Here is a 107,652-nt window from a genome sequence, read left to right as displayed (position 1 = left end):
TTGCAGTATTTGTAATCAGGAATTTCATTTATTTCCTGAATTTGGAAAAACATGAAATTCCTACTCCGCTCAGGAAATACGAGTATAGATTCACTTTCCATTTAAAATAACTGATAAAAAGAAGAGGATTTTTACGCAGAAACTCTGTACATGGTATCAAAATGATATGTCTGAAAAGCTCTTAAATTTTTACAAAAAGAAATTTTAGAAAGAATACACTGACTCTTGAACAGAATCAAAATTTTTAACTTTGTGAATAATAAAATTTTCTTTATTTCTCAACTCAAAATGATAATTGAAAACTGGGATAACATCAATAAGCAATAGTTTTTTTTAATTGAATTAAGCAAAATCCTATAAAAATAAGAGATGGATTTCTTATACAAAGAGAAATTCATTCAATCATTGTTCCATATAACGTCTGTATATCTCTTAATAAAAACAGTAAAGATAACGAAGAGTGACCATTTCATAAATCCTTTAAACAATACAAATCATGAACAGTGTAAAAATAAGGACCCCTGGAACACCAGAGGTGGGATCAGGTGCCAAGAGGGAGTAAGCATCCCCTTTCGACCAGACAAACCCTCTGATCCCTTTGTATTGATCAGGTAAAGGGAGTTATCCGTTGTCAAAATTAGTTTAAAAAAATGACCTAATTGAACCATTTATCAGTTAAAATACGACTAAACTAAAGATGGTATTTGATTATAACGGCCATGGACATTACCAAATGTTGACTTTAAACGAAATTATTGGTGACCATGTAAACTCAACTTGTCAACTGTCTGTCTGGGTTTAAAAATTGAAATCTTCTTTGGTAGAAGTGTTTATAAAAAAATCATTTTTAAAAAAAAATAAATAAAAAAGATCGGCTAATAAAATGGCACAATTTTTGCCCACCTTAGCATTTTATGAACGCTATGAATTGGAAGACCTATTCTCCAAAGATTGTATAGGTATTGTCAATAAGGAACCCCAGCATTCTCTTACTATCAATTTCAAAGTAATTGTGTATGGAACGCCATAGCTGTCTTAAGGGTACAAAATATGCATCATAGCGTCAATTTTACATAACATTAAGTCTATTCATTATATCATTAAGTCCACATTATATAATATGTAGTACAGAATTAATATCATTAAGTCCACATTATATAATATGTAATACAGAATTAATATCATTAAGTCCACTTTATATAACATGTAGTACAGAATTTATATCATTAAGTCCACTTTATATAACATATAGTACACAATTTATAGCATTAAGTCCACTTTATATAACATGTAGTACAGAATTTATATCATTAAGTCCACATTATATAATATGTAGTACAGAATTAATATCATTAAGTCCACTTTATATAACATGTAGTACAGAATTTATATCATTAAGTCCACTTTATATATTATGTAGTCCACTTTATATAATATGTAGTAAAAAATATGCATCATAGTGTCAATTTTACATAACATTAAGTCTATCCTTTATATCATTAAGTCCCCTTTATATAATATGTAGTACAGAAGCTATAATATGTTGTCAAATTAAAATACTATATAGTCTGATGCCTAAAACATTAAGTCTATCCTTTATATTAAGTCCACTTTATATAATATGTAGTCTATTCTTTATATCATTAAGTCCACTTTATATAATATGTAGTCTATTCTTTATATCATTAAGTCCACTTTATATTATATGTAGTACAGAAGCTTTATTATGCAGTCAAATTAAAATAATACATACATTTATACATATAACATGCAGCCAAAAGCTCATGTAACATTGTCAAAACTATATATCATAAAGCCGTTTCCGTACAATACAGTAAGTTATTTGTATATATCATGCACTGTTACAATAATAGGATGGTCAAATAAGTTTTGTTTAGTCACTTTCAGGTAACATATAGATAAATTGTGCTAAAATTGCAAATATGTCCATTTGGATATCAGTAAAAGGCTAGTTTTGACGAAATGGACGAAATTCTGAGAAGATTGGGTATGGAAGACCATTTAGTGAGTTTCCAAGAGAAAAATATTTCTCCTGATATTGTGGGGTTATTGTCGTCCCAAGAAATGCTATGTCTAGGAATTTGCAACAAAGCGGATATGGTTAAACTCCCAAATGAATGCATCACCTACGGTTTTCAGACACCTGAGCGGGAGCATACTGGTTGTGGTCCAGCAGAATTTGTAATACCAGGAAGTATAATGCAAAACCTGATTAATGATGGGTTTACTATAACAGAAATTTCCAGACTACTTTCTATATCTGAGAGTACTGTATATCGCAGAATGCGAAAATTTGGAATATCAAAACAAAGTTTTTCAGAGATGGGCGATGATGAACTAGACGAACATGTAACGAATGCATCTGAAAGTTTTCCGCATTGTGGAGAGAACATTTTAAGTCAAATACCGAAACAAAAATGTGTTAATGTACAGCGATGGAGACTTAGAGAAAGCCTACATCGTGTCAACGCAATGGGTGTAAAGGACAGAAGAAAAGGTCGTTTAAAGCGTAGGGTGTATGATGTGAAAGGGCCTAACCATCTTTGGCATGTAGATACCAACCATAAACTAATTCGTTGGCATTTAGTCATCGCAGGGGGCATTGATGGTTTTAGTCGTATGGTTATTTACTTGAGATGTCTGGACAATAATAAAGCAGATACACTTTTAGAATGCTTTCGTGTTGGCGTTTCTCGTTTTGGATTACCAGTTAGAGTGCGTTCGGACAAAGGTTTGGAAAATTCAGCTATTGCGGATTACATGATCTCTAACAGAGGGTCAGGTAAAGGAAGCATGCTAACAGATAAAAGTGTTCACAATCAGAGAATTGAACGTCTGTGGAGAGACGTTTATACCGGTGTTCTTTCCTTTTTTTACAAATTATTCTATCACATGGAGGACAACGGGATATTAGATCCACTGGACAATCTGCATATTGCAGCTCTCCATTATATATTTGTTCCACAAATAAACGAAAAGCTGAAAATCTGGGAAAAGGCCTGGGCTACACACAGAATGAGAACAACAAAATCATCCCCACTTGGTTTATGGGATGCAGGACAACTTCAAAATCCTACAGGTATAGATTTTGTTGATGTCAATTATGGAACAGAAGGCTTTGTTCTGGAAGCTGACAATAATGAAGAAGACGAGAGACCAATTATTTCTTCTGTGTCTAGGGGTATCATCACTGCTGGATGTAAAGAGCAGCTTGATAATGAAGTGCCAAGAGCAGGGAACTTAACAAATTTTGGGATAGATATGTACATGAAGTCTCTTCAAATCATAAAGAATCATCAATAAAATTAACCATATTCAATGAACCTTCAATGCAAATATCCACAGTACAAAACACAACAATAAATTTTCTGACATTTTATTCATTCTCAAAGACAACTCAGTGGTTTGAAATTAATTTGTGCATGCATTGCTGTGTTAAAAAAATGGTCATGAGCATAATCATAATAAAGAACTTATTAAATACATTAATTTTCACCTGAATACATTATCTGATGTATTTTAACATAAAATAAAACTTTTGAACAGAACAATCTAATATGTACCATGTTTGCGGCATACATTGCGTCCAGAACAAGAAGCCTATTGTCCTTAAAAGTCACCCGAGTATAAGAATCCATAGAAATGCAATTCAATAATTACACTACTGTCCTACGTAGTATTTCATTGGTTATGATGCATGGATAGAGAGATAAATGATCTAAACACTACTGAGTATTCAAGATATTGTAAAATTTGTGAAACATTGGGTAGGGTCATGGGGGAGGAGGATTAACTTATGATAATCCTAAGAGGCACTGTCCTGTGCATTATCAAATTGTCATCATGCATGAATAAAAATTATTAGGTTAATGAAGGTATCTAAAGAGTATTCAAGTTATTAAATAATTAATGGCAAGAGACCCTTGGGACACATCGCTCACCTGAGCACTTTGGCTGGGAAAAAGCAGGAAATTAATCAGTTCAGTACTGAAAAGTATAAATATGACCAATCACAGCTTTGCTGTTCTCGAGAAGGAGATTTTTAAAGATTTTTCCTATGTATTCCTATGTAAAACTTTGATCTCCCATTGTGGCCCCACCCTATCCCCAGGGGTCATGATTTGAACAAACTTGAATCTACACTACCTGAGGATGTTTCCACATAAGTTTCATCTTTCCTGGCCCAGTGGTTCTTGAGAAGAAGATTTTTAAATGATGCCATTATTTTTTCACTAATTCCTAATTATCTCCCCTTGAAAGAGGGCTTGGCCCTTCATTTGAACAAACTTGAATCCCCTTTACCCAAGGATGCTTTGTGGCAAGTTTGGTTGAATTTGGCCCAGTGGTTCTTGAGAAGAAGATGAAAATGTGAAAAGTTTACAACAACAACAACAACGCCAACGACAACAACGACGACAGACAACGGACAAATTTTGATCAGAAAAGCTCACTTGAGCCTTTGGCTCAGGTGAGCTAAAAATGTTTTAGAAACATGTATGCCCCAATGTGGTAATATTGTAATGGGTCAACTTTTTTCACACAGTACTGTAGTGTACTGTGAGGTAAAGTTGAGGGTGTACAAAAAAAAAAAAAAAAAAAAAAAAAAAAAAAAAAAATCAGGACTTTTGGTGTATAAAAAATCAGGACTTTTGGTGAATAAAAAATCAGGACTTTTTTAATCAAATATTTGAATATATTCAAATACACTTATTAAAATATTCAGATATTGAATCATGGGCAATATTTTACATTCTTCTGAAACAACAAAGAATGCATTATATTGTTTATACATGTACATTCTTATATCATTATTTATATATAAAGTTAGCAAAAGTTATAATGTTTATTATTGGTATGTTATATAACTGTTATATAAATGAAAGTGTCCTTCACTGTGCAGTTGGCATATTAATTTTATCTAGTTTTAACTGGATATATACAGTATACCATATTTTTTTTTGATTGATTGGCTGTATGAAAATGCAAAGATTATCTGAAAGAGTTATAGGAGTTAATACTTAGTGGATATACACACACATGCATGTGGTGCCACTTCAGCACCAATGGCTACATCGGCATTGGTTATCAATTATTATGCCCCTGGAATGTAGCATTTTGGCCTAACTATTTATTGCAAAAACTTTCAACTGTTTGAGAGAAAGTTTTGATATTTTGCTGGTGGATTAATTTTCTTGCAATATTATTCTTTTCCTTAATTAGTATATGTATATACATGTAGTGCCACATTCTCTGCATTTATCTAATACCAAAACATTGATGGTTTCTATGTTATACTGCCTGTAAAATAAGTTTGTTCTTTTCTATCAATTGTCTAGTCTTAGAATATTAATTGAAACTAAATAATTACATTGTATGAATACTACATGTATAACCGTAAAACATTCAAAACCAGAAATCATTACTTACAGGAACTAATTTTATATTAATTAGACTATAAGTCATGGAATAAAAGTTTGCTACTACTAAATATATTTTTTTCAAAAACCAAACTTATTAAAAAACTAGAAATATGTCCATAGGACATGAATGTGTCAAGGATATATTAGTAATGCAACATGAAAATTTGCTTTAGTGTATGAAATTTGATGAGAATATCTTGAATAGTTTCTTTAAAATTGAAATTGAAATCTAAAAAGTTGGATATAGATGATAAATTCTTGCCAAATTATAAGTGCATAAACTTACATAAATATATCTTAAATGGTTACTTTTAAATTAAGCAAAATGCAAATCTAAGAAAAGTGAGGTCAAGGTCACAGGAAAGTTCAAGGTCAAATGTTTTGATGCAGTTGAATACTTCTCACAAATATGTATCAGCATATTTGAGTTTGATAAAAATATTTTGAATGGTTTATTTAAAACTGAGCTAAACACTAATTTAAAATAAATGAAGTTAAGGTCAAAAGAAAGGTCAAGGTTGAAAAATGTTGATGCAGTTGAAAAGGTTACATCAGTATGTATTAGCATATGAAGTTTGATAAAAATATTATGAATGTTTTCTTTAAAACTGAGTTCAACACAAACTGAGAAAAGTGAGGTCAAGGTCAAAGGAAAGGTCAAGGTCAAAAAATGTTGATGCAGTTAAATAGCTGTCATCAGTATGTATTAACATATGAAGTTTGATAAAAATATCTTGGATAGTTTCTTTGAAACTGAGCTTTGAACAGAGCTAAATGCAAAGTGTGACGGAAGGACAGACGGACGGAAGACAGACATGACAAACACTATATGCCCCGGCCATATTCATGGCGGGACATAAAAAATTACTGTATATAATCCCAAAGTCTCAAGTCCTTGTCTCAAACTTGTGATGCACGGATGATCTGTGGAATCAGAAAATATCTTCTGGATTACCTCTGGCTCCAGGAAAGTTGGAATTTTGCCATTTTGTAGAATACTTAAAGCTGAAATACAGCAACACAATTATCACACACTTGCATTTTAAGAGCCATTCTCTGTAACGACTTGAACTTTTATATAGGAGCTGTGGCACGCATAGTCTCAGAATTTCTCCAAACTCTCTATGATAAAAGTCTTTGATACCATAAACTCAAATCAGGCAGAAATTGGTTGCTACGTGTCATGGTTACCATGGCAACCTGTCCTAAAGTTTGAAAAATGGCATTTTTCAACATGTTCAGCGTCCCACAGTTAACGTTTGCAGCAAAGCAAACAAGTGGCAATGATTGTTTCTGAAAGTTGTAGGCCTGATGTCTTAAATGCATGATAAACATGTTTGGTAAATCAACTATTACATACGTTACTATGGAAACAAAGTATTCAAAAGTAATAATTTTGCTCATTTAATTTTATAAAATCAAACACTTAAGAATAAAAAAAAATTATAGGTTGAAATGCAAGCAAATAATAGACAAAGGATCCTTGTAACATATACCAAGGAAGAAATATGATATTTCTTATAGGTTGGCAATGGTTGCCATGGTTTTAATACCAAGAAGGGATTTTAAATTTACTCTATTAGTGTTTAAATCTAATCCTATCTTTTTTAAATAGCATATTTTTATATAACTAATGATCAATTTTTAAAGACGTTCATGTGACCCTAATTTTCACATTTCAAAAAACTCAAATTCAATTCTTTAAATAGAGCGTTGCTATGGAAATAAGCCGAAAAAATATGCATGAAAATCTGAAAAATATTCTGTTTCCTTGGATACGTACCCTTGTATGTAGATTCCCAAAACTTTTATGATTGATAATTATGAACAACTAACCTGACTTTCAATTTTGACTGCCACCTAATCTCTAACTGGATGCAAAAAGCTGGCACATAGGGTTTAATATTGATATAAAATTAACAAAATCGAACATTTCCCCTTCTTGGTTACCATAGCAACAGTGTTGTATTTTTCAACAAACGTTATCAATATATGATATTCAACTTTAGTTCTACCAGATAAGTACTATTCAAGGTGAGTCAAATAATACGTTTCTTGAATAAAAGGTAAGTAAATTCCTAATGCAGCAAAAAAATATCACTTTAAACAACAGGTACATTGTTTCCATGGTTACACTGCAAAGTAACAATTAATCCCATTTTTTCTTATGTTGTCGGTGTTGCAAGGTCCTAAGGATGTATATGTGCCAGTCATGAAATTTATTGTTTTTCCTGAAGATAGTAGCATTTACCCAATCTAAGCAACACATTTTGCATGGTAACCCTGTGTTACCATGGCAACCATGAAAGTTATTTTTAGAATAATATTGCCAATACCTAATTACTTAAGGTCAAATATTTTTATTGTTTTTTCTTAGATTGTTGATTGAGTTTGATCATTTAACACCTATCATTAGTGAATATTGAGCGTTTTTCTGCATTTTTCAGCATCTAAAATGTATTCCAAATGTACCCATGGTTACCACTTACTTAGAGATAAATTCTAAATAGTTTCTTTATAGCATTAGTGGCAACAAGGTGTCAGGTTTTTGTGAGAATTGTTTGTTTGTTATTCTTAGTCTTTATTAAGGCTTAATAAAGATTCAAAGTAGCTGAAAATCTCAATTTTTCCAACTTTTCTGGCTGTTACCATGGCAACCAAGACACATTGCAACGAAATTTTATTTGATATATGTTTCTGGTGTCAAGTTGTAATAATGTGCAAAGTTTCATCAAAATCGGTGACCATGCGTGGCAAAGAAGTTTAAGTGGTTACAGAGAATCGCTATTAACTTCAAAGGTCTTCCACTACATCCTATTATAATATCATAATCATATTATATAAAACATAATTATGAAATGTGTACAACTATTATGAAGATTTCCCTCTGGTTTGCCACCACTCTTCCTTTTGGGAATCAGTTTGAATTTCATCAAGATAAATTGTTCTGAGTTAATTTCTAAGAAATAAGTATTGTCCCATGCAAATGAACTCCCCTGTGCAAAGCTGTTTTGTAAACTACATTTGTCGTAACACCACGAATGCCCCCGTAGGCAGACAAAATTTCAAATGCCATATTTAGTTTCAAATTTGTTTGCACAAAAGTTTTTTTCCGAAGTTCAAGAAGGATAACTCTGTCAAAAATCATCGGACCTTGACCAAATTTGAACTTTACCTGCATTTTCCTATGACATATCCATATATCAAATTTTATGTCGGGGGCATAAAAAAATTTAAATTTAGGTTCAAATTCAAAATCCGATATATATGGTACATGTAATTGTGAAGAATATATGTGCAAGTATGAACTTTTAATTGGCTGATAGTAAATTGCCTGACACAGCTCTTGGCTAAAGCAACTATCATAACTAAAATCCTTCATAAAAAAAAGTATCACAGATGATGATTACAAAGTACACTGAGAATCAAATTTTATAATACAAACCAAAAGTCTTTCCAACAACTTCATAATCTTCATAAAGTAATTCCCTAAGTCCACTGTCAAAATACTTCTCCTTGATTGCCTGTAATATTAACCGGAAAAACTCCTTCCTGGGACCGCCATAATCTACAGCTGTCTGCAACAAAAAGTAACATATTGCATTTCATAACATCAATCAAATGTACTTATATAAATTTGTACCAATACATTTATACAGTATGCACTATCTACATGTAATTTAATCATTTTATGTACATGTACAGATGGTTAGGTAAACACTTGTATTAATCTCATAGTGCATAGAAAAATTAGGCTAACCAAAAAAAATTATCTAGCAATATACAGAAAAAAAAGTAGGTAGATTTGGTTAACTTGGTTTTTATATACAGTAAAAAATGCTTATAACGAAGTGCCAGGAATGGACGATTTTGCTTCATTATAAGCATAATTCGTTTATATATATCTGTTAAGTTTACAATATATTTTAAGCCAAGGGGAATGAAAACCACTTCCCTATAAGCATCATTTCATTGCAAGCATGTTCGCTATAAGCATGTTGTTTTACTGTATCCCGTTTACTAACTGCATGAGAGCATAAATCCATCTGTCTGTATCAAGACTTATGATATATATGTACACTGTTTCTGAACATGGCAAATTCAAACTTCATATATATATTATATATATATAATCAATAGTGTTGGTCTCTAAAACAGTTACCTTACCAGAGTTCTTGAAATCTTTTTTCCGCTGTCAGTCATTTGGACTGACTGCAATGTGAAGTTTGTCAGTCCAGACAGATTTCTATCAGTCCAAAAAAAAAAAAAAATCAATAAAAAGATGAAAACTGTATTTGAATTTTATAATCAATACATTTTGCACCCTGCGTCAATACACACTGTACATTTCATGCCGATTTGATTATATCGTATAACAATTTTTATTGAATTCTCGTGGGGGTCAATTTTCTTCTTAACAGTTTATCAATCATAGTTTGGCACTTGCGTTCATTGAAGAAGTCATTACAAGATACAGAAAAGCGTTTAACAGATTACAATTGGTCAGTTATAGGGAATTCGTAAGAAATTTAGTCGGTTTTTCGCAAGTTGCTCTGTCAACATCTACCGGTCATTTGGACTGACACAGAACCTAAAGTAATCGGTCCTTGGTTGTTTTTATTGGTCTTGTCAACAGCACCGAAAGATTTCAAGAACTCTGTCTTACTCTGTGATCTTGTAATTAGTTTTGTTAATGTGCACTCATTTACTCCAGGAACTGCAGTGGGTGTAAAATTTACACATATGCAAATTTTACATCTGGTTTGTAATTTTTTTTTTTGCATATTAGCTAGCTGTTTGTTAACAATTTTGATGCATTTTGGAGATACATGCACAGAAATATCAAGATGAACAATTACTTATCTTTTTGCAGAAAGTCCCATTCATATACAGGTACATGTAATAAATATGTAATATAATATATGTATATATATAATAAATGTAATAAATAAATATATATATACAGGTACATGTATGCACACATTCTCACAGATGTTGCAGATTTTACTCCTGGTGTGTCAATGTAATTTTCGAAATGAGCAAACTTCAGTTTTGTGTAAATTGGTATCAAGTGGGCAGTTTTCAGACAATATGGAGGTGTTTTGGGGATATTAAAAGAGGAAGATACTTCTAATATTATGTTGCCCAAGGTGACCAGAAGTCATCTGTTCACAAAAAATAAAGCAGGAGTAAATTTACTTATATGTGTAAGTTTAGTTAGTAGTAATTTGTACCTTAAGGCTGACTAGATGCAAATTTTGCACTAAGAATAAAGGAATTCATATGCAAATCACCCCCCCCCCCCCGTTAACATACATCATTCAAAATACATCCGTACATGGTAAATGAGTGCATTCAACAACACAATACACAACCAACCTCATCATAAAATTGTACTTCTAAAGTTTTTCGGACATCACTGATGGCTTTGACTTCATCAAAACCAGTCTCCAACAGATGGGTCCTGTCAATTAAAATAAAGTTTGTATCACCCTCAGAATTATGTGTTACATCATTCACTTCTAAAGGCCTTCCTGTGACCATTTCTTTCTGAACTTTGCGCAAAATTTCAACCGGATCTGCAATATTTTGTACTTTACAAAACTCAATAATTCTACTGGACACATCTGAAACAGTTTCAACATTTTGCACAGATGGTGGTGAAACTTCGGGCACAGTGAGGCTGCTGATGTGGTTACCTTCTATGGTACTTTCTAACAACAATTCCTGGTCTTGAAAAATAACCACTTCTTCAACATGCATTTCCTGAGAGCTTGCTGTGTTAGTCTGCATGGTCTGTGGAAGAACATTAATATTCAAAATGTCTGTTGTTGGCACATCATTCACTGTGTCAGCTTCCTGACATGTTTCTGTGTGTTTCCCCAGTTCCCGTAGTAAAAAATTCCTCCCACATGTTACACACTTTTCTTCTAAACTTAATTCACCAGACTTCTCATGAGGATTAACTATAGAGGCAGTGGACAGATTTTTTTGGATTGGCCTTATATATATTGTTGCTTGGGGATTAACATTTTTCTGCAGTTCTTTTGCTGACCATGAGCAGTTTATCAAAGTTAATTCTCTGTAGTTCTGGGTGCTTCTCAGTAATTCAAAGCCACCCCCCTCAGCTAATTTTGGAAATCCTACAATTTCCCCATCTTCATTTAATTCTTGCGAAATAAGTTTAGCCGCCAATTCATTTTCATCATCTGATTTTTTTAAAACAATTTTTTTCTTACCAAGTCCAGCTTTATTCAAGACTTCTTTTTCCAGTGCCTTTGGGACACATTTTTGTCCTCTTTGGGCCAGACATAAAAAATGCATCGTGATAAACTTGTCTTTTTTGCGCATCTTTTTCCCAGGTTTATCTCGATAATAAGGACTAAATAGGCGCGATCGTTCGCTGCTAGAAGGTTCCGTCATTTTTCCATGCACACGTTTTTTAAATTTATGTCGTAATCCGATTGTTTCAATCCCAAGTCTTTTCAATTCGTCGTCCGATAGCATCTCTATCATGTCAATTGATATGTTTTCCCTTTCGAAATTGGGATACACGCTAGGTATCCCCAGCTCTACCAGACATTCCCGCAGGCCATCCATCTTGACTTTTAAACGTTTTGGCGCGATAATTTCCGAAGGAACACATTCGGAACACAACGACATAATATATAAAGTGGACTTAATGATATAAATTGTGTACTATATATTATATGAAGTGAACTTAATGATATAAATTGTGTACTATATATTATATGAAGTGAACTTAATGATATAAATTCTTTACTACATATTATAAAAAGTGGACGTAATGATATAAATTCTTTACTACATATTATATAAAGTGGACATAATGCTATAAATTGTGTACTACATATTATATGAAGTGAACTTAATGATATGAATTCTTTACTACATAATATATAAAGTGGACTTAATGATATAAATTGTGTACTACATATTATATGAAGTAAACTTAATGATATAAATTCTTTACTACATATTATAAAAAGTGGATGTAATGATATAAAATCTTTACTACATATTATATAAAGTAGACTTAATATAAAGAATAGACTAAAATGTTATAGGCATCAGACTATATAGTATTTTAATTTGACAACATATTATAACTTCTTTACTACATATTATATAAAGTGGACTTAATGATATAAAGGATAAACTTAATGTTATATAAAATTGACACTATGATGCATATTTTTTACTACATATTATGTAAAGCTGACTTAATGATATAAAGGATAGACTTAATGTTATATAAAATTGACACTACGCTGCATATTTTGTACCCTTAAGACAGCTGTGGCGTTCCATAATTGTGTATAGAATATTTTTAACAAAGACTTGTTTCTCAACATTTTATCGGTGGAATGCTAAAAAAAAGACTTGGTTCTTATTCCTCAGAATGACGTTTTACAGCCCGGCCTTTTCTCTACTTTCTTTGCCTCATGGGATTTTGAGCTTGCTCTGCAACAAATAGTGGGTGAATGTAAACTCAACAGAACCTGACACTTTTGGATCCTATTTATTGACTTCAAAGATCTTTTATCAGGTAATAATGACCACTCCTCTCTCATACGGGACTTGGTTGTAAACATGCATGTGTTGCCTTTACAGACTTCAGTTTTTGCACTAGAGATATGACACTCTCAATAGTTTGTTTGTTAAGGGGGATTCCATATCCATTCTTTATTTATTGTTGTAGTACATTTATACGAAAACTATTTTGCATGAATTTCATAATGCACTTTATAGGCTCTTCATTGATGCAGTTGGTCAGAGGACATTCTATTTGTAGGTCTCTGATATGTGTGTTGCCATATGAAAAAGTACAGTAGGATGGTATATTCACATTTGTGTCATATGTTGAGGGTAAAGGATATTTTTCAATATTTATGAAACAGAGGTAACACATACTATGTTGATATATATATCATTGATATATCAAACTTCTACCAAAGAAGATTTCAATTTTTAAACCCACACAGACAGTTGACAATATATATTGAATATATGTTTTGAGTTTGAAAGAGCTTTGATATTAGTCTTGACAATATATTTGGAGCAGTAACAGGAAACATTTGTTTAATGAAAAACTTTCTAGCCTCTTCATGGATGTCAATTAGCAATAACTGCCCAGATAAACACCCTTTGTAGTTCAGAGAAAGCCTAGAATTGAAAAAAAATCTGAAAGTCTAGAAGTAGGTACATGCAGTAACAACAGGAATGGCCAGTACGCAGTTGGGTATCGGAGCAACGATATTGCACCACTGGGATAATGGATCGTAGATATTCAGAAGGAAAGTTACACGAACTAATGATGAATGATGACAAAGAGCAAGGGCCACTTAAGGCCTTTTTTTGGCCCTGTAAATTTCTGAAAAATTAAAACTGCATACTTTTAGTCGATAAGGCAATAAATATCACTTGAAAACTTGGTGACTGAATTTCTACTAAAAATGACGTGATTTTCTTGCTAGTCAATGCATTATGACGTCATGAATTGCGTCATTATTCACATTTCCCGTATATTTCTTCAAAAATGGCCAAAATATGATGCTATTTAAGAAATAAGGTATTATTTTTAAACATCTATCGGGATATAAATACGGGTTGGTCACGAGATCAAATTCTATAAAAACCGGAGGGCTTTATGGTAAATTTGATCTCGTACCAACCCGTATTTATAGCCAGATAGATGTTTAAAAATGATACCTTATTGCTTATATTTACATTTGTGACTTATTCATATTTTATATTTGCCTGATTATAATTTTTAACGCGTGAAACGTTTTATTTTTCAAACCCAACGGCACGTGTTTGATCCACTGATTGCACGTCGGCCCTTTATGACGTCACTGAGAAATTACGTCGAACGTTTATGACGCGAGGAACCCGTGTTTATACGGATATAGATACGCGTTGCTTTTAATAGTGTTATATAAAAGAAAACATTTGCAAATGTAAATATTTTTCAATATTTCGTATACAGCACAACCTCCGATCCAAAATGTGTAAATATATTATGAAAGAACTGTTCATTAAGATTATAAAACATACTTTAATTATTGGATCGAGGGGTGTGCTCATACTTTTATTCTTTGTCGAAGGTTCTCAAACTCACCTGTTTTCTGCAAAATTCAAGAACATTGCAATTTTACACAACCCGTTTTCCAGTACCTGGACTCTTTCGAGAAAACTTTATTACACAAACTGAAAGCGCCAAGTCTCTACTTTATATTGCTGTTGAGAAAGGGACATAGTGTGTTAGTAGATAAATTGGTTTATCTACAGGGCCATTTTATGTATAAAGTGAACCTAGCTCTTTGCAAAGGCAAGAGGAAGAATAATGAAAACAGATTTACTTTTCAAAGATGAAATTGGAATGCTTTCCCGAAAAGTATTTGAGATGGTTGAGTCAGATTGCAGATTTGTTTGTGTCAGTATTTGGGTGGGGATACAGGTAAATTTATAAACTGTCTACACGTGTTGGGTACATGTTGCATCCATAGTTCAAAATTGTTATCAAGGAAATGATCATTTTTTTTATTTAAAGATTATTGCATGTGGTGATTTAAAACAGCTCCCACCAGTGCCAAACCATTGATATCATGATGATGGATCCTACTGCTTAACAAAGCCGGTTTTAAAATGACATTTCCACACCACATCAATTTGAAGATGGTAAGTAAGAGAGAGGTTTCTGCACTATGTCTATCAATCTTGTTGAGTTTTTTTTTATTTTCTACATCACAGGAGTGAATGTGTACTGGAATGGGAGGTACACTGTAGATAAAAAAATTTTGTCTTCACGGTTCAAATATACCAGTCTTTTTAAGAATTCATTTTAGCAAGGCACAAATTGAGGAATTTTCTCTTTAAATCGATTAATTACTATTGAGATAATTTCATTTTTATCGAATTACTGATGCAGAATTTGAAAACTCTTCTTTATTTCTTGAAACAGGGTTTAATTTCTGAATGTTTAGTTTTCATATTCTAAGCAGTACAGTACAATCTCTCTAGAAATTCCCAAATACATGTAATCTTCTTTTATGTGATAAAAAGGTTGTATTTCTATTGGTTAATGAGTTCGGTGTAAAACAACTGTGCAAACTGTTTAATATGCAGGTAACAAATAATGTTACGAAACTATGTGTTGTTGTTCTTCACATATGTACTACACATATGTACTACATGTACATATTGTTTATTATAACAGTAAAAATTAACTTGAATAGGAAGTTTTATATTAATCACAGTAATGAAAAATAAATAAGACAGTACTCACAGAAAATAACATAGTAAATAATATTATTCATTTATTGGAAAACTAGTATGTTCTACATGGAAACATATCTATAAATTAATAAATAGGACAAGTACTTGCTGGTAACAGATAAGTGAAATCATTCTGTATAAATAATGAATATACTTCTAATATAATGTTTTTGTAATTATCACCAGCAGAAAGATGTTTTACAGAAATTATGGAAAACGTTATATGATATGCTGTCATTTTACCTGACAAAAATGACTTATAGTTATTATGTAGCCCTTGCAAGCACGATACAGGTACTTTCACTCAATATATTATTATCATATTGATATATTCAGTAAGATATTCTCACTATATAACTCTATATAGACGAACAGTCGATTATTGAAATATTAGTCCACCCGAAAAATATTGGCCGTGAATATTTTTTAGCGATTGACCGGTTAGGAATAATGCATAGAGAATTTTCCCATCTTTCTTTTAAATTCATTTGATTGGAAGATTTATAAAAAGTGACGTAATTAAACCTTCGCTACTCCAAAAACAATGTGAAATCACAATAGGCTCATGGTTTAAGTCAAATACACAACAGGTAAAAATGGCAAGATTTGCAGGCGACTCTGAGGCGGAGATTGACCAACTTTTGGATAACAGGAATAGCAAGAACACATCAGGAGCATTAAACGCCGTCCTCAAAACTTCACTAATACGTTCTATTTCCATTAGTGAACTCTTCAAATTTAGAGGCGCGTTTGGTCGTCTGACTGTGACAGCATGGCGTGGCGGATAATACAAAACATGCCAATCTCAATCCAATTTTAAATGTTAAATGTATTTGTCATTCCAATTAAAGAATAGAAGAACTAAAAAAACATATGTAAGAGAGCGAGAACCCTAAATTTATCATCCATTAATAAAAAATACGACATTTCCGAGGCATGTGTATTGTATTTAGATGTACCATACGATAGATACATACGATCAATAATAGATATAAATTGATATCGTTGTCATTCCTACTCTTGATGTATATAAAGTCCACAAGAATAAAATATTTCATTTGCATTTTCTAAGGAACTGTTCATCGACATTCAACATATTGTTTACATGTTTATGTTACGTTTGTCCCAGAAATCCCGCGAGATTTGTGCATTTTCCGACTTTTCCACAAAAGAGCGCACTAAGAAGTATAACTCTTCCATAGTGGAAATAGAACGTATTGCAATGTTACGATGAACTACTATTACAGTGAGGATTAAGTAGACTTTTTTTTTTTTATAAAAGTAAACCGACCATTTTGTTTACGTCTTGTTTTGCCATGCTTCTTCACAATAAAAAATACCCTTGATTCTGTACTGTATTTCATATAACAAAACAGTTATTGACTGTGTTTTCGGACAACATTGATTATGTTAGCCTCCTCGGGACGAAAATATTGCGCTCCGCTCCGCGTCGGGCAATATTTCGTCCCTTGGAGGCTAACATAATCAATGTTGCCCTCAACCCCAGTCAGTATTCGTATATTATTATTGAAGGCTGTTAGACAAACAGAACAAATTTTATTTGCTGCATTAATGTGATGGTTGTCCTTCTCCAACAACAATTGCCTTCTTGGGTAGTCTAGACCAACCTTTTATTCGGCTTTTATGCAGATTTCTTCAATCAAGAAATGGTTAAGGAAATGTCTGAAGCAGCAATCACTTTTAAGTCTATAGGTAAAGGTTGGGGAACATTAACAGATTCAAATCTTTAGCAGCGTCATAATGTGTATGTACATGGACTCTAGCTGGGCAATGGTCTAAATCTTGTTACTAATTTATGGGAAAAAGGCTTTCTATTTGTTCTAATGTTAAATATAATATCAAAATGTTTTTAGGGGATAAACAACTACTCAGAAGATAGAAGGAGCACCTGTGAGGCTAAAAAGATATATTGGCAATGATGTTTTAATGGAACAAGAGGGATTGTTTATAACATACACGAGAATAAGGATCTTTTGATTAACATAAATGGCAAACTTGTTTTGTTTTGAACATATTTTATTGACAATGTGTCAAAGGGATTGGACACAAGTTCTAAAAACTTAGATAGTCCTCTCCCATACATAAAATCTTAATAGCCATACAACATTTACAAAGATTTACAATTTTACAATATTATACATGAACGTAGAAGAACAAAGACAATAGTTATTATTGCTAAGGAATATCAGTTGATATAATGATGATTATAATGACGTCAATAACCATATTAAAATAGTTTCAAAAGGTAGTAAATACAAGTACATGTAAGTGTTAATTGAAACGACCAGTATCCTGAATAAATTTTTGAACAATACCAAATATTTTTTCATTTTCCTGCAAAGATAATGATTCATCTCCCCATAGCAGTTTATGCACATTTAACATTTTTACATTATTAATTACAAGTAATGCATTCAACATTAAACGTCTAGCTTCAAGATATTTTCTACACACAAAGAAATAATGATGACTATCCTCCTTATATCCACAAGAACAATTTGGATTCGTTATAATGTTACATCTATATAAGTCATGATTTAAAATACAATTGTGCCTTAATCTTGTATGTAAAATGTTCAAATACCTTTTGCCGTATGATAGATACTTGGGAGGCTTGTCATTATTATTATTCAATTTTCTTTTAAAAATTCCTATTGAAGTTATTTCCCTTGTTTCGTTACTCAATGAATTCCATTTGCGAATAGTATCAGGGACAAATGACTTATTTAGTAATTCAAGCCTGCACTTCGGTAAAAAATAATTACTTAAATTACGAGTATTATAATGGCAAACTTATATCTGTGCAATTTGTTTTTTTAACCCACTCCAACAGAAAACTCTCGCAAGGAGTTCCCAGTATATCCACTCTAACAAGCTTTTTCTCTTACTGTGCACAGAGTTACTGTGCACAGAGCGCAGGGTCTAACCTTAGAGTGTGTTGATGTAGATTGCTATTCGTTTCTTGCACCAGGACATATGGTGGTAGCAGTTGGAAGAAGTGTAATCAAAGATGGTCTAAGAATCGTGAATTTCAATTACCAGGCAGCTATTTTTAAACATCAGGAGGAGGTTTACGCTTTTTTATGCAGAGGATTTCAATGGGCCACTTCAAACCCTGGAGTGCTGCAGGCAGAGAGAATATCAATCCCTGTTCAACAGAGGTGACACCAACAATTGATTTCACAGAGGAAGCATCACATAATGAAGATAAGGAAGTGAAAAAGAAACAACAGAATAACTAGATACTCGTTGCGAGCAACGAGAGGTCTTCCGTCCGAATAACCATCCTTAACTGTGATATTCTTTGCACGTAAAATTACATTTATATCTGCTCGTTGTAAAGACACCTACAAATTTAACATGGGTCTTTAAAAAGATTTTTTATTAAAAAAAAAATAAAAAGAGCACAGAATTCACAAAGAGCAAAAAACACTCAACATCATTTATAAAAATGAAAACGTAAATTTAAGCAAACAAATTCGGGATTAAACCCAGATTACCTTCGTGAAAATTCAATATGGAAACCACTACACCAGTGCAATTTTACCAGCCATCATCGATGTTTACTTTGTATCATTGCCTGAAGTAGCGAGCGTCAGTGAGGTTAAAAGTTCTTTTATATAGTGCGGAATTATAGAATGAGAGCTAGCTAACCAAATTTTGTGCAAGCAGATTCACATCGGAATTCGTTACTTGAGTTTAAACAATAACAAAAAAATCTATTACTGATGATACTGTTTATTTCTTTTATTCTTTTTGTATTCACATTTTTTATTCCATGCAATTCCATATACCTGTATTTCATACAAATGTGTCCGTGTAATCTTTTTCTGCACTTTTGCATCAGACCATTTTTCTACTATGAAAGAAGAGTCAAGATACATTATTTTGCGCCAATCGTGACGAGTAAATCTTTGCGCCTTTTCTTTGAAATGTATTTTCTATTGAATGGTCTCCATTCTCATATTATTGTATGTACCGTGCAAATTACTCATTTTATTGCATTTGGAGGTCAAAGTATTTATGTTTTTAAAAACAGATTATCCATTTCATAATCTGCCAGATCCAACAATAATTCCTTCATACTTCGTTGATCCTTGTGGTAGTTTCGATCAACTAGACGCTCGGCTTTCTCCGTAAACTCCGACCTGCCAATCGGTAATCTTCGACTGACTCAGCTATGCTCCATACAAACCTCGTAAGTGATTGGTGGAGAAAATATGCATCAAATCGATTACATTTCTCCGCTAGAAACTGCCTAGTAACTCATTTCATATTTTACTCTGCATAAAGTTCTTCAAACATTTTTTCTATTGTCTAATTCTTCCTTGTATATTGGTTTTGATCACATCATCATGTAAGTAGTCTTTGGAAGCAAAACATAGTGTTAGGCGTGCTTGAAAGTAACTCAGACTTCAAATGTATAACATTTGGAGGAATTTCAAATAAGATCACATGACTTTATCAGCAACATGGTAGAACACGTTTGACGTCTGGGGTTAGTGTGCGAGGAACGAGCCACCCGAGGAACTCCGAGTGCCGACCTGCTCGTCGGAGACAGCCGCCATTTTGGACCCGCTTCAAATTTTAAAACGCGAATATCTAGAGTTTGGATTGATCAATTTTAAAACAAATTGCACATTAAGTATTTACAAAAGAGTCTCTCTTAAATTTACTTAAATTATAAAAAGAAAATTGATAAACAAAAAAAAGTTTAAAAAATGTTGTTTTTTTTAATTCGCTTCCGGTAGCAACCGGAAGTGGTGACGACGCACAAAGAGATGATTCTGCAAATCTAATTAAAGGTCATGATCTATTTTCTCCAATAAGTCTCCAGTTCATATCTTTAGCCGTTCTTTAGAACATTCATCGACAAAAGTCCATTTAAAAATCAGGAAATAGTCAATAACTTGGAACCAAAAGAGAATTTACCAAATTTTTCTTGTGAGGAACAAAGTTCATTTAATGACTCATTTTTCCTAAAAGTTTCACTGAAAACCACTGAACAGTTTTCGAGAAAACGCCTGCACAAAATTTGGTCAAAAAAATAAGAAGAAGAAGAAGAAACATCACTATAAGGTCTTCCGTGAAGACGGAAGACCTTAATAAGAAGGTCTTCCGTTGAGAAGGAAGACATTAATAGTGAAAGCAATTTTTTTTTCCAAAAATCATGAAAATAACAACTTCATCAATGTTGATATAAGTAAGTAAAATATATAAGTTTAGCTGCATAAATTTTATGTCTTTGAAAATTTTCAATTCATGAGCATTTGACGGTGATATTTAAAAATTTATGAGAAGTTTGAACAATGTTTTAATAGTTTTCAATTTATGGGAACTTTGAACACATTTATGTATATAAAAATGTTGAACACAATTATATTGTAATCTGCCTTTGAATTTTATTTTTGATAACTTTAAACAATGAAATATATGGAGATAACGAAAAGTATTTAAGCTAAAAGTCAATTCAAATAATACAAGGAGCAGAGCAAACACGGACCTTTAAAACATTAGAGGTAGGATCAGGTGCCATGGAGGAGTGAGCATTCCCTGCCGACCGGTCACGCCCGCCGTGTGCTCTTTGTCATGATTTGGAAAGAACGGAAAAATCCGTCAACAATATAATGGGTAAATTATGGCCTAACATTTAGTATGAAAAACGTCAGTCAGCATTTCACTTAATGATAGATTGTATTTGCTGACAGGGTCAGTGAATGGACCGTAGAACTTAACAAAATGATGACTTCAAACGAGACTGTAGATCAAACTTGTTTCATCAACTTGTTTGTCAATAACTTACCTCGTTTTAGAAGATGCTCATACCTAGAGCATGCTCTTGCGTATCGATTCAACTGAGAAATATAAACCCCATATGCAGGTGATGAGGGTATATTGCTGCATAATTAAGGGAAGTTGACGATTGAAAGTTGAAGTCATCACGTAATAATAGAGCTTTGTTGTTAGATTACCATTAACGTCTTTTTCTAGAAGAATATCCAAATATAAACAGATGTTTCAGACTCTGTGGTATCTTTTATTTCAAGCTCACTGGGATATATCGTGTCGAGTAAAATGAATGGAAATAACTATTGTTAATGATAGTACGTCGTCGATATCTAAATGGCGAGTTGAAGACCACAGCAAGAGTTTTTTTTCATGCATTAGATTTTGAATAAATTCTGCTTCATATGAATAAAAAATAGGTCTGCTATTCAAGGGGTGCAATTGGTACCCATGGCCCGCAGGTAGGTTAAGGCGTCCCATAGAATATCACAGTGCACTCTGTGCCTTCACTTCTCTAAACTACCAAAATATGACGTCATAATGCAAAATGACGTCAAGTCACTGCCAGCTTGTGGTGTTATGACGGGGAGAGTGTCATGAACTTTACACTTTATTTCAAAGTGCATGTAACATGCTAGATAGGTATTGCAAAATTCAAGGGTCGTTAAAGGTTTTTTAAGTCTTATATGTCCGAATATTTTAAAAGTACATCGCTTAATTACCCTTGATTGAAATTTAGCATGTTCAAAATGCTTACTAAAAATATACTTTTGAAATGCACTCTGTGTTATATACCCGTGGTTTGAGGTAGAATTTATCTTGTGTGTATAAAAGAGTCTTGCGCAGGGAATTAATGAGGATTAATCTGAGATTTTTTTGTGGAAATCTGTAAGAAGAGGTTGTTCTGTAACTGAATCTTGCTTGGGAAAAATATCTGATGGCTTTGTTTTAATACAGATTACGATATTGTGTGGAAAATATCCTCATATTTGTAGGTAAGTTGAATTTCTCACGAAATGTTTTGTACCCAAGTAATACTATGACTTTTCCCAAGCACATTTCGGGTACACAAGGATACGATGAGTTTATTTATGTAACAAACTGTTAATAATTATTGTGTTAATCAGCTGCGCCAGAGCGATTTATGTGAAACACTTCATAAAAAAATTATAAATGGCCGTCACGTGATCAACAAAGCCATGTGATTTCAAACAAATATGTTAATACATTGCCGAGGGAACCCTCTATATAAATTGGAAGTATTAAAGTACACCACTAATAAATTAAACCCAAAAACGACCTCACAAAGAAATATTATTTTTTGAGGGCAATTTAAAGCTTCGGGAAGCCTTAACATAGCTGCCGGGAATTCCAACAGATTGTTGGAAGACCTAGTCTCCAAAAACCACATAGATATCTTACCAACAATACATTGTAGCTTTGAAATTTGACAATTTATGACTTTAAACTATGCATTTGAAATTTAATAATTATGAGAACTTGGAAAAATGCCTTCAAAATTTAACAATTTATGAACATTTAGAGCAATACATTGAAAATTTAACAATTTTTAACTGTTATGCCCCCCCCCCACCCCACCCCCCACCCCCGATTTGTCTGCATTTGAATTAGGAAGAACAGATTCATTCAAACTAAGATAAGAACAACAGGCGTACAAGAATGCACATTTTTTCCTAATCAGCAAATGAAATGTACCTGAGAAACTGCAATCATGCTTCCGCCTATCAGTATATTCTCAGACTTTGATTTAATTTTCTTAGTACAAATTATCTCTGAAATTTATATGAAGAAGATATTATTTCTACCCAAAAAAATGCACTCACAGCAAAGTTACTTTTACGAATTGAGATGAATACATGAAATATCAAGATAACGAACAGTAATCAAGCTCAAAAGTTCATTGAAACAATGCAAATTGGGAGCAGAGCAAACACAGACCTCTAAGAACATTGGAGGTGGGATTAAGTGCCATGGGGGAAAAAGATCACCTGTCGACCGGCCACATGATTCAATATAATTCAAAGTGAGAACAAATAACATAATCTGTTTATTTTTCCAATGACTTCCTGTTTGCATATGAAAGCATTTTAGCTATACAGATTATTGTTTCAATTTGGATTATTAAACATATTTATTATAACTTACTAATAAAAACAAGTTTATTTCTTGACAGAGTGCAACATATAAGTACACGTCCATATCATTGACAAATCACAATGAAAAAAAAAAGAGCAATGTGCACTGATAAAAACTTGTAAGTAGTTAAGTCACTTACTTATTCCATTTGCAAACCAATTTCAGTTTTTTATGGTTTGCTAATATGACCATTCATTGACCAAAAACATTCTAAAGAAGTTCATGGGTAATATTTATATCTTTTCAATATTAATTCCATTCAAAAGTGTATTATTATTATTATGAAATCGTTTATCAATATTTTAAAGCCGCTGAGGCAAGCCATCTGTATAGGTTTCCTGAGCTATGGTTCTTCCATTGATGAAATATACAATGACGTACATAATCATCAATAATAAAATAACTGATTTACTTAAAATCTACTTTATATGATTATTTATACAAACATAAATATAAATAATAAAATGTCTGTCTTTGTTTGTTAGGATGGGAAGTAACGTTGCAGCTATCGCAGAAAAAAATCAGTAACAGCTGCAACATTAATTCCCATACAAACAACTAAAGAAAGGACTTTATTGTGTAATTCTGTCGTTATATCAGGCCACTTGATTTTATTAAATACAGATCATCCCAAAAGTAAAATGAAATGTTTATCCGCCACATCAGCTGTTTGAAATGCCGACCATTTAAAAAAAATATGAAAAATCCATTGATCAAAATGCATGAACGTTTCAAAATGTGTTTTAGACAAAGTCACGTTTGGCTAAGTTCTTTTTTGTTGATTGATTATATTTTCATAAGAATATTTTGTACATCTTAGCAGGAATATCCTATGAATATTTCAATCACTGTCTTCAACTATTTTAGAAATCATCACGAATTCTGTAGTGTACATTTAAATGTTGATGACGTAAATAGCTGTCAACAGGAGAAATCTACATTATATTGCACTTTGTGTATGGTCCTTGCTCTGTAAGTTCACCATAGGCCTGGTTAACTTTTTAACACTGGTCTGGTTAACTTTTGATTGATCAATTCGATTTCAAAACTAAATGGTAGTAGCATGACATTGAAAATATAGTTATCGTGATGGACTTCTGAGTCGAATACCATATTTTTTTTATGTTGTAGCTCACGTGATCAGCTTAAAGTGCATCGTGCTGATGGAAATACAAAGCTTGTCCAATTAACTTATGACATATGATCTTTCTTATAAATAGATGATAAAAATTTAATAGAAAACATCCTTCGATTTAAAAAGAAAATATCCTTTTGAGATTAATTTACTTTTGCAAATTCATTTTGAATGTGTATGAAACATTTAAAAGTTTAGACAGAAAACATTCTATACACATTCTGCTTCCTTGTAAATAAGGAATGATCCACAGTAAATTCCAACAATCGATGACTCAATCTGTGCTGACCGACACTTTATGCTACGTGTTAATTGGAAGTAGAAAGACATCTGATAGCTTCTAATTAAGGAAGTCCATCAAATAGTGTTTAGATTATTGATATGATGGATTTGTCTGGGATGGGATTGTCATGAAATCCATTTGTATTATTGTCAATAAGAATAAATGAATTTTAAATAGGTCATTTTGCCTGGCAGTGCTTAATATCTGACCAACTACTAGTATCAAGAAACCATACTGGCCAAGCTGTCAACATTATACCTTATAACTGGTGATGTACTGAAATAGTATCTTTATAAAAATGTTACAGAATACGAATGCAACTTAGACAAAAAAAAATTACATGTAAAGTTTTAAAATAAATTTGTCATGCTCTGTGTAATCTAATGAATGAATTTGTATTCATTCAGTACAGTTGAACGTTTAACGTGTATAAACTTGAACAAAGCAATGTATTTTTAAGAAAGTGGGGTCCTGTTCTCAGTCGTATTGAGAAATTTTTATCTAGTATTCTTTTAAAATCTAAACGCATAGCTTAATAAAAAAATCTAAACAAAAAATGGGAGTCAATGAGCTTCTTTTGGCGCTACGGAGCAATAAATATAACCTTTTTGCACTGTAATTACCTCCAACACATAAATAATTTTTTCTTAGTTTTTCCTCTAATATTTTTTATACAAATGGGTTATGGGAACATACACAGTCTTTTTTCATCTTGAATAGTCACATTAAAATTTGCGTCGCGTAGTCAATTATTTCGTCTTTATGCACTCAAAAAATGTCTTTTTTATGGCATTTAAAATTTAAACTAATCAAAGCAATAAAATGATTTGAAAGTAATGCCATTTTCTGAATTTAAAATTAATATTAAAATTATCTTATATATTTAGAAAAGAAAATTATAAGAGGGGGTCTGTGATGTTAATCTTTAAATATCACTAAAATAATGTAATTTTAAGATTAAATTGGGCTATCTTTTTCCAGGACTTTCACAATATGTTTAATATGTTTATCAAATATGATTATAGAATTCATGACAGTTAATTTATTATATAATTTAGGACCAGCATAAAACATGTCACCGTACAAAATATCTCTGTGTGCAGAATGCATGTAAAATAGGAATGCAAATTTAACAAAACTGTAAATATCTCAAAAGAAAAAAAACAATCATGTCATTTTCTCCTAAAAAACATTCCGCCAAAAATATAATTCCTCCCTTAATGCTTTTTGTATGGAATTTAATCAAGGGCTTTTAATTGAATATGGTTTAATTAGCATTGTAGAATCCAAATTTATTGTAAGAACTAAAACATTATGCAGATTTTTTAAAATAGAGTTTAAGACAAAAATCTGCTCAAAAGCTCAGGAACGAACCTCTTTAGAAGGACATGGTCTGTAATTTTGCATATTATTCACTACTAGTAGTTATGTGATTTAGTTAAATACTAAATAAACTAAATGTTATATCTATAAGACAAGCTTTTTCAACAAATTGTCATTCATTTCGTATTACGGAAGCCCACTGAGCTCATTTTCGTAGGTAAAAGAAAAATGATTTTTCGCGTTATTACGCGTACCTTTCCCAAATAAACACAAAGCTTGCGCGTTATTACGAGTAACTTTCGCGCTATAACGCAAAACTTTCGCGAATAAACGTGTTAATTTCGCATTACATCGCGAAATTTTCACCTTAGAAACTTTCACTGTAAAACAGAAACATTTGCATAAGTCTGCATTTTTAAAAAAAAAATGATTTCATGATATAGTTTCTTCTTATTTATTACATAAAAAACAAGAGACTACTTTGAACTTGGACTATCACAAGCTGAAAGGTTATGTTTTCCCGCCCTTGAATGTGCCTTTCCTCTTTCTAAATCTTAATTTTTTGCCGTCATGCACATTTTGTCTTTCTCAACGTTGTTTAAACTTTTTTTCAAAGTCTATGAGAGTTTTTCCAGAGTGAAATTCTATAATTATGAATTTCGGGAAAATGATCTCCCCTACCGGCGTTATTTTTAACACTCTCTATAGAATTTGAAATTTGAAATAAAATTAAAGTTTCAGAAAATTGAGGTAAATTGTATGTTTTACAGAACAAATGTGTCACATTTCACTTAACATACCAAAATTAACTCCGGGAAAAGAAATTATCACTTTTTCAGGGTCCTGACCACATACATATAAAGAAAAACAACAAAAACAAAGATAACATAATTAGGATTTTTAAAATCATGGTGACTAGACAAGAAAGACAAATTGAATGCAAAACTGAAATCAAAGGAGACATAATAGGAGACAGAAGAAATGGATAACTCCCAAAGTCCTTACAGGAAATCAATTAAGACATCAAAGAAATTAAATTACGATGGACGTCATAGAATTAGTCTGGCTGAACTACAAAGGGGAGTACTGAAGTAAAACCATAAATTCACTTAGACCAATGTTCTACCCGGGGGGCAAATTAAAACCCACATTCAACTAAAAATACGTTGAAAGAATCCTGATTTAAAAAAAAAATATTTCCATAACTTTTTTCCCGGAAAAGGTTTCATCTGCTGAAAGAGATATGTTAAGAGAAAAATGATACATATGAAATGGGAGCAAAAATTTCAGGACTCCAATTTCGGGAAATATTTGATGGTCTGTTTAATATTAGGATGTTTTGGATGTCATATACTGAGTATGCTCTGTATTTTTCTTTCTCAAATAAATTTATAGTATACGTGTGAGTTATTTATAAACTTTATAAATCAAGTTTATCGTAATTATATACATGCCTATTTGTAGATAGAGTGTAATTTGCACAATCGACATTGTTTTCCTTCGTCGCCTATAATTTTCTTGGTGTCGTCTTGGGAACGAGAGTTCCAAGAGACAGTGGACTGTTTTAAGGGGTATCTCACACTAAAAGTTTACTTAAGAGATGTTCATCAGTTTGCAATCTAACCAAAATGATATGTTCCAAATCCTCTATGTGGTGGCGGATTAGGAACATCTACATGTAATTTTGATTAGATTGATCAGTTTATTTTCAATCTGGTTATATTAAAATTCGAAGACTTTTTGAAATTTTTTAAGTTTTTACTATCATTCAAAAAATGAAGAAAAACAAATCAGCAAAGATTTTCATTGATATATGTATTTAGTATATATTGATTCTAAATCTTCTTAATTTATACTTAATTTTTCTTTATAGATATTATGAATCTTTGTTTTCTCTTGTTCTCATTATATACCACTTGGCTCTAAAGCAAAGTTTTTAAAAATCATTTTTCGAAAGCAACTAATCCAAGCCTTATCTAAAACTTGCTAAATCTACCTTATCTGTTTTTTTCTGTCCTTCCGTACCTTAGCATTCGCGTATTTTATCTCAATTGTTGCGTTTTGAAAAAAAAAAATCTTATCATTTCCAGCAACAAAGTATCTTTAATGATAATTACCAGCACTTAAGTACAAAGCTTTCTTTGAAAACTATTCCATTATTTATCCAAGACAAGGATTTTTCATTTTAACTTTTCTTGTTGCATCCAAACACATAACAGTTACATCCTTTACAGGGGAATGGTATATTAACTTATATGCAAAAGAAATTTTTTTATTAACAATCCCAGTTAAAAACCAACTAGATAATGAAAGGAACCTGAGCTATTCTCATCTTTTATTGAATGTCATCCGCACTTAAGTCTGTAGGGAAAAAAATGCTGGTTTGATCTCGACGTAAATCTTTGTGAACATTAGTTATGTTGACTTTTGTTTAGGAAATGCATACATTTTGCTGTAATTATCCATTTGTAAAAATTTTTCATGTTCTGGTTTCCCCCTTTCACTTATTTGATCTAAATTTGTATCTTATATTAAGAAAAGGTCAATGAAAAATTCAATCCTTTGCAGATTTTCTCCTCTACTGAATACAGATTTTGTGACTACTATTTAATCTACACCAAAGAAATTGTAGGGATAAGATTTAAGTACCTACATATTATTGATGATATGCTTTCACTGCAGATATCTGAGATAATTCAACAAATCTTTATCTTCAATTAAGAACGAAATTAACACTATCTATTCATATTATATGCTCAGTATACATTCTTCTTTTTAATTGTTAAAGTTATATTAATTTTGTAAGACCGCTTTCTAATTCTTGCTGGTTAACTGCATTTTAAAATTTAGAAATTATGCAGTGGAAGATTTAAAGGTGTCTTGCTTTGGAAAATATTTTCAACGCCAACCTCCTCCCCCATTCTGAAGCCCAAGATGGACATGATTTATGTCTATTAGAAATATAATTATATCATTTGTATAGGAAGTTTTCTAATATGAAGAGTGATCCCTCCTTGGCTGCAAAAAAGTTTTCATTACTTGCCATAATAAAGTAAAATTGTAAACACGTGTGGCTAAGTTCATTATCAAAAGAAAACTACAGGGTGTTTGACAATGATATTTTAGATTTCACATTCATTCAGGAACTGGTAGAAAAAAAAACACGCAACAATAGGGCACACAGAGGAATCTTAAAGGGGTTTAGTAGGTCTCTATATCTATAAGTTTATTTACATCGCCGACCACATGATATTAAAGTACAACGATCCTTTGCGATTATAATGGTTCTTTAAGATAAAAAATATTTAATCATTGGCAATGACATATGATATAAAATTATAATCATCGGGGGATAAAGGACAAATGTTTAGATAACTCTGTTTAACTACGTGCGTCATATTCTCCGTTAATATACGTGCAAAAAGTGTAAACCATCAGTTTTTGCATAAATTTTTGACAATTTGTTTTACTTTATTACTATCTTATATAAAGAAAAATAACATTCTTGTAAACATTAACAAATTATGAAATAGATTGATCCACTCCTCTGTTTCCCTAAACTGCACGTTCAACAAGGTGATGTCATACAGGGTCTGTTAGTACAGCAAGATCATACTCGGTGAAAACAAGGGCGGTATTATTATGTAAAAAACAGGTCATATTCAGTATATGATGAAATATTTTGAGAAACGGGGAACACAAAAATTATTTTTGCATGGCTGATGACGGAAATCTTATGTAGGTATATCTTATTTTGCTTATTTATCTTAGTGTGACGTCATAGTTTTTTCCCGTACTCGAGAAATGTAAACATGACGCGTTTTTGTCATGCTTATTTCCTCTTTAAAGATGTCCTGTGCAATATTGAGGTCAGCTTCACCATTCGAAATTTTTATAGATAATCAATAATATGAAGGACCTACATTTCAATTTTTTTTTTTTTTTGCAAATTACGTTTTTTGTTGTTTAAATTGTCTTGAAAAGTACGCAATTTTCCATATCTAGATGAAGTGTGATAAAATACACTTGTTTTTTCGAATTTTAAACCCTATTCATATTCTGAAATATTTTAAAAGACACAGGTCCACTTACATATTTTTTTTTTATCTCTGGTTAAAAAATTCCATTGTGGTTAGAGTAATGGGCCCGGAAACGTGGAGAATTAAAACTCCACTTAGATACTGTAGGGCATAGTATTTGTCAATCAATATCTCTAAAATAAGGTAAGAAACCTAATGATATAACTGCTTTAAGATATGTAGGACATACTTAATAAGGAATATACAAAATATGAAAAAAATTGAATGACAACTATTTTTTCAGCTCAAGGTCCTTCTTCCCCTTAAATCTAGATCTAATGAAGAAATGTATAATTATATAGTCGACAGGCTCTGTATACAAGCATTTCTTCTATATTGTATTTTAAAACTTTTAATAACTTTTAATTTTTTTATGTTTGCTTTGTAGACATTATAAAGATAAAAAAAATAATCATTTTTTTTTATCCCAGATCTAATAATTGTTGCTGTGCAGTAATATTAGATTATTTTGATACATATATATATATATATTTTTTTTTAGATATTTGGCCATTATGAAGAAAACCACTCAGAGACGTATAGTTAGGTAGATCCAGCAGATACACTGGGTCTGATGATTATCCTGAACTGAGAAAATCTACAATGTTCTGCTAGTTACAAACAAATTTATTGTATTCTTCTCCTTCCCTGACCAAAAATACTTAAATATAGATAACTATTAATAGTGAAATCTTTGACACTATGAAAACTATTTTAACTACTGTGATAACTTTGAAAAATTTGATTCACTTTAGATATCACTATGATACTAATAGTGATCACTATGAAATCTTTGATTTACTTAAGTTATCACACAAATCTACTTTATATCGTTGTATATAAGATGAAAACTCTATATATTTTTTTTGATGTACTTAATAACATTTATATAATGTGATTTATTAATAGTTATCCTTGTAGTCTTATGACCAGGTCTTCCAACAAACTGTTGGAATTTCCCTTGGAACTAATTGTGCTCCTTTACTATCCGACCTGTTTTTATATTCCTATGAAGCAGAACTTATTCACAAACTTCTACATAAGAAGATGGAAGTACTTGCTGTGGCCCTCAACTCGACATTAAATATATCGGCGATTTATTATCAATTAACAATAGATACTTCTATTCAAATCTCTATTCCATATATCCCAGTGAATTTGAAAAAAAAACAGCACAGAGTCGGAAACAGTTGTTTCATATTTGGATGCTTTACTATCTAAAGACGATAAGGGCTTACTAACATATAAATGCAATAACAAACGAGATGAATTTAGCTTTTACATCGTCAGCTTTCCTTATTTATGTAGTAAGATACCGTTATCACCAGCGTATGTTATTAACATCTCCCAACTTATTCGATACTCCAAAGCATGCTCCTAGTACGATCAATTTTTAAACCGAGGCGGGTTACTGCAAATAAGTTTACAAGGATTTCAGCAACCTCGTTTAAAGTCAGCATTTTGTAAATCCTATGTCGTTATAATAATCTTGTAAGTAATTACGTTTATATAACATTTGGTCTTAATATGGCTGACGTGTTTCATACCATTTGTTAGGACTGTTTATACTGAATTTGACTACGGAATGTTCCGTCTACCTGATCAATACATAGGACTCACGGCGGGTGTGACCGTTCAACAGGGGATTCTTACTCCTACTAGGCACCTGATCCCACCTCTGGAATTTCCAAGGCTCCGTGTTTGATGCCCTTTTGTTTTTAGATTTTTTTGAGATGACCACTCTTCGTTATCTTCTCCTTTTTCATTAAAAGACCACTTTAAACTGAAAGACAACAAAAGTCATGTTAAAAATTCTAGTCAGTAGCAGTCATTTAAAAAGATAAAGTTTCAAAAAGTATAAACAAAAATTAAAATGAAAATTAAAAAAATATTGTGCATGCAAATTAAAGCGCATGGAATTATTTGAAATACAATAGATCAACAAATATATTCGGTAAAATGAGACAATGTGCAAAACTGTATAATACCGATGTTGTGAAAATAAATAACCTGATTAAATAGAAAACTGTACTCTGCAGTAATAAATTTTAAACCTTGAATAACAAAGGATATCACCGCTAAAACTTTGAATAACCACAGTGATAACTTTGACACTTTGATTTACTATAGTGATAACTATGACAATATAGTGATCACTATGACACTATAGTGATCACTTTGAAACTTTGATTTACTTTAATTAACTGTAAAAAACTATAGTTAACTTTAGTTTAGTACAGTTTTTTGTTAGGGGTTTTCTGTTTCTTGCATTTGTACATTATGGTATTGGAGTGATGTGATTTTTTTTCAATGATTTCGAAAAAGTGAATGAAGATAACGAACAGTAATAGAACTCGAAGGCCATTGAAACAATACAGATTTGGAGCAGAGCAAACACAGACCTCTACAAACGTCAGTCAACATTCGACTTAACGAAAGACTGTATTTGCTAGCAAGGTCATTGTATCGACCATAGAATTTGCAAAATGTTGACTTTAAACGAAACTTGGTATCCTTGTTATCAACGTATTTGTAAATATCTTGTCTCGTTTTAGTTCGTCAGTAGAACATGCTATTGCGTATCGAATCAGCTGGGGGACATTATTTCCATATGCAGGTGATAACGGTATATTGCTACAAAAATAAGGGAAGTTGATGTTAGAAAAGGAAAAGTATCACGATTAGCATAAAGTTTCAGTGTTAGTTTCCCATTAATGTCTCTCTCTATAAAATATCCAGATATGAAACAGATGATTCGGACTTTTATTTCGAGTTCAAAGGAATATCAGCGTAGGCATGAAAATAAATATTATTAATTGATAAAACGTCGTCGATATATTTAAATGTTGAATTGAAGGCCACATCAAGATACTTCTTTTCATGCAGAAGGTTTTGACAAAATTCTTCTTAAAATGAATTTAAAAACAGATCTGCTAATATCGGGGAGAATAGGATCCATTTGAATGCCAACAGATTGTTGGAAGATCTGATTTCCAAAACCTACATAGATATTGTCTATCAGAAACTTATACATGTACTTAATATCAACTTTGAAGTACTTGTTTGTAGAATCAGAATGTTTTTAACAAAATAATTTTGCAGATGACAAAAAACAAGGTATGAAAATACGAGTTCCGAGAAAAAAGTAATTGTCTATGATGTAAGAAAGCCTGGTCTTTAATTTTTCGAGGGGAATGGTGCAAAATTATTGCGTTAAAGAATATCAACAGTCTTGTTTTGAATCAACATTTCGCAAATTCTATGGTCTATCCAATGACTTTGGAAGCAAATACAATCTATCATCAAATCAAATGTTGACTGAAGTTTTTCATACAAATTGTTAGGCCATTATTTTCAGACAATAAATTGTCTACTGATTTTTCCGTTTCCCCGATTATGACAAAACCACACAGAGGGTATGAGCCGTCGACTGGGGATGCTTTCTTCTTAGGCATTTGATTTCACCTCTGATGTTTTCAGAGGTCTTTGTTTGCTCTGCTTCCAATTTGTATTGTTTCAATGAACTTTCGAGTTTGATTACTGTTCGTTATCGTCATATTTTACTCATAAAATATTTTTGCAAAAAGTAGCATTGAATATAATGGAAAGAAGAAAACCATTAAAAGAATTTTCTTTGTGACTTATAAAACACATTCTCTGACCAAATTCTATTAAACCTACTCTTTGGCATTCACAACCGTGAAAAAAAAAATTAACGAGGTTGCACCTTAAATTTAAAATTTTATTTGAATTAATTTAGTATGTGTGCCTTTTTTCATTTATTTCGTATTAAATTTAAAAAAATCAAAATAAAAACTATACACAGGATGATAGTCTTCCATTCAATCAGTTGAATCTTCACTGAAAGATCTGTAAAGGTGACTGAATAGTAGAACTCTCTTCAGTCATCATTCAGGAAATTTCAGTCATCTATCAGTTAACTAAATGGTATAGGTTCATCATGTGAGATTGTTGTGGTTTTTATAGTTCCTTCTGAGCAATATCTAAACTAATTTTCCTGTTTTTAGTCGATTTCTATTTGTCAATAACTAAGGGTTAACACCTCCTTTTTTTTAAACGCTAACACCTGAGATTTCTATAATTAGCACGACAAAATGCAGGAAGTTATTGACTTCGTCGCTTCTTTTGACCGATAGTATACTTTGTTTTGGGTGTCATATATTGAATAAACCTAAATGATTTCCACATGACGAAATTATCATGATCACGGACTCAGCCTTTATTTTACTATTTAATTGCAAGTCAAAAGCGTTTCATAAAACTTATTATCTCCAGTCTTCATTACTTAACATTTTTATATTCAAACAATCATTTAAAATCTCTATGGAATATAGATACACCAAATCTTTTCAGGTGCCCGCAAATGAGTCTTTACATATAAGTGCTGTTATCATTAGTCAATTTGTTTTCCTTTGAACGCTCTATTTTTATTTATGGCCTTAGACTCAGATTCGATGACGGGGCCTCGACAAAATCTTAAGTAGTTGATTCTGAAAGCAATTTGCTGGATTCAGTTCAAAATATGATATATGGAATCGAAAGGTCAATGGAGTTATTTGCTATTAAGGAAAGTTATTAAATGGATTCTTTTGTTTTCATTGTGATTGATTTGTCTGGGGCATTTAACGTGACTGTCAACAAGTCAATTCATATTCTTACGCTCGGCTATAATTGAATTTGAAATATTTTCCTGCTTAGACAGATATCAATCACCATAATACTTCAGGAAGTCAAATCATCAAGTGTTTTCGTTATAACATGTATGTTTTATTATAACATATCTCCCTCGTGGTGCAGTGGCTAGAGCGTTCAGTTTTACAGCGTAGAAGAATAAGGTGTTAACCCTTAGTTATTCGAATCCCACAGCGGAAATTGGATGAGACCGTATAATCTGAGGTCCCTTGTCGCAGTGGTTGTAGGCACGAAAAAGATCCCTCACTTTTTGATGGTCAAGTACTACCATGTAGGTCTAATTTTGCAGAACACCACCAGTAACTGGTGGTGTCCTAGCATGAGTGATAAATTGTCAAAGGGACGTTAAGAACAAACATCAATTATAACCAACAACTTGTCAGTTTGCGGCCATTCTTTCGCAACATTAGAATACAAAATATCAAATACCAATACGCGAGCTTACAACAATGTTGTGTCTGAAGCGGTACTCCTTGGCAATTTATATGATTTGGATTAATCTCTTCAGCTCCTTAATTTTATAATGTAGTTCTTAAACCTGACTGTTGAAGTTAATTATTTTAATTTGGTATAGGTAAACAGATTAATTGCTGTTTCGCATCATTAGAAATGAAAATTGTTTTGAGTTTCATCAGCGTGATTTTTATTGGAAAAAATTCATTTATTGCTCAAAATACAATAATTATAATTGTTGTGAATGCTGTTATGATTATTTCATTTTTCTTGCAATTTTTTTTACATTTGACATGTTTGATATATACATACCTGAATAATATATTTTCAATACACCTGATAACTCAGTTATATTATGTATAATGCTAAGAAGTCAATATGGTAAATCTTGTTTTTATTCACGTCTCTGCTACGTGAAATATTTCATGTGACCATGTGGTGTTAGCAACTATTTTGGCATTTTTAAAAGAGTCCAAGCAAAATATATGTCTTACAGAATCAGAATGAAGAACGTATAATAAAAAACAGTGGCTAATAAAGAAAGCTATGCTATGTTGGGTTTAAAATGTTATCAGTTTTAGAGAGCGCTGAGACAGATTTAGAACAATGAACATTGTGATTTGAAGTCAAATCAGAACATGTGAATTGAACACAAACAAGGCAAAGGGAAAGATCACATACATCGAGTTGGATAAAAATCAAATCCAACCACAAACCAATGGGGGATTCTTTCTATCACATGTTTACACTGTTTTTCATATGTGACTGACTGTTTCAATTTTACGCAAAAACTATTGTGACGTTACAACTGTTGATATAAAAACGATATCATAGAATTTTATGAGCTTTATTTACTGCATAAATTGCGTACACTTGTACTAATTAATAATTATGCATTGTAAATACACTTTATTGTATATATCTCGGTGCACTCTACTTTTTGTTCTATTGATATTAGGACAAAAAAATATGAAGGAGTAGTTTTTAGAAAGAATTTCACAAAAATCCAATTTGGAGACATTGTAACATAATTTACTGGGATGAATAACCGATATACAGATTTATATAATTATTTTGTTGTAATATTACTTGATGCCATATTCTACTGAAAAAATGCCAAAACTGTATCAAGAAGGAGCGTGTACTATATTTGGAGGGATTAATCAATGCTTTTAAAATTTGCTTCTAATAAAACATACATGTATTTACATTTAAATCCTGAAAAATCGATTGCAAAGGTACTTTCTTCTACGGGGCCATTATTCCGCGGAATTACAATTTCAGTTCAATCTGCAGGTATAAAATTACGCACATTTCTTGAAATGTTTTTGTAGATCTTAAACGCACATGCTGTGACAAATCTGTAACGGCGTACAAATTAAGCGTAAATTAATCCACAGCGGGAAAAAGTACGCATACAATATCTCTTAACTTTTTTGATTTCTTGATTATTTATATACTACATGTAGTACAATACATACATAACCAACATTCTATCAAATAGATCACATACCATAGTCACTGTTGTAAATTATCAAAATTAAATGTATTTTTATTATATAATATATGAGTTCCTCCCAAGATGTTTGTTTTTTCATATAAACATTATTTTGCTTTAATAAAGTATATTACTCAGATTTATGGGTCAAGTTATTTTGTGTACATGCATCTATCCGTCTCATCAAGGCTGAGCATTAGAAAATTTAAAAAATTCAAATATATTTACAAAAGCCGATATGATGAAACACATTCAAACATACTATAACTCTCATAATTTGCTCTATTCGAAATACCTAGTATAGAATTTGTCGACTAATTAAAAAAAAAGAAAATAACAATATGAAATTAACATCTTTTATTTCTAAACAGATCAATGGAAATAGAATTTTTATTACACTAACAACATGGAACATTATATTCGGACAAAATTTGCAGCGATTGTTACAGCTTAAGCAAATACAGCACAAACATGAAAATAGACACTTTTTTTACTCAGATCAGACATGCTTGAAACGCTTAATGATTCAAAATGTTTAATTAAATTTCAAACTGTCTTGTCTTCATAGTTTCTTTTCGCGGTAAATTTGATATGTAGAACTCTATCAAGCAATTTATTAGTAGGGACCTTTTATAAATTGCTTGTAAAGTTCTGTCTTCCTTCTTACTTAACAATTTGAGAGAGAGAGAGAGAGAGGGGGAGAGAGAGAGAGAGAGAGAGTGGCGAGCTTTTTTCTCCTTCAAGCATTTCTAAATATAAACTATCATGGTATGATCTGTCCTCATTTTTGAAAACAGTATATATTCAACTACAAACTACATGTACCTTATTCATCTAAAAATGGTTTTAAAATTAAAATCTAAATTTAAAGCAAAAATAGCTCTTCAGCTCTTCTTACAAATAATTTATGGCGAGAATCTATGAAGTATGATTTTCAACAGATTGAAAAGTTTTATTCATAAAAATCATATTTCATTGTTTGTATTGATAATTAAAACTTCGAAATGACGTCATTTCTTATCAGGTATTTTTTGTTATATACTTAATAACTAAAATGACCAGAAGATTCCACATACTCTCATTCTTGAAACAAACAGCATTGGTTGAGATGGAGCTTTTTTGCCACACATCGAGAAAAAAAAAAGATATACCATCAAACGATGACAAAAATATATATAGTAAAATAGGGATACTTAATTAGTCATTAAATATAATAAACAAGTTTCTCATAACTGTTAAACAACTTCAATTTGTTTAATATTTTTTCAGAGTTTAGAAAGCCAAGAACAAATGGATGCTTGTATAACACTTTACCGCAACTATGTTTATTCCATTATTGAAGATAAAATGCTTGTCAGAATTGTTGTAAATTGTGCAATTGTTTTAGGATAAAGATAATCGCTTTTGTGGCGATTTCTTAAAAAGCAACACGTAATTTGGTTACATGTAAAATCACACAATTATCAATAGTCTTTAATGTCATTATCAGTTTTTAGTACAAGAAGCACTTAAATCAAGAGAACTATGCGTGGTAGCCATAATTTCCCCTCCTCCTTCTCCTACATGCGTCCTCATATCAGCCTTGTCTGTTTCTGCACTTCTCTATGTCTATCGGTTTGTTGTAAAACATAAATCACACTGAACAATGCGTGGTGGCCATACTTTCTCCGCCTCCTCGCGTCGTCATAACAGCCTTGTCTATCATTGTACTAGTTTCCGGATTGTTTTCCTTTGGTGTTTTTTTACACTGACAATATTTACTGGCATATGGAAACTTCTTCTGGAAAGCTTTTCGAACACCCTCGTTCATGAACGCATATACAAAAGGGTTAACACAGGAATTGGCATATGACAGCGTATGAGCAAATATTTTGAATTTTAATAAAGCGGGGATTTGGGGAAAGTTTGGATCAAATTTATACCATAATGTAAAGAACTGTATCGGTAGCCAGCACCAGGCAAAAAGAAGAATAACAATGGCCACCATTCTGGTGACACGTTTCTTCCGTCTAAGTTGTCCTGCACTTCGTAAGGGGACAGTTCCATTTGCATTCTGCTGTTAATAAAAAAAGAAAATTAACATGGATGAATTCATTTAATTTTAATCAATTTTAAACAAAGATTTTTGAAGAAAAAAATTCGAATTTTATTCTTTTTTGCATGTGTATTGTTTTATTTTTGTTGTTTGGTTTGTTGGAAATATGCATAATTTAAACGTAATACGAGGGTTATTCAAAAAATACGTAGACAATGTCCACTTTCATCATTTTATGTTGACAAGATTTAAGATCAACACATTTTAAATGTAAAAATATTCATTTTGTCCTTATGTAAAGTTTCATTCCATTTGATTAAACGGAACTCATATTATTCAGTTTTAAAATCAAAAGGTTTGTACCAGGGAGCATAGTCGTGAAAGTTTTTTTCAAAGTCACTCTGCCTTTTCATTTCATACAGAGCGCTCGTTCCACGATCGGAAGGTCGTGTGTTCGAATCTCGGCAGCGACTGACCTAAGTCGATAAAAAATAGGTAGCAATTGTTCCTTCGCCAAGCACACTGAACTTTTAAGTGAAAGTTGCGGGTTCTTCAGATGAGTCCTTAAAAACTGAGGCAGGCGTTGGCACGATAAAAATCCCTTACTGCTCAAAAGCCCTGAGTACCGGGTAAAAGTCTAAATTTGAAACCCTTCACCGGTACATGTTGACGATTCTATATGACTGAAAAATTCTTGAATGGGACGTAAAACAACAAACAATCAATCAACCTTTCCATGACCTTACTGGCTCTTTTGACTAGATTTGAACTATATAATCTGTTTATTCGAAGACCGTCCATCGTCCGATTCAAAGTCTCTACCACTCAAAAGCTGTCTTTTCCATTTACATACAACCGAACGGCTTATTTTTTGATACACTTCCTTGGTTCCTTCAGCATTTCAGTGTTTGTTTTAGAGGTATTCCGAGTGCATCCTAGATGCATTTTAGAAGGAAAAAGGATGTACAACGACTGCATATTGTGAAAGTTTTCAATTTTAGCAAATATTTATAGATTAGTTTTTCATATTTATGAACACAGAATTCTATAGGAGAGTTGGGCTTGTCCATGCTTTAATATACATTCCTAAAATCTTTTATAAATGCATTTTAAAACATTAATGTGATCCTGATTTGTTCACGAAGTTTCTGCTTTGATGTCATTGTTTCTTTTATGCTAAAGCTTTTAGCTAATATTTAGTTGCAAATAAACTGTGCTTAATTTGGTCATTTATTTGGCAAAGTTATTGATCATTCATTGTCAAATAACCAAAAAAAGCATCAAAATAGCTGGTATTGTTTTGCCGAATGCACATGGATATCAGTTTGGTTTACGGATACAGTGTTACAGATAAAATATCTTTGAAATCAAGAAATTATGTACATATAAGCATTTCATAAAACACAACTTTCTTTGCAGAATATTATTTAAAACCTCTATATCCATAAAATTACATTACTTTCTACTTTCTTCATTTCTTAAGTTTCTATCCATATATGTACACGTTGGTTAGTGATTAAATAATTATAGCGAATGATTTGCCAAATTTTGTGATCAGATTTTTCTAATGCAAAGATTATTGAAAACATTAAATTATTTCTTCAAGTAATAATCCTTCACTAGTCCTATACACACACATTTTTTCATACACCTTTTCATTTACCGTATAGCAGGTTATTTTAGCGGGGTGTTAATTTTTGCTTATTTTGTCGTTTTGATAGTAGACCGCTAAAATATTAATCGCTAAAATAATCAGTACTCTTCTTAGTGTTCATCTGCAAAGAGTTGAAACCCTGTGTCCGCTAAAATAAATTAAGCCAAAATTATTGGCATACCTTTGAGCAGGCAAAACGCCAAATTTTACACCCGCCCCCCCCCTCCCCCCCCCCAAAAAAAAACCGCTATGCGGTACTACAAAAAGTGTAAGAAGTACATTTTTTCAACCTAGCAAAGCGTCGGCTTTTAATTCTGCAATCAAGTCCTTACTCTTTAGATAAAATGAAAAAAAGGAACGACCAGAAGGCAGTAAAGGGAAGACTTGTTATATTTTTACAATTTTTGATAAATTGAAATTGATTAAAATTTATGTGATAGAGAAACACAGTCATAGTTTAATTCTGATGATATATGCTAGACAGAATTACAAAGAAACATGTTTGAAATTGCTGCAATGCATGAAAAGAAACGTCTAAATAATTATTTTTCCAAGTTTTTGATGTTGGAAATAAAGTACAGCTTGGTCATTTACAAAGTTCCGCAAAGAGATCCTCGTATGGAATCAAGAGCGGAAGGTGTCCATTTCTTAATCAATAATTTCCGAATAGTTAATACCAGACCGCGTTCTATTCCGATTTTACTTCCAATACTTCGTGTCGTGCAATCTCCATTTATCAATTTTAACAAAGCAACGGAAGCCGCACATAGCGCAAAGAACGTCAACAGGAGATGGGGGTTATTGGTGTATAATGTCATTAACGATCTTCTTAACGGGAGAAAAAAGATTTCTGCAGATTGAATTATTTGTTTTTCTTACGTTAATCAGGAAGCTGACATCTGCTTCTTGTTTAAGAGAACATGACGTAATTCTGACGTAAAACGTAGATGTCAACTAAAATCTAACTTCAAAAATATATTGCGCTGAAGAAAACATAATGTGCGTTTTTCACTTGTATGACATTCTATATCATGATCAGAAGCACATAATGGGTATTGCACTTTATTAATTCCATTTATATATATATATATATATATATATATATATATATATATATATATATATATATATATATATATATATATATATATATATATTTCTCATTCTCTCATTCATACATGTAGAGTATGACTGATACCGATGATGTCGGTCATATTTTTATAAAACATTATTTTACGATCAAAATTAGGCGAGGAACATATTTTATTGATCCCTTGGAAAACATTTTCTCCATTATTAGATAGATGTTGCCAAATAGTTTTTTAGCATTCCTTTATCTTTGCTTATTGAGATATGTTAAGAGATGTGACGCAATGTGTTTTAACCTGAAGAAAGATTTGAAAGTGCAATTGTTAAAGGCTGTTTTTTTCTCATTCTATCTTCTTGTGAATATCAGTTTCAAGCATACTTGAAAAAAAAAAGAACCCTACCAATAAATCCCACTTAAAATTTTACTGTTTCAAACATATTTACCAAGTCAATTGTGTATATGATTTTGGTTATGTATAGGTCAAAGTCAAACTATCTAACATTAAATATTATTTATGTATATAAGAGTTTATACAGTTTGGAAACATTTTATAATGCGGGTTTGAATTTTATGAATACTCACTGCCTGCCTATAACTCCCGTTTGATCCGCCTTTCCAAAGATGAAGCAGTATTCTTGAATAACAAGCAATAATTGCAGCAAGTGGAATGACGTATGACGTCATGACGACGGCAAGCGTGGCACCTTTGTCAATGCTCTGGTCTGGCCAATCAGCTCCGCATATAGTGACATTTTCTCTATCTGGCATCTCCTTGTGAAAAATGGCAAATGGCAACGATAGGATAATGGAGACTATAGAATAAAGAAAGATTCATTTCATTTTTATTTTGAAAATTAAACATCTAAGGTTGAAAACTCATTGATGATATAAAGAAAATTACGATTTCAATTTTTACAAATTTAAGTTCTGGTGTTTGTTTCATGTTTTCATGAAGCTTTTAAAAAAGCTCATTTAGTTTATAGGACCTTTCTTTAAGCTTTGTTAAGTTTAGGGTGCGTAATCGCGACGTCTTTTTTTCTCTCAAACCTAGGTCGAGTTGTGACAGATATCAAAGGTAATTAATAGTCAATTAATGAATTTATTAAACATCTTACCACTCCACACGCCTAGACATACAAATGTGGAAGCCCGAGTGTTCCGCCAGTTCATTGATTGTATAGGATAGACGATAGCTTGGTATCTGTCTATTGTCATCGCCATTAACGTCAAACATGTAGCATGAACTGTTACCTAAAATTATACAAGGATTATTAGTGTTACAACTGTACCTAGATGACGAACTACCTCATACATGTACCAATGTCACCTGTGATTAATCTTCAGTGCAAAGATATGATGCAGTGCAAAAAAAAACTTAAAATTATAAAGGACAGAATTGTGAGTCCATTTCAGCCTAAAATATTTGCAGCAAAACATATGTACTTTGAAATTGCTGAGTTTATTATATGTCAATCAAATCTTAAAGATTCTTCTTCTTCTTTTTTTTATTTCGTATTTTTTTTCTTTTTTTTTCTTTCTTTTTTTTTTTTTTTGGTATTCCAAATTTTTTTTTTAAATGGACTTTTGAGCTTGATTACTGTTCGTTATCATCATATCCTTTCGAATACCAGAGACTGTTACATGTATAAGAATGTTCATCCGGAAGGGTGTGGTCGGAGGAAAATCATGAAAAAGATATAAATCACTGTATAGATAAAATAAATTATCCAATCAAAACAATGTATATTTTAATGTGCTACAGAATGAAGGTCGGGATCGATCCTAGAGTGCCTAAAGGTCACGGCGCACGGGTCAGGCTAAGTAAAAGAATGCGCAAAATACTTCTTTTCTTCTTTTTTTTTTTTTTTTTTTGCTTTTTGGGTGCTGTTTTTCTCTCCTTCCTTTACCGGTCAAAGTTTAAAAGGATTGGAATCTGGAAAATGATTCCATGAAACCCCTACCCCTGTTGCCTATTTCAAGATCTATAAAATCAGACAGAATGAAGACAGGGATTTGTAATTTTAATAACTGATAGAATATAACTTTGTACGATCTATTCCAAGTATATGATGAAATCCTGAACTGGGTCCAGCTCATGGGGTCAAAATCTCTATTTATGACCATTACTCGTTTTTACGGTATTGCTATGGAAAGGAATTTTTTCATTTTAAAGGCCCTTAATTGTCTTAATTTGTACATCTGTATGATTGTATGGCTGTGGAAAAGAATTTTCATTTTAAGGGCCCTTAATTGTCTTAATTTCTTCGTCTGTATGATTGTTTAACTCTTTCTTTTAAAAGAAAAATGATACGTTTTCCAATGAATATCAGGACAAAACACAATGTTAGAAGAAACGAAAACACTGAAATGAAACGTGAAGGAAAACAGGGATAAATTTTATGCTAAGAATCTATCTACTCCCTCCTCACCAAACTGGCTGTAATTTATTTACTGTATTGTTTAGATTGTTTTACCGTGGTGGTATTTAACGGTATATCTTTTTTAGTAAGACAACAGTGACAAACTGTGCATGAAATAAATAATATACGTACATAACAATATTTGAAAAAAAAGCTGTTACAGTTCACTTTTGCAGATTAGATTTTACACCAAATTTGCTATTTTTTAGTTTCATCAATTTGGATAGTTATTAAAAACATGATAACATCAACTTCGGAAATTGCAGTTGGATAATTTGTATATGTAGGCGGTCAATTACAAAGTGTAAAAATCAATAATTTATCAATTATAGACTTCTAAAAACCTCCAATCAGCGGCGCTGCTGAAAGGAATTTCGTTGCTATATTACTAAATGAAGCAGATTTTTGTCTAATACCAGTACACAGATATTCAATAATGCAGGAAAGAAATTGGATCACCCGCTCATACGTTACAAGATTTAAGATCTAAATCAATTCAGTATGCCTGCCAAATATCCCCATAACGCATATTTGCACATGGTTTAATAACTACATGTATTGAACAAATGATTCAAAATAAAAGTAAACAAGTATGCTTATTTGTCAGATGTCACTTTTAAAAAAAAAAAACAACTTGAAACTACCCATTCAGTCAACTGTAGGTTCACTGAAAGGTACGGGAAAATGGTTGAAGGGAGAGCTTTTGCATTCAGTAAACTATCAGTGAATTTTCAGTTATTAATCAGTTAACTGGATGAAATAGTTTCATCCTGAGAGTTTCAAATTCCCAGTCTCTTTTTTGCACCTTTTAAAAACCGCAGTGCTATCTCACGTTATGCCATTGGTTAGAACTAGTGATTCTATTGGTTAGAACTAGTGATTCTATTGGTTAGAACTAGTGATTCTATTGGTTAGAACAAGTGATTCCATTAGGTAGAACAAGTGATTCCATTAGGTAGAACAAGTGATTCCATTGGTTAGAACTAGTGATTCTATTGGTTAGAACAAGTGATTCCATTGGTTAGAACTAGTGATTCTATTGGTTAGAACAAGTGATTCCATTGGTTAGAACTAGTGATTCTATTGGTTAGAACAAGTGATTCCATTGGTTAGAACTAGTGATTCCATTGGTTAGAACTAGTGATTCCATTGGTTAGAACTAATGAATAGAATTATGGGTAAATTTCAAAATCATCAAAACACAATTCTACTAAAACATATTGATGATTTTACTGTAGTGAATACTAGTGCGATTCCAGTTGTTCATACCTTTATTCAGAAACTAGATTTTCATGTAATCAACGAATATGATATTAATTATGTAAAACGTAAATATTTGGCTCATCAACCTACCTACATGTAAATGTGAAAATGCATGACATGTTGCCATTTTTTTAAACGTTTGCCTGGACTGCTTGTTTTAACAAGCAATTAATGTTTTTGCTCACCCCTTTGGGAAAAAAGCTTAAATATACATGTATTTTTAATCACCATAATTAATGAATTCAAATGATTATAAAATACATATGATAAACTGAATCCAAGCCTTAGTCAGCAAAGGCATTTTCTTAAGGGCCATGCACCACAAACAAAAAGAAAACAGAATGCACGGATTAATATAAATTTATGGACTTATTTTGTTGGTAAATGATGCATAAATCAATTCTCTGGAATTATTAAAAAAATGGTAGACTTTCTATGATGTTCAAATTTCCTCCTTTTTCCCTACGTCCTAATAAATCCACACGATTTTATTTTTCACTATATAGAGCGTAATTGAGATACTTGAATGAAAAATGAAACTTTATGAGGTTAAATTACTTCATTATACTTTCAAAATAATTTTAAACCTGTTATTATCATGAGAAAAGTTTGCTCCAATCATCTGTTCTTAAGTCTCTTGCCTGATTGCGTGTCCGCTAGTCTGATCTACATACACACAGCAAATTTTAACAACTTTAAGTAATATGCAACGAACTTGATACTCTGTCTAATGAAAATAGTTCCCAAGAGCACAATTATCATCTGAAAAAGGATAATACAAATAATAAGAAATAGGACATTTCATGATGAATAACCTCGCCTTTTTGAGTACAATAAATAAATCAGATTATAGGGGTTTTCCTATTTTAAACGTTACAGAGAATACAAAGCGAATCACCGGCTTGTATTATTAGGCAACACAAGAACAATATCTTTAAATTGGGCGAAATCCTTGTAGGAAAAATACCCCTTTTCAGTATATGGCATTGTGTTTTTAGATTAATTTTCTATATGTTAATGATATTTCAATAAGGAGAAAGGCGGAAAATTAATAAGTCATTATTAATCACTGGGAAAAAAGTTGTCTAAATGAGATCATATGTTGTATTTTCATTATTTACAACAAAGAGAATAAAGAGTTAGACGAAGTTTTCTCTTTCAGGACTTCGTAATAGATTTGAATTGGTATTCCGAGATCTCTTTACTTTTAGTAAGAAATTCTTCAAAATACAGAAAATAAAAAGATATAGTGCTTAACCTGTATTCTTTGATTAGCTTACATCTACAGTTCATTAATGAGAAGCTAATATGGGCAACATTTCATTACTCTCTGAATTTACTGAGAAAAAAAAAAATAAAGTTTAAGTTATGCTCTCCCTGCTTTTTAGAGTAATGATAATTTGAAAAAGACTGACTTTAAAACTGACCCTTTTCTCATGTATTACACGCACGTATATACATGTGTTCACCTAATCTCAACCCAAACATTCAACCACGTTGATACACCTCGATTTCACATGAAATCTCTCGGTCAATTATGATTTTATAGACGTACATTTAAGAAATTAGAAAACTATCATCCAGATATGATACTGAAATGATATTCTAAGTTACTTTGACTTCGCTAGATGCATATATCAATTACCACTTAATACATTTCAAAGGAAAATAATGATTATTAGATGGGTCTTTGAACAAGAATAGTTTCAAATGGCAATCTTGTTTCTACATACTGTAAATGTATTGGAATGCAGTGTAATTTACTAAGTACTGGGATTATTATCAAAATTGCTTTTTGTTAAAAAAACCCTCAATGAATGAGGGCACTCCCATGGGATTTTAGAAATAGAAACCAGCTACAGAGTGCGGACCCAGTCACTTTATAAATTAATGTTTAGAGTAACAATTAACATGAATTGACTGATACAATCGTTCTTTGAGTGATATAAACCATGTTCTCTAGACCTTTCGACTTGATCTGTCAACCTTATTCACTTCAATAATGAATAAAAGTAATTTGTTGAACTGAATTACAAACAATTGAGTTCCTATCTCTCGGTTTTGCACTGTTAATTTTACTGAAACCTACTTGATGATCTTGATGATAAAAATAGCTCCGTGTCCTTTATCGTATCTTTGTAGAAACATATCTTTGAAATAAGACAGCACTTTATTAAATTGATTACATAGTACGTATAGGAGAACTAGTATAGGACTTTATATAACCTCTCTTTCACTGTGGTTCGTGTTAGTATAAATCTTCGAAGTCGATTTGTACCTATTTTGCTTTCTTAAACAATTATTGAAAAGACAAAAAAAATTAGAAGTTTGTTACGAGGCTGAAGCACTTGATAAAGAAAGAAAAAAGAACCAATATTAACTTATTATCTTTGGCAACGCCTATAAAAAGAAAATAAGTCTTTGCTTTAGTTTACTTGTGTACCAAGTTTCATTAAATTCGGACCAAAAGCAGTAGAAGGAGTATTGTTTTGAAGAATTCTAAACATATTTATATTTTCAGTTAACTTGCAACACTGTTCATCTATGTAAAAATCCAATATATAGAATTATGCTTACTGTAATCTAATAGTGTTCTAAGATTTATTGAAAGTATACTTAAACTCTAGGAAAAACAGCATTTTCACAAAAAACTCCTACTTTTTTTGGTTACTTGGCAACATCTGCCGTCAAAGTTAATGAATGATTAACAGAATTATGTATCTTTGTGAAGTTTAGTTGTGTATTTAGTTTTTTTTTAATCAAACTAAAACTGTAGGAGGAGTAGCATTTTCAAAGAATTTCACAGAAATGTCTATTTTAGTATCAATGGCAACACCGTTAGTCAAAACCCAAACCTGAGAAAAGATTCAGGTGTCTAAGGTTCAATTATTTGTGTACCAAGTTTCCTTGAAATTGGATCGAAACTGTAGTAGGACTAGCACTTTCAAAAAAAAAATCACAGAAATTTCAATTTCTAGTACCTAACGTAACAACTTCAAACTTCGAAAAAATCAAAAACCAAAACACACAGACTTGTATATCTTGTCTACTTATGAACAATGTGTAATTGAAATAAGATCAACACTATAGGAGAAGAAGCGTTTCGAAAAAAATGATTATGGACAAAAAAAAAACAAAAACAAAAACAAAAAAAACAGACATCTTACCATCGCATAAACTCTTTTAGTATTTGGTCATTAGAGTAAAAACCTGAATTCAAATTTGCTGTAACGGAAATTGATTTCCATTTTAAGGATATTAAAGATAAACCATGCATATGATATAGCCCGTTTACAGCAGGCAGAAACGAATATGATTTATTAAACAATGTGCTGATAATTGAGATTATAAAGCAATTAACCACTTTCTTGATATGGTTTTGTGGTTCTTAAATAAGGCATGGCTTTTGAGATATTTGAAATCGAGATCTGAATCTTGTCAGAAAGAAAATCTTTTGGTTCCTGTACCAAATTCTTAGACTGCCGAACTGCTGAATACATCTATAGCTAACCCTAAGTTAACCATATCAGTATTTTTAATCCTTAAATAGTGATATCGAATTGTATTTAGAAATTTCTTATCAGCACATTGTTCACTTTACTGAAGATATTAACTAGTTTACAGTACTTTTCATTGGTACGCTTACTATTTCTTTTCCCATAACCCTCTCTCTCTCTCTCTCTCTCTCTCTCTCTCTCTCTCTCTCTCTTTTCAATGAAAGCATAATCATATTTAGAAGTAACATTGTGACACAATTACGAAACCTGATTTGAAAATGATCAAATTTTTGCTTGAAACATTCCATTAAGTACTGACAACTTTCTTTCCCCAAAACATTTTTTCTATAAATGAGGGCATTGAAAACGTTCTGTATAGAATCATACAATTTTACGTCTACAGCTTTAGAGGATCCAAATGTGAAACAAAAATGAATTAGCATGAGCTGTTTCACTTTATTTTGAGCGCTGGGTACAGTATTTTTTCTGATTACCCGTCTTCTCATAATTTGAATGAATGTAAATTTTGCTATATGTTCACTTTGTATTACAATGTCTATTGGTAATATGGGACGGTTAAGGTAAGTTTATGTGTAAATTAGAGAACATTCAAGCCCTCTCTCAGTGATCGGAAGGTTTTGGGTTCAAACCCCGACCACGACTAACCTAAGTCGATAAAAAAATTGGTAGCAATTGTTCCTTCGCCAAGCGTTCGACACTTTGAAGTGAAAGATGCGAGTCCTTCGGATCAGACCTTTAAAACCCAGGCCCCGTGTCAAGGTAGGCGTTTACACGATAAAGATCCTTCACTGCTCAATGGCCTTCAGTGCCGAGTAAAGGTCTAAATTTGAAGCCCTTCACCGGTATATGGTGACCTCTCAATATGAGTAAAAAAATTCTCGATCGGGACGTAAAACAACATACAATCAATCAATCAATCAATAATAGCACTTAAATTCAAAATCACAAGTCAAATTAATTTTTGATTAAAAAAAATCGTTTCTAACAATCGTTAATGACGTTCATTAATATCGTAGTACAATTTAGAGACTTGAATTTAAAAAAAAAAAAGACTGAATTATTTACTTCAATCCACTTTTGTTTTCAGTTTTATTTTAAATTTCTTTACATTTTAGAAACCTTCACCAAAACAGAAGAAAATAAACTCGCAAAATAATATAACTCCCTTCTAATCCCTTCTAATTTGGTTTTTGGAGCTATAAAGGATTTCGGTAGACTGATTCAAATAAAAAAAAATGTGGTAAATTCTTCATAGCTATTGCTTCCTTTTTCAGTTATATCAGATAGAGAATCCCTCATGTCAAAATATAACAACAGTGTATAAAACAAGAACAGTTTTAAAAAGTTTCATCCGTGCAAAAGCTATATATATTCTCCAAGATTTTGTTTCTCTTTTTGGTTAGGACACTTTTTTTCCTTTTTTAAAAATTATACATTTTTTTATTCCGCTATATGTCTTGACTCTATTTTTGAATCATGATTTCATCAAGACAGTGGTTGCTGGTTTTGTTAAAATATATTCATCTTGATGACATCTCTTTGTTTTCATACATTATACATGTATCATTGATTAATGTTGGCACACAATCATTAAAATGTTGTAAAAACCTCAATTTCCTTCTGTAAATGATCAGGGGTTTTATCAACAATAAACAAAGGTCTAATATCCTGTGGAACCAGTGGATATAAATTCAGAGTCGTGATTCTGTCAAGGTACCTAGAATATGTCAAGAGGACAATAAGACTGATATGGAAAAGAAATAATTCTTGAAATGTGTAGAACTGTTAAATTTATCATTTCTTTTGGAAAGGGGGAGGGGGGGGGTGCTCATAGCTCATACTTTAACATATCATTTGTAATCTAGAATTTCCTCAGATACATATCATTTGTATTCGAGAATGTTTTTCCTAGCATTATTCATTACATGCGCCAACTGATGTTTGAATCTCAGAAGAAATGGATATTCACAGTAAACAGTAGGTCCGTTAAGTTTTGTTTGTTTGTATATACATGTATATGTTGTTTAACGACCCTCTCGAGAAATTTTTTCACTCATATGGAAACGCTACCCCTTGCCAGTGGAGAGCTGCAAATTTTGACCTATACTCGGCACGGAACATCGATGTATACAGTCTCATCCGAAGGACCGATCTCCACGTCCCAAAGTGGGATTCGAACCCGCGATGTAAGGATCAACTCCTTACTCCGCGACGCGACTCTAGAGCAAACGCTCTGACCACTGTGGTCCGTTAAGAATTCACGATGAAAAAGCCACATAAAAAGAAAGATTGATTGTATATTTTTTTACGTCCCATTCAAGAGTTTTTCACTCATAGAGATTTCACCGTATACCGGTGAAGGGCTTCAAATTTATACCTATACTCGGCACTCAGGGCCATTGAGCAGTGAGGGTCCTTTACCGTACCAACGCCTACCGTGACACGGAACCTTGATTTTTAAGGACTCATCCGAAAGACCTGTGACTTTCACTTCTAATGCCGGGCGCTTACTGAAGGAACAGTCACTACTACCTATGTTTAAGTCTAAGATCTTGACACGGCGCAGCGAACGAAGATCCCGATCACAAGGCGAACGCCCTATCACTAGCCTACCGTGACCAGTCTAAAAGCAAAGATATATGTATGATAAATAGCCTAAAATGTCCAGATAAAGCTTCATTTATTTATATATTTAGCAATGTAGTTCAAAACCCAAGGAAAATTACTGAAGTATCAACAATGGCGGTATTTTTCAATTTGTAGGATAACCTTTTATATTTCAGGGGGATTGTGCTTGCACTTCTCTCAATTTGTACTGTTTTGCTTGTTTTTGAGCATGATTTATGTTCGAATATCTTCACATTTATTTTTGTTTTAGATTTTCACACCTGGAAAATTAACACACACTTCATAACTCACAAAGATCCCTTATGACAAAGATCACAAAGAATTGAACTTGCATTATCAAACGTAACACTGTGCGTAATTACTTGTATTTAAAATGCACGTTTTACACGATTAAACTACAACATACAGTCAGCAAAATGTTTACTGAAAGACCCGCCAACTCAAAGGTTGCTGAATGACAGAGTTCTACCATTTAGTCACCATTTAGTAAACTTCCAGTCACCTCACAGTTAACCGAATGATTATAATTTCATCCTGTGAAATATTGAAAAATACTGATTTAAACAAGATGTGTTTGTGAAACACTGATGCCCCCGTATGGCAGCTTATGGCGAAGGTGAAAGTTTCTTAAATGCAAGTCAAAGTCCAGGCCAAAAGATAAAAAAAAATGTTGGTACCCAAAGAAAGGTCTTGTCTCGAGTTATATACCTGTGAAATTTGAAAGCCCTAGCTGCAACTGTTCAAAAGTTTTGGCGAAGGCTAAAGTTTTTTTAAAAGTAAGTAAAACGTCATGGTCAAAGTTATTGGTATCCAAAGGAAGGTCTTGTCACAAGGATTACATATGTGAAGTATGAAAGCTCTAGCACCAACCATTCAAAATTTATGGCCAAGGTTAAAGTTTTTCAAAAGTAGGTCCAACTCCAAGGACAAGGTCAAAAGGTCAAAGTGGTTGGTATCCAAAAAAAACTCCTACGTCAAGGTCAAAGAGGTTGATATCCAGAGGGAGGCCTTGTTACAAGGAATACACATATGAAATTTGAAACCCCAAGCATCAACTGTTCAAAAGTTATGGCCAATGTTAAAGTTTTTCAAAAGTACAGACCCTGAAACGTGCTACTACCCCACACGCACGCTGCACGAACGGTACACGCTCGCTACACGGTTTGCACGAAACGCTGCACGGTTTACACGAAACGCTACACGGTTTGCACGAAACGCTACACGGTTTACACGAAACGCTTTGCACGAAAGGCTGCACGGTTTACACGAAAGCCTGCACGAAACGCTTTGTACACGTTTCTCACACGCTTTGTACACGATTCTCGCACGCTTTGGCCTCGATCTGGATTTTCTATTCGGAATCTCTCGGACTTTATTTAAATTATTACGGATTAATCAAAGATTAGTTAAGAATTGCAATCATTCAGTTTAAGATTAAAACTCGCTACACCAGTACTATATTAACAGGTAAAATACTCAATCTTCGGTTGTAATTAATTAATACAGATGTAGTTATCATTGAGTATGTGTCCGCTCGGTGAAATGCTTATCATCGTCTATGTACAAACCTTTTTAAATAGACTCTAAATTACGCACTGAAAAAAATAATTATATTTGTAATTCATAATCTTTTATAGCATCCAATGTTTTTACAATTATCCTATAGTTTGATATTAAAAAGTCGTTTCATTACTGACAAATAAACTCAGTTATTGTTTTGAAAAAAAAAATGATTAAATTGCGTATGGTTTTTGAAAGCGAATCGATTTTCTTTTCTTTTTTTTTAATTATTGATTGATTTATTCATTTTTTGATTTATAAAAAAAAAAATATATTCATTGGATTAGATTAGGTTCTGTTTATAATTTGAAAAAGTGACATGTACACTACATTGTGCAGGAAGGGGGGGGGGGTTAGATTACCGAGATCTTGCTGTTGTATATTCAAATCTGTACACGGCTAAATATAACGGGCACTTGTTTCAGTTAGTATAACATTGGGGGAAATATTATTATAGAAACAGGTGCCCATTCTAAGAAAATAAAAGGATATCCTGAGGGACCAGATACATGTAATTCATTAAATGCACTTTATTCAGAATCATGAATAATCGTTTCATTACAGAGTTAAACTTTATCATAAAATTTTATACAGTAGAGAAGCCGGGGAGAAAGGTATTGTAATTCTTTAGTTCTCGTTTGAGGCATTGTGTTTATCAAATAAAAACAATATATCCACCACCTTGTAAAATCCTTGATTTCAAACCCAGTCTGGACAATTAAAAAAAAAGTAATCAAAAGTCGCGGCTTTTAGTAATACATTCTATATACATGTATGTACATGTCCTATGTCCTATAAACTAAAAATTATGCTCTGTAATTGCGTGATTAATAAAACAACTAATAATTATACTGTACTCAAGATTTATTTCTATATATTTTTTTTATTCGCGAATACACTGGCAAATTAACTCACTGTTTACAGACAATCGGATAAATTTAAGAAATAAAATCCACGGACCGTATTGATTTGTACCCATTAAATACTAATAAAACGATTTAATTTCACTAATCAAAATCAATCGTTATTGTCCCGTGTCATCTTAGCTATGATTGACAAGAGATAATAATAGAACAAGTTTTCAGTTCCCGGCACGAGGTGCCCGTGATCGCTGTTGTGAATGACCTTGATCACTGTCGTAAGAAGAGTGTTGGAAGTGTAAAGAAGATTCTAGTATATTTTTAAGGGGTGCATCGGGCGCACCCCGAAAAAAAGCAATAGATTTCTTTAAAAACAAAATTATATATAAAACACTTAACAACAAAAGCTCAGTTTGTGTTTTCATTTGAACACCCCCCCCCCCCCCCCGGAAATAATTTACCCTGTATTTGCCGAAGCATGTGAATTATAATTCATTTATGTGACAATTATTAATCAACCAATTGTATGTATAAAAAGTCTATAAATGACTCTTTGTTTCAAAATTATTTGTAACACAATCTTGTGATATAAGAAAATTATGTTCGTTTATAAAGAAAATGAATTAACTGTGCTCCCCGGCCTAGAATTCCCATACTTCACATTTATAGCAACGCACTAAATTTCGTATTTTATTTTTCACGCCTGCCTTATCTATCTATTATTTTGTATTAATCACCCATATGTTCCTGTAATATTTATATACCATAATTGTAAAATTGTGAAGAGACTCAAATGAATGAATGAAAAGGACAAGACCGGATTCTTGGTGAATTTTCTTTTTTTTTTTTAAAAAAAATGTTTAGTATTGCCCCCTTTAAAAAATGTATTGGATCAAATACCTCTAAATTAATGTACATATAATTAATTACTTTGAACATATTTTATGTCCATCTTTATTTTTTAAAAAAAGGAAGAAAAACAAACAAATATGTAATACATTACCGAGTAATTTTATTTAATTTGTTGTTTCCCCATTTTTATTTTATACCACCGGTAATATATGCGAATAATATTACTTACAAACAACACAGAATGACATGTTGATCCATCAATATCCATATTTAAAATAAAATGACTTCCGAATGAATCCTACACGTTTTTCACACGATTCTTGCACGAAAGTCGCACGTTTCTCACACGGTTCTTACACGAAAGTCGCACGTTTCTCACACGCTTCTCGCACGCTCGCTACACGGTTTGCACGAAACGCTTTGGAGCTTACACGAAACGCTGCACGGTTTACACGAAACGCTACACGGTTTGCACGAAACGCTGCACGGTTTACACGAAACGCTACACGGTTTGCACGAAACGAAAAGCGCACGAAAGTCACACGCTTTTTTGGGGTAGTAGCACGTTTCAGGGTCTGTAGGTCAAACTCCAAGGTCAAGGTTAAAAGGTCAAAGTTGTTGGTATCCACCGGAAGGCCTTGTCACAAAGAATACACATGTGAAGTTTGCAACCCCAAGCACCAACTGTTCAGAAGTTATGGCCAAGATTAAAGCCTCATAAAATTTTGCAAAAGTGGGTCAAACTCCAAGGTCAAGGTCAAAAGGTAAAATATGATGGTACCCAAAGAAAGGTCTTGTCATAAGGAATACACATGTGAAATATGAAAGACATAGCTCCAACAAATCAAAAGTTATGGGCAAGGTTAAAGTTGACAACAGACAGACAGACAAACAGACAGACAGGACAAAAACAATATCCCCCCGGGATCTTTCGATCCAGGGGCATAAAAAATATGTTTTTTTTTTCATTTTTATCGGTTAAAATGGATTTGTACATGAAATCGGAGGGTTATGAAAATGGTTTGTTGGAGTGAATAAAACTATTGCTAAAACAGGTTTTTTGTTAGGGGAGACGTGACGTTGAACATGTACACTTGTACAACAGTCTTCTGTACTTGTTCGTGAATTCGCTTAGTGCTGGCATACTCAGTGAGTGATTTTGAATTTACATGCATTTTCTAATAAATCTGGAGAATTGGTAAATAAAAAATGTTCAAGTTCATCCTATTCTCCCAGCACAAAATGGCTTCAATATTATCACGACTTTGTCGAAATTAGTATGATATTTAATTTAAGTTTTCATTACAAAAATGCCAATTCTGCAACTTTAAGATTTAGGGGAAAATTGAATGAATACAAGACAACATGCAAAAGAAATAAATATATTCCCATTACATTTACCTTTCAGAGTCTTTTGTTTTTTTTTAAACAAACGTTTGTGCTTAAGAAATTAATTTTATGTTATATTTCAGTCATGAATCATTTGTTTATTTCAAGGCATCAAGGAACTTTTCTTCAATGTAATAAAACAAATTTCAAAAAAAGAGCAAAAAATCCTATACATATATGTATCCTATATGTTTAATCAAATAATTTGTCAAAGGTTTGTGGTAAGTGTCATATAACGATGCCGAGAAAATAAAACCAAATACCCACCGAACAAGACACGAATTAACCATAAAATAGCGTGTTTTGAGAAACAAATTGTTGATTTTGATAATCTGATGTGTTCGAATTCCCTGTGGTAGTTATAAATCATGACTTCCTAATTCTGCTTCTTCTAAATGATGTTTTATCGACCTTGTGCCTATACGTTTTGCGTGATAGAAACAGGGGACCACGAGCTTGAAATAAAACATTACAGGGAAAAAAAAAAGTAGATCATTTCATTGGCCTAGTTTGTTTCGCTGACATTAACAATACATTTCAACTGAGCATTATGCATACGAATTTCTTAAAGGCTCAAATCAAAGTACATGTTCATTGGTAGATATGAAGATTATACTCTATACTAACGAATTTTGGTTTTAAGTCTTACAAAGAGGATAGTTCTGCTAACAACCTAAGTTTTAAGTCTTACAAGAAAAATAGATCTGCTAACGACCCTACAGAAGAAAAAAAAAAAGATCTGTTAAAGAACGTAAGTTTTAAGTCCGACAAGAAGTTTGGGAGAGTGACATGTCTCTTAACGTATCTCGGCCATTAAACATCCTACTGAAAGACTCAAAGATATCCTAGGAGCATTAAACAAATGTATCAAAAAGAACCATCGTGAGGGAATATCAACACATAAGAAATGCATCGCTCTAAACAGTATAAAAAAATTCTTGTAACTTTTTCATATTCCGTTACATTAGATAAATTTCCTCATAAAATTTATAAATCACTCTTAAAGTACATAAGATACCTTGAACTGCAAGCAACTTTCCATCCAGAAAACTATAATAAATGATCTACGGTAAGTAAATGTATTTTGATCAGAATTATGAGAGAAAATGAAAACGTTTAAATATTTCAAATTTAAAAAAAAAACAGAAAATAAAGACTAATAGCCATCCATGACAAGTTAAAAAACGTGGAATTGTAGAGTGTATTCAAAGCACTTTCAAAGAACTACGGGATAATTATCCAAGATGTTTGTTAAAATGTTACATTCGGAATTATCATTACGTGTATATATGTTTAATTCTTTTTGTTAGTGATTATTGTACATGAACATATAATAAAAATAGTTCACAATAGTGCGTTGTTTGTTTGTTTGTTTTTTTTATTCATTTTTATCTTCTGCTCATGTTGAAATAGCAAAAGCACAACAGTTAATGTATAAGTATTTACATATGGTTGGCTATCTATTGTACTAGACTGCCAGTATTACAGAAAAATTGGATGTAATCACGTGTTTCTATGTTGGGGGGTGTCACATGAGTGGGTGGAATAAATCAATTGCACTTTTTCTACAGAACTACGCGTTCTCAAAGACGATTATACATCGTATGCTCTTGAAATAAAAAAATCCCATATTTTTACTTCGTTTTTAAATTACAGCACAGGCAGTAAAGTTGAAAAAGTAACGATTTCTATTTCTTTCTTTCTTTGCTTTTATTCTTCCTCTTGTTCTTCCTTCCTTCCGTCCTTCCTTCCTTCCCTTCATTATTTCTATTTTTACACATGCATTCCACTTCTTTATTTTTTTGGGTAGTGAATTAGCTTTGTTTTACCTCATTTCCTTCCAGAAAAACGCCGTGTCCTCATGAATAATGAAGAAAAATATTATCTCTAAGTATTGATTTTCTCCCCAAACTTGTCTAGCTTGGATGTCTCTCTATGATTAATTACCTAACACCGCGTTTTACTAAAGAAAAAAAGAATAATGGAAGTCAGAGTCTGTGGCTTAAGGGAAAAAAAATATAATTATCCTCAAGACCATTATTTATGCATTTAAAGAATCATTTTCTAAAATACTTACACATGACAAAGGTACATGTATATGCATGTAAATATTGAAAACGTAATATTTTTAAAAAGAAATATAAGCCTATAAAATGAATTTCCATTTACAATGAGTTGATATTTATGAAATAGTTCTAGTCAAGAGCAGTGTCGGTCGCCTGACTGCTTCAACTTTGAATTTTCATTTTTTTCCCTCCACGCATAAGACTTGAGCATTTAAACTTTGCTATTTTTAGACTCACCAAAAAATATAATGGCAAAGAGAAAAAATGCACTTGTTTGCTTTTTTCTTTGTCAAAATACACCCAAAGCTACATATCAAATATATTAAATAGCCTTAGATAAGATCATAAAAAGTTCTTTAATAGAGAAGTGTTATTGACTTGTCTTACAGCTGAAAAAATTATCATTAAATCTAGGGGTTTTTTTAGTAATAAAGTATCATTGCTTTAGAAGTTTTTCAAACATTGAAAATAAATTAAAGACGTATCAGTTTGTCTTTTTTTTTTTTTTTTTTTTGATTTGTTTGTATGTTGTTTAACGTCCCTCTCGAGAATTTTTCACTCATATGGAGACGCCACCACTTGCCGGTGGAGAGCTGCAAATTTTGTCCTATACTCGGCACTTACGGCCATTGAGCAGTGAGGGATCTTTTTCGTGCCAGCACCTACTGCGACACGGGACCTCGGTTTATACGGTCTCATCCGAAGGACCTGTCTCCACGTCCCCCAGTGGGATTCGAACCCGCGACGTAAGGATCAACACCTTACTTCGCGACTCTAGAGCAGACGCTCTAACCCCTGCGCCACGCGGGCGACCGTATCATTTTGTAAACCTGTGGATTGCTTTTTATGTATAAAATGTGAAGATAATGAACAGCAATCAATCTCATTTATCCAGGAAACAAAACGAATCGGGAACAGGTTAAATACACTGACCCCTGGAAACTCCAGAGGTGGGATCAGGTGCCAAGAAAGAATAAACACCCCCTGTTAACGTAAAAGTATAAAAATACCTTGAGAAACAAACCAAATAACATTTGAGATAAGAAATGATCAAAATCATGGCTTGGATATTTGTTTGTTTGTTTGTTTGTTTTTGTTTGTTTTTTTTTTTTTTTTTTTTTTTTTGTTTTGTTTTTTTTTGTTTTTTTTTTTTTTTTGTATTAATCACCTCAAGCAGTTGCAGGAGAATCACAAACCAAACAAATGTTTAAGTGACAGGTTTCACAAGATAATTAACAAGATAATTAACATCTGTTTAGTGAAGGAGAGAGAGCCTGTAACATTACCCACAACTTCAGTACACAGAAAAATGAGAACTTTCATGCTTCCCTTCTGTGTTCTTTCCTTTGCTGAAACTTCGTCAATAGACATGTACCTCGCGGAAATGGCATTTATTCAATGTATGGATTAATATCTTGGATGTCAGAACGGCATTTTGTATGCCTGTTATCAAGGACTAGTATAGACAACATCTGGTAGTGTCCAATGCTTTCTAATACTTAATTAAAACAGGATATAATTTTAAACTTGTCCATACAAAGGAAGAAACACGATAACATATACATGTATTTTTTTTTTTATCTATTTCCCTTTTTGTTTAAATTTCAAAGGCATCTTTACATAAAGGGGAAGACATGAAAAGGAGAGAGTATATGATTTGAAATTAATATTTATGACAGCAATAAATATATTAATAATGATCAAAGAAGACTTCAAATAATTTACATGGCATGGTATATACATGTATGATCCTTATTAATAAAACTTAAATAATGAATCCCTAAAGATGATATATTCAATAAAAAAAAAACTTCAAAAAAAAATTGTCTGATATTTAATGTTTGTGCATATATTCATTCTTTGAGAGCAAATGTTCGTTTGATCCCCTGATCCCTAGAGAAATGTTTTAGAACAACTTTTTCTAGGAAAATTACACATGAGAATAATCAAGATAGTCTCTTGTTAGGTTGATATTACTCAATGACATTTGTTTATCTTTAGAAAATCGATGCAGAGAGTGAAGAAGCACTTTTTTTTTACTGCAAGCCTTCTCGAAATGATTTTTACAAATGTATCGTGATAAAAAAAGAATACAAAGGATCTGTTACCTTTTAGGGATATTTTAATAGATTGTATTATTTAATGCATTCTGTTAAACAACCAAGGAAACGCGTAAGTTGATTATGTATAACTGATAATATATTAAAAGCATCCTCGCTTCGTATTTACGGGTACATTGTACATGTAGTTGCGCATGGAGCTAAGGTACAGATATTTATAAAATATTTTTTTTCGAATTCAATCTCAGAAATGTACGTCCAGAAAAAGAAAGCAAACGACTTTAAGAAAAAAATTGCATACTTACATATTGAGTGAAGATGAAAAGTTTGCACCCGAAATCAGCGAATACCCAATGGTTGAAAATAAAAGCCAGACAGGTAAAGGGAACCACCACAACAAGGTAGGCAATGTCTGAGATTGCCAGATTAAGAATGTAAGAGTTTGTAGCAGATTTCACAGCATGAAAACACGTTATGTAGATGACCACGCTATTTCCCGCCAGCCCAATGAAAGTTAGCAATGACCAAACAAATATAATAGGCAGCGGTTCAATAGGATCATTTGTAACTGAAGTGGTGTTATTCATGATGAAAAAAGTAAATTAAGCTTTCGTCACCTTTAAGGTACAGTTTGTCAGAAAATGTTCATCAATGACTCTGAAGATCATTCAAACATTTGATTCTATTTATAGTCTTTGTGACGTCATTTCCTTAGAAACTTTTTAAAAAAAGAAAATCGCTTTCAGGAACACAATGTTCCAAATATTCTCGGATGATGTCTTCTATACGCACATGTATCCTTTCAAAGCACTGTTGTAAATTACATATTTCATGAATTATAGTTGCAGAAATGTACATAAGCCACAGGAATTCACTCCAAAATGCCTTGTTCTGATAAAGAATACATATCTGTAGTCGTTTTGAATGGCGAACCGAATAGAAGGATTAGAAAAGTTGGGCTCCTTAAAAGAAGCACATGAAAAAGCATATATTATGTAGTCAAAGCAATTCTGTCAATTCCTGTAATGTTGTCTGCAAAATTGATTTTGTCGTAACGAACTACCGACACGCAAAGCAGTATATTCTTCTATAAGTTTAATTCTTCGTTTCGAAAACGTTAATGCACTGGGGAAATTAGAGATTTCTTTTAAAAAATCTCCTTAATATTTAAACAAAGCACATGTTCAAAAATAAAGATACAATGATTGGACGTCAAGAAAAATTCCAAGTTTAGATGCGGCACTTATGAATTTGAATACGTCATAATTGGTCCTGGATAACCTTTGTCAATTTATGATTATCAAAATTAAGAAGGGTACTCAGATTTGTCGTCTCCTGATAGTGTCTTCCCGCGATATTTAAGTCTTAAGAACTCAATAGATAGTGTTAAAAATCCCTTGTATCAAATTTCTGTACATTAGCACTATTTTGTCGAGTAGAAGACAACAGCTTCTCGGTTCGAGTATTCAGTTGATTGAAGATGAGGCTTTATATCACCCAACAAAAACGCATTAATAACATTTAATTCTGCCTGTTTAACGGCGTATAATCACAATTGATTTTGGTCACCCTTGTTAAAGTAAACATTGCCATATCGATACACGATTTCCTCGGGCATCCACGTTTCCCATCTGTAGCAGCTTCGGCTGATAAGAATTTAATTCAAAGTAACATACATGTATAATTATTTCCAGCTAAATCCATTGGCAAATTACACCGGCATTTTGTCAGTAGGGGGTGTCATGACGATGTCAATCAAATTATTAGTTATATCGGATCATCACGTGAAATATTAATGGTGAGTTTCAATATTAGTATTAGGTCAACGGATTTATTTACACTAATACTGTCTTGCAATTGATGACAACTACATTTATATTGCAAGCTTTTAGTCCAACAATCATAATAAGCAATTAATTGTAAGAGATATAATTTCCCTTTCGTTTTCATGACTTTCTATGTATTCTCGTTGTCTAAAAACCAGTAAACTGAAAATCACAATTTCGACTTCATTAGCAATTTAGAAATACTCCGAAGTTTCTGATTATTATATATTATGATAAAAATTTGGTGCAATACGAACCTTTGGAACAAAAATAATAAATAGTTTACAGATATTATATATTATATAATAATTTCGCAGATAAAAAAAAAAAGAAAAAAAATTATATCGTTAATTTTCGCTATGTAAAGACGCGAATTCAAGAAACAGTGGATAATAATAAGTATTTTGTTATGTTTCTAAAAACAGGACTCCGAGGTAAAAAATCTACGATTTATAATGCATCTATCATTTAGAAAATCAGAGGAAAATTAAGGTCCATTGATACTTTGCTAAGAGAGATAACTCTTAATGACATAAATGTCTATTATTCCTTTATAGATTTGTTAAGTTGAAATGCCTTCTTTTTTTTTTTTTTAATTTTCCCCCGCAAGCTATGGTATAATTGTGTGTATATTACTTAAAAAATACATTTCTTTCAGAAAACAATAAAAATTAAAGTAGCGTTTTATATGAGTGAGGGAAACCATAGATTCATACTTTTTTCATAATCTATAATTCATTTGTAACGAGAAAATAATAAGCATCAAGTGCATGGTACATGAACCGTTCAAGTGGAATTTTTAGCGAGTATTCAATTTTTGCAATTTTCGCTAAAATTGAATATCACTAACAATTAATTGCGTATCTGTCATAATAGTTTTTCGTATTTGCATTACAAAATCGCTAAGATTAATTCTCGCTAAAATATATACCGATTTTAAAGAAGAAAAAAAAGCTTAATTTTTGCCTCGCTAAAAATTCCACTTATACGGTATTAGAGTAAAGGAACATTCAGATGTGAATAGTTTTATATCTGTGTGTTATCTTTCTTTGTTTATACATGAACCTAAGATTACGATAAAAAATGGAAGTTGTGAGAAATGGTATTCAAACTCCTTTTCATGATACGAAAAACATAACACACTGGTCAAGGTCACTGAGTAATTATATGGTGGAAAAATGTCCATGTTATTATCAGTCTCAAACCTATTAAATTTGATGTAAACCATGACCCTTAAAGCTGAAAGCCAAGGACAATGACATTTAGCTATGTTTTGTCCAGATGATGTTATCCTTGGAATCCTTGAGTCAAATGACTTTTTATTCGACTATATTCACGCTAATGACGTAAAGATATGTCAAAGTCACATCTTCAATGTCAACGTGGTGTTTTCTGGGACATATAATGAATTTGAAAAGGGGTAAAATACATCTACATTAAATACGCATTTTTTAAATGCCCACTTGTGTATTTATACAGGCTCTTTCCGTACTCTAACGTTGCTTTTCATTTAAGTACAGCAGGTAATTTTTTTTATACAACACTGACTGTGTTCCATATGCTAATAAAAATACCAAGACAATGCATCTTTTTTGTATTAAGTGCAAATGAATTTCAATTGGAAGAAATATTTCCTTTTTATTTAATGATAAAACACGCACAGATTGATTTTATATTCATTTTATATGGACATTTCATTGACAAGAAAGATCATAAAGATATTTTTGGCTGTATGTAAACAAATTGAATGCTTTACAGTGCGCTGAATCTTGAAATAATCTCAAATTATTATTATTATAGTGTTAACTTTTCATTGACAATTGAATGTTTTAAATGCCATAAACTAATAATTTTTATGTGAATGGATTGAGTAATTGTAACACCTACGAACAATTGTCTGCCTACTGATGCGTGGGTGTAGAACAGTTCCAAAATACATAAATGCTTTTAAAATGTATTGGGAAGGATGTTGTTTTCACGCCTCCTTTAAGAAGAGTTCCAAAATTATGTTTTTCAGGAGAAAACTTTGAACACGTAATAAGTTTTAATGATCTCAGGTCTTCCATTATATTCTTTAATTATGCTGTTATTTTATTTTTCCTTTTCCGTTTTCGACACGTTTAGAAAAGAAACAGACATTATAGTATCCTTTTGACTTGACACTCCGATAATGGATCACAGGAACAATGACAACATGACGGAAGTTAACAATATTTTTGTGAAGAAAGGGTCTTGTAAGGTGAGCTTGTTAACTGAATTGCCGATCCTATTTATTTTGAAACAGATATTTCATGTTGAAAAACTCTGAAAAAAAAAACAAACTAGATTCAATCAGTAATTAATGATATATTTTATATGTATATACATGTATTTCTAGAGCTTAAAAACAGCATATGATTTATAGCAAAGATAAAAATATGTATTTTCTCCAAAGTTTGTCCTAAGATATAGTTTTAGATTTTCACTAAAACTAAATATTTCATTTATGCAAGAAAAACTATAGTATAAGAATAATATACACATGTATAAACATTATGCAAAGAAAAACGACAATAAAAGTTGAGCAATCGGGAGATAACTCGTGAATGAAATTGCAAAAAGTTTAAAAAGCAAAACAGGAGATTCCCTTTGATATCAGAAGAATAGCCCTTTTTATGGCCTGCCCTTTTTGAAAAATCAACCAACTCTGTGAAAACCAATATTTTTGCACATTAACGTCTACTTAATTTCTCTACCATTATCAAACTTCAAAACTCTGAGATTCAAAAATATACTGTTCAACGCCATTTAAGCATTCTAACGAGAAATCGACCGATTTAATGATGTATGATGTGAAATAATTCAAATAAAATACGGCAATATCAGTGGGTTGATTATTAAGGCGTAGGACAGACATCGCATGGTTCTTGAATAATGGAGTTTAAATATCGATTTCAAGTTAGAATCCTTAAGTTCAATTTATAAAACAACATGTAACAAAATATATTTATAGCAAATGGAATGGATATTTTTAGCTAATGTGATGTGAAAATCCAGTCAAGACCAAAGATACAGTTAAAGTTAAATTTCTTTACATGCATTCAATTCTTTGTAATTTTTTTACCATTTCACTAACTTAAAGGTATCTGAAATTCGTGTAAGAAAATTGCACTCAGGAATCATTGTCTAGGGTATGTTTAGGGGAAGGGTGCGTCTGCTTTTTATCAAAATCGAGAAGACCTGGTTTTCCACTGACAGGTAAGAAGGGATGTTTTTCAATCATATATAGCTTCCAAACAAGTCAACACAAAAGTAAGACGATTTTTCTACTATGATGCTTAAGGTTTGGTCATGTTGATCAACTTTATTTTTTCATACATTGATGTAATGTTTTATCGTAGTTCTTATTGCTTGCAAAATGCTTTAAAGATACTAGCTAAAGAAAATGTGCTGAATTTTTTTTTAAAGTTCAGTCTTCTATATTTAATTTATATGAATGTAGTTGAATGAGTCCTGATTGAAACAAAATAGCGTTTACGACAAAATTATCCGTGACCTTTGAATCCTTTTGATAAATCATAGATGTCTTCGAATTTAAAGACTTACGTTTCATTCATTTGGTTGCGCTGAAAAGCAATTTTAATTTTTACAATTACACTTATTTTGAACGGTCAACGAATGAAGATAACCTCCAAATTCAATTCCATGGACCCTTAAATCGACCTTTAATTTTCAATAAGACAGAATTGAAATCAGAACATATTTTTGTCTGTAGTTTACAAATTGTTATATTGAATTTGCATTTTTATGTATCATTCAGTTAGTAATGCCTTTCACTTCTTTCCTAACTATAGAAAAATTTCCATTGATGGCGCCTTCTGCTTAATCTTTATTCATATATTCCATGCAATATGGAACATTAGTTGACTTGTTGAAAATCAAGAATTTGCTTTTAATTCTATCATTCCACCTTCTTGTGAAAGCGATCAGACAAATTTTTTTTGGACAAGATAAAAGAGTCTGGGTATTAATCAAACGATCAAAGACATACATTTATTTAATGAATTGTTAGTAACAGACACGCAAACAGTCAACATTCATCCTTTCCGTATGCAAATGGATATTTTCGTTTAACATCTATTTCCATTAAATATACTGAGAAACTGAAGATTTTTTATATAACCATTTTTATTGTGTTAAGCTGCTACGTCTCTGACACTACGATGGCTACATGAGCCGTCCTATAAGAAATTGGAGAACTCTGTTATGTACGGAAAATTAAATGATTGAAAAGGTAATACAAGCATGCATGTACTGTTGTGTCAAAGAAACAGCATGTAGTGTGATATATATTTGTACTATGTACAAGTACAAATCTTACTACAAAATACATTTGAAACTTTTTTTAATCATTCCTAACATTGATTGGGAAGATAACCAGCAAAGGTCGTCTATATATGAGAAAGACTGGAACAAAACACGTGTCATGTTTGTTAAAGAAATGTGTTGTAAAAAAACGGCATCCTAAGTTCAAGACATGTCATAAAATTATTACAACTAAAGCATTACGTTAATTGCTTACATTTTACAAATAATAAAAGTTTTTGGTGGTATTAATAGCCTATGTATAATATTCAATAGGTACATAATAAGAAAGCCCTCCTCATCAGTGGATCACCCTACGCAGATATCAATCAATCTCTGAGTATTATTTTTTATCTAATGACGTGATCATGTATGTTTCTGTCTTATTTTTACTGATTAACTATAGGAGGGGTTTTAACTATGTGTGCATATACTTCATCATGTTCTATGTAATTCCACTATTTATTAAATATTTTCCTGTTTACCTTTATACATGGGTTACACTTTGTGATCATAGCGTCTTTATTCTTTCTTCTTTTTTAAAGGAGATCCGTTCTATTAACAAAAATAGTATCTTGCATTTATCATTGCTTAGACTTTCTTTTTTCAAAAAGATTTTTAAATCATTAAAAATGATATGTAATGCGCGTTTCCTTCCCGCCCTTTTCTCATTTAACAGAAAAGCTTTGCTGGTTATCTCCCGAATGAAGGTTAGGAATGTTACCGTTTCACGTGTTTTTTGTCATAAAATTTGTTGCGTTTTAACTTCGACAAATTATACAAAATGATACTGATATAATTATTTTAGCCATTTAATTTTCCGTACGTTATTGGTTTTACTCTAACTTGTTATTTAATGACGGCTCATATTTGCCATCCCACTGGTACACTAATTGTGTTGCTAATTGAACAATTATTATTACATTCATTGAAATGCATTTGTTACCTTAGCAATGTATTTTTGATTACCTCGTACATGTACATGTACTTATTTATCAGATTTAGCCATGTAGCAATGTAGACCGTTTCCTTTCCCTTTAAGAATCTTCTGAAAAGTACTATAAGCCTGCAATAAATTGCCGCAATTTTGCGGGCATCTTCTTTTTGCAGTAACTAGTTCCTCAGTTGCTCAAAAATAAAATAACTCTATGCTTGCAGAAATAAATCATCGCGAATGATTTCTAAACCGACCTTTCGCTTGTAAATAAATGGCACATATAACACTTGGTTTAAAGTATTTTCTGATCATGAACAATGTGCTAATGATTATTTGGTATGTACATTGCAGCTTATAGTATCTAAAAATCTCTAATCATAGAAGAAGTTGTCATAGTTCATTGACAGCTGTAAGTAAGTGGTCCATATTTCGTAATAACTATACCTGTCAAAGACTACAAAAGGCTACATGCATTATTTGTATTTTTAAAATTTATTTTAAAGTTTCAAATATTTAAACAACACAAAGCCCGTAATTATTTAATTGTAAGGACAAGTTTAATTATTCATCGTATAATAATAATAATGTATACAAAGAATTCGTTTTTCTTTTTCATTTTGTATACCATTGTATCAATTCAGTCAAAGGGAGAAATGAATTTGCTTCTATCATATGAGAAAAAGGAAAATCTTACAGTAAAATGTTTTGTATCTGTCAGTATGGGGGCATTGTAGAATTTAAGCCATGTATATAAGGCACTTAATATAAGTGCATAAGCACTTTGTCAGCATTGTGTCCACCCAGCTTATCACAAGATGAAACCGCACCATTCAGTCAACTGAATGGTCACTGAAAGGTCTGAAAAAGTGACTGAATGGCAGAGCTCTGTTATTCAGTCATCTTTCAGTAGAAGACAGTCACCTTTCAGTTTACTGAATGGCAGAGGTTTATCCTGTGTATGCTATAATCGTTAACCTGCAATGGATTCATATCCCATCCAAGTGAGTCTCGTCCAGTTAGAAAAACTCTACATGAAAACTTTGTGAATCACAGAGGAATTCAAATTAATTTACCAATATTAGGTGTGGATTTTTTTTTCAGGTAAGCCAATTTAATAAAATTATAACAAAAAAAAAATAAATAAATAAGCAAGAGTGTCAGTATTAAAGAAAATCTACTAGGAAAACACTTATAATTGTCATTTTAGGTAGGGACATAACTTGGTTTCACCTCGGTTCTAGTACTTTGAAATTCTCGTCAGTGGAATACAGACCTTGTAAATTTGTTCATTCACATGAAACTTAAACGTAACATACCATTCATAGAAAAATTGGTAAAATCGCGAAACAAAGTCTCAAAATCTGGCTTCAGTGCTATAAAACAAAGATCAGAATGTACCAAGAATTACAATGCGGCTATGCCCCACACTAACCTAAGCTGTTCATCATTGTTTACATGTAACTTTGATAAAACGACTCATATGATAAGCATGGCGTACTTATAGAGATCGAGAACCTTTATATTGTAATGCAATTGTCAGAATGGAATTCAGTACCGATAAGTCCACTTCGAATTCACGATCGCGAGTTTTCAGTATTTTATACAGTTCTGAGGATCCTGAGGTAGAATGTCATCGGCTAGTTGATAATTCTATGATCATCAATTAAATCTTAGGTCATCTAGCACAACTTTAACGATGTGCCAAAATGTGTTTCTTCAAATTTCCTATCAATTCATTTGGTGATACCACAAATTCTGACACATGTGTTTCATATTTAGATATTTTACTAGAAAAATACGTTAATGGTAACAAAGTTTTATGATAAACGTGATGACTTCAACTTTTCAATTGTCAACTTCCCTTACTTATGTAGCAATATACCCTTATCACCTGCATATGGGGTTTATATCTCTCTAATAATTCGATACACAACAGCATGCTCTACGTATGAACAATTTCTAAAACGAGACAAGCTATTGACAAACAAGTTGACGAAACAAGGATATCAACAGTCTCGTTTGAAGTCATCTTTTCGCAAGTTTTACGGTCGATACAATGACCTTGTCAGTACATACAACCTATCATTGAGTCAAATGATGACTGGCGTTTTTCATACAAATTGTTAGGCCATTATTTATACACTGAACTGTCTACGGATTTTTCCGGTTTATGTTTCCCGATCATGACAAGGAGCACATGGCGGGTGTGACCGGTCGGCAGGGGATGCTCATTCCTCCATGGCACCTGATCCCACCTCTAAAATTTTGAGGTCCGTTTTTGCTCTGCTCCAAATTTGTATCATTTCATTGGATTTTCGAGATTGAATACTGTTCGTTATATTCATATTTTATTCAGAAAGGAAAAGAACTACCTATAACTTAAATTTTACTCAAGGTATGACAGAAAAAAGTATCCAGTATTGTTATTATATGAAAAAGGGGGGGGGGTAGGGAGGGGAGTAGAATAACACTTTTCTTTTTTCTAAATTTCTACATTAGAATAAGCACACGATTATATACAGTCTAATTTAAAACCAAAAATTAAAGCAGGTTAAGGCGTTTATTTAGAAAACAATGAAACTTGAAAGCGGCAAGGAATTCGAAAGACAGACATCTATATTTTTAGAAACATACATTGCTAATAAATAATTGTCGACAGAAAAAGGCTAATTTACAACGTATTCTAATGAGGAAAAAGCATTGCATATGCGTTAGGCTTGAAATGAACTTTCTAATCATTTTAAGCAAAACGACATTTCCTACATCTCCTTAAGGCTAAAACAAAAAAAAAAGAGTTACTGCTCTCGTCTCCTTAATGTCTTGCTGGCACTCATGATTATATTGCTCCGACTGGAAGATAATTACAAGCATGATTGTGAATTTCACACAGTGCATGAGGTTTAATTATTCATGATAGCAGCATGTGATGTCTCAGGCTATTGTAGAGTTAAAGCCTGGTTTATCGTCCTTTTTACACTAGTGAAGCTAATTGCGAATTTGAACATTTTCGACCGATTCTGATTGTTCTCCTCAACATTACACAAAGTATACTGTATACATATTTATTTTCGCCCCATGTTATTTTCGCCCTTTCACATCTTTATTTTTTTTTTATTTAACCCCTTTTAAAATTTGCCTACTTGCGATGAGGGCAACCCTGGCAAAAATAAACAGAAGCGAAAATTTTCATGTATACAGTAGTGTTTTGTTGAAAATATTTCTTTTTGTTTTTTAAGTATGAGTTGATATCTTAGAATGATGCATATAAGTGAAAGATATAAACTTAATATTAGTTGTATTTTGAATTTTGATCAATAGGCATCCATTGCCCTTTAATAGGTATTAATCAGATCAATTTTAAATTACTCGGCTTTCTCGTGAGAGGATGCTTCAAAAGATTATTAATATTCCAGTGCATCTTTAAATATGTTTATAAAGGATTTTTTCCGGTATCTCTTTATAGGTTTAACCTTCAAACTTTTCAATTACCGTTAAGAATTTATTATTTAAAAGTATCATAGAACAATTTTATTCAGATTGGAAATGAATACTTATACATTGAGGGCTTCTTTTGTAGGTTTTATTACATAAAATAACTCACTTTAAAAATATATTCGAGAACAAAGATTTTTTATATATTCTATTTATTTTTAAGCAAGATGCATCAAAATTACGAAATTATTAAAGAGGAAAAAAGTATCACTTAAAACAAGCCCCACGTGTCATCGAATTTGTTTCCTCATCTCAATCAAAGTTTATTCTAAAACATGCTTTTTTTCAATTTGAAAAAAAATATAGAGATCTGGAACATAATATTCTTCAGCCATGCTTCATGAACTCTTCATCAAAAAAGCTGTATAAGAAATGTAAATCCCTTTTTTTCCCCAAAAAAGGAAGACACGGCTAACATATAAACATCTATAATTGAATAATTTATTTTTTGGGGAGAAAAAATTAAATTACTCAAAATACTAGCAAGGTGAATTTCCTTAGCTGGAAATGTTTAGACCTACTTCAGAGTAGAAAACGGTTACCTTATATTTTTCTAATTGATCATGATACAAGACATTTTTACCTGACTTGGTCATGTAATATTGACGGACATGTAGTAATGGTGACCTACATGTACAGTAGTATATTGTAGTTGTGACCTACATTTTGTAACCATGACCTACAAAAGTAATTGCCAGACACTCGACAAAAAATAATCTTCTTTCTAACCATTTCAATTTTATGATCAACATTAACGAACAAAAAAATTCCAATGTAAATTATGGTCATTAAAGCAAATGTGCATAAACTGTTCATTTTCGTTAAATTTACCTAGGATTTTTTTTTTTAAAAAATAATGCTATCCATTCGAATAGCGAGGATAGTGCAAGTGACATTATCAAGTGCACGTTGTACAAGATTTTGGCTTTTTTTTTAAATTGCAGAAATTCTCAATACCTACTAAAAGAACATTTTACTCCATACAAGGGATGAATGGTCCTGACTGACTATACTCTTTCCTTTAATATACGTGCAATGAAAGGTACTTTTTCTTTGGAAAAAACATATCAATTAGCTGAGTCTAATCCTCTTTTCTTGCAAATCCTTTGCATGCTAATTATTAAAACATATAAATCTTTCGGGAGAGCATTACAGGTTTGAGAGACAAGGGGGTTTAAAATCATTTTACATTTCACTAATAGACTGGAATTCAAAACCCCTAAACTTCAACCAAATCGACAGCTCTAATACACACACAGGAATATATCACTAATTCTTACATCAAAGCATTATACAGGAATACTGATGAGTATGAAATTGAAGACAGTTCGCTTGGACTTAAAGTGTATTCACGATTTTGCAAAGCAGATGCCTAAAAGCGATTTTAAGCAGGGACTAATTTGGTTTTCTTTGTTATGCTTCCTTGTAATGGAGAAAACTACTGTCGTATTAACAAGTTTCTCCTAAGATGGAATCAATGGAAAATATCATTAGGGGTAAACTTCATTTTAATGTTCGCAGAATCGTCAACACATCCACGACCTCGCAACGCGTTTGGTTCTTCAAGACATGGAAAATCAATTTAGGAATCATGAAGGGATTACGCCTACTCCTGGTTTCTTACGAACTGAAACCATGTTGTAGATCCTAGACAAGAGTAGAATAATATTCATCTGATTATACCTCTGAGCGCCTTTTTAAATGAGATAATGCTTCGAGATATACCGACTATTTATGTAACAGGGATAAACATTTGGGGGGAAAATGGAAAGAAATCTAGTTCTGGGTTACCAAGTCTAAATCTTTGGAAATCTTGACGTACAGTGGGGTATTTGGAACATTGCAATGATGACGTTAAATGCGATCTATAAATCACAATTTATGTTTCGTTTTCCAATAAAATAATAAAAAAAAGTTTGGAATTTCCTCAGAAATAATAATGTGCATTGTTTTTACTATCTTGACGTTTGGCTTATCATGATGTTAAATTACATTTATACACGTAAGCTCTTAAGAAATTTTGCTCAACTGACCTTTGGAAAAATGTTTCACGAAGATTAAATGTTTATGTAATAAGCATAAAAATATAACGATAACTAATTAACTATAAAATATTCTAATAATAGTTATTATGATATTGAATCTCATTTCTTTTTGTTTAGAAGATACTGGTTCGATGTATTTTGGTAATTAAGTATCTTTGTGAATGTGTGTCTTTTTAGGGAGCTCTCGAGGGGGAATTTGAAGAGATACTTTAACCTCACTTCAGGTGTTTGTAATCAATCTGTTATAGAGAAAGCAAAACATTGTCGTATTTTTTGAAGTGAACAAATCTTTTAGTTACATCAAAAAAGGCAAATATGTCTCTGTTTAATTTCACCAGTAGTGTTTTATATTACGCTTGTAAATAAAATTAACGGGTAAAGCGCATAAAAATTCAAATAACTGTACACTGTAAATATAATTAACTAAAACTTCTTTACATAAATTTCTCACGACATTCACATGGTTTTCTTCAGACATTTACATGAGGTTCTTATGACATTTACGATATCCGATATGAAACTGATGTAGAGTACATTCTTCTGTAACAGAACAAAAAAAATTGTTTGGTTTATACAATGTGGTTGGAGGTTGGTTAGTGCAAAAAATGTTTCAAAAAGGGAACAGAATTTTACCTGTCACATCGCATCAGAGAAGAAAATGTAAACACAGCCTCTGTTTATGGGCATATTTTAAGGTTATAAACTCAGCATATTATTCTCTTTGTCTTTGGTGTCTCTATAAATTTAAATAGTGCACTTTGATTTTGTCAGCCATTCCTGGCTATGAGAGTTTATCAATGTCAAAATAAAGGAAGCACTTTAATACATCAAAGGGTAGAAATTAAAGGCCATTTTTTATATTAAAAAATAAAAATCATATTCTGAATCGATCCCTGATTGATTTACCGGGAAAACCGAAAGCTATCAGCGGCATCACAAAAAGGTTTGTTACATCGTAGTTATGTAAATGTTTGATTACTTGATGATATTTAATAATAACTTCAAAACTCCAGATGAAAAAGAATAAACAATGTCCGGCATTGATGCAACAATGATTTTATGTTCCTGACAAGTCATGCTCTACTTACTTTAACACTGAAATTGTTATTTAATGGAATTTAAAATCAATATTTGGTCTTGCATCAATTATTTTCATAAAAAAATGTATCATGAAAAGATATTATATTTTCTGTTACATGTATTGTAAAGATTTGCTTTAAAGTTATACATTTGGGAAGGTAACTTTTGTCAGTTATTGGAATTATAGATTTTCACTAAATATCCTACATAATTCATAATATAGAGACTTTGATTTACATGCTTTATATGTACTAGTTCAACACGCATTTCATAACACTCCCGCTCATGAAACTAAGGTCTATTTAATTTGCCTCAAGTTTTTGAATAACGATTACGTCACACTAGAGCAATAGAAAGAGAGACAACTTTAGAGAACATATACGAAAAGTATCATAATTTATTTTTTTGGATTTGCTTTTACTCCCAGACATTTCCAGCTTAAAGCAATATATAATGCTTTAGCACCCTCTTAGTTATACATGTAGCTGTTGGCTTTAATGTAGAATGAACTACTCTGAATGGTGAAATATTGTGTAGAAGCAGGAAAATTAAAAGGTATTCCAGAATCCATCGTCGAGTTACAATTATTGATTACATGTAGCTTTAATGATAAGCTTTATAATCTTAATTAGTGCACTTTCCCTTGTTCATATAATCTTGCTTTTATGATCAATATTAACGTTTGTTCATCATAATCATTGAATTCCATTCGAACAGACGTCCCAGTATGAATGAAAACAATCTCAAAGGATTATAAAGAAAACACGGAACCAACCAACTACTTAAACGGTAATACATTGCAGTGTCAGTAACAGACAGATCTTTTGTACTGATACCGAAATTTTACAGAGGAGAATGTGAGTACAATACTACAGTACCAAATAGAGATGTACAATGCAAGGATAAAAATTGGTTGATTGAAGATGAACAGAAGGAAAGTTCCATGTGAATTCCTTATGTACTAAGAGTCATAATAAGGAAGTACGATGTGCTAAGAAATTCCATTTCAAATGTGAGAATACTTGCGGAAATACAATTATACATATCAATAATTGACAAGTAACAAAGTAAAAATATCTTGAGACTTTTTTTATTATCTATGAAAGGGAAACAATGTTGCTTCCAGAATAAGAGTACTTTCCTAGTAGGAAGCAACGTAGTGGTATCTCGGGAACTTTAAATGATTCTGACACTATAACACTTTGGAGATGTATTCTTGGTTGTCATCAGAAGTGCAAATCCTAACGCATCCCTCCATAAAAGCTAGTTCTTCCTTCTACAAACTCTATTTATCATTCAATAATAACAAGGTTTTGAAATCATGTCGAAATTACAAATCTTTTGTGAAATATTTTTATCAATCTCTGAAACAGTAAAAAAAAAAACTGATGTATATTTTTCGCTTTATACATGAGAAAGTAGGAAACTGGTAAATATTTTCTATAGAGATTTATATTGATTTATAAGGTATTGTGACAGAGAGGAATAACACAAAAGTTGTATTAGACTTTTCAGGCAGTTCGTTAGATGCGGATAGGTTAATGCTAATTAAAGTCCTGTTCTTCAAGGCAACTATGGAGAAATGACTAGAGGGCAACATAATTGAAAAGTATTTTAGAATAATACAAATGCATTGTCGACATTGTTTTGTATGAAATAACGAGATAACGATCGGTAATCAAGCTCAAAACTCCATTGATACAGTACAAATCGGGAGCAGAGCAAACACGGACCTCTAAAAGTAATAACAGACGTGGGATCAGGTGCCGTGGAGGAGTAAGCATCCCTTGTCGACCGGTCAAACCGCCGTGTACCAATTGTCATGATCGGGCAAAAGGAAAAAATCCGTTGACAATTCAGTGTTTCAATGATGGCCTAACAAATAGTATGAAAATCATCAGTCAGCATTCGACTTAATGAAAGGTTGTATTTTGCTGACAAGGTCATTGTATCGATCATAGAACTTGCGCAATGACGACTGTATAGTGTATACAGGGATATTTTCGCCCCCTGTTTTTTTTTCGCCCTTTCACACTTGCAAATAATTTTCCCCTGTTTTAAATTCGCCCAATCACAGTTCTGTTTAAGACATTATGCTGTGTTTTTTTTTAATTCGCCCCGTTTTTAATTCGCTCACCTGTGAGTAGGACGAAAGGACGAAAATAAATACGGAGGCAAACATTTCCCTGTATACAGTTATCATATGTAAAAGGGCTTTCTTAAAGCTCTTGCTTAGATATTACGTCAGTATGAAACTTCAAAACAGAATGTTCCCCGTTCACATACAGTCTTGCATTTATAGTCAATATTAACGATTGTTCATCATAATTATTGCAACCATCTTAACATGCGTGAAAAATTCTTGAAGGGACATTGAGAAAAAAAAAATCAACCAAACAAACATTCATACAGTTGTGTATAGGATTGCCAACTGTCAATAACCTAAACATGCTTGGTAATGACGATACTGAGTAGAAAAAATGTGTACAATATGATGGTAACAAAGTTGTCAAATAAGGTGGGAGGAAAACTGTATGAAAAATTCTATTGCACTTATAGGCCAAACAAAAACCATTGAAAGAAGATATGTAACAAAATTAATTTCCCTTTTCATGTGACAAATACAATCATATCCACCCATACAAAACAATTTTTGACAAGTTACAAAGTATAAATATCAAACAATTAATTCCCTTAAGGGTGAATGATGTTGCTTCCAAACTTCGAGTACATTTGCTTTGCGGAAGAACGGAAGCGCATCGCGGGGACTTTAAACCCGCAATAACACTTTGACGCAATAACACTTTGGTTATATATTCTGGGTTCAATTATCAGATGTCAATATAAAGAAGTGTGAATCTTAGAGTATACATCCATATAAGCACTGACTACTTCCTTCTGCAGAATTATTTATCATTCAAAGATAAAAAGGTTTAATTAGTTATCATTCTACAATAGTAAATCTATTGTGAGAGATTTGTGTAAATCTCTGAAACAGAAGAAAAATTGAAGGATAATTTTTTGCTTCATATTTGACAAAGAAGTAAATTGGAAAACATTTTCTATGGAGATGTAAATTGGTTTGTAAGGTATTGTGATAGAGAGGAATAACACGAAAGTAATTATAGTGTCGAGAAACTTCGTTATATGTGGATAGATTAATGGCCAATGAAAGTCCTGTCCTTCAAGGCATCGATGGAGATAAACTATTGAAAACCGAGGAAACTGGGGGAAAATGTTGATAAATAACACATGATAATAAAGATCTTAGGGCAACAAAACTGACATGTGTTAATTTGGTATTACTGCTTCCATGGAGCTTATAAACATCATACTAATAGAGTTATGAATCTTAAAAATGCCTTACACCTGGAGAGAAAAAAAATATAGCTATGTTTAAGACAGCTGATACAATATCGACAAAAAAGTGCATGAAACTTGCTTGACCACTTACATAATGCATTAACCTTATATTCATGACCAATAATTCTTGAAACTGCCATTTGGTCAAAGCATAATTTCTTATAAAAATAAAGTTAACTATAATAATAAAATATAGCCATAAAACGTAAAGAATATTATCGTCTTTGTCTGCAGTTTAGTAATACAATATTGATAATTGATTGTATGTTGTTTTACGTTCCATTAGAGAATTTTTCACTCATATCAAGACGTCACCATATACCGGTGAAGGGCCTCAAATTTAGACCTTTACTTGGCACTCAGGGCTATTGAGCACTGAGGGTTCTTTATCGTGCCAACGCTTACGGTGACACGGGGCCTCGGTTTTTAAGGTCTCATCCGAAGGACCCGCAATTTTCACTTTAAAGTGCCGAGCGCTTGGCCAAGGAACAGTTGCTACATTTTTTTTTATCGAATTGGGTCAGTCGCGGCCGTGATTCGAACACACGACCTTCCGATCACAGAGCGAGCGCTTCTACCGACTAAACTACCTTGACGGTTAGTAATACAATAATATTAAGTTTAGTCTTCATAATGTAGCTCTGATATTGAACCCTGGACTATTGTCTAAATAGACAAAATCTACGCATGTTTTGTAACAAACATTAAGTGAACAATTTTCAATCAATTTGTTTTAGATTTCTATATTTTGAGATTTGAAAGAAAAAAAAAATTACCAGACTACGAAAATGAAATTTTATTTTTGTTAATGCAGAATGTTAATGTTATTTCTCTTTTTTATCAGTACATGTATACTTGCAATAAATGTGTAATAAATCGTCACCATAAAAAAATTAAATTACGCGGGATTGTTACTTCAGGCAGGACATCAAAGAGTCTTTAAATAAATTAATGAGTAAAAACTGATTCAGTAATGTTAATGAGTACTTTGATAAGAAACAAATACAATATATTAAAAAGACCTGTAGTGTAACATTGTTACGTGACTCTCATCATAGGATAAAAATTACTTAATGGGAAGCCAAAAATTCTAACAACCCCGACATTTAGACACGTTTCCAGTCAAAGATCTAGAATCTCCGATGCAAAACGATAAAAGATTTATTTGAGCAAAACATTTCTCGCTTTTCTGCACATTACAAATTAAATTTCCCATAAATTATTGGGTAGAAAAAACATTTAACAGCACAACTTTTAACTAAAGATGGATGCTTATGACTTTTGTAAAATAAAAATAGTCAGAGTAAGTTATCATTTTGCACTTCATGTCATAGCTAATGTCGCTGACGGTACATATTGTCGTTCTGTATATATATTGTCATCGGCAACAATATGCACCTACCCTATTTGCACATATTGTAGTCGCCGGCGACGATAAGTACCATGACGAGCCTATTTTTCTTCCTGCATATCCTAACAAAAATTTACTATAGTTAACTATAGTTTAATATAGTTTACTATAGTCCACTATAGTAAACTATAGTAAATACTTAGATACTTTGATTTACGATAGAACTTTACTTTAGAACTTGTTTTGAGATTTCGATGCTTAAAATCCCTTAAATTTAATACCAATGAGGTAAAGTTTGGTAATAAAATGTGAATATACAAGCAATACTTCCATTTAATATATAAAAAAATGTGCATATATGAATTTGAGAACATAAAATATTACAATCTGAAATCCATAGAAAAAATACTTTGATTTCCTATAGTAAAACTTTCATTTACTAACATAAAAACTTTGATACTATAGTAAACCATAGATAACTATAGTAAACTATAGTATTTTTTGTTAGGGTATATAATGGACGACAAAATGTACAGTCATGCATATGTACCTATTTTCGTCGGCGACAATATGTACTGTGTATATTTGCACATTTTGTGGCCGATGTACTTTTGGCGAATATTTACTAAGGTAGTAATGAGAGAGCCAGAGAGAGAGAGAGAGAGAGAGAGAGAGAGAGAGAGAGAGAGAGAGAGATTGACAAATACACTTTTGCACGAAAGGAGACAGAGTCTGATAAATAGACTGCAGACAGATAGACAAAGTCTATAGCAGATAGTTAAGTAATCAAGTTGAAGCATTACTTGCAATACTGTAAGAAGCAAACCCTTTTGTGTCCAGGATGGGTGTACACCACTATGATATACCAAGATACTGGAATTCTTGAACGTTTAAATCAGCTCTTCTTTTTCTAGGTATACATATTTGGAGATAGAATGTTGAATTATTCAAAAAATTGAATTTCTGCATTCAATAGTAGTGATTATCTGGATACAATTTCTGTGTTATTCTTATACATGTTACATCTAACATGTATACATATAACTGTGGTTGGGGGGGGGGGCGACATTTTTTAAAAGTCTTATCAAAACCTGCTTATATCATGTATATAGATGTTACACGGAATTTGTTAAATTTTTGGTGCACTGAATACCAGTGTACTTATTTAGAGTTAAATTAATACGTGTATAAGACGGCAATTGGTATAAATTTTTCAAATTTGAAATATCTGTTCATATACAATCTGTCTGCATCCTATCCTCCTTTCCTGATTATATGATCATAATAATCATCATCATCTTCATCATTACTATCATCATCATCATCATCATCACAATATATGCAGGAAGGGTACACAGATATAGTCACCAGGGACAATATGTACAAGTATAATTTTGCAGTTTGCGACAACACGTGCATGTACCGACGGACGGCAATATGTGCAGTTAGGGCAGGTACACAATGTCGCCGGCGAAAATGTGTATAGGACGACAATATGTACCGTCACAATCGCGCTGCATAAAAAAGCCTATTAGACATGTCTGTGTAATTTACACACCAATTACATTCACCCCCGCCAAAAATATTCCCCAAGCAACCCTAATTGTGGGGTGACAAGTGAGGGTAGGAACATAATGTCGCCGTCTGCAATATGTACATATGTAATTTTTCAGTCGATGACGTTCCGATGGACAACAATATGTGCAGTGAGGGTTGAAACGAATTGTTGCCGACGACAAAATGTACAGAACGACAATTTGCACCGTCTCAAGGTCTGTCTAGAGAGGTGGACAGTGTGTTCTCTTCATTTATATTATACATTCTTGTTATAACGTAATATTTACATTTGCTGTGTTTTTCTACTAAGCCAACTGTGCAATTGATTTGAAAGTCAATTTTGTGTATACTCACGCGTAGAAATATACACGGTGAAACTCGCGCTAAAGTGACGTCACAATGAGGCTACAGAGACGTAAATAAAAACGTAACGATATAGGGCAGCAAAATATTCAAATATTGAGTATATTATTGGTGCTTTTAAACTTGTAAAACGTAAATATAAGGAATGTTTTTAAGTTTAGTGTGAATTATTGGTGTGTAAATCACACAGACTTACACGTAGGCATATTTTTCATGAAGCGCTAGCGCGCTTCATGAAATATGCCTACGTGACAAGTCTGTGTGATTTACACACCAATAACTCACACAAAACTTAAAAACATTCCTTAAATAAACATCCCTACCTTATTCATCTCAAGTCTTACTTATACACAAATATTATGCAACACAACATCAATTTACAGCTGTTGCTCACAGTTTTATAAGCAAATCCTTGTATATATGTGTTTCTATCAGATCTGCACAACAAGACGTCGATCATTAGTTACTACAATAATTACAGACCATTAATCAAAGAAAACTTACAGTGACCCTTTTTTTATATAATTTTTCGAGCAGTTATATCAATTTGTAAACAGTTGTCTGAGTACAAATATTTTGTTGTAAGTGACATGTTGCTTTGTTTGAAGTCATTGATTCGTAAACTCTGGAGATTAGGGTGGTACACACAAATTGCTCAGACACCCGATTCTTTCCTCTAAAATGTTGCCATTGTTCTGTCTTTTAATACAATAGATACAGTTAATTATTCAGCACCGTCATTGAAAGGTAACGAATCAAAAACATTAAAATAAAAGTAAATCAAAAAAAAAAAGTTCAAAAGAAATAAATGTTATAAAACCACTTTTATTCAAGTGCGAAAACAAGTTATTGGAATCATAAATTAAAAATCTTGATTAATGCAACAAATAAGACCATCTAGAAGATTGAACAGCCAAGATTGCAAAGTTCTGAATGAATTGGTCACTACAAGTTTTATTCAATCATGTTTTCAGAAAATGATAAAGTGGTTGATAGTAATAATCTGTTTACATTGCATTGATTAATTAGTAATACATGTATTCTACCGATTATTGAACAATTTCTAGACATCTATCATTAAGACATGCGCTTCGTCAAACTTACAAAAACAACAGATGCTTTCACGTGCTATTGTTTGAAATCTTCAATTCTATTTAATTTGTCATAAAATGGATATCATTATTATAGCAAAGCTTTATCACAAGCACGTTGCATACACGTAGTAAACAATGTTCTTGGTTTCAGAGCATATTATTTTCTAAAGCTAAGTTAATACAACGAACTCGGGGGCATCTGGGATTTTCTTGCTTATAAGCTTACTCCGGAAATAAGTATCCTTAAAGTGTTGTATTTACCCAATCAAATAGAAACTCGGGGATCAATTGGTATTCCATTCAACCACAAATCGAGAGAAAAATCATCAGTCAAAGCTTTACAAAGAATATATCTACCCAATTATATTTAGAGCATCTACAGAGCGTGGGCAAATTTAAATGACGTTTAAAATTCATAAATATGAAAATAATAAAATATATTATTACTTACATAGATCGTATAAGTGAAAAACTTGCACATTCCGTCCCCAAAACCCCAAGTTGGCATCGCAAAGCTGACCGCTGTAATAGGCACAACAATCAGAAGAAATGCTAGATCCGCCAAGGCTAAATTAATAATGTAAATATTTGTAACGGATCTTTCGCCATATCTGAACACTATATAGAGAACTAAACCGTTTCCCACTGCCCCAACTATGATCAAAATCGCCCAAATGGCCGGGACAATGTGTATTGAATCCGAATTGGGGACGTCCATCGCTGAACTTCCATTCCCAGACATATTGGAGGCAAGTTCTATGGCCGACGTTGTAGTCATCTCTCTCTATCAACTATCACCTAAAACGAATACAAAATCCAAGTATTATAAATGTGAGATATTTCCTCCATTTCTGCAATTTATTCAACAAAAAGCTACATGTTAGCCAAGTACAGATGCTTTTTCTTTGATGTGTTCTTAGAATCCAGAATCAAAGTTGGAATATTCATACGCAAATCAAACAATTATAATTTTTGGTTATATAACTAATGTTTAGTCATTCGATTTTCGTTTTGAAGAAGGGAATTTGAAAATAATTTCCTATTAAGAGGAAATTATCAAAGCCTTACATTAAATATCACGTATACATCAATACGATGATGGGACTTAACAAATCACACGGGCATATTGCAAGTCTGGGTTAGACAGATTAAGCTTCTATGGAGGTAAAATAGTAACGAGAATTAACAGCTTTTGGTGTTACATGTACATGTATCATATCATGAAAGTCTAGAAAAGAATATTTTTATTATCTTTATCTACATGATCTATGATAAATTAAAATTCAAAAAACTTACAGTCAGAGAATTTTATGTTTACGTCTAATTATAGAATTGACGTTTTTGCACTTAAATTCATTAGACGATTATTTTCTTTTTTATCATTGGGATCATTCCAAAAGAAGTAATACATTGAAAATTCTAACATTAAATTATAAATAAAGCAAAATTGTAGGTAGCAAATTCTTATCAATCAAAACTATAGTTACTCTTGTAATTAATAAAATAAAAATACTGAACTGTCTGCTCTTAAAACGATAATTTACTACCCTATCATGTATACATACGATAAAAAAATATATTAAGAATAATAAAAAATATTCAAAAAGTGATGCTTAGTCATGAAATATGTTTAGAGGAGAACTTTAATTAAATTTAAAATTTTACACAATATCATTATTAAATATTCATAGACTTTGCATAATAATCACTATTTGGCTCAAAACTTATTTCAGCAACAGGAATTTTAAGCTTGGGGGTTGAAAAATACTCGAAAAATGTGATATATATTTCTACGTAAGCTAGATTTAAAAACATGCAATCTGAAAGAAACTTCCACACATATCAACTCACCACGCATGACCACCTTTATTAGTCCTCAAGTTTGTTAATACTTTTTATTGGATTCAAAGAAGCCAATTAATTTTTGTTCCTTCTAATAACGTACAGAATGATACATTTAACTTTAGCGAGTGAAATATAATGGAAAAATCATGTGCCATTTAGTGCTCTTAATGTTAACGTGGGTTAATATAGCAAGTAAACATACATTATTTGAAGCACATGTAAATTGATTGATTGATTGATTGATTGTATGTACTTTTACGTGCCGTTCTAGAATTTTTCAACTTAAAGACGTCACCATATACCGGTGAAGGGCTTTAAACTTAAACCTTTACTCGGCACTCAGGGCCATTAAGCAGTTAGAGATCTTCATCATGTCAACGCCTGTCGTGACACGGGGTCTCTGCTTTTAAGGTCTTATCCGAAAAGACAGTTCCTTGGCAAAAGAATATTTGCTACCTATTTATATCGACTCAGGTCAGACTCAGGGGTTTGAACACAGGACCTTTCGATCATAAAGCGAGAGCTCTAGAAGCAAATGTAGAATGATACAAGAACTTACGCTTAAGTATCAAAGTATCTTCGAAACGAGGTTATGTTTGCTTTAACCTGCAACAGGCTTAATGATACTGTATTTATCAATCATCAAGCTGTTGTGAAACATGCACGTATTCTAGGTCCCTAGAAAGTCAGTTGAGGTCACCGGAAGAATGACCGGTTGAGATTCACGAATTCCCGTTTTTCTAATTATCGGTTGCTGCAATTGTCTATCGAAGACCACAAATGAACAGATTTTATTGTTCTTTGAAGCATCGTCTCCTCTTGGCGTTGAGTTTCGCAGACGACTAATTTGGAAGATTAACTTTAACTGGGATGTTATTCAGAATTATTGACATCTCTTCTCAATTGTGTAACTTTTGTTAGACGTCAATTAGAAGAAGATGGACCTTTTTCACATCGATTTACTCGTCTGTATAGCGCTCAGAAAATCTTCTGTATAGCTCTGAGAAAAAAATATCAACTTCCCCAGTACGTAACATACTGAATGATGATACTTAAAATAAGCGCCCTGGAAGTTGAAAAATTGTCACAAAAAATTATTACATCAATTATCACATCAAAACGTTGCACGATGAGTGGAACTTCTTTTTTCCATGTATCTACAGAGGTAAAATTGGTATTCTTCATACCCTTTGTTCCCATTTATAGTCTTGATTCATGGTAACATGAATTTTTAAACAAGGTTTTTCAAAGATATTTTTTTCAAAGTTGTCACTATTCAAAATTGAAACCGAAAGAAACACCATGTATAGATGTAATTTTTGTTTTGTGTCTTATTAATAACTACTATTTTGTTTTTGAGATTCACATACAGTAACATATTGGTCGATTGAAAAAAGTACAGTGAAGTGTGTATTTGCGCCATTTATTCATGCACAGCAAATAGTTTCCTATGAAGTCTCTGATAAGATGTGTTTTATACACCAATAGAAAAGCATTAGGATATTGAATTTCCCCAGTATAAAAACGTCATTTTCTACGTGTGTTCATTCTATGGACATGATTAAACATATAATTCTGTAGACAATTTCAATATGCCTTTTAAAGGTCTAATCAACCAAAGCAAAAATATTGTAAATTGTCAGTAACAAAACTAATAAATAAAAGTATTTAAAATTGTTGAAATCTGTCTGAGAAATGAAGTACACATGTATTTTCATTTATTTCTAACTAATATTTAGAGACAATGGAGAAATAAGAACAAACATTCTTCTGCGGATTATCGTTAAGACTTTCTTAATGAGAATGTTTCCATATTTGCTTCTTTCCGTTACAATTTCCTCGGCTCTGATTACAATGCTAAGCTAGGCTTTATAATTAATGCACGTTCGATATTGCATAACGGAAAAATACAGGTTGCCTTGACTGGTTTTGTTAGTCGTTAATTTCCTTGCATTGAAAAAGCATATCACTTATACAATTAAAAAGCATTTCAGGTACCCTTGACCGTCCCATTGTATTGTGTTTCTGTTAACAACAGCCTTAAATGATATTGGATTTTTATCCAGAAGTAAACCAACCAGCATCTCAGGTTTCCATCTAATAGAAGTAAAATGAAGTATCTTATTTCTTAGTTATACTCGTAAATTTAATTATTAACTTTTTGGGTTGTCTAATCATGTTTTAGGTGTTTATTCAGAGATTTCAATTCTTTATTCTCGACACTGAACATTGCCCGGTTTGCACAACGACGCACTATCTTACTGAAATTATTCCCATAGTAAATCCTCGTATTGACTTTAATTACGCTCGCTATGATACTGTAAATCAAAAGAAACTGTAAAAAGACAGGGAGGTCCTCAACACTAGCTGTGTGGGTGTATACGTATACAGGCCAGGAAAGCCGGCCCCCACTTTTTTGAGTATAGTATTTTGCTAAAGTAAATTTTCCTTCAGCAAATTCCAGAACTGTAAATTAGCTTTTTTTTGCTTGTCAGATATTTTTGGGAAGTTGTCCCCCCCCCCCCCCCCCCCACACACTCACACACATACACACACTTTTAAAACCGTTGCCACAGGCCTGTTATATATTTAGTTAAATTTTTAATTGAATTAGTTTGTAATTTAATTTTTGCAGATTATAAACTAGTAACTGTATATTTGATATTTGAATGCATGAGTTAAGAACATCGAATGTATTATTGCCAAAAAGTCTGAAACTGGCCGGATCAACATTATATTACCATGGTAAATTCCTGGTATACCTAGTGTACTAAATTTCTCAACCTTATTAAACATCCTCCTTACAAATGATTTAATAGAAAACATACAGGAACTATTGAATAAATCCGTTGTTAGGATAACCATGATACATCGACTGAACTGTAACGATTGGACTGCTCTCTCTAACCCCCAACTGATTAATCCTAAGATGTTGACATTACGATAAGACTCCAAGAATCGTAGTATTTTGAACCCGATCCAAATTTAATCAATTTTGATAAGCTCTTCAATCGTAAATTGGATTCCTGAATCTAGCCATATGTTCAATTGTTTTTCCTGTAATATCGATTAAGTTTTAAAGCGTTATACATGAAACGGTACAAGAGATGATTAACCCTTTAAGCTGAAAGAATGTGTCAAAAATTAGTGACGTCAAATGCATTCGAATTAATATGAGCAGGCTTTGATGAAATTTTATTAGATTTTATCTGATAAGAAAATTATGTATCTTACAAATGAACACTGGTATTTCTTGACCATGTTAAACTAATATATTGAAGAGAGATTGTTAATTGAAAATGAAATTTTGGATTAATAAAAACAAAGTTCTTACTTAAGGTTAGGGATCAAGGTGAGATTGCCCCTTGTTTACTCTGCATACTCTATACTTTCAATACATTCTTTTCATATTAATTGAACAAAAGATGGTACAGCTGCCTTTTTTTATTTTAAAAAAGTCAGTTCATCATTTTTTTCCCGTTAGATCTGATATTTTCTTTTTAAAAAAGAATAAACGCTTTCGCAGAAAATTTTATGAACATGTATACTTTCTTTCTCTATTTACATAAAGATAGTAACAAATAAATTCAAATAAAAAGAAGATGAAACAAGAAGTTGAAAACGTAAGCAATGTTCCTGACAGAATTTGCATCTCAAAGGAATGTATCCCCACAAACACTGACACTCGGAAATCTCCTAAAAGCTTAAATTCTCGTGTAGAGATCCCTCAGTGGCTATGAATGACCGAGTGCAATATAATTGCAAATAAGGTATTATTATGATAGCTATAATATGTTCAGTCAGGGGTCAAATTCTTCTCCGAACGTTGACAATAAATTATATTTAAATGATAGAAATTCTCAAGACGTCACATTCCATTGTATTTTGACATATTGTCAGAAGAAGCTCCCGAGGGAATCAAGAAAAAAGCGGATTTCTCACCAAACGTATAATCATAGGACAGCTTTAATTCATATTATTCTTCTATGGCTTCCCAGTAAGAAACTTGTCACGACAATTTGATGAGAATATGTCCGCTTCTCACTAATGAGATATGTTTGATATCTTGCAAAGCTAATTGTCATCAATATGCCGAATTTTTTTTTTTTACTATACAAACCTAGTTTCATTTACGTTTGTTTTTTAACGTTAATATTCTGTATATTTTTGTATTTTTTTTAATTGAATAATATAAGTTTGACAATATGTGAAGCTTCTTTATTTTAAGCTTTTTTTACGTTTGTATGTGTATACCAGTTTGTCACATGTTATTCACTGACTTGGTATCAACTTTAAACTTTTATTTTAATTTCATTGGCCCCATTTGTTTTTTTTAATTCTCAATAGTTTTCAGGCATGGACACAATCATATTTCCTTTCTGTTTTTATTTCTTTTTTCACAAGTAATTACTACGGTTCATAAGTAGATGCAAGGGCAACTTTATATCTTTATTTGACAGACTTTGCATCGCTGTTAAATGAACAAAGGTGAAGATAACAAACGGCGACTGATCTATAAAAAACAATAAATAATAATTCATTATATTAAACTCTCTTGAGTGTTATTAGTTATTATTTCAAGCTAAACTGGTAAGAATCATGGTGGATTTTTTTGGATAAGACATTTAAGACTACATCTTTTCACGGAAACAACTGTAGGATTAATTGATTCATTGATTGTATGTTGTTTTACGTCCCATTCGGGAATTTTCACTCATATAGAGACGTCACCATATACCGGTGATGGGCTTCAAATTTAGACGTATAGTCGGCACTAAGAGGCATTGTGCAGTGAGGGTATGTTCTTCATCGTGCCAACGCCTACCTTGACGGAATTGAAGGTTTTATGAAATGATCCGTGACTTTCACTTCTTATGCCGGGCGCTTGGCGAAGAAACAGTCACTACTTATACTTCTTAAGTTTCACGCGGCGCAGCGAACGAGAATCGAACCTGGGCCTACGGATCACGGTAGCTAGTAGGATGATTCCCCATTGTATTTGCCAATGCACAATTCTAAATTTGTTTGTTATGTTTTTTTTTTTTTTTTTTTTTTTTTTTTTTTGTTTGCTTAACGTCCCTTGTAGTATTTTTCATTGAAGCTGGGGCGTCCTAATTGCAGGTTGAAATCTGCGAATTTATACGTAGTCAGCACTTATACCCATTAAGAAATGGGGAATCTTTATGTGCCAGCAACCTGCGAAATTGGACCTCAGTTCATACGGTCTCATCTGAAGGACCAGCTTCTATGTACTGCAGTTGGATTAACTCCTTTCTTCATGACTCTAGAATGGTGCGCTTTAACCGTTGTTATCGTGAGTGACGTCCAACTTTGACACTTAATCCATAAATATTGATGTTACTTTTAAATTGCTGCTGAGACCTAAACAAATATCAATTACATTGTAATTTTTATGAACTACTAAACCAATATTTTTTTTTATTTACTTAAAGTAATGTATGATCTTTCCTAAATTTTGAATTTAGCTAAACCTGTACCACTTGGGTATATGAGCAATAAAGTGACCGTGGAAAGAATTTAAAAAGATCATAAAGCTTTTAAGCAATTATGTCTGCTATTTTATTTTACAGTAAAACCAAGAATGTAAAAACTTTCCCACTTAATAGAAAGAACCATAAAATTCGCATTATCGTATAGCGGGGAATGTTATTTGTTTGTGATAAGATGGATTAGATAAGACAAGAAGATATAATTAATGTTAGCTTATTTGTCATTTATTTAGTTATTAGATAGGAGTACTTTTTCATGCATTTCACATGTTTCAGATTTATGGATTTCAATCTCTGTAAAATAAAGTCGTGTAACAATAGCTATCATTCGGTCCCTTGTGTTCCTTCGAAATTTTCCTTGAAAATTATTTATCCTTCTGTCTTTAATAATTCAGAAGTGAAAAAGGAAATAGATAGAATACACAATCAGTATGTGCTGGTCCCAGCTTACAAAGCTAATAACATAGTCTTTGTTTGTAAGGTTCGTTAGTTGAATTGTATTTCAGAGGAACTAGGATTTAATTCTGCAGGTCGAAATCCAACTTACCCCCGTATATAGTTCCCTTTCTAAGGAGGAAATTCTTCAAAATCATATATCCGTTTTAGATATTTTTAATATTCCCAACAATCAAAATGAATTTGGATTACCATACCTTTACTGGATTCCTAAACTTCATAAAAATCCTTACAAACAAAGATACAAAGCGGGTTCAAGCAAATGTTTTACCAAGCGTCTTTCTTTACTCCTCTCTAAAATATTAACTGTAATGAAGGAGAAACTTCAGGAGTACTGTACAACAGTATATTCGAGAAGTGGTGTAAATCAGATGTGGATACTTAAAAAACTCCACAGAATATTTAGTAAATTTGAAATCACAAAATTTTACTGAAATCAATAACATCAAAGCGTACGACTTTTCAACACGTTATACAACCATTCCCCACGAGAAATTGAAGTCCAGGATTTTTGACATCTTGGACAGCTGCTTTTGCAATAAAAATGGAACTCGTAAATATACTTACCTTGTCATTGGTCATTTGCAAAATAATTTTGTTAAAAAGCATTCTGATTGTACACGCAAGTACTCTGAAGTTGATCTTAAAAAAGATGCTTGAGTTTCTGATTGATGTAGTTTTGGAGATCAGGTCTTCCAACAATCTGTTAGAAATCCCATAGGTACCAGTTGCGCCCTTATTAGCAGACTTATTTTTGTATTCATATGAAGCAGAGTCGCCTGCGTGGCGCAGTGGTTAGAGCGTCTGCTCTAGAGTCGCGGCGTAAGGAGTTGATCCTTACGTCGCGGGTTCGAATCCCACTGTGGGACGTGGAGACAGGTCCTTCAGATGAGACCGTATAAACCGAGGTCCCGTGTCGCAGCAGGTGCTGGCACGAAAAAGATCCCTCACTGCTCAATGGCCGTAAGTGCCGAGTATAGGACAAAATTTGCAGCTCTCCACCGGCATTGGTGGCGTCTCCATATGAGTGAAAAATTCTCGAGAGGGACGTTAAACAACAAACAATCAATCATATGAAGCAGAATTTATCCGAAAACTTCTACATGAGAATAAGAAAACACTTGCTGTGGCCTTCAACTCGACATTTCGTTATATCGACGACGTATTATCAATTAACAATAGTTACTTTCATTCATATGTCGACTTGATATATCCCAGTGAGCTTGAAATAAAAGATACCACAGATTCTGACATATCTGTTTCATATTTAGATATTTTACTAGAAAAAGACGTTAATGGTAACCTAACAACAAAGCTTTAAGATAAACTTGATGACTTCAACTTTTCAATCGTCAACTTCCCTTATTTATGTAGCAATATACCCTTATCACCTGCATATGGGGTTTATGTCTCTCAGTTGATTCGAAATACAAGAGCATGCTCTACGTAGGAACAATTTCTAAAACGAGGCAAACTATTGACAAACAAGTTGATGAAACAAAGATATCAACAGTCTCGTTTGAAGTCATCATTTCGCAGGTCTATGGTCGATACAATGACCTTGTCAGCACATACAACCTATCATTAAGTTAAATGCTGACTGATGTTTCTCATACTGAGTGTTAGGCCATTACATATACATTGAACCGTCTACGGATATTTCCGGGTTTTTTCCGATCATGATAAAGAGCACACGGCGGGTGTGACCGGTCAGCAGGGGATGATCACTCCTCCATGGCACCTGATCCCACCTCTGAATTTTGAGGTCCGTGTTTGCTCTGCTCCAAGTTTGTATTGTTTCATTGGACTTTCGAGATTGAATATTGTTCGTTATCTTCATATTTCCTTATTAAGTGTACTATTACGATCGGCTAATTACAAGGAATCTTACTGCAAAAAAGTCCTCCATAAAGTCATATAATACGCTAAATGAAAAATCAGCTTTGAGAGATGTACCATTAAATGCTAAATTCCCCTGGCCAGGATATTTTTCTCCGAAATGTTTTTTTTTCTTTTCTTAGTATTTTTTCTTCCATCACGATAAACACGCGGATATTGTTGATACAAAGGCACCGCTTCTACACAATGTGCTCTTCACTCTTTATGATAGCAATCTCGATACTGCATTTTATTTCATCAAAATTTATCTTTTATAATTCAAATGTTTTTAAATAGAAATTTGTCAGCCATCCTTTATATGATCGGATTAGCACTAGTTTGGTATCCCTGATTTTGTAGGAAATGCTATGTTTGCAATCAATAAAAGATCCGCAATTTATTTTAAAAGCTTTATCTTTATGTGGAAAATATGTAGTACCATTCCTATGAAACTCGTTTCGTAGGAAAAAGAAACTTGCTCCAAAGAGATACTTTCGCGATGAAAGGCAATAAAGGACAAGATAAGCTAAGACCCCTTTTTGGCCCCTGGTTTGGGGTGTCTTTTAGAATGATGCAACAGTTTATCAATAGAAACCTGTTGTCACCCCTGCCACAAAATGAGTATTGGTTCTAATTTATGGGATACAGAGGTCACAGAAGGTCAGAAAATATGTCCATTTCCGAATTTTCTCATTTTTATGCAAATTTTCATCGATTTTACAACACATTTTGTTTCAGAAAACATAGAGCACAAGCTTGCCTATCTGTCAAATTTATATATTTCATACACTAGTATCAGATGCATCTTATGTATAAAAATCTCAGATAGGCAAGCTTGTGCTCTATGATTCCCGAAGTGAAATGTATCTCAAATTTGATGACATTCAACCAGAACTGAGGAAATTTGGGAAAATGTCCTACTTCTGCACACTCTTGTGGCCTCCGTGTAAGCTTTGAATCAAAATTAGTGCTGGTTTTAAAACAAGCATCATTTTAAGTTCTTAACTACAAACTATCACAATTTTAACTGTTTTGATTTTTACATCAAATAAGGGGCCAGATTCGGCCATTACCATACCTTGCCCTTTGCTTTGAAAAATGGTTAATAACATTGACGATGCATGGCAAATCCTTTCGTATTATAATTGAAAGAAACATATAATATGAGAAAACCATAATTATGTATCTGGATATATTCATATTCTTAAAATTTCACAATACCTATGACAACTTTAATTTCGAGTGGCGAATACAATTCATATCTGTTCGTGTCTCGGGTTTTTTTTTTCGAAAGTATCTTGAGTAAGTCAAAGCTACCGGTATTCATCAGGTGATCTAAACATTAGATATACTTTTAACGTTTACCCATATTTCCTTACTATAAAGAAAATTATAGTTAAAGCATCCGATACAATAATCTGGATATAATCTAAAGAATCGAAATATAAAATGCATACCTCACCTTATTCATCAATTGCATTATATGACATTACTACAAATTATTTGAATCCTTTAAACCCCTTAGGTATTGTGAAAAAAATCTTTCTGAAGTGAAAGGAAGTGCACTTGAATTTTTTTTAAAAGCGCCTATCCGTGTATATTATTTTTTTAGAGTCTAATTAAACTATCATTGACTTGCACATAATTGTCAGAAAGGGAAATTAAAATTTTCTGCTTTGAAGTGATTTATTCACGAGGATTTCATGGATAGACTAAGTAACCCAAAAGAATTTTAAAAGGATTTTTTTTTATTTAGAAAAGCAAGGACACACAAAAACAAAACCTGCTTGAATCAAAAAAGATTTCTAACATGCAATTACTGCACTATCACGAAATCGACAACAAGCGTCCGAAGAGATTCAACTAAAGAGGAAAGATGACATCTTGCAAGAAATTATTCTGCAAATTTTAATGGTCTGAATCTTATTGTACATGTAAGATTGTGGGATTAAGCAAGGGATGTATCACCTTTGTGCTGAGTGGTAAACCAACAATGACAAAGAAACAGTACAAAAATATGGGCTTCAGAATCCTTTTGTACAAAAAACCAAGAACGACCATCTGATGAGGCCCTTATAGTAGCTCAGTCGGTAGAGCGCTCGCTCCGTCATCGGTAGTTTGTGTGTTTGAATCATGGTCGCGATTGACCTAAGTGGATTAAAAATAGGTAACGATTAATTATCATAGGTGAATAGCAAAGGGGAATACTTCTCCAATAGAGTACAATTTTCTCTACATATTCAATAGAGCACTGCCCAGCACTTGATCCAATAGTCCAGAACTTCACAAATTTTGTAAAAAAAAAAAAAAAAAAAAAAAAAAAAAAAAAAAATCTTGCTCATCACAATTCTTACTCTGTTTTCCTTTTAGATGCCAAGGTTCAAAGAAGATTTCCAAGGAATTAATGTATTTTCATTAAACAATCGATAAAGCCTCATCTCAACACCAAAACCCCTGACCCAAGGGCCCTGAAATGCGCAATTTTGAAATAGGCATCCTTGCTTATCATAACCATGCACTTAGTTTGTCTATTTGTTATACAGGGACACAGATGAAACTTTTAAATAATTTATGCATCTTCATTAAATGATCAATAAAGACTCACCATAACTCCAAAATCCCTGACTCTGGGGCCTTGAATTTCATCATTTTGGTGAAGGAAATTAATTTTGATGCTTTTGGCCTCCTCCCCCGGCTCCAGAAGCGACCATGAAATTCAAAATGTTTGCCCCCATTTGCCCATAAATACTCAATGTCAAAATTAATTGAAATTGGTTAAGCAGTTAATGAGAAGCTGAAAATGATAAAAAAAAAAAAAAAAAAAAATACGGCCGACGAACGACGAATACGACGACGGACAAAAACAAATAACAATAGGTCACCTGAGTGAGACAGGTGACCTGGAAAAGACAGTAATCAGTAATCAAACGGCTGTAGACGGCTTTAGATTGACTAGACTCTTGCTTGTACCTCCATTTAAGTGCAGAAATTGATTTGTAGGGATCAAAGAAAAGAAGAGTTAAGGTTAATTTTATTCAAATTCAGATGTTTCAAAACAGCAAAGATAAGATCCAGTTTTCATTGACCCATGGATTGATAAGAAATTGCCTATGATATGATGTTTTTAATATGGGAGGCAGTCCTATGGATGAGACGTCATTTAGAACGTTAACGTTTTTGTGAGATAACTAACACTGATATTATTTGCATTTTTATTGTAACATTACAAACTACCGTTTAAGTCGCCCGCGTGTCGCAATGGCTAGAGCGTTTGCTCTAGAGTCGCGGAGTAAGGAGTTCGAATCTCACTGCAGAACGTGGAGACCGGTCCTTCGAATGAGACCGTATAAACCGAGATCCCGTGTCGCAGTAGGAGCTGGCATGAAAAAATCCCTCACTGCTCAATGGCCCTGAATGCCCAGTATAGGTCTAAATTTTGCCCCCCCCCCCCCCCACCGGCAACTGGTGTCGTCTCTATATGAGTGATAAATTCTGGAAAGGGACGTTAAAACAACAAACAAACTATAGTATGACGTTTTCTTTTTTTCTGCGTGTAACACTTTTTGCAAAAATATGCCAAAAACCCTGCTATTCTAATTGGCGTAGTCCTATTTTCTGTGTTTGTCCAAATAGTTTAATAGTTATCTTTGTAATCTAGGGGTGCAGAATCATGATAAATTAATGTATAAGTTTAAGATTTGCGATCAAAAATTGCTCGCAAAGAAAGCGAAAAAAGGATCGTAGCAAAGATAGCCCCTTTAAACGGTATATTATGGTTCATCATCCAACTGGTTACTTCCCTGGAAATAGTTTTAAAAAATTAAAATTGAAAAGAAAACAATGTCAGAATTCCTTGTGTCGCAGAGTGACAGAAACGCCTAAAATTTGACAGTTTTTTTTTAAAGAGGTAATAGTTATTCTGTTCAATCAAATGAAATGTTTCTTTATTGCTCATGAAAATTATTTTATAAATAGAATGCAACCAATCTCAGCATAGCTTGCGGGGCAAAATTGGACAAAAAAAGGCATTTAAACTTGACAAATCTATAAAGGAATGATAGACATTTATCCCATTAAGAGTTATCTCCCTTATCAGAGTATCATTGATCCTTAAAAACGGTATTGCATTTTAAAGCAAACTGAATTGCCACCAATATTTAAAACTTTCGAAAACATTTAAAGGTAAATTAGTTATAATACTTATAAAACTTTGTTTTTTTTTTTGTTTTTGTTTGTTTTTTTTTGGGTTTTTTTTTTTTTTTTAAGCCTTCTTGACTCAGTTGAATTCTTAAAAATCGTTAAATCCAGTGATATATTTATTCAGAGGTACACTGCATCTGATATTGCTGCACAAAAGAGATAAATAAAATGTAAACTTGCAACAACAACAAAAAAATCAATAGAGCTCCTAAATTTAAGGTAAAAAAAAAAAGATTGCAATCATGGTTAATCTTTATCTACTTTGTGAAAGTACATATGTATGCGCCTCTTTTTGACGATTATCTTAAGAGTCATTTAAAAAGAATGACATTAAAATGCCAAATTTAAATGGACTGGTAGCCTGTTTAAAAGTGTACTATAATGTGGAAAAATACATATCTGTTAAAAATTCAACTGCTGATAAATTTGAGTTTGTATGGACACAATGGAAACTTATGTTGGAAACTTAAATGCAAAGAAAAAAGATGAATATTAAGTGACAAAGGCTGCATACAATTCGTGTTGTTTGTTATTTTTTACATAGCTTGTAAATATGGCTAAAATATTAAATATTGTTTATGTAAGTATGAGTGAAGAGTGGAAGTGTGTGTGTGTTAAAAAATTCTGTGCAATTTATTTATAATGTTGCAATTTATTTATAATTTATAATGTATAAACTGTATCAAGTACACAGAAATAAAGCATTAAAAAAAACAAGCATTCTGAGAGTATTGCATTAGCAATACTAGTCCCCTACCGGCAAGTGTAATCTGGTTCCCGTTAAAAGTTGAAAATGCCATAATTCCGTCAAAAATCAATGAAGCGGAACGAAATGCAAACTTGATCTGTAACTCATCAAGATACACTCACATACCAAAAATCAGCTCAATATCTGCAAGCGTTTAGAAGAAAAGTGCGGAAAACCAAGTGGGGACAGACTGACAGACAGACAGAGGGACAGACGGACAGACAGACAGACGGACGGACAGACTCAGAGGAAACCTATAGTCCCCTCCGGTTTCACCTGTAGGGGACTAATAAAAAGAATACTTTGTTAAACCGATTTCTATATAGAATTATTTTAACCGATTTCTATATAGAATAAGTCAAAATTTTGCAACTAATTTGGAAGACGAGTACAGTAATTACTACATGCATATTATTTACACGAAAAAAAACTTCTAGAACTTGGTCGTTTGCTCTGGAAATTAATGCCAGTGTTTAACATTTTCGATAACGCATTTATGGCATGTAAAAAACCGTTCATGATTTGAGGCTGTGTTCTCCCCTTATTGTCATCAAACAGTATGTATGAAACGACCCTCTTGATTGAAAATAATCATGTCTTCACGTAGTTATATATGCGTTTAAAACGTGACTATAACTGAATTTAGGAAAGTCACGTACTGTGCCATTATCTAACGGAAAAGCAAGAAGTTTGATCCATCGTGTCATAATTAGATAAGTTTCAAAATCTAAAATCTTGTTACGCATTTCAGGTTTTAGAAATCGGCTTTTAATTGCAGTACTATTTACGTCATTCTCATCTAATAAGAGCACATGTTTTTAATTAAGAAGAAAAATAGACGGGCCACTGGATGGGAAAGAAATATTGATGTTGATATTCTTTTCATCTGTCCTATACAATATAAAACAAATGATTTTTACGGGAAGTATACGTACATGTATTGCTTGTATTTTTAATATTTGAGCTTAATATATTCACAATTACTTGTATTTCTGCAGTTATTGTTCTAAATGCAGATCTCAAGTTTTGAAACAGTAGAGCTACATATCAGTAACTGCAATCCCTCAGATTTCTTCCATATAATTAATAAACATCAATATCATATTTTTTATATTTCCAAGGAAATGTGTTTCAAAGTAAAGACACATGAAGAAGAGAATTAAGACTATTAATATTATCGTTACAATCAAAAGTAAAGACAATTATCAAATAACACTTCGGGATAATAAACGCAAAATGTGTCGACAATATGCTTTGGAAAAGGCCCCTTCTAGCTCTATATACTACATGCATTGACGAGAAATAAAATAATGTATGAGAAACGAAAATTAAAACGAATAATGTAACCTAAAGTCGTTAACCAAAAGGGAAATCGACAGGCTTTTTGTGAAGACTTAAACAAATCCTGGTCCGATAGGTAGTCGCTACGTTTATACCGAAGTGATCCTTTAGAATAAGGAAGTAAGTTTCTTCCCAAAATACCAACACCAGACAGGTAATATGTTAAAAATTCTTCAAAACTTTGATTTAATTAAACGTTCTTTTGTAAACTTAGAAGCTTTTATGTTTCTAAAACAATTGTCTTATATCCAAGCGCAATGTTTTGTCTGTGCTATTTTTGAATGAAATATCAAAGTGAGCATCTCATCTGGCTTGAAGGCATTTTAGTCTAAGAAAAGGAAATAATGTATTAAAGCGCAGTAGAGTGTTTTCTCATTAACAAATAGACACGTATTGATCAGGTAAACTATATGTGTATCGTTATTTTCCGCATAGAGTTAATCGAGTTTGTCATTGTCAGTGAATGTACAATACTGGATGAAAAAGTGATAAGTATCAAAACGTGTTTGGTCTGGTGATTCTATTTAAGAAACACAATTTTAAGTAGAGTTTACCAAGCTACTTTCGTAGTAGGGGTATTATAATATAGGCTTTCCAATTAGAAAAACTTGAAAGGGTTAGTGCATTAAATTGTTTTCATGACTTCGCGTCATTTCGGATATGTTAACGCCCTACAATTAAAAATCTATTCACTTCTTAAACAAAAGGTTTTGTTGTGTGATATAAGACGGATGTCCTCACATGCACCATTAAGAATATGTTCAAGGTCATTTGTAATGAACCTAAATTAAACCACGAGATTATACACATTTCTGATTTTAATTAACTGCACTGATTGACTTCAGCTGCTGTAGCATTCATCTACAAAATTTTCTTTCGTGATTATGCCTTTCAGTTTATCAAAAGGTAACTGAAATTTTACTGAAATGTGACTGAATGGCTTAGCTCTGTCATTCAGTCATCATTCCAGATCTTTCAGTTAATATTCACTTGCTAAGTGGAGCAGTTTCATCCGATAATTCCAAAATCAGCTGATAAAGCCGTATAAAACTGCAGCATAACTGATCAGGGATAAACCGTTAACTACCTCTCTTTTTAATTCTGAGATTAAATTAATCTAATTTTTCTGGTTAATGATAACACAATCTTAGAGAAAAGATTTACAACAGCAAACAAAACAGTATGATGTAAACATAATGTCAGGAACATCATCTCAGTTTTATAAAGTGTATTAAAATTTTCCATTAAAGTTTATTACTATCACCCTTGCCATAGACAAAAATATTTCTGAAGACCTTATTTTGCTTAGGTATTCATATACCAGCCGTTCTCTACAAAAGTTTTAGTAAAGTTGAAATGCATCAGCATATTTTTTTAAATTTTTTATTTATTTATTTTTTTTTTTTTGATAAACATATCGAACAAAAATACGTTTTATATGCTTTTCTTGCAATGTAATTTTCACAAGTATTGACAAAAGCATGAAAATATATAAACGATGTGGAATTATAAAGTTTGTCAATTTAATTTGAAGGTATGATCTTCTACAGAAATCTCTTATTGGTTCATTAGCGAAAGTAAAACTGTAATTACATCATCTTTTACAAGAATTGAAATAAATGGAACACGTCAATTTGTGTATTAAATATCTCCATTTCCAATGTTAGATAGTTTAATAAAGTAAATCCATATGTTGGTCTGGCACTTAATGTTCTGGTATAGTGGTTAATTGTGAATATGCCTGTCGCAAATTGTGGGATAATACCATTGATTGCACCTTGAGTTTTGAATAAATCAAAATTCGATAATCATGTTGCAGAGGTTGAATTGCCAAAAATGGCATATTTGATCTTTTTAATGAGGTAGGATTAAAGAATTTGACTTAAAATCCCTAATAAAAAGACATTTTACCTCAATCTTTACAATTTGTACAAGATTGCACACAAACTTCAGATGAATTTTTAGTTCATCTTTAAATAATGCGTAAGTTTGAGTATATCATCACCTCTTTTATTAATCGTGAGCGAAATGTCAAATAACAGATAATTGAAAGCTTAGAGACCCAGACTATTAATGGCAATATTTTCAATAAACAAATAGCAGTATGAACGTTAACGGTTTCGAGCAACTGACAATATTAAAACATGTCTTACATCTCAAAGAACAAGATTTTCACTAGTATGTCTTATGCTGATAGGAACAATGCTTAACCATTAAACTTCTAATTAACATTCCTTGAACTTGCCCAACGGTAAGAGAATGTATTTTGAGAAGTAAATTTTTCGCCACGCTTAAGTAATGTTCTAAGTTTTAAGATTAAAAAGCAGTAAGTATTGAAAACTGAATCTTATACGAGGGGATTCTATTTGGTGCATTGCAAGCATTGAATAAGGTAACTATTATAATGATTAATTCGTTTTCTTGAAACGGTGCTCTTATCAATTGATATATGTCAGCCAATTTTAGTTTAATTATGGTAGAAATGGGAATTTACATATTCCAGTAACTGCAGAATGTGTAAAAGTGTCCAATGCTGACAAAATTTTAAGGAAACTTGCATATAATTTTCGTTGCTCATTCTTAGTATTTTTTTTTTTTTTTTTTAAATCCCTTTTTTTAGCAAGGATTAATGTGTTTTTCAAAAATTTATCAACAGCAACTCAAATTTCAAAGGGTGATTATTATTTATTTATTTGTTTGTTTTACGTCCCTTCGAGAATTTTTTCACCCATATTGAGACTCTACCACATGCCGGTGGCGGGCTGCAAATTAAGATTTTGATTATAGTAGAAATCTTCATTTGAATTCAAAATAGCGAGTTGTAATTATTACTTATAAGATTATAAAGATACACGAAATAATTCAAATTTTCTCTGATTATAAATGTATAAAAAAAGAGCCAAGAATGCAAAATTTAGTACGTTCGCTGAAAACATTACCATTGCGTGTGAACAAAAAGCATTAATAAATGAACAATATCCTAAGTTCTTTACTTAAAATCATTTTCAAAGAGCTGTCCTTGTCCTAGTTAAATTGAAAAGGGAAAACATTGCTTTTGATGTTACATTAGTTTTCCCCCTCATTTTCAAAAGCTCAAATAGTGCTGCTTTTAAGTTACAGGGAAGTAATTAGAGTGGCTATGACATGCATTTCTCAACTGATGCTGAAAAAGAGAGATTTTTAAAAATTGAAAGGATTACCAACATGTTATCTAATGTAACTCATCTCCTAGCGAACGTGAAAGCAGATTCATTCCAGTTTATGTAAGTCAAGCAATATTACTGGCAATATAACTTTTTTTTGTTGTTAAATATAGCTGGCATCACAAAGTTTGTCCACTCTTTCATTTTTCTTACATCACTTGTAACACAGAAACATTTTTTGTCCTGACAACTTAGCAACTTAACAAGATTTTCAGATCTTTATGATCATTTGCAGTCCCTTTTATAGATTTTCCAGAAGAATCAGCAATGTAAAGTATAGAACTATCTTAAAAGAAAAAGGAAGAAAATCATACTCGTAATTCTTATACTGAAGCAAATTTTCAATTCTCTTCAAGTATTGTTTTGCAATATACTTTTGACAAAAAAAACTACTTACCTCATATGTATATTAAAAATCTAGCAGTAACTAGAGGAGTGTTACACTCTATTATCATTTAATTACAGGACGAACATCCAGTGCGTGCCTCTATACCTCACTATCTAAAATCGCCAATAAATCTATACCTCCTCCACGCTGAAATGCTCTTAAATGCTGAGACAGTGGGTAAGAGAAGCACACTGATAACATAGGGACGTCGTAGGCTTCAGATTGTTTGCAATCAATACCCGTAGAATGAGAGCGCGTGGAATCTGCACAGTGACAAATAATCAAAAATTGGGAGGAGAGATGTAAGGGCATGTCAGGGTATTGAGATGTTTTTGATATGTGTAGAAAGGATACAAAAAGGTCTTTTTCTAATCTGATTGCATTCATATATGTGTATAAGTCTAAGTTGCTGTACAAACCCTTTTTAAAATGTTCATCAAATCCATCTTATTTTGCTTTAAAATGAATAAAACCAGATATTAACACAAATCTCAAGACTTGATGAGAAGTGGGAAAAATAATTCTCAAATACATATGTTCTTGACATTTAAATGCTAAAAATCACTGATTCACTTCTAGCCACGTGTGATTCTTGTAAGAAAAAAAGGAGACTTTTAAATCATGTCTCTAATATTTTTGTGTACCTTAAATGGCCAGGCTTTTAAGACTGAGATTTGGACTTTTGTACTTTTGTAAGCTTAGGGTAAAAACTTTAAAATTAACTTCCAATTGTGTCTGAAATTTTTTTCTATGCAATATAAAAGTCTGAAAACACCTCTAGATCCATTTTTTTTTTTGTTTATCTTGTTTTTGCCTCAAAGTCCTTCAGGCATATTCGGATTTTTTTCTCTATACTATCAATATATGACTTATGTAAAATTTACCTGTTCCAAAAGCATTAAAATGAAATTCATTCTTATGAAAAACATACGTATCCATTTTTTGAGGAACAACTTCTAAATGTGTATATCTCCTTTTCTGCTATGTTTTAGTGAGAGAGAGGAATCGTTAAAGGTATTTTTTTTAATCATTCTAAATATAAAAGTATTTAAATAGTTATAGGATAAATGAATATAGAATCGATGCACAAGTTGATTGATAAACCTTATCTTAATTCTGAAAAATGATGAAAAAATTGTAATATCGGAATAGAAATGCAATCTTTCTAACGCAAAAAGACGCAAAAGATATCGTTTAAAACTTTGAAGTTACAAAAATCGATGAATTAAGTCAAGAATTTCTCTCTGCAATTTTACTTCTTCAATTTTGATTAGTTTTAAGGCTGTAAAACCCATGAAAGCATCTTTTTGTTCATTTGCAAGGAATGTCTTTCCTTAAGTTTCACATAAGCAATTTATTGATTTCTTGAATTCATGCTACTTTTTCTTTCTCTTTTTTACATTCTATAATTTCTGTAGAAAAAAAAAAATAAAAAATGATTTTTTTCACAAAATATTTAAAGAACAAGACACAATTCAAACTTTGAATAAAAAATAGCACGCAATAATAATAGGTATAATATATATTGAGATAACAGATTATAACAACAAAAGAAAAAAAACTTTGAAAAAAACATTATTCGTAAATCTTACAATTTCATTTGTCAAAAAAAATCTTTTGATTTACCTTTATTTTTCAGACAAATTTTAATTTCTTGTCAGCTCACAGAAAAAATCTACTTCTCAAGCAAGAAATTTATTCTGTTATGAACAAATTGGGATTTTGCTGCAAAATATTAATACTTCTGTAACCTTCATTGCCAAGTTTATTTATACAAAACGAGGTAAATTTATTTGATAATAATTTGATAGTTGAGCTGTGCAGAGATTCTTTAATCGTCAAAAACATTTTACAAGAAAACAGCCGAACACTTAGAGCTTGTGGAACTAATACGCAAACATTCTTCTGTATTTGAAATCGTTTTAACCAATCTTTACTTTGTATTCTAAATTATTTTATATATATATAGCCTTTCTGAAATTTGGAATATGCCTTTTGTGAAGAAAATTTATGATTTCTGCTAAAAATATTTTTTTTATCAGAAATACATGTATGTAAAGATATATATATCAAAATCGATATGAATCTGCTAATCAGATGCTTAAATTTCTAGATACGATTTTAGTTATTAGTTGCTTTTCATTTCTTATTGGGGTTGGTCTCTTCACAATATGATGCCTAAAATTCAGATCATGATTAATCAAAACTAAATGATTTTAATTATATCATTTACTGGTAATCAGCAGTTTATTTAATGATGAATTATACTGCACCAGTGTATCCAGAGTTGTCCACGACGTGTAAACATTTGTCAGTCTCTCACATATCTATTACGAATACGATCTATTCTGATATGTGACCTTAATTGTATATCTTACTTCACAACCGTTAATGCGGGATGAGAAATTCTTAGAACTAGATGTGTCAAAAATGGAGTTTACATGTACTTTGAGTTTCTTTTTTACTTTATTATTGTAAAAAATATAACGATATCTACTTTAGATGATAAATTATCATTTTGGATGATAAAGTATCATTTTCACCTTTTCATTTTAACTTGAATAAGAAAATAAGATGTCGAAATCTTGGACAAATTGAAAAGTAAAGCAATTTTGATTCTTATTTCAGAGGCAAGGAAGCATTGCTGTCATTTTGCTGACATGACACATTTTAGTCCTCGTGGAAAAGGGAGTCTGCTTGTGTAATTGAAATTTTCAAGGTTTTCAAATACGGAGTTTGTGGTTTAACTAGAAATTGCTACGTTTTCCTCTAAAAATGTTTTCATAAGAGATGTTTCCCTCTAGACTTGCGTCAACAATGTTGGTTGTTGCATTTTTCTCTATTATTTGCAGCCAATTTACAGCATTATTACCAACATTTTTTTACATCTGTGAATGAAAATGAAATGTTTTGATTGCATCAAAGAACTTGGAATCTACCTTGGCGTCTACCTTGTATTTGATTTGTTTTTTTTAATAAAACATATCAGTTTTGACTACTCCGTACTTAACTATGATTTGTTATGGCTATATTTATTCCTGATCATTTCTTATGTTCACCTTTAACTTTAAATTGAAATTACATGTAAAGACGTCTTTTTAATAGTGTCATTTTGTTGCATAAGACCTTCAATTTTCACCTTGAGCGTCCAGTTAAACTCTGACATTGAAATGTTTATGGTTAATATAAACACATTTGCTAGTAGAACCTTTCGCTGCGTTTGATTAACATGTTTCATCATACAATACTTTACAGTGTAGGCTTTTAACGTTTTCATACCAATTTAAACTAGAGATTACTCCGTTTACGTAACAGTCCAGTTAAAACCCGGCATTGAAATGACATGTATATAGTTGATATAATGACTTTTGTTTGCAAACACACCCTATCGCTGCGTTTGTTTAACAAGTCTCATCATACAATACGTTACAGTGTAGGATTTTAACCTTTTCATGCTAATTTTAACTAAAGGGTACTCCGTTTACCTTATCAATACAAAAGGCTCACAGTGGATGTGACTACTTGATAGGTAATGTTTTCTATTCTTTCCCATCTGGTTCAAACTGTGGAACGTGATTTAAGGGGCTTATCTTTTTGCCCTGTTCTCGCTTTGTGTGTTAATAGGATCTTTGAGATTGATCACTTTTCAGTATTTCACCTTTTACGTAAATAGATACAGCAAAGGATTATGCAAATGGTTTCGAAGATCCATGCTGTAACATCAACTTCTTTGCCAGTACTAGTAACCTGTTTTGCTTTAGAAAATTATATTTCACAGAACATAATCTTGCATACCAAATCAGTTGAGATAGACATAGACACCATATTCAAGTTATCATGGAATATTGCTACCGTAAAATGTGAGAAATTTCGATGGGAAAGTTCAAGTAAACCTTTTTCATATACAGTGTACTTTGTTAATTTTGCACACAGCGCCTGTACTAGTTTCTTATTATAGTACATTTAGAAACGATTCAGAGCAGGGTCTTAAGGCAATAGCTATAGGTCGAGCGCCCCACCCGCCTCTTAAGCAAAAGAAAACAAATGTTTTAAATAAGTAAACTTTTGACACAAAGTTTCTAGTAAACTCATTTATTTACATGTTTAAATGGGTATTATTTTTTAACCAATCAGATGATTATGCAGCAAATTGAAGCGTTATTTTTTTTTACCATGCAATAACGACTAAAATTCTGAAAGTAGTGGACCTGTTTGAACTTATAATATCAATGTTAACGATTGCATTTGTTAAATTTCTATTACATATATCATGCTTATCCTATAATATGAATTTTTTTCTTTTTTCTTTCTATTTTTTGGTAAGTTTTCGGTTTTTTCTACAATGTGTAAACGTTGTTACTCGCATTTTTATAATTTCCAACTAAAGTGGAATACATTTTGATACATAAAAGGTATTTGGGAAATGTATTCAAGTTAGAAATGTTTCGAGGCAAATGTATTTAGGAGTATAAACAGAGAATTTAACTACCGTTTTTGGTATATGTACGGATACCTTCCTTGCAACAGAAACAATTAAAACGATCGGGACAGGACAGGAGTAAATAACGGTAAGGCTGATTAGGAAAAAAGTCTCTTTAACCTTTTTTGATTGCGAAATTGTTTCTTTTGTCTCCATATTAAAAAATGTATGGTAATTTGTATCATTTCTCTTAACACATCGCTAGCAGTCTAAATGACTTTTATGTCTCTGTCATTTAAAAACGGATTCGACTTTCTATCATTGCTAATAGTATACTGTTCTGTTTTCTAGTAATTGTACAGTCATCATCAGTTGCATACGAAAAGGTATTTAAAGAGTGTTTTGTTTTTTTTGTTTTTTTTTTTTTTGTTTTTTTTTTTTTTGGGTTGTGGTTGTTGTTGTTGTACCGCTCAGGCTTCGAAGGAAAAAAAACCGGGAAGTACATGTGTATCTTAGCTGTGTACAGATGTAAACTTACGTCTCATATGAGTGAAAAATCTTTGCAAGGGACGTAAAACAACAATCAATCAATCGTAAGCAATGGAGTATGATAACAATAGATAGTTTTCATGTGACGTATTTAGCCTTGGAGTTATTCCCCTTGGCCGCCATCTTCTTATTCAAAGTAGTGAATTTTCCTATTTGAGCATGCAACCAATTTCAAACATGCATTCCAGAAATATACTGGGAAATATATTTACAATATTGAACTAATGAATTAAGAGAGACTTTAACAAACATATATTCATAAGAAAAAACAGTGTTATCTTCACCCCAGTATCCAGTATAATAAATTGAACTTGGTTGAATAATGAAGGGATCTGGAAATGTTAACCCACAATAAAACTGCCATGGGGAAATAACTCTTGCTTAAATCACTTCGATGGAAAACCATCTAAAGACTCACTGGGAAATCTGTCAGTAAGGAAACAACGACTCCTGCAAGTGAGCGTAGCCAATCGTGTGATTTATTTTGATCTCTATCTCTATCTTTCTCTTTGTTTAGAAATCAATGTGAAGAGCGTCTGAATTTGTAATGAATCCTTTCCTTGTAGATATATCCACTTTTATCATTAGGGGTCCATGGAGACGGAAAGCAGAAAATATAAAATCAGATTAACACCTCAAAAACCAGACGGATTGATTTTGTTTTTTCTTGACTTCATATCTTGGAAGAAAGACTGTGGTTTTATTTTTGCCAGAAACAATAAAACCTTCATACTGAGTAAATAAGGAAAATATCCATTGAAAGAAAAGCTGTTATAACATGTAAGTTTAATCATACTGCTACTATAAACAATGTTAGGATTAACCTGCCGGTTGGAAAACTGTTTATTTCTTCGCCTTCTCGTGAAATAGCGAAGAAACAACAATATTTTCTGTTTCATGCGATGAAAATTTAACACAGCACAATTACTTATGGGTTTTTGGTGTACTTTTAGTTCCCGAAATTCTCTGCATTGATTGGATATTTTACTGTGAAGTTTGACAGCGTTTTCGTATTTTCCAGTTTAAAGTAAACACAATAAGTTTTACTGAAAATATTAATTAGCAGGGTATACATGTA

General features: G+C 32.2%; 1 protein-coding gene across 1 annotated transcript; it reads right to left on the bottom strand.

The window, feature by feature from the left end:
- Positions 1-37,531: 37,531 nt before the first annotated feature.
- LOC133176026 (kiSS-1 receptor-like) lies at positions 37,532-101,677 on the bottom strand. The gene is made up of 5 exons (XM_061311201.1): positions 101,615-101,677; positions 82,488-82,834; positions 43,084-43,219; positions 42,551-42,780; positions 37,532-39,245 (listed from the first exon to the last, which is right to left on the bottom strand). The coding sequence occupies exons 2-5, from the start codon at positions 82,812-82,814 to the stop codon at positions 38,823-38,825; spliced, it is 1,116 nt and encodes a 371-aa protein (XP_061167185.1). The 5' UTR covers positions 82,815-82,834; positions 101,615-101,677; the 3' UTR covers positions 37,532-38,822.
- Positions 101,678-107,652: the final 5,975 nt, after the last annotated feature.

The sequence above is a fragment of the Saccostrea echinata genome, unplaced genomic scaffold (genome assembly GCF_033153115.1).
Source record: "Saccostrea echinata isolate AGI-Se365-2 ecotype Australia unplaced genomic scaffold, CSIRO_AGI_Sech_v1 ptg000065l, whole genome shotgun sequence".
In the NCBI taxonomy this organism is placed as follows: Eukaryota; Metazoa; Mollusca; class Bivalvia; order Ostreida; family Ostreidae; genus Saccostrea; species Saccostrea echinata.
The sequence above is the reverse complement of the archived record's forward strand: the minus strand, read 5'-3'. Positions and strand labels throughout refer to the sequence as shown.

Coding starts and splice junctions, on each gene's coding strand:
- LOC133176026 (XM_061311201.1), bottom strand. CDS start 82,814: ATGACTACAACGTCGGCCATAGAACTTGCCTCCAATATGTCTGGGAAT. Junction 43,220..82,487: donor TTTTCACTTATACGATCTAT/GTAAGTAATAAT, acceptor GTATAATTTTAG/GTAACAGTTCATGCTACATG. Junction 42,781..43,083: donor ATGTCTAGGCGTGTGGAGTG/GTAAGATGTTTA, acceptor TTTATTCTATAG/TCTCCATTATCCTATCGTTG.